This window comes from Rana temporaria, chromosome 5, assembly GCF_905171775.1.
Source record: "Rana temporaria chromosome 5, aRanTem1.1, whole genome shotgun sequence".
In the NCBI taxonomy this organism is placed as follows: domain Eukaryota; kingdom Metazoa; phylum Chordata; class Amphibia; order Anura; family Ranidae; genus Rana; species Rana temporaria.
Genome location: NC_053493.1, coordinates 421,202,100 through 421,346,278, shown reverse-complemented (window position 1 = coordinate 421,346,278; position 144,179 = coordinate 421,202,100). Strand labels below are relative to the sequence as shown.

Genomic DNA, 144,179 nt, shown 5'->3' with positions numbered 1-144,179 from the left:
TCATGGCGGGCGCGCGCACGCGCGCTAGGCGGCAGATTCAAAGCAACGTACCTGTACCTTGCTTTGCCTGCCTGTGCCATTCTGCTGACGTATACCTACGTGAGGCAGTCGGCAAGTGGTTAAAAGTCTATTACAGCCCAAACCTCATCAGTGTAGAGAAGGACAAAAGGAAATAAAAAAATGTTCCTTTATTCTTTACAGAGTGGATCTCAGATTTGATTGGCCTATGAAACGCTGACACACCAACCCTGAGCCGCTTCCACCTATAACTACCCCTCCCCATACAATTACCCCCAGGCTAGCACTGGTAACCAAAACAGAACTAATTCCATAATTGTGAAATCTGGGATTTACATTCTGGACACGCCGTGTGACTTCTTGATACCGAATGTAAACATGGTAATGGTGAAGGAAGGATCGGGCTGTCCAATTATGAGATTAATCCCTCGGATGAGATCCAAGATGACATGGAGGCCGGGGATCGGACTTGGCACAATTCACTCTCTCCGAGTCTCGTGATGTCTCTGCTCTCTTATACTCCCGGAAATGAGAGAGACGAGAGCCAGGATGACCCAATAACATCTCACGGAGCGAATGTCTTAATGATTAAAGTTTACTAGCAAACAGTGTGCCGACCCCAGAATAAAAGAGATTAGGGATATTACAAATAATTAATGGAAGGGTCTAAGCTAGTGGCATGTACAGGAGAGGAGTGTGGAGGGTATGCCAGTGGGCAGTATGTTCAGGAGAGGAGTGTGAAGGGTATGACAGTGGACTGTATGTACAGGAGGGGAGTGAGGAGGGTATGACAGTGGGCAGTATGTACAGGAGAGGAGTGTGGATGGTATGACAGTGGGCAGTATGTACAGGAGAGGAGTGTGGAGGGTATGACGGTGGGCAGTATGTACAGGAGAGGAGTGTGGAGATAATGACGGTGGGCAGTATGTACAGGAGAGGAGTGTGAAGGGTATGACAGTGGGCAGTATGTACAGGAGGGGAGTTAGGAGGGGATGACAGTGAGCAGTATGTACAGAAGAGGAGTTTGGAGGGTATGACGGTGGGCAGTATGTACAGGAGGGGAGAGTGAAGGGTATGACAGTGAACAGTATGTACAGGAGGGGAGTGAGGAGGGTATGACAGTGGGCAGTATGTACAGGAGGGGAGAGTGAAGGGTATGACAGTGGGCAGTATGTACAGGAGAGGAGTGTGGAGGGTATGACAGTGGGCAGTATGTACAGGAGAGGAGTGTGGAGGGTATGACAGTGAACAGTATGTACAGGAGGGGAGTGAGGAGGGTATTACAGTGGGCAGTATGTACAGGAGGGGAGTGAGGAGGGTATGACAGTGGGCAGTATGTACAGGAGAGGAGTGTGGAGGGTATGATAGTGGGCAGTATGTACAGGAGAGGAGTGGGAGGGTATGACAGTGGGCACTATGTACAGGAGAGGAGTGTGGAGGATATGACAGTGGGCAGTATGTACAGGAGAGGAGTGTGGAGGGTATGAAAGTGGGCAGTATGTACAGGAGAGGAGTGTGGAGGGTATGACAGTGGACAGTATGTACAGGAGAGGAGTGTGGAGGGTAGGACAGTGGGCAGTATGTACAGGAGAGGAGTGTGGAGGGAATGACAGTGGACAGTATGTACAGGAGAGGAGTGTGAAGGAAATAACAGTGAGCAGTATGTACAGGAGAGGAGTGTGGCGGGTATGACAGTGGGCAGTATGTACAGGAGAGGAGTGTGGAGGGAATGATAGTGGGTATTATGTACAGGAGAGGAGTGTGGAGGGAATGACAGTGGACAGTATGTACAGGAGAGGAGTGTGAAGGAAATAACAGTGAGCAGTATGTACAGGAGAGGAGTGTGGAGGGTATGACAGTGGGCAGTATGTACAGGAGAGGAGTGTGGAGGGTATGACAGTGGGCACTATGTACAGGAGAGGAGTGTGGAGGGTATGACAGTGGGTAGTATGTACAGGAGAGGAGTGTGAAGGGTATGACAGTGGGCAGTATGTACAGGAGGGGAGTGTGGAGGGTATGACAGTGGGCCGTATGTACAGGAGAGGATTGTGGAGGATATAACAGTGGGCAGTATGTACAGGAGAGGAGTGTGGAGGGTATGCCAGTGGGCAGTATGTACAGGAGAGGGAGTGAGGAGGGGATGACAGTGGGCAGTATGTACAGGAGAGGAGTGTGAAGGGTATGACAGTGGGCGGTATGTACAGAAGGGGAGTGAGGAGGGTATGACAGTGGGCAGTATGTACAGGAGAGGAGTGTGGAGGGTATGCCAGTGGGCAGTATGTACAGGAGAGGAGTGTGGAGGGTATGATAGTGAGCACTATGTACAGGAGAGGAGTGTGGAGGGTATGACAGTGGGCAGTATGTACAGGAGAGGAGTGAGGAGGGTATGACAGTGGGCAGTATGTACAGGAGAGGAGTGAGGAGGGTATGACAGTGAGCAGTATGTACAGGAGAGGAGTGAGGAGGGTATGACAGTGGGCAGTATGTACAGGAGAGGAGTGAGGAGGGTATGACAATGAGCAGTATGTACAGGAGAAGAGTGTGGAGGGAATGACAGTGGGCAGTATGTACAGGAGAGGAGTGTGGAGGGTGTAATGGTCAGGGGTTAACGCCGTTTACGATATTCCATTCCACAAACCCACGACAGCTTATCGACACTTCACAATCCAACAGACGAACATGGCCCATACAGATTCCCCAGAAACGAGACACACAGCTCTGTTCTCTGGTTCAACAGGAATAGCACCTTTAATGGTAAACTCAGGCTCATATACAGTCAGCAACCAAATATGAACAATGACTCAACTCCACCCACAACATTATACAATGCTTCCTAACGAGCCTTCAATACACATCATGGGTAGACTTTCTGGCACCCGGTCTGACACAATCCACATGAGCTAAATAGCTACAGCTGACAAGTCAGACATCATGACTACGGCTCTTCTCACCTGCTATACAATACACATTTATCATCAATAGAAATTCACATAATACAGTGTTAATTAGCATCACACAATGAAAGGTCTTTAGAAGCCAGGCTAATGTTAGTTTACATGACAGTAGCAGATTTAACTAGCTCCTTAACAGTCTGTGTTCCCACATGAATGAGTCACTCTTCTATTGACCTGTTGGGTTCAGAATCAACAACCTGTAATTAGTTCTTCCAAACATTCTTGAATATATTGTGGATTACATTACTGCCCCATCTCATGTAGTCTAAGATATAATTTCTCAGTCATCCTATGCCACTAGTGGACATAGGATGACATTAGACACAAGAGTCATCAGTGAAGCTGAAACAGGAGTACCCCACACCCTGCAAGAGCCACTGGGTCCCACGGCCTTCCCGTTACAGAGGGTATGAGAGTGAGCAGTATGTACAGGAGAGGAGTGTGGAAGGTATGACAGTGGGCATTATGTACAGGAGAGAAATGAGAGAGACGAGAGCCAGGATGACCCAATAACATCTCACGGAGCAAATTTCATTTTTGACAGTGGGCAGTATGTACAGGAGAGGAGTGTGGAGGGTATGACAGTGGGCAGTATGTACAGGAGAGGAGTGTGGAGGGTATGACAGTGGGCAGTATGTACAGGAGAGGAGTGTGGAGGATATGACAGTGGGCACTATGTACAGGAGAGGAGTGTGGAGGGTATGACAGTGGGCCGTATGTACAGGAGAGGAATGTGGAGGGTATGACAGTGGGCAGTATGTACAGGAGAGGAGTGTGGAGGGTATGACAGTGGGCAGTATGTACAGGAGAGGAGTGTGGAGGGTATGACAGTGGGCAGTATGTACAGGAGAGGAGTGTGGAGGATATGACAGTGGGCACTATGTACAGGAGAGGAGTGTGGAGGGTATGACAGTGGGCCGTATGTACAGGAGAGGAATGTGGAGGGTATGACAGTGGGCAGTATGTACAGGAGAGGAGTGTGGAGGGTATGACAGTGGGCACTATGTACAGGAGAGGAGTGTGGAGGGTATGACAGTGGGCAGTATGTACAGGAGAGGAGTGTGGAGGGTATGACAGTGGGCAGTATGTACAGGAGAGGAGTGTGGAGGATATGACAGTGGGCAGTATGTACAGGAGAGGAGTGTGGAGGATATGACAGTGGGCAGTATGTACAGGAGAGGAGTGTGGAGGGTATGACAGTGGGCAGTATGTACAGGAGAGGAGTGTGGAGGGTATGACATTGGGCAGTATGTACAGGAGAGGAGTGAGGAGGGTATGACAGTGAGCAGTATGTACAGGAGAGGAGTGTGGAGGGTATGACAGTGGGCACTATGTACAGGAGAGGAGTGTGGAGGGTATGACAGTGGGCACTATGTACAGGAGAGGAGTGTGGAGGGTATGACAACGGACAAGGTTTATATCTTTTGTGAATACTGTTTGTTAAATGTATTCAAATGAAAGTTTTTTGCCCGTAGTTCAGCTATAAATAAAATATCCCTGTTTTGCATCCTTTGTATGGTAATTCACACCGGAGTTCCTCTTTAGCGTGCCAGTGATGGGAAGTGATCCTTCAGGGGAGTGTCTGGCGTTCTCTGTTCGGTACATGCTGTAATTATCATAATACACAAAGCAAACACAATATCTCTAAATGGCAGGTCACTGTGCAGGTAACACTATACGGGATTAATACAACCCTGAGCTGAGCGGCCGCGACACGAACGCGGATATCAGACGGGTGAAGATGTCTTTCCTCCTGGTCTCCTCTCTGATGTGCCTCCAGATGGCCGTCACACTATCCGCTCCGCTCCCCGACGCGGCTGGAGTTGTGGAGTCTCCGGATGACACCATCAACAGCTGGACTCAGGTGAGGACACCCCCGGAGTTATTTCTCCCCAGGTGAAGGGATTAGCTTCGGCTTGGTTCACATCTACAGGTGCGACCAAGCGCAGGCAGGTCCCTACGCGTTGCGTGTAGAGCAGCCCTTCCATTTCAACGAGCTCTTCTATGCGTGAAAAACACGGAAAATAAGTCCCTGACTCTTTACCAAATACGCTCCGCACCAAACTGCGTAGTGCTGCGGCACGCGCAGAAACATGCGTGTATTTAAGCGCTTGCTGACCGCTCGTCGGCAGAATGGCACGGGCAGGCAAAGCAACATACCTTTACATGGCTGTGAATCTGCCGCCTAGCGGACGTGCGCGCCCGCCCGTGACCGTGCCCGCGGGACCCGTGGACTCGATGTCCGCTGGTGTCCCGTGATCGTGACGAGGGGATGCCTATGTAAACAAGGCATTTCCCTGTTCTGCCTAGTGACAGGACACTTATCTACTGTTGGGCTCTGATGAAGAGGCTTTGAGCTTCGAAACGCGTCACCCGGCGGTGACCCCCCCTGCTTGAGTGTGGTTCGAGGGTAATCCACTACCAGGGCTGTCTTAATGAGAGGGCATACCTGGGCACTGCCCAGGGACCCCAGCTGCATGGGGGCCCCTGCCCTTTTCCCAAAGCAGCTGGTCCTTGAAGTTGGGGGAGCCCGAACTGCCCCTCTACATCATAGATAACCCCCCAGCACTCTGACCCCTCTACACCCTAGATATTCCCTCCCTCCAACCTACTTGATTTCTGTTTATCTGCACTTTCTCTATTGTAGGGGCCCCAGAGCATTACTTTGCCCAGGGGCCCATGATGCTATTAAGATGGCCTTGTCCACTACAGCTTATGTCGATTAAGCCTATACTGTGATTCTTTCTACTACCATTGTGAGTAGGTTTTTTTTATGCATTTTATTCTATTAAATTGTTAATTGAAAAAAAAAAAATTTGGTATAACGGTAACACACTAGGCTGGTGCGCCTTTATCTTTTCTTCTTTTTGTTTGCCACTTATCTACTGTTCCCTGTCATCGGGAGCGGTGATCAGTGTCGTGTCACAGTAAGCCCCACCCCCACACAGTTAGAATCACTCCCTAGGACACACTTAACCCCTTCCTCGCCCCCTAGTGGTTAACCCCATTCCCTGCCAGTGTCATTTACACAGTAATCAGTGCATTTTTATAGCTCTGATCGCTGTAAAAATGTCAATGGCACCCAATAGTGTCAAAAGCGTCCGATGTGTCCGCCGCAATATCGCAGTCACGATAAAAATCGCAGATCACCGCCATTACTAGTAAAAAAAAAAAATGCCATAAATCTATCCCCTATTTTGTAGACGCTATAACTTTTGCGCAAACCGATCATTATACGCTTATTAAGATTTTTTTTAACCAAAAATATGTAGAAGAATATGTATCGGCCTAAACTAAGGAACAAATATGTTTTTTTATATATTTTTGGGGATATTTATTATAGCAAAAAGTAAAAAATATTGCTTTTTTTTTCCAAATTGTCGCTCTATTTTTGTTTATAGCGCAAAAAATAAAAACCGCAGAGGTGATCAAATACCACCAAAATAAATCTCTATTTGTGGGAAAAAAAGGACGCCAATTTTGTTTGGGAGCCACGCCGCATGACCGCGCAGTTGTCAGTAGGGGAGATGTACTAAAACTGGAGCACTCAGAAACTGGTGTAACTGTGCATGGGAGCCAATCGGCTTCTAACTTCAGCTTCTTCAATTAGGGATTAGGCAGGTTAGTTAGTGGATTGAACATGCAGTCTGTGTAGAATATATAATACAGTGCAGGCAGTGTAGTGTATATAACGTAGTGCAGAGTAAGGATGAGCCGAACACCCCCCTGTTCGGTTCGCATCAGAACTTGCGAACACACCAAATGTTTGTGTGAACTTTAGAACCCCGTTAAAGTCTATGGGACTCGAACATTTGAAATCTAAAGTGTTAATTTTAAAGGCTAATATGCAAGTTATTGTCCTAAAAAGTGTTTGGGGACCCGGGTCCTATCCCAGGGGACATGTATCAATGCAAAAAAAAGTTTTAAAAACTGCCGTTTTTTCAGGAGCAGTGAATTTAATAATGCTAAAAGTGAAACAATAAAAGTGTAATATTACTTTAAATTTCGTACCTAGGGGGGGGGGGGTGTAAAGTCAGCATGTGAAATAGCGCTTGTTTCCCATACATAGAACTGTCCCTGCACAAAGTGTAATTTCTGAAAGGAAAAAAGGCATTTAAAACCGGACTTACGGCTATAATGAATTGTCGGCTCTGGCAAATACAGAGATGATTCATTCATAAAGAAAAAAAATAAAAAATCTGGGGGTCCCCCCAAATTCCATTAACAGGCCCTTCAGGTCTGATATGGATATTAAGGGGAACCCCGCCGTCAATTTAAAAAAAAAATTATGTGGGGTTCCCCCCAAATATCCATACCAGGCCCTTCAGGTTTGGTGTGTATTTTAAGGGGAACTCCACCCCAAATTTAAAAAAAAATGGCGTGGAGTTCCCCCAAAAATCCACACCAGACCCTTATCCGAGCACGTTAACCTGTCCGGCCGCAGAAAAGAGGGGGGACAGAGTGCGGCCCCCCCTCTCCTGAACCGCACCAGGCCACATGCCCTCAACATGGGGAGGATGTCCCCATGTTGATGGGGACAAGGGCCTCATCCCTAAAACCCTTGCCCGGTGGTTGTGGGGGTCTGCGGGCGGGGGGCTTATCAGAATCTGGAAGACCTCTTTAACAAAGGGGACCCCCAGATCCTGGCCCCCCCATGTGAATTGGTAATGGGGTACACCGTACCTCTACCATTTCACGAAGGAAGTGTAAATAGTTGAAAAAGACAGACACACACCGTAGAAAAAAATCCTTTATTAATAAAAAAAAAAAAAATCCAGCGATGTGAATCCACTCTCGGCCCGGCCCCCCCCGCTCCAACATGGTCTTCTCTCTAGCGATGGATGATCTCTCCAGCGACGGATAATCAGCGGTCCGGTCCAGCGATGAGTATATAGTGCAGTGCAGAGTATATATATAATACAGTGTAGTGTGGTGTGAATAACACCGTGTAGTACAGTGCGTATAATACAGTGCAGTGTAGTGTGAATAACACAGTGTTGTGGTCAGGACTGGACTGGGACAAAAATTTGGCCCTGGACTTCATCCAGGCCGGCCCACTTTATTTTTGAAAACACGCACAAAAACAGTATATAAACAGTATATATGCAATTGTGCAAAAAAAATTCCATCCGTGACCATGACCATTAGTGGCAGTAGATTAGTACATCAGTGGAAGTAAATTCATTCATCAGTGACCGTGACCTGCAAATTAATTCATCAGTGACCGTGACCAGTAAATTAATTCACCAGCGACAGTGACCAATAAATTCATTTATCAGTGACCGTGACCAGTAAATTCATTCATCAGTAACCGTGACCAGTAAATTCATTCATCAGTGACCATGACCAGTAAATGCATTCATCAGTGACCGTGACCTGTAAATTAATTTATCAGTGACAGTGACCTCTAAATTAATTCATCAGTGACAGTGACCAGTAAATTCATTCATCAGTGACCGTGACCTGTAAATTAATTCATCAGTGACCGTGACCAGAAAAATCCTTCATCAGTGACCGGGACCAGTAAATTAATTCATCAGTGACCGGGACCAGTAAATTCATTCATCAGTGACTGTGACCAGAAAAATCCTTCATCAGTGACCGGGACCAGTAAATTAATTCATCAGTGACCGGGACCAGTAAATTAATTCATCAGTGACAGTGACCAGAAAAATCCTTCATCAGTGACCGGGACCAGTAAATTAATTCATCAGTGACCGTGACCAGTAAATTCATTCATCAGTGACTGTGACCAGTAAATTCATTCATCAGTGACTGTGACCAGTAAATGCATTCATCAGTGACCGTGACCTGTAAATTAATTCATCAGCGACAGTGACCAGTAAATTCATTCATCAGTGACCGTGACCAGTAAATTCATTCATCAGTAACCGTGACCAGTAAATTCATTCATCAGTAACCGTGACCAGTAAATTCATTCATCAGTGATCGTGACCAGTAAATTAATTCATCAGCGACAGTGACCAGTAAATTCATTCATCAGTGACTGTGACCAGTAAATTCATTCATCAGTGACTGTGACCAGCAAATTAATTCATCAGTGACCGTGACCAGTAAATTAATTCATCAGCAACAGTGACCAGTAAATTCATTCATCAGTGACTGTGACCAGTAAATTCATTCATCAGTGACAGTGACCAGTAAATTCATTCATCAGTGACCGTGACCAGTAAATTAATTCATCAGTAACCGTGACCTGTAAATTAATTCATCAGTGACAGTGACCAGTAAATTCATTCATCAGTGACCGGGACCAGTAAATTAATTCATCAGCAACAGTGACCAGTAAATTCATTCATCAGTGACTGTGACCAGTAAATTAATTCATCAGCGACAGTGACCAGTAAATTCATTCATCAGTAACCATGACCTGTAAATTAATTCATCAGTGACACTGACCAGTAAATTCATTCATCAGTAACCGTGACCAGTAAATTCATTCATCAGTGACCGTGACCAGTAAATTCATTCATCAGTAACCTTGACCTGTATATTAATTCATCAGTGACAGTGACCAGTAAATTCATTCATCAGTAACCGTGACCTGTAAATTAATTCATCAGTGACCAGTAAATTAATTCATCAGTGACCGGGACCAGTAAATTAATTCATCAGCGACAGTGACCAGTAAATTCATTCATCAGTGACTGTGACCAGTAAATTAATTCATCAGCGACAGTGACCAGTAAATTCATTCATCAGTAACCATGACCTGTAAATTAATTCATCAGTGACAGTGACCAGTAAATTCATTCATCAGTAACCGTGACCAGTAAATTCATTCATCAGTGACCGTGACCAGTAAATTCATTCATCAGTAACCGTGACCTGTATATTAATTCATCAGTGACAGTGACCAGTAAATGCATTCATCAGTGACTGTGACCTGTAAATTAATTCATCAGTGACAGTGACCAGTAAATTCATTCATCAGTGACCGTGACCAGTAAATTCATTCATCAGTAACCGTGACCTGTAAATTAATTCATCAGTGACAGTGACCAGTAAATTCATTCATCAGTGACCGGGACCAGTAAATTAATTAATCAGCGACAGTGACCAGTAAATTCATTCATCAGTGACTGTGACCAGTAAATTAATTCATCAGCGACAGTGACCAGTAAATTCATTCATCAGTGACTGTGACCAGTAAATTAATTCATCAGTGACAGTGACCAGTAAATTCATTCATCAGTAACCGTGACCAGTAAATTCATTCATCAGTAACCGTGACCTGTATATTAATTCATCAGTGACAGTGACCAGTAAATTCATTCATCAGTGCCCATGACCAGTAAATTCATTCATCAGTAACCGTGACCAGTAAATTCATTCAACAGTGACAGTGACCAGTAAATTCATTCATCAGTGACCGTGACCAGTAAATTAATTCATCAGCGACAGTGACCAGTAAATTCATTCATCAGTGACTGTGACCAGTAAATTAATTCATCAGTGACAGTGACCAGTAAATTCATTCATCAGTGCCCATGACCAGTAAATTCATTCATCAGTAACCGTAACCAGTAAATTCATTCAACAGTGACAGTGACCAGTAAATTCATTCATCAGTGACCGTGACCAGTAAGTTCAATGGTGGTTTCTACTCAGCGGCGCTGGCTCCTCTTGGTTGCACAGCAGCTCTCCTCGGCTCCGCCCATGATAATCCCCTCCCGCTTCTGCCTTTGAGTGACATCACGCTGCTGGGACGGGGCTGTAAACATCGGAGGAGGGAAGTGTCGTGCCACAGTGATGATGACTATTGGCTGGCACCGCCACCGGGTGCAGGAGCGTTCACGCAAGTGACACAGACCAACTTAGAGAGACTGTGAGTGACAGTTACAGCTGGCCCACTGAGCCGATCGGCCCACCAAGAAACTCCCGGTAGTCCCGACGGCCAGTCCATCCCTGGTTGTGGTGCTACTGAAGCGTCGGTGTGTCACCAATGATCCCATTTTTTTCCATCAATCATTTTTATTTATTTTTGCAGGTTCTGTTGTTGCATTATTAGTATTCAGCCCAGCAGTGCTATACGTTAGATTTTTTTTGGGGTGACCCCTTCTGGGTTGCAGGTGTTTCTCTTTCTGCGTCAGCAGTGGTTCCCCTCTTTTTTTTGGGGGGGGGGGGGTCTTTTTTTATTTTTTCCAGCAGCAGCAGCAAAAAAAAAATCTCCATAATTGCTGATCCTTCTTCTGAGTCGCAGGTGGTCTTCCTTCAGCGTTACCACTGTTTGTTTGTTTTTTGGGATTTCTGATTTTTTTTTTTACATTTATTTTATTTTAGTTTTTTTGTTTTTTTTTTGCAGCAAATTCTCCACAATTGCTACACCCTTATTTTTCTTTATTTAAAAAAACCTATAGTAAAATGGTTTATAGTGCACCAAGCACAAACTTATTGCACCCAAGCACCATATTCCCTTCCCACGCTCTATAATAAATAGTAGGGTTGTCCCGATACCACTTTTTTAGGACTGAGTACAAGTACCGATACTTTTTTTCAAGTACTCGCCGATACCGAATACCGATACTTTTTTTTAAATGTATCCCCAAATGCAGCCATGTCCCCCACAAATGCAGCCATGTCCCCCCACAAATGCAGCCATGTCCCCCCACAAATGCAGCCATGTCTCCCCCCATCCAGCCATGTCTCCCCCCATATCCAGCCATGTCCCCCCATATCCAGCCATGTCCCCCCATATGCAGCCATGTCCCCCCCCATATGCAGCCATGTCCCCCCCATATTCAGCCATGCCCCCCCATGCAGCCATGTCCCCCCATGCAGCCATGTCCCCCCATATGCAGCCATGTCTCCCCCCATATCCAGCCATGTCCCCCATATGCAGCCATGTCTCCCCCCATATCCCCCCCCATGCAGCCATGTCCCCCCATATGCAGCCATGTCTCCCCCCCATATCCAGCCATGTCCCCCATATGCAGCCATGTCTCCCCCCATATCCAGCCATGTCCCCCCATATGCAGCCATGTCTCCCCCCATATCCAGCCATGTCCCCTCACATGCAGCCATGTCTGCCCCCATATCCAGCCATGTCCCCCATATGCAGCCATTGTCTCCCCCCCATATCCAGCCATGTCCCCCATATGCAGCCCTGTCTCCCTCCATATCCAGCCATGTCCCCCCCATATCCAGCCATGTCCCCCATATGCAGCCATTGTCTCCCCCCATATCCAGCCATGTCCCCCTTACCTGCATGCCGCTGCCGCCGACTGGTTAATACGCGCGGGGAACATTACAGCTTTGAATAGCTGTAATGATTTGTGCCGCGCTGCGTATAGACACTCCCCCTTGCTCGGGATTGGACAGTTCACCCGAGCAAGGGGGAGTGTCTATACGCGGCGCGAATCATTACAGCTATTCAAATGAAAGCTGTAATGTTCCCTGCGCGTATTAACCAGTCGGCGGCAGCAGGGATGCGGCGTAACGGCGGCGGGATGTGGCGTAACGGTGGCGGCAGGGGGGGGAGTATTCTATTTCGGTATCGGGGGTATTTGCGGGAGTACGAGTACTCCCGCAAATACTCGGAATCGGTCCCGATACCGATACTAGTATCGGTATCGGGACAACCCTAATAAATAGTTATAAAAATCCCCATCCCAAAAATTTTTAAAAGAATGAATATAACGGTTATAGTGCACCAAGCAAAAAAAAAAAAATCCCCCGCAAAAAAATCCCCGAAAAGGCCAACAAGGAGAGGCAGACACTCACAGGCCACAAAAAGAGGGCAAGCAGGCCTCTGTGTCTACAGTCAACAGTGCTGGTCGTGGACACGGTGCATCCTCATCAGCACGTGGCCGTGGGGCACGCTTGGCCTTTTTTTTCCGGCAGCTGGCCGTGTTATTGAGCCAGAACATGTGAAGAGTTGGCGGAGTGGATAACAAAGCCGTCCTCATCCTCCTCATCCTCTGTCACTCAGGCTCACAGTAGTTTGCGTTCCACTGCAGCTGTCAAAGCGGCCTATTCCTCCGGCTCCTTGTCCACAGTCACTCCTTCCGTAGCCCCACCATCATGCACGGAGGAGTCCCCCGAACTATGCGACCACAGTGTCGGCTACACAGGGATGGACTGGCCATTGGGACTACAGGGAGTTTCCCGGTGGGCCGATGGCTCAGTGGGCCGGCTTCAGTGACAGCGGACCGCCGCCCCCCTCTGCTCCTCTGTCGGTCTCTCCCCGCAGCGCTCCCCTTCTCTCCCTCCCTGCAGCGCTCACCTGGGGGGGGGGGCAGAGAAGCAGGGGGATGACCAGAAGAGCAGGGGGGATGACAGAAGAGCATGGGGGGACCAGAAGGAGCATGGGGGAGGGGACAGACAGCTGACTCAACAGCTATGGCCTGGGGGTTTCTCACTTCTGCCTAATCTTGTCCCATGGGGGGGGGGGGGGCGCCGAACTGATTCTTTGCACTGGGTGAAAAAAAATGTCCCACTGTTACTGCCTATAACAGTACCGGCCATTCTACTCTAATAAAGTAAAACGGCTAGTGGCTAGTGAAGGGGGAGAGGGGGCTTGGGTGGCTGGGGGGGGAGTTGTCTGGCAGTCATAGGAGGGACCTGTCAAAGTGGGCCAGTCTAGATGAAGTCCAGGGACAAACTTTGTCCCAGTCCAGCCCTGCCGGTACATGCTGCTGGAGGATGAGCAGCGGTTTGAATGCTCCGATGTTGGTTCCCAGGTTGAGGAAGGGAGTAACGTGATCAGTGGCGGCCCGTCCATCTGGGGTGCTCTGGCGCCGCCCCCTCTATCCACAGCCACCCCCTATTCATGCGTCCGGCCCATTTCAGGGTTTGGGCCATAGGCTCTAATAAGCTTCAAAATAGGGTGAGCTCTGGGTGCACATTGCGCTACGCCCCCCCCCCCCCCAAGTGTTACAACAGCGAATGAACATTTGCTATTAAAACACAGATCCTCAATCCGGCCAATCAGGTCTGAGACTCGTTTTTACAATTGTCTGAAAAAAAACAGAAGAGTCCTGATTGGCCGCCGCGAAACAGGGAGGAAAAACAGACGCCGCCACGGCTGTGATGCCTGTGGAGAGAAGGGGAAGGGGAAGCCGCTGCCACCGCCGAGCAGGGGAAGCCACCGGTGAAGCCCAGGAGAAGCGCTGCCCACCATAGATGGGGTAAGTGCTCCAAACCCAACCCACTGAGGTGGAGGGAGGGGGGGTTGGTACTGTTTGCAGCCCCCCCCCACAGAAAAAATTACCACCGGCCGCCAGTGATGCCAAAGGTGCTTCACCAGTATTGAGCAAAGGCTGTGATACTTATGTACATGGGAGGAGCCTGTGATACTTATGTACATGGGAGGAGCTTGTGATACTTATGTACATGGGAGGAGCCTGTGATACTTATGTACATGGGAGGAGCCTGTGATACTTATGTACATGGGAGGAGCTTGTGATACTTATGTACATGGGAGGAGCCTGTAAAACTTATGTACGTGGGAGGAGCCTGTGATACTTATGCACGTGGGAGGAGCATGTGATACTTATGTATGTGGGAGGAGCCTGTGATACTTATGTACATGGGAGGAGCCTGTGATACTTATGTACATGGGAAGAGCCTGTGATACTTATGTACATGGGAGGAGCCTGTGATACTTATGTACATGGGAAGAGTTTGTGATACTTATGTACGTGGGAGGAGCCTGTGATACGTATGTACGTAGGAGGAGCCTGTGATACTTATGTACATGGGAGGAGTCTGTGATACTTATGTACATGGGAGGAGCCTGTGAGACTTATGTACGTGGGAGGAGCCTGTGATACTTATGTACATGGGAGTAGTCTGTGATACTTATGTATGTGGGAGGAGCCTGTGATACTTATGTACATGGGAGGAGCCTGTGATACTTATGTACATGGGGGGAGCCTGTGATACTTATGTACGTGGGAGGAGTCTGTAATACTGATGTACGTGGGAGGAGCCTTGGATACTTATGTACATGGGAGGAGTCTGTGATACTTATGTACATGGGAGGAGCCTGTGATACTTATGTACATGGGAGGAGCCTGTGAGACTTATGTACGTGGGAGGAGCCTGTGATACTTATGTACATGGGAGGAGCCTGTGATACTTATGTACATGGGAGGAGTCTGTGATACTTATGTATGTGGGAGGAGCCTGTGATACTTATGTACATGGGAGGAGTCTGTAATACTGATGTACATGGGGGGAGCCTGTGATACTTATGTACATGGGAGGAGTCTGTAATACTGATGTACGTGGGAGGAGCCTGTGATACTTATGTACATGGGAGGAGTCTGTAATACTGATGTACGTGGGAGGAGCCTGTGATACTTATGTACATGAGATTTTTTTCATTTTTTTATTTTTAATAAATTTGCAAAGATTTCAAACAAATTTCTCTCACGTTGTCATTATGGGGGGATGGTTTGTAGAATTTTAAGGAAAATAATGAACTTAATCTATTTTGGAATAAGGCCGTAACATAACAAAATGTGGAAAAAGTGAAGCGCTGTGAATACTTTCCGGGTGCCCTGTATCATCCCATTACAACCACCAAAAGTAAAGTAATGTACGGGGGATGGTTAATAAGTGTGATGTGTGTGAACACGCACCTCCTTGGACGCACCTCCTGGTGGGATAGAACCCTCAGACTGGTGTGCCCCGGGACTGTGCGTCGTTCTAAAGGGAGATTTGTCTGAGAAAAGGTTGAAAAACGAACCGCTGTATCCAAAACGTCTTTAAACTTTAGGTAACAACGTCTCTTTCCTTACATGTTTCGTTGATGGACGATGGCCAACCTCACCACGATTGGGCAGGACTCCAGACATGTATAAACATTGTATCCATCTCTCATCCTTCCACCAATAGAACCTTCCTCAATGTTTATTTGACTTTGTAGTGATGTGTACTCTGCGGATCTCACTTGTTGGCAGACTGAGCGATGAGAGGAGATTCGCATTTCCTCTTACAAATACTGCAGAAATGACTTGGCCCACCCATCGAGACTCTGTACTTGGTGGATGCTGGAGAGGTTGTTCTCCTCACAGTTATGAGGGGGGGATTTGGGGTGGGGAGGGGGAACAGGTAGGATGACCACGTGTCCCGGATTGCCTGGGACAGTCCCGCATTTTGCAGGTCTGTCCCGGGCACCTTCATTCCAGGACAATACAGTGTCCCGGGATGAAACTGACACAGCCACCCCCCCAAGCCTAACCAGTGCCCCCAAAAAAGGCCACCACATCAACTCTTTACTCGCTGACAGTACTTGTCCTGGCCATGAATGCCTGGAGGAGCACAGTGCCCGCCCCCTGCTTGTGATTGGGGAAATCATAAATCCCGCCTCTTGTGTCCAATCACTGTGCTGTGATTCGTTACAGCACAAGCTGCTTTTTGGGAAGGTGGGTGTCCCTGAATGGTATTTTGGAAATGTGGTCACCCTAGGAACAGGATTTGTACTAGGAGGGAAGATTTTGGGGAGGGTTTGGGGGGGGCAGTGTTAGGAGAGGTTATTTGTGCTAGGAGGGGAATTTGGGATGGAGGGATGATTTGTGCTGGGAAGGGGAGACGGGGTGGGGGTTGTGCTGGGAGGGGAAATTTGGAATTTGGGTGGGGGGGCGAGGATTAGTACAAGGAGGGAAGATTTTGGGGAAGGTTTGGGGGGGCAGTGCTAGGAGAGGTTATTTGTGCTAGGAGGGGAATTTGGGATGAGGGGATGATTTGTGCTGGGAAGGGGAGATAGGGGTGGGGGTTGTGCTGGAAGGGAAAATTTGGAATTTGGGGGGCGAGGATTTGTACTAGGAGGGGAGATTTTGTGGGGGGGAGAGGTTATTTGTGCTAGGAGGGGAATTTGGGATGCAGGGATGATTTGTGCTGGGAAGGGGAGATGGGGGTGGGGGTTGTGCTGGGAGGGAAAATTTGGAATTTGGGGGGCGAGGATTTGTACTAGGACGGGAGATTTTGGGGAGGGTTTGGGGGGGGGCAGTGCTAGGAGAGGTTATTTGTGCTAGGAGGGGAATTTGGGAATGGAGGGATGATTTGTACTAGGAGGGAAGATTTTGCGGAAGGTTCGGGGGGGCAGTGTTAGGAGAGGTTGTGCTAGGAGGGGAATTTGGGATGGAGGGATGATTTGTGCTGGGAAGGGGAGATGGGGGTGGGGGTTGTGCTGGGAGGGGAAATTTAGGAGGCGACAGGATTTGTACTAGTAGTGGAGTTCGGCAGGGGGATTTGTGCTAGGAGGGGTGAATTGGGGGAGGGATGGATTTGTGTAGGGATGCACTGATACCAATACTGGTATCATTGCTGATACCATTGCGTTTGGGCGGGTATCGGTACTCGCCCAAATGCTACCGATACTAAAATGAATACTTTGTGGTGCGATTTGCGTCAATACAAAGTGCTAGGAGAGGTTATTTGTGCTAGGCGGAGAATTTGGAATGGAGGGATGATTTGTGCTGGGAAGGGGAGATGGGGGTGGGGATTGTGCTGGAAGGGAAAATTTGGAATTGGGGGGGGGGGGGGCGAGGATTTGTACTAGGATGGGAGATTTTGGGGGGGGGGAGTATTAGGAGAGCTTTTTTGTGCTAGGAGGGTAATTTGGGATGCAGGGATGATTTGTGCTGGGAAGGGGAGATGGGGGTGGGGGTTGTGCTGGAAGGGAAAATTTGGAATTTGGGGGGCAAGGATTTGTACTAGGAGGGAAGATTTTGCGGAAGGTTTGGGGGGGACAGTGTTAGGAGAGGTTGTGCTAGGAGGGTAATTTGGGATGGAGGGATGATTTGTGCTGGGAAGGGGAGATGGGGGTGGGGGTTGTGCTGGGAGGGGAAATTTGGGAGGCGACAGGATTTGCACTAGGAGGGGAGATTGGCAGGGGGATTTGTGCTAGGAGGGGTGAATTGGGGGAGGGTGGATTTGTGTAGGGATGCACTGATACCAATACTGGTATCATTGCCGATACCATTGCGTTTGGGCGGGTATCGGTACTCGCCCAAATGCTACCGATACTAAAATGAATACTTTGTGGTGCGATTTGCGTGAAAACAAAGTGCTAGGAGAGGTTATTTGTGCTAGGAGGGGGATTTGGGATGGAGGGATGATTTGTGCTGGGAAGGAGAGATGAAAAATAATCTACATAGGTGTCCCGGTTCCGCCGATGGTAGCAAATCACAGCCGCTGGTGGTGCTTACAGGGCTGGAGGAGATGTAGAGGCGGCCCGCCCCCCAAGCTGACATCATCTCTACCTACGGGGTCCCAGAACTTCTCCTCCAGCCCTGTGAGAACCTCCAGCGGCCGTGATTTGCTACCATCAGCGGAACCGGAACACCTTTCTAGATTTTTTTTGCATGTGGCCAGATATGTACTGTGAGTTCTAACTGCCCACTAGGTGGCACTGGAAGGGGCTGGTAAATGAAATTTCCTGACCGCCAACCATCCCCCCATCCCCTTTATTCCACAGCAGCCGAGGATGGGAATCAGATGTGGGCAAGACAAAGAGGATGATCAGTGTGGCCAGGGCCGATCTTAGGGTGACAGACGCCTGGGTGCAGAAATATTGCTGGTGCCCCCACATGGGCGTGGTCATCTTACTAACTCCTCCCCTTTACAAATGTTTCTATGGCTACGACTCAAACACAGAGATGCTCCCCTAAGAAGTCTTCATTAGTGTCCCCCATCAGAGTCCCCTCAGAGCAGGTGTCCCCCATCAGAGCCCCCCCAAAGCAGGTGTCCCCCATCAGAGCCCCCCCACAGCAGGTGTCCCCCATCAGAGCCCCCCAAAGCAGGTGTCCCCCATCAGAGCCCCCCCCCACAGCAGGTGTCCCCCATCAGAGCCCCCCACAGCAGGTGTCCCCCATCAGAGCCCCACCAAAGCAGGTGTCCCCCATCAGAGCCCCACCAAAGCAGGTGTCCTCCATCAGAGCCCCCCCCCACGGCAGGTGTCCCCCATCAGAGCCTCCCCCACAGCAGGTGTCCCCCATCAGAGCCCCCCACAGCAGGTGTCCCCCATCAGAGCCCCCCCAGCAGGTGTCCCCATCAGAGTCCTCCCTAGCAGGTGTCCCCCATCAGAGCCCCCCCCCAGCAGGTGTCTCCCATCAGAGCCCTGCCAAAGCAGGTGTCCTCCATCAGAGCCCCCCCCCCAGCAGGTGTCTCCCATCAGAGCCCTGCCAAAGCAGGTGTCCTCCATCAGAGCCCCCCCCCCAGCAGGTGTCTCCCATCAGAGCCCTGCCAAAGCAGGTGTCCTCCATCAGAGCCCCCCCCAGCAGGTGTGCCCCATCAGAGCCCCCCACAGCAGGTGTCCCCCATCAGAGCCCCCTCACAGCAGGTGTCCCCCATCAGAGCCCCCTCACAGCAGGTGTCCCCCATCAGAGCCCTGCCAAAGCAGGTGTCCCCCATCAGAGCTCCCCACATCAGGTGTGCCCCATCAGAGCCCCCCACAGCAGGTGTCCCCCATCAAAGCCCCCTCACAGCAGGTGTCCCCCATCAAAGCCCCCTCACAGCAGGTGTCCCCCATCAAAGCCCCCTCACAGCAGGTGTCCCCCATCAGAGCCCTGCCAAAGCAGGTGTCCTCCATCAGAGGAGACTCCTTACCACGTGATCACCCGTGTCCAATCACGGCTGATCACGATGTAGAGAGACGGTTATCGGCTTTTGCTGATCGATTATCAGCACAGCCCCCCGAGGATGCCCCACACTAGACCACCAGGGATGCCATCAGACCACCAGGGATACCCACCACCAGGTATGCCACCCTAGACCACCAGGGATGCCAATCAGTGCCCACAATGGATGCCAATCAGTGCCCACAATGGATGCCAATCAGTTCCCACAATGGGCATCACAAATTGGCAGGCATTGTTGTTTGGCACTGATTGGCATCCATAAGTAAAATATAATACAGTACATCCGTGCCACCTATCAGTGCCTATCGGTGCCACCTATCAGTGCCCATCCATGCCCATCCGTGCCACCACTCAGATATGATCCACGCCACCTATCTTTGCCCATCTGTGATGCCTATCCGTGCCCATCCATGCCGCCTATCTGTGCCCATCTGTCCTGCCTATCAGTGCCCATCCGTGCCGCCTATCAGTGCCCATCCGTGCCGCCTATCAGTGCCCCATCAGTGCTGCATATTAGTGCCCATCAGTGCCCATCAATTCCACCTCATCAGTGCCACCTCATCTGTGCCCATCAGTGCAGTCCCATCAGTGCCCATCAGTGAAGGAGACAACCTACTTATTTACAAAGTTTTGTAACGGAAACAAAAAAAACATTTGTTTTTCAAAATTTCTGGTCTTCTTTTTTTTTGCAGAAAATAAAAATCGCAGAGGTGATCAAATACCACCAAAAGAAAGCTCTATTTGTGGGAACAAAATTATACAAATTTAGTTGGGTACAGTGTAGCATGACCGCGCAATTGTCATTCAAAGTGCAACAGCGCTGAAAGCTGAAAATTGGTCTGGGCAGGAAGGTGTATAAGTGGTTAATGGAAGTGGTTAATTGACAACTTTGGGTAAAAAAAAAAAAGTTAAATTTTTTATTTCTTTTTGCATACTTGTGGCAAAAGAATTACATTTTCAAAAGACTCACCATGCCTCTTAGAAAATACATTGGGGTGTATGCTTTCCAAAATGTGTTTTGGGGTGTAATTCTATGAATGTCCATGTTGTGTGTGAAAAATATAAAACAAACAACTTTGTTTAAAATAAATACATTTTCATTTTATTTCTGCATTTTTCCAAAATTTATGGCAAAAAAAAAAAAAAAAAATCGCCATGCCTCTTAAAAATACCTTGGGGTGTTTACTCTCAAAAATGTGGTCATTTTGTGGGTGTTTCCACAATATTTTTTACTTTTTGCTATAATAAATATCCCTCAAAAATATATAAAAAAACAATTTTTTTCCTCAGTTTAGGCCGATACGTATTCTTCTACCTATTTTTGGTAAAAAAAATCGCAATAAGCGTTTATCAAATGGTTTGCGCAAAATTTATAGCGTTTACAAAATAGGAGATAGTTTTATTGCATTTTTATAAAAAAAAAATTTTTTACTACTAATGGCGGCGATCAACGATTTTTTTTCGTGACTGCAACATTACGGCGGACACTTCGGACAATTTTGACACATTTTTGGGACCGTTGTCATTTTCACAGCAAAAAATGCATTGTTTACTGTGAAAATGACAATTGCAGTTTGGGAGTTAACCACAAGGGGGCGCTGAAGGGGTTAAGTGTGACCTCATCTGTGTTTCTAACTGTAGGGGGGCAGGGCTGGACTTGTGACGTCATTGATCGTGTTTCCCTATATCAGGGATCACACGATCAATGACAGCGCCACAGAGAAGAACAGGGAAGGTGTGTTTACACTCAGCTCTCCCCGTTCTTCAGCTCCTGTGACCGATCGCGGGACTCCAGCGGCGATCGGGTCAGCGGGTCCCGCGGTCACGGTCACGGAGCTTCGGACCGGGCACTTAAAGAGGACGTACCTGTATGTGCCTGTGCCCAGCCGTGCCATTCTGCCAACGTATATCTGCAGGAGGCGGTCCTTAAGTGGTTAAAGCGTGAAACGTTTCGTATCTATTTACTCGGCGTAACATAATTTTTTTTATTTTAACAAAAACTTGGGTTACGTGTTGTGTTTTTTTTTTTTTGCATACATTTTTTTTTTAAATGTGTTTTTCCTAAAGAATAGTGTTTGAAAAACTTCTGCGCAAATACCGCGTGACATAAAAAATTGCAACACCTTTTACATTTGCTATCATATGTACTGAAACTTTTTTTACGGTCAACGCTAACCGCGATTGTCCTCTTTTCTATAAGATTTCGCTAAACCTAATTATGAGTGAATGGCAAACAGAAGGGGTGGTGAAATATGGGGGCTCACCATCTTATATATGGATCAACCCGAATCTGGCAGGAATCCGCCTAGTAAGATAGGCAGTTTGCAATTACCCATCGGTCGAGTATCCAAATATTGGTTCAATATTATAAATTTTATATAATAATTTTATAACATTTTTATAATTTTATAATTTATATATACAACATATATATTTTTTAAATATTATTGTCATTCAATCAAATTAATAATTGTAAAGATCTGGGGGAATAAGAGGTATAATTGCAACCAGCTTTCCCAGTTTGTTGTCATGGTTGAGACACTAATAGGGATCCCCTCTAGATGGCGCAACAAGCAGTTAGTATTTTATTACAGGGAGCATCGTCGGATGTTTTTTTACAGATATATATAATGTATGATTTTAAACGTAATTGTGTTATATAAAATATGGAACATACCTATGTATCACATATTTTACATGTCATTGGGGATATATTGCTAGTTAAAACACACTCACTATGGAGGCTCTGGTAACCGGGACAGAGGCTGTCTTTAAGATTTGACTGCCCCTCCTACAGGCTGATAGACAGACCTATATAGTATACGTCTGGTGCGTGCGCCGGGTACGCTTCCTGATGATGTTTTAGACGAAACGTACGTCGAGGCGGTACCCGGGCACGCACGCACAAGCCACGCACTTCCGGTTTTCTGGTCGACAGGCAGCTAGCGGTGGAAGACACGCCAGCTTACCAAGACGCGACCATCTCTCTTCACATCCGCATATCCCTACAGCTTACAGCCTCAGTGCCGGGATACGGGCACCAGCAACAGTGAGTGGCCACTTGGCACTGTAATCTTTTTTATGATTTAACTACTAGCCGACCAGCCACCGTCATTATACGGCGGCAGGTCGGCTCTCCTAGGCGAGAGCCCGTAGCTATACGTCCTCTCTTTTAGCCGCCACTAGGGGGCGCGTGCGCCCCTCGCTCGCCCCCGACTCCCGTGCGTGTGCCCGGCGGGCGCGATCGCCGCCGGGCACATGCGATCGCTCGGTACAGAGCAGGGAACGGGAGCTGTGTGTGTAAACACACAGCTCCCGGTCCTGTCAGCGGGGGAAATGCTGATCTTCCGTTCATACAATGTATGAACCGAGGATCAGTGTTTCCCCTAGTGAGGCCACCCCCCCCCCCACAGTAAGAACACACAGAGGGAACATACTTAACCCCTTCCCCGCCCCCTAGTGTTAACCCCTTCCCTGCCAGTGGCATTTTTATAGTAATCCAATGCATTTTTATAGCACTGATCGCTATAAAAATGCCAATGGCCCCAAAAATGTGTCAAAAGTGTCCGAAGTGTCCGCCATAATGTCACAGTACCGAAAAAAAATCGCTGATCGCCGCCATTACTAGTAAAAAAAATATATTAAGAAAAATTACATAAAAATGCCCCCTATTTTGTAAACGCTATAACTTTTGCGCAAACCAATCAATAAACGCTTATTGCGATTTTTTTTACGAAAAATAGGTAGAAGAATACGTATCGGCCTAAACTGAGGAAAAAAAATGTTTTTTTATATATTTTTGGGGGATATTTATTACAGCAAAAAGTAAAAAATATTTTTTTTTTTTCAAAATTGTCGCTCTATTTTTGTTTATAGCGCAAAAAATAAAAACCGCAGAGGTGATCAAATACCACCAAAAGAAAGCTCTATTTGTGGGAAAAAAAGGACGCCAATTTTGTTTGGGAGCCACGTCGCACGACCGCGCAATTGTCAGTTAAAGCGACGCAGTCCAGAATCACAAAAAGTACTCTGGTCTTTGGGCAGCAATATGGTCCGGGGGTTAAGTGTTTAATAAATGGTTTTAGACTATGGTGGCATTTCCTTTTCTCCTTTTTGGGATTCCATTTGCCACATGCTGCTGATACTGGAACCAAATGAGACCGGGCTGATCCATATCATAAACAAGCCTTATTGACCATATTTTAATTAATCTGGTCAACACCGTTTGGTAAGGAGCCATCTATTATTAGCTCTGGTGACTTTTAGGTGAAGGTGGATCACCCTTTCCTCGCACTTTGGCCTTTTGAAGATTTATGAGCACGCTGCACACGGCACTTTAACCCATTCACCTGGGACTGTATTATTTGCATTTTGCACTTGGACTTTTTTAATCACAGGACTGTGCACTATAATCCTCTTGATGGTTAATTTCAATATTTCACAATATTTGGTACAATTGTACATAAGGACACTATTGTAATCATCTGTTTGTTTATATTTCACATAGATTTGTATATACGGGTAGACTGTACATTACTGCAATCTGATTGTGACACTTAATCCATTCTTAATTTAGCGCCCCTTACTCCATACCACATTCCACGGAAATTCAGTACTCTGATTTTTTTAGGGAGCAGCTTCACATAATAAGTCACTTAATTCTGGTTCTGCTGGACCTAAGCGCAGCCTTTGACACGGTAGACCACAAACTGTTACTGATGCGACTAGCCAAGGTAGCAGGAGTCGCAGAAGGTGATTTACCATGGTTTTCTTCCTTTCTTGAAAACCGATCACAAACAGTTAAACTGGGATCTTTCACGTCGGAAAAGCGCACGGTGTCATGTGGAGTCCCCCAAGGATCCCCCCTATCACCGGTGCTTTTCAACATCTATCTTCGCCCTCTCTTTGATATTATCAGTAGCCAAGAACTACTCTATCACTCTTATGCAGACGATACGTAACTGTATTTTCGCATCTGCAACAAAAAGGATCATCATCTCAGATTAGAGAAATGTCTCTCTTCAATAGAAAACTGGATGACTAAGAGTTATCTCAAACTCAACAGTTCAAAAACAGAACTCCTTATGTTTCACGCCAGCCGAAAGAGTCAACTGGCAACAACCTGGACACCGCCGCCCATTCTGGGCCAAAGCATCACCCCTAGCTACAAAGTCAAAAGTCTTGGTGTCATCTTCGACACCTTCATGACAATGGACGCACAAATAGGGTCAGTAGTCAGCGGATCGCACCATTTGTTGCGCCTACTACGCAGACTTATTCCATTTATCCCCAAAGAAGACGTAGCAGTCGAGGTGGGAACAATCGTGAATTCCAGACTGGACTATGCAAATGCCCTTTACCTCGGACTCCCAAATCTCCCGTCTGCAAGTCGTACAGAATACGGCCGCCAGACTGGTGACTGGGAAAAAAACATGGGAATCAATCTCACCTTCGCTGAGAACCCTTCACTGGCTGCCAGTAAAAGACAGAATTGCATTTAAAGCACTCTGCCTGACACATAAGTGCATCCATGGGAAGGCGCCGCAATATCTTTGCGACAAGATAGAACCTCACAATTCTAATCGCGTTCTGCGATCCACCGACCAAAATCTGGTCAGGGTACCAAAAACCAAATACAAGTCCAAAGGAGAAAGAAGGTTTGCTTTTCAGGGTCCTAGACTATGGAACGCTTTACCAACCAGCATTCGGTTGGAGGAAAACCACCTGACTTTCAGAAGACGGATCAAAACTCTGCTCTTTTGATGTCATGAGACACGAAACATCAAGCGCCCAGAAGCGATTCAGTTCGCATGCGCCGCGCTTTATAAATTTTTCATTCATTCATTCATTCATTAATTAAGTATTTATTTAGTATAATTAATTTGGCGCGAGAATTTTCCTTTTTCACAATAGACAATCACAGTCGACTTAACCACTTGCCTACTGGGCACATACACCCCCTTCCTGCCCAGACAAAATGTTAGCTTCCGGTCGCTGCGACGATTTAACTGACAATTGCGCGGCCGTGCGACGTGGCTCCCAAACAAAATTGACGTCCTTTTTTTCCCACAAATAGAGCTTTCTTTCGGTGGTATTTGATCCCCTCTGCGGTTTTTAGTTTTTGCGCTATAAACAAAAATAGAGCGACAATTTTGAAAAAAGATGAATATTTTTTACTTTTTGCTGTAATAAATATCCCCCAAAAATATATAAAAAAAACATTATTTTTCCTCAGTTTAGGCCGATATGTATTCTTCTACATATTTTTCGTTAAAAAAAATCACAATAAACGTTTATTGATTGGTTTGCGCAAAAGTTAAAGCATTACAAAATAGGGGAAAGTTTTATGGCATTTTTATTAATATTTTTTTTTTACTAGTAATGGCGGCGATCAGCGATTTTTTTTTTTGGTACTGCGACATTCTGGCGGACACTTCAGACACTTTTGACACATTTTTGGTACCATTGGCATTTTTATAGCGATCAGTGCTATAAAAATGCATTGGATTACTATAAAAATGCCACTGGCAGGGAAGGGGTTAACACTAGGGGGCGGGGAAGGGGTTAAGTATGTCCCTGGGTGTGTTCTAACTGTAGGGGGGGTGGCCTCACTAGGGGAAATGACTGATCTTCTGTTTATACATTGTATGAACAGACGGTCAGGCATTTCTCCCTTGTTTACACACACAGCTCCCGGTCCCCGCTCTGTAACGAGCAATCGTGGGTGCCCGGCGGCGATCGCGCTCGCCGGGCACGTGCACGGGAGTCAGGGACGAGCAGGGGGGCGTGCACGCGCCCCTAGTGGCCGCTTCGAGAGCCGACGTATAGCTACGGGCTCTCGCGCAGGGGAGCCAACCTGGTCGGTAAGTAGTTAAAACTCAATAAAAAACTTTTAGGTAAAAAAAAAAAAAATTGCAACCCCCACCAATTTATTCTCTAACGCCTTGACTTTAAATATATATATATATATATATATATATATATATATATATATATACAGTTGCAATAAAAAGTATGTGAACCCTTTTGGAATGATATGGATTTCTCATAAAATGTGATCTGATCTTCATCTAAGTCACAACAATAGACAATCACAGTCGGCTTACACTAATAACATAAATGTTACCAATATTTTGATTGAACACAATGTGTAAACATTCACAGTGCAGGTGGAAAAAGTATGTGAACCCTTGGATTTAATAACTGGTCATATCACTGATGACAGATTTTTTTTTATTTGTTTCCTTCTTATACAGAACTCCATCGGGGATCCTGAGATTCCGGTACTGATGGACGCAGTGCAGTCAACAACGACTCCTATAAAGTTCATTAAAGGAGACGACAATCTCCAGCCCAGCTGTCTGGGGTGTGTGTTCTCCCTCCTGCCCTCCGGCTGACATTCCCCAACCAATCCACAAGGGGGAGTCCGACTGCCAAAGAGCATTTATCTGGGTTCTGTATAAGTGCGGGGATAGGGAGGGGGGGGTAATTCACTGAGATGATACACAAGAATTCGTTTAGAACATTTCTCTGTGATATCTGACAAAGAACAACTTCAATAAATGATCTTTGTATGATTTGGAGCATTTGTTTTATTTGTGTTTTTTTATGGGAAAGATAGATAGATAGATAGATAGATAGATAGATAGATAGATAGACAGACAGACAGACAGACAGATAGATAGATAGATAGATAGATAGATAGACAGACAGACAGACAGACAGACAGACAGACAGACAGACAGACAGACAGACAGACAGATAGGTAGATAGATAGATAGATAGATAGATAGATAGATAGATAGATAGATAGATAGATAGATAGATAGATAGATAGATATAGATAGATAGATAGATAGATAGATAGATAGATAGACAGATAGAGAGATAGAGAGATAGATAGATAGATAGATAGATAGATAGATAGATAGATAGATAGATAGATAGATAGATAGACAGACAGACAGACAGATAGATAGATAGATAGATAGATAGATAGGTAGATAGATAGATAGATAATACTTTATTAATCCTAAAGGGAAATTAAGAAGATACATAGATAATAGATAGATAGTTCCACCCCCTACCCACCTTCAAACACTGTTCCTTGGTTCCACCCCCTACCCACCACCTCCAAACACCGTTCCTTGGTTCCACCCCTACACACCTCCAAACACCGTTCCTTGGTTCCACCCCTACCCACCTCCAAACACTGTTCCTTGGTTCCACCCCTACCCACCTCCAAACACCGTTCCTTGGTTCCACCCCTACACACCTCCAAACACCGTTCCTTGGTTCCACCCCTACCCACCTCCAAACACCGCTCCTTGGTTCCACCCCTACCCACCTCCAAACACCGTTCCTTGGTTCCACCCCTACCCACCTCCAAACACTGTTCCTTGGTTCCACCCCCTACCCACCTCCAAACACCGTTCCTTGGTTCCACCCCTACCCACCTCCAAACACCGTTCCTTGGTTCCACCCCTACCCACCTCCAAACACCATTCCTTGGTTCCACCCCTACCCACCTCCAAACACTGTTCCTTGGTTCCACCCCCTACGCACCTTCAAACACCGTTCCTTGGTTCCACCCCTACCCACCTCCAAACACCGTTCCTTGGTTCCACCCCTACCCACCTCCAAACACTGTTCCTTGGTTCCACCCCTACCCACCTCCAAACACTGTTCCTTGGTTCCACCCCTACCCACCTCCAAACACCGTTCCTTGGTTCCACCCCTACCCACCTCCAAACACCATTCCTTGGTTCCACCCCTACCCACCTCCAAACACTGTTCCTTGGTTCCACCCCCTACCCACCTCCAAACACCGTTCCTTGGTTCCACCCCTACCCACCTCCAAACACCGTTCCATGGTTCCACCCCTACCCACCTCCAAACACTGTTCCTTGGTTCCACCCCTACCCACCTCCAAACACTGTTCCTTGGTTCCACCCCTACCCACCTCCAAACACCGTTCCTTGGTTCCACCCCTACCCACCTCCAAACACAGTTCCTTGGTTTCACCCCTACCCACCTCCAAACACTGTTCCTTGGTTCCACCCCTACCCACCTCCAAACACCGTTCCTTGGTTTCACCCCTACCCACCTCCAAACACGGTTCCTTGGTTCCACCCCTACCCACCTACAAACACTGTTCCTTTGTTTCACCCCTACCCACCTCCAAACACCGTTCCTTGGTTCCACCCCCTACCCACCTCCAAACACCGTTCCTTGGTTCCACCCCCTACCCACCTCCAAACACTGTTCCTTGGTTCCACCCCCTACCCACCTCCAAACACTGTTCCTTGGTTCCACCCCTACCCACCTCCAAACACCGTTCCTTGGTTCCACCCCTACCCACCTCCAAACACCGTTCCTTGGTTCCACCCCTACCCACCTCCAAACACTGTTCCTTGGTTCCACCCCTACCCACCTCCAAACACCGTTCCTTGGTTCCACCCCTACCCACCTCCAAACACTGTTCCTTGGTTCCACCCTCTACCCACCTCCAAACACCGTTCCTTGGTTCCACCCCTACCCACCTCCAAACACCGTTCCTTGGTTCCACCCCTACCCACCTCCAAACACCATTCCTTGGTTCCACCCCTACCCACCTCCAAACACTGTTCCTTGGTTCCACCCCCTACGCACCTTCAAACACCGTTCCTTGGTTCCACCCCTACCCACCTCCAAACACCGTTCCTTGGTTCCACCCCTACCCACCTCCAAACACTGTTCCTTGGTTCCACCCCTACCCACCTCCAAACACTGTTCCTTGGTTCCACCCCTACCCACCTCCAAACACCGTTCCTTGGTTCCACCCCTACCCACCTCCAAACACCGTTCCTTGGTTCCACCCCTACCCACCTCCAAACACCGTTCCTTGGTTCCACCCCTACCCACCTCCAAACACTGTTCCTTTGTTTCACCCCTACCCACCTCCAAACACCGTTCCTTGGTTCCACCCCCTACCCACCTCCAAACACTGTTCCTTGGTTCCACCCCCTACCCACTTCCAAACACTGTTCCTTGGTTCCACCCCCTACGCACCTTCAAACACCGTTCCTTGGTTCCACCCCTACCCACCTCCAAACACCGTTCCTTGGTTCCACCCCTACCCACCTCCAAACACCGTTCCTTGGTTCCACCCCTACCCACCTACAAACACTGTTCCTTGGTTCCACCCCTACCCAGGGCCATCTTAATGCAAGGGTACTCCTGGGCACTGCCCAGGGGCCCCAGGTACATAGGGGCCCCACAATAATCTTGCATTACATCATGCTTGCCAACTGTCCTGGATTTGCTGGGACAGTCACGCTTTTTGCTAAACTGTCCTGATATGGTTGTATCCCGGGAAGTGTCCCAGAACCTGTACTGTGCCCTCCTGATCCCAGTACTGTGACCTCCTGACCCCCCTGTACTGTGCCCCCCTGATCCCAGTATTGTGTCCTCCTGACCCCCCCTGTACTGTGCCCTTCTGCATCCCACCATCCTGTACTGTGCCCTTCTGCATCCCCCCTGTACTGTGCCCTCCTGACCCCCCCCCCCCCCCCCCCCTGTACTGTGCCCTTTGTGTTGACTAGTCTTTGATATATGGAATGTTTTCCTTTTGCAAAATCAATTTTATTGAAAGTACTAATGAATATATGTTGAATTCAATCAACTATTTAACTATTTACAGTAGGGGTGTAAATTGGGGCAAGGAAGTAGGTGCCCCAGGGCATTACTTTGCCCAAGGGCCCATTATGCTATTAAGATGGCCCTGCCCCTACCACCTCCAAACACTGTTCCTTGGTTTCACCCCCTACCCACCTCCAAACACCGTTCCTTGGTTCCACCTCCTACCCACCTTCAAGCACCGTTCCTTGGTTCTAACCCCTACCCTCCTCTGAGCACCATTCCTTGGTTCCACCCCAACCCACCACCATACACTGTTCTTTGGTTCCACCCCTACCCACCTCCAAACACCAAGCCTTGGTTCCACCCGTTCCCTCCTCTGAGCACCATTACTGGGTTTCGACACCTACCCACATCCGAGCACCGTTGCTTGGTTCCACCTCTACCCTCCTCCGAGCACCATTCCTCCTATTACCGCTTACTTTAGAGAATACAGAACCAAGTATCATTTTGTGGTGCTAAGTAATTTGGATGGAATTTGTTAATGATAACTTCTAGACTGTAAGCTTTAACGAGCAGGGCCCTCTGATCCTTCCTGTGTTGAATTGTATTGTAACTGTACTGTTTTCCCTGATGTTGTAAAGCGCGGCGCAAACACTATATAAATCCTGTATATTAATAATAATAATAATAATAATAATAATAACAAGAAAGGCAGTCAATAAGATCCGGTGCATCCAGTAACAATAGACCCCTCCAGCATCAGTAGATTCCCCAGCAACAATAGACCCCGGGCAGCAACAAAAGATCTCCCCATAGCCAGCATCAATAGACCTTACATCAGCAAACAACAATACACTCCTCCCTCAACAGCAGATCTCTCCCAGCAACAACTGAAACCCCAGGAACAATAGAGCCACCACTAGCAACAATAGACCTCCCCAGAAACAATAGATCTCCCACAAAGATAGATCCCTTCCAGCTACAATAGATCCTCCAGCATCAATAGACCCAACAGGACACCCCAGCACCCTTTACCATTACATACATTCAATGGTGAAGGTGCCAGGACTGCAATAGATAGATAGATAGATAGATAGATAGATAGATAGATAGATAGATAGATAGATAGATAGATAGATAGATAGATAGATAGGAAGGATTATAGAATATAGGATCTATATATCTGTGGTCACAGGGGCAGAAGTGATGGGAAGCTTAGAGAAAGCTCCCTGTGTATTTTCTTACCTGGAGATCCTGCCAGTACCAGCCCTTCCTGTTGTAGGCTGACAACACTATGCCGCTGAGTCACAATCAGCACGCTGTGGTGCACGCCTTCAGTTGGCCATTGGGCTGCATATCCAGTAGACCTGACAGAGGGCGTAACAGCCAACCAATGAAGCTTACACTACATTCTAATACTGTCCACTGCTGCCAATTGCCACATACTGTACACTTTAGGGTAAACTCTACAAATGACATCTAAGCCATCAGCGTGTCCTGGCAGGATTGGTAAACCCTTGAAGCAGACATGGCTGTCCTGGTAGGATTGGTAAACCCTTGAAGCAGACATGGTTGTTCTGGCAGGAGTTATAAACCTTTAAAGCAGACATGGCTGTCCTGGTAGGATTGGTAAACCCTTAAAGCAGACATGGCTGTCCTGGTAGGATTGCTAAAACCTTGACGCAGACATGGCTGTCCTGGTAGGATTGGTAAACCCTTGACGCAGACATGGCTGTCCTGACAGGATTGGTAAACCCTTGACGCAGACATGGCTGTCCTGGCAGGATTGGTAAACCCTTGAAGCCGACATGGCTGTCCTGGTAGGATTGGTAAACCCTTGACGCAGACATGGCTGTCCTGGCAGGATTGGTAAACCCTTGAAGCAGACATGGTTGTCCTGGCAGGATTGGCAAACCCTTGAAGCAGACATGGCTGTCCTGGCAAGATTGGTAAACCCTTGAAGCAGACATGGCTGTCCTGGCAGGATTGGTAAACCCTTGAAGCAGACATGGTTGTCCTGGCAGGATTGGCAAACCCTTGAAGCAGACATGGCTGTCCTGGCAGGATTGGAAAACCCTTGAAGCAGACATGGTTGTCCTGGCAGGATTGGCAAACCCTTGAAGCAGACATGGCTGTCCTGGCAGGATTGGTAAACCCTTGAAGCAGACATGACTGTCTTGGCAGGATTGGTAAACCCTTAAAACAGAAATTTCTGCCCCGGCAGGATTGGTAAACCCTTGATGCAGACATGGCTGTCCTGGTAGGATTGGTAAACCCTTGACTGTCCTGGCAGGATTGGTAAACCCTTGAAGCAGACATGGTTGTCCTGGCAGGATTGGCAAACCCTTGAAGCAGACATGGTTGTTCTGGCAGGATTGGTAAACCCTTGATGCAGACATGGCTGTCCTGGTAGGATTGGTAAACCCTTGACGCAGACATGGCTGTCCTGGCAGGATTGGTAAACCCTTGAAGCAGACATGGTTGTCCTGGCAGGATTGGCAAACCCTTGAAGCAGACATGGCTGTCCTGGCAAGATTGGTAAACCCTTGAAGCAGACATGGCTGTCCTGGCAGGATTGGTAAACCCTTGAAGCAGACATGGTTGTCCTGGCAGGATTGGCAAACCCTTGAAGCAGACATGGCTGTCCTGGCAGGATTGGAAAACCCTTGAAGCAGACATGGTTGTCCTGGCAGGATTGGCAAACCCTTGAAGCAGACATGGCTGTCCTGGCAGGATTGGTAAACCCTTGAAGCAGACATGACTGTCTTGGCAGGATTGGTAAACCCTTAAAACAGAAATGTCTGTCCCGGCAGGATTGGTAAACCCTTGATGCAGACATGGCTGTCCTGGTAGGATTGGTAAACCCTTGACTGTCCTGGCAGGATTGGTAAACCCTTGAAGCAGACATGGTTGTCCTGGCAGGATTGGCAAACCCTTGAAGCAGACATGGTTGTTCTGGCAGGATTGGTAAACCCTTGATGCAGACATGGCTGTCCTGGTAGGATTGGTAAACCCTTGAGTGTGCATGGCTGTCCCGGCAGAATTGGCTTGACGCAGACATGGCTGTCCTGGTAGGATTGGTAAACCCTTGACGCAGACATGGCTGTCCTGGTAGGATTGGTAAACCCTTGAGTGTCCATGGCTGTCCCGGCAGAATTTGGCTTGACGCAGACATGGCTGTCCTGGTAGGATTGGTAAACCCTTGACGCAGACATGGCTGTCCTGGTAGGATTGGTAAACCCTTGAGTGTCCATGGCTGTCCCGGCAGAATTTGGCTTGACGCAGACATGGCTGTCCTGGTAGGATTGGTAAACCCTTGACGCAGGCATGGCTGTCCTGGTAGGATTGGTAAACCCTTGAAGCAGACATGGCCGATCTGGCAGATGACAATCTTGAGTAAAAGACTGTAAAGTTCAGCGATGTCTCCAGCAGTGAGCAGGCTTTGTTTCTTTATCCAGCTTCCCTGTAACAAAACTTCCTTTGGGATGACAAGGTACACACGCCTTGTCATCGGAGGAATTAAGCCGCCTGTCTGGCTTTGACTTTCCCGTATTTGGTTTTAGGGCTTTAGAGTAAATCAAAGGCGAAGGTAAATAGGAACTCCCGGCTGTAATCCGCAACACTTTGCTGACCTGAGTCCAGGAGAACGCACAACCTGATCACCTCGGAAAGGGAGAACACAGTGTGTGGGGAATGGAGCACTGGATACAGACGGCACTGATCCTGGCGTTGTCCGCGGTGATTACAGGCGCCTCCGAGGATGTCGTTATTGACAACGCCATCAGGAAATGTAATCACAAGCTGGGGACTAACTTTGACTTCAAATTGGCTGACGCTCCACCCAAACAAATACAGGTAATCAGACCCGATCGGCAAACATACGTCACACCTTCATTTACATTGTATATACCAGGGGTCTCCAAACTACGGCCCATGGGCCACATTTGGCCCACTACAAGAAGTTATTCAGTCCCAGCTTGGGTCAGGGGTGTATCCTGAATGTGCAATGATTGATGATTCAGCTCTGTGAAGGCTGTCTATGGTCTTCCTTTCTGATACAAGGGGACGTATGGGGAGACTCTGAAAGTGGACTCTGATGGGGATTCTGACATAAGGGGGGACTGTGATGGAATCCATGATGTATGGGGGGACTGTGATGGGGACACTGATGTAAGGGGGCACTCCTGACTATGATGTATGTAAAGGGGGAATCTTATGGGGACCACAATGTATCGAGGGAGTCTGGTGGGGACCCTAAGGAAAAAGGGAACTCTAATAGGTACCCTGATGTAAGGCTAAACTCTGATGTAAAAGGGGACTCTGATGGGGACACTGATGTATCAGGGAGCTGTGATAGGGACCCTGATGTAAAGGGGACTCTGACTGTGATTCTGATGTATGAGGGGACTCTGATAGGGACCCTGATGTAAGGGGGCACTCTGATGGGGACACTGATGTAAGGGGGCACTCTGACTGACTCTGATGTATGAGGAAACTCTGATAGGGATGTGCTGATTTAAGGGGGGCTCTGATAGGGACCCTGATATAAGGGGGTAATCTGATGGGGGCCCTAATGTATAAAGGGAGTCTGGTGGGGACCCTAAGGAAAAAGGGAACTGTAATAGGTACCCTGATGTAAGGGGAGACTCTGATGTAAGAGGGGACTCTAATGGGGACACTGATGTGTATCAGGGAGCTGTGATAGGGACCCTGATGTAAGGGGGACTCTGATTAGGATCCTTCTGTAAGGTGAACTCTGATGGGAACCCTGATGTAAGGAGATCTGGTGGGAAACCTAAGGAAAGGGGACATTTTAATGGGGACCCCGATGTAAGGGAGGAATGAGATTGTACCTTTAATGTATGAGGGGACTCTGATGGGGCCCCTGATGTAAGAAAAGACTCTGATGGGAACACTGATGTATGAGGGGACTTTTGATAGGGACCCTGATGTATGGTGGGGCTCTGATGAGGATCCTGCCGTAAAGGGGAACTCTGATGGAAACCCTGATGTAAGCAGATCTGGTGGGGACTCTGATGTAAGGGGTAATTCTAATGGGGACCCTGATGTGAGGGGAGATTTTGATGGGGACACTGATGTAAGGGGGGGACTCTAATTGTGACTTGGATGTGTGAGGGGACTCTGATTGTGACCCTGATGTGTGGGGGGGGGACTCTAATTGGGACCATAATATGGGATTTTTTCAGTCCACAAATATTTGTAAAATATACAATGTGGCCCTCATACTGAAAAGTTTGGAGACTCCTGATATATACAGTTTGTAATTTAGGGGTATCCTCTATTGGCTGACCTCTATTGGATGGAGTGGGGAAGGGTTTGAACCCTCAGTCCAGTGGCGTAACTGTAGACATTGCAGCCCACACTGCAGCTATGGGGCCCAAGGGTGGGAAAGGGCCCCAACTAGGGGGGTTTTCCGATGTCTCCATTCCAGAAGAGCTGAGGTCAGATGCACAGGATCCTGCTGCCGCTGTTCACAAATTTCACACCTATCCTCCCGAGTGACTTGTTTGCCTTCAGGGCTTTCAGCGCTGAAACTAACCCTGTTTGCCTAACACAGTATTCCTGAGGCTGAAAAATTAAAAAGAGTGTCTTCTTAGCTAAAAAAGTAACATTTGAGGTTTGTAATTCCAAAAATAACTCTCTGGCCCGGATTCAGAAAGAGATACGACGGCGTATCTCCTGATACGCTGTCGTATCTCTGAGTTCCGACGGTCGTATCTATGCGACTTATTTTATAGAATCAGGTTCCGCATAGATATCCCTAAGATCCGCCAGGTGTAAGTGTTTTACACCGTCGGATCTTAGGCTGCAATTCCAGGCTGGCCGCTAGGTGGCGCTTCCGTATTTTTACGCAAGGAATATGCAAATGAGGATTTACGCCGATTCAGAAACGAACGCCCGCCCGTCGCTTTTTTTTTTTACGTCGTTTGCGTTCGGCATTTTCCGGCGTATAGTTACCCCTGCTATGTAAGGGGTATCCTATGTTAAGTATGGCCATTGTTCCCGCGCCGAGTTTTGAATTTTTACGTTGTTTGCGTGAGGCCCCATACACACGGGAGGATTTATCCGCGGATACGGTCCAGCGGATAAATCCTCTCGAGGATTTCAGCAGATTTTAATGCGATGGAGTGTACTCACCATCGCATTGAAATCCTCGCCGAAATCCTCTGGCGATGACGTGTCCTAGCGACGTCATTTGGAGCAATGCACGCTGGAAAATTTAGCCGGCGGCGCATGCGCGGTTAAATCGGTGCGGGGATGCGCCTGATTTAAATACTACACTCCCCCTAGCCGCGTGATTTGAATTCCGCCGGGGGATTTACGATACGCCGCCGCAAGTTTAGAGGTAAGTGCTTTCTGAATACAGCACTAGCCTCTCAAACTTGCGCCAGCGGATCGTAAATCAGATAGATTACGCGGATCTAAAGATCCGCTAATCTATCTGAATCTACCCCCCTGAGGCTGAAAAATTAAAAAGAGTGTCTTCTTAGCTAAAAAGTAACATTTGAGGTTTGTAATTCCAAAAAGAACTCTAAGTTTATGGAGTAATTGTGCATAGGAAGCAGGGTGTCACGTACCTGGTGGTTTGAGCCCGAATTGCAGAGGGAGGCCTCCCTTACAGCTCCTACCCCTGGTAAGGTAACAGAAAGCACAGGAGTGAGGAGTGGTACGAGTGCCTGGCAGGATCAACAGCGGAGGAAGTCAGTTCATAAGTCCAGGAATCCCTTGCAGGAGAGGAGACAGGAGACAGGAACAGGAGGGTAGACTGGAGCTGAAGTACTGGACTGGAACCAGGAACAGGAACCGCTGACAGGTTAGCAGGCTGGGACTGGAGTACTGGACTGGAACCAGGAACAGACTGGAGTTCACTGGGAGTAGTCAGGCAGGCCAGGTCAGATATCAGGCGGACATCAGAGGAACCAGAGGAACAGGCAGGAGAGAAGTCAAAAGCAGGCCAGAGGTCAGGTGCAGGCAGATAGCTGGGATAGTCACAGATAGGATAGCCGGGTATTCACAGGTAAGTCTCAGATCAGGTTAAGGCACACGGATTGCTGTAGAACAGAGGTGCGGACGCGCATGTACACGCGCAAGCGCAATGGCGCCTGCGAACGGGCGCCAGTGAGCCTGGAGCGCCAGTTACTGGCAGGATCTTCTTTTTTTTTAGCTGGAACTTGGTGGAACTCAGTTCCACCACCTCTGGCTCAGGCCCTCTCTTTCCTGTTCACCTATATCGCTTGTAAACACAGAAGTCTGGCTTCTGTGTTTACAAGTGACCGTTTGTCTCCCAATGGCTCCCACTGAGTGCAAGATGGGGGTCAAGGGAGATGCAGGTGCCCAGGGTACAGTGCAGATGCCGACACTCTCACTGGATAATCTCGCCCTGCATCCTGCCCCTTTAAGACCCTCCCACTGCTAGTGGAATTTGACCACACCCACAATTTGATGCAGTTAGAGGGGGTTTTGAGGGGTTGTGGTTGAGTTGAGTTCCTGTACCTATGTTCTGTGGTAAAAAAAAAAGCCCTGCATAGGAGTACTAGCAATACTAGCAATGATGTAACAATATAAATGTAATCAGGGTCGGAATAAGGGGTTGGGCAGGAGAGGCAGCTTCCCTGGGCGCAGTGGAGCAAGGGGGATAGAGAATAGACACAGGGCAGTAAACCCAATGTGTTAACAGTGGGGGAGGGGGCGCAGTTCCTCATCCCTGCCCTGGGCGCCAGACAAACCTGTCCCGGTACTAATTGAAATGTAACTATTTTTGATTATTATCTACTAAACCACAACGTTCAGTATTTTGCTGGCTGGGATGGTAGAAGAGGTGGGAGGGCCTAGAATTTACACCAAAGTCCTAAGATTTTATACTTCGACAAAGATCAGTCGATGCTGAAAAATTGTTGGTGAAGGACTCAGTAGTTAGCTGGAGAATGAATGGTAACGTTTCTTGCCGGGACACTGCTGCTCCTCCCTAGGAACTTCTATCCTCCGCTCTGGTCCCTGGCAGTGCACTAATTATATTGACAGCTTTCGTGCTCCCTGTCCTAGATATAGACATTGCGTTAGGATCAGGGGTGTACCTACAGGGGTCACAGGGGTCGCCATTGCGACCCGGCCCCATGCTTCGTCCAGTCTGCCTGTATCCCTGGTGTAGCGGTCAGGGGTTACCGCCATTACGATATTCCATTCCACCAACCCAAGACAGCTTCCGACACTCCACAATCCAGCAGACACGACCCATTGGATTTTCCCCAGAATAATGAGACACAGCTCTGTTCTCTGGTTCCAAAAAGATTGACACTTTAATGGTAAACTCAGCTTTCTTATATACAGTTAGAAAGCACGCTGCAGTAAGAAAAGGGACAATGACACACTCCACCCACAATATCACACAATGGATGCTAACGAGTCCCCCTCAATCCACATCTTAGACAGACTTTCTGACTCCGCGATAAGCTATTCTCACCTGCTACACAATCCACATTCCTTTAGTGAACATAAGTCAGACGTCTGACCTTTAGAGTGTGTTAACTCACAACACATATTAGCATCAATAGAACTTTCACACAATACAGGGTTAGTTAGCATAGCACCATGAAATATCTTAGGAGCCAGGCTTAATTAACACAATAGACAATAGAATGCAATCACAGCAAGCGTTATCGCTACAGCCAGGTAGCTGGAGGTGATTAACATCAATTAACATCTCAACAGTCTATGTTCCACATTGAAGGAGACACTCTATTGACCTGTTGTGTTCAGAATGAACAACTTGTAATATTTCAAGATCTCCTGCAATACATGAATTATCATTACTGTCCCATCTCATGTAATCCGAGATATAATTTCTCAGTCCTCCTATGCCCCTAGTGGACATAGGATGGCCCTAGACCCAAGAGTCATTGGTGAAGCTGAAACAGGAGTACCCCACATCCTTCAAGAGCCTCTGGGTCCCACGGGCCATACCGTTACACCTGGATAGAAGGAAGGTGGGGCGATGGCATGTAGAGGAATTGATCTCTCCGTGTAGCAGCTGAACGCCCACTTCTCCTCCTCTCCCTCCCGCAAAGATTCAGTGGCTGCAGGAGAGAAACGGAGGCAGGGCCGGTTCTACCACTAGGCATACCAGTGGCCTAGGGCCACTGGTATTTTCTTCTCTCTGCAGCAAGCAACTAAGGCTCAGCATCAGCAGGCAGCCGCCGCTCCGTTCACACATAGGCCCAGATTCACAAAGCACTTACCCTGACGTATAACAAGTTACGCCGATGTAAGTGCAAATGTGCGCCGTCGTATCTGTGCACCAGACCCACAAACAGATATGCGCCTAAAACCAGGCTACACCCCGCCGACGTAGCTTGCTTACGCCGGCGTAGGGTGGGCACACATTTAGGCTGGCCGCATGGTGCCGCTCCCATTGATTAGCCATTCAAACATGCAAATTAGGGAAATACGGCGATTCACGAACGTACGTGCGCCCGACGCAGGCTAGGCGATGTGCGTGTAAATTGTACGTCCGGCGTAAAGTTATTCCCCATAATGGAGGCGCAACCCAACAGCAGACATGCAAAGGTCTGCACCAGGGAACACAAGCCGGCGTATTTTACGTTGGAGGTGTGTCTGGCTGGGCGTAGGTTACGTTCACGCCGTACGCAGTGATCCGGCGTAGTTTAGGCAGTCGTTCCGACGTGGTTGTGAGCAGGTGCAGGGGGATGCGTCCACGTCACGGCGCATGCGCAGTTCGTGATACGTATCTGTCTGGCGCTCGGCCCATCATTTGCATGGGGTCACGCCTCATTTGCATGGGTGACGCCCACTTCCACCTAGGCCGGCGTACGCCTTCGAAACCCACGCAACGCTGGCGCAGCGTTGGGAGCACTGGCTTGCCGAATTCCATGCTTGCCTCTCTGCGCTGCGTTGGCGTAGTATACAGTGGTTATTCTACGGCGGCGTAATGTGCGCCCACACTCTGTGAATCTGGGCCATAGTGTCAGAGGCACAGCGGCGGCAGAGGACTGCGTCTTTGTCCCAGCTCCCGAATGAATGGAAGGAAGCAAACATTCACCGATGGGCACTGGTGAGGCTGCATTTTATGGACGCTGGTGGGGCTGCTTTTTGATGGGCGCTTCATTAAAAAGGTGGGGTATACATGGGCAGGGCAAAGGGGGTGGAGTCAGGGGTAGAGCCAGGGGGTGTAAAATGAGGTTTCGCCTAGGGTGTCATGAATCCTTACACCAGCCCTGAATGGAGGGCATCAGTTTCTTTGCATGTCGCTCCCACCGCCTCCCTACCCCTGTCCTGCTGCCCCCGAGCCCCTCTGTGATTCCCTTTGCACCTGCCTGGGTATTCTGTACCAAGTAAAGCTTCACCACATTTACCAAGGAAAGGCAGAGGCAGAGTGCTCAGTCTATTTGCCTTTAGTAAATCCTCCCAACCTCAATCATAAATTTTTGCTGACATATTTAAGTAGTGACAAGAGAACCTCTAAGCCTCCATTCACACCTAGTAAGAATGCAATTGCTTATACAGATGTGTTTGTTTTGGCATTTTTGCACACATAGATACACACATGTTGTTTTTTAAAGTGGTTTGCATGAGCTTTTGTGTGTATTCATGCTTCTGGGTGGGAGAAGAGAGGGGGGGGAGTATTTCAGGTACAAAAACATGTAACACTGCTTGTGTCACATGGGGGTGCGTCTATAGTCCATGGGGACAAAAATGTATAGAACAACTCCAAAAAAAAAAAGATTATGTCCCTTTCTGGTTTTTGAACCTATGAGGGAGTGAGAGTAGAGATGTGAACAGTCTTAAAAAGAAAGAAGAGAGAGGGATAGAGAAAGATAGGGAGAGAGAGATAGGGGTAAGACGGTTGAGACAGGGGGGGGGGGAGAGGGGAGGAAAGGAAGAGAGGGGGGGGAGAGAGAGGGGGGGGAAAGGAGGGGAGAGGGGAGGGAGGGAGGGGGAGGAGAAAGGGAGATATGGGGAGGAAAAGAGAGAGGGAGAGAGGTGGACAGAGAGAGAGAGGGAGAGAGAGGGGAAAGCGAGAGGGGGAAGAGAGTGGGATAGAGAGGGGTGAGAGAGGGTGTAGAAAGGGAGGGGAGGAGAGAGGGGGAGAGAGTGGAAGGGAGGGGTGGGAGAAAGAGAGGGGGGAGAGAAAAGGAGAGGGGGGAGAGTAGAGATGCGAACAGTCTGTACTAAAAGAGAGAAGAGAGAGAGGGAAGAGAGAGGGATAGAGAAACAGAGAGATGGAGAGAGAGAGAGAGAGAGAGAGAGAGAGAGAGAGAGAGAGAGGGAGAGAAAAGGGGAGAGGGGAGGAAAGGAAGAGAGAAAGAGAGAAGGCAGAGAGAGAGGGGGAGAGAGAGAGGGGGGGAGAAAGAAGGGAGGAGAGGGAGAGAAATGAGGAGAGAGGGGGAGAGAGGGGAGTGGGGGAGAGAAAGGGAGAGATGGGGAGGAAAAGAGAGGGGGAAGTCAGTGGGATAGAGAGTGAGAGAGAGGGGAGAGAAAAGGGGAGAGGGGAGGAAAGAAAGAGAGAAGGGAGAGAGGGGGGAGCAGGGCCAATCCGCCCTATAGGCTCACTATGCAAGCCGCATAGGGCCCTGCAAAGCTGCGGAGGGCAACCCAATTTACTAGAGGCCCCTCACCCCGCTTCTCAACTTGCTGGCTGCATGGGAGAAGAGGTAAGAAGCCAGCACCCCCCGCTTCTCACTTTAATCTTTAATGTGACATGTCACTGTCGGCAGGGCTCCCTCCCCCCCCCACCCCCCCGCTTATCAGCTTTAATGAGACATGTCATTTTGCTTAGGGCCCAAAGGAGGTCAGGATCGGCACTCACTGGGGGGGAGAGAGGGGGAGAAAGAGGGGGGAGAGAGAGAGTGAGAGAAAGGAGGAGAGAGGGGGAAAGGTGGAGGAAAAGGGAGAGGGGGAAGACAGTGGGAGAGAGAGGGGAAAGAGAGAGAGGGTGGAGAAAGGGAGGGGAGGAGAGAGAGGGGAAAGAGAGAGAGAGAGGGTGGAGAAAGGGAGGGGAGGAGAGAGAGAGAGGGGAAAGAGAGAGAGAGAGGGTGGAGAAAGGGAGGGGAGGAGAGAGAGGGGAAAGAGAGAGAGAGAGGGTGGAGAAAGGGAGGAGAGGAGAGAGAGGGGAAAGAGAGAGGGTTGAGAAAGGGAGGGGAGGAGAGAGAGGGGAAAGAGAGAGAGAGAGGGTGGAGAAAGGGAGGGGGAGGAGAGAGAGGGGAAAGAGAGAGAGAGAGAGGGTGGAGAAAGGGAGGGGAGGAGAGAGAGGGGAAAGAGAGAGAGAGAGGGTGGAGAAAGGGAGGGGTGGAGAGAGTGGGAGAGAGAGAAAGAAGAGGGGGGTGAAAGAAAGAGAGAGAGGCGGAGAGGGAGATAGGGGGAGAGACCTATCGGTGCCTATCAGTGCTGCATATCAGTGCCCATCAGTGCAGCCTCTCAGGGCTCATCACTGCCAACTACAAGTGCCCCATATAGGTGCCCATCAGTGCAGCCTATAAGCGCACATCAGTAAAGGAGGAAAAAAAATTGCAAAAAAACAAACGTTTTTTTTTTTTCAACATTTTCGGTCTATTTTCATTTGTTTAGCAAAAAAATAAAAAACCCCAATGGTGAAAAAATACAACCAAAAGAAAGCTCAATCTGTCTGAAAAAAATGATAAAAAATTTCCTATGTGTACATTGTTACACGACCGCGCAATTGTCATTGAAAGTGCGGCAGCGCTGAAAGCTGAAAATTGGCCTGGGCAGGAAAGGGGGTGAAAGTGCCCCCCCCCCCCCGGTATTGAAGGATTTAAGAAAAAATCAGGTAATTTTGAAAATGATGGCAGCAACACATCTCAAAAAAGTTGATGATAGAGGACAACAAAAAAAACTGTCAAAGTACAACATATATCCTGTAGATATAAATGTATTAAACAATTCTTTGTCCTGCAGAGCGGTGGTTTCTTCTTCAATTATGCGTCCTATCAGCATCCCCCCGACCCTCGCCTCGCCCGCCTCTTCCCGTGGCTCCGCCAGCCCTCCAGACATCGGTTCATACTGACGACCACCTGGAAGAAACCGCCGACAGAAACCACAACGGTGCGACCCGGAAGAGGAGACGCCAGGAACATGGTACATTTAATGTCCAGTACAGTCCGATCGCTATTCACTTGTACCCCACACCCTGCGCTGAACTTCTGGGTTTACAGGAGCACCCTCGTACGCACCCCCCTGCCTCTCATGCTGTCATTGGCCACAGCAGGGCTCGGGACAAGGGGTGGGCAGAAGGGAGCGGCTGCCCTGGGCACTGTGATATGATGTGAGGTGGGGGGGGCACCTCAAGGATATTGGGGAACAGGGAGGGTGGTAGGGGATAAGAATTGTTCTAGGAGGGGAAATTAGAGGTATGTGTCAGAAATGGGAATTTGGAGGGATTTGTGTTGGGAGGGGGGGGGGTGGGTAAAGAGGATTTGTGCTAAGAGGGTAAATTTGGAGGTTTTTTTGTGATAGAAGTGATATGGTAGAGGGGGGAAGAGATTTGTGGTAGGAGGGGATTTAGTTTTTTTTGGGGGGGGGGGGGATTGGTGCTAGTAGGGATGATTGGGGAGGTATTTATGCAAATTAGGGGGTGGTGGTATTTGTGCTAAGAGGGGGGATTTGGAGGGTTCGTGCTAGAAGACGTGATATATTAGAGGGGGGAAGGAATTTGTGGTAGGAGGGGAATTGGTGAAATGCATTAGAAGGGGGCGGTCCTAGGGTTTTTTAACGAATTTCGACAAATTTGTAATCATTACGTTCACTAACAGCCAAAATTGAAAGGAAATTCCAATACTTATAATTTAATAGTTAGTTATTTTTACATAAATAGTTAGTTATTATTTAGAATTTTCTGATTTTCTTTCTTATTCTCGCATTTTCGAATTTACTAATTTACTAATTTACAAATTTCCGAATTTTCGAATTTTTTAAATTTACGAATTTACAAATTTTCGAAAGTTACTAATTTACGAATTTATGAATTTACAAATTTATGAATGTATGAATTTACGAATTTTCTAAATTACTAATTTATGAATTTACTAATATACTAATTTAGGAATTTAGGAATTTTATGAACTTAAGAATTTATGAATTTACAAATCTATGAATTTACAAATTTACAAATTTATGAATTTTTCAAATTTACAAATTTTCGAAATGACTAATTTATGAATTTATGAAATTACGAATTTACAAATTTAGGAATTTTCGAATTTAGGAATTTCCGAATTTACAAATTTTTTGAATTACAAATTTAAGAATTGCAATCATAAAAAATGACCTGAAAAATAAAAAAATATAAAAAAAAGCAAAAACAAACAATTTTTTCGTCAGTGCACATGTCTAGTGAGGACTATAATTTTTAAGGCTGTGGATAAAATATAAAATAATCATGGAGACAAGTGATAAATAATTTTTTTTTCTTAATAATTAAAAAAAAATGTTTAAACCATATAAAATAAATCTGACTGTAATAAGTTTGTAATAATAGTTAGTTATTATTTAGAATTTTCTGATTTTCTTTCTTATTCTCGCATTTTCTAATTTTGTAAATTACGAATTTACAAATTTCCGAATTTACAAATTTACAAATATATGAATTTACGAATTTACAAACTTATGAATTTTATGAATTTATAAATTTACACATTTTTTAATTTACGAATTTACGAATTTTCAAAATTACTAATTTACGAATTTATGAATTTACAAATTGACAAATTTATGAATGTATGAATTTACGAATTTTCGAAATTACTAATTTACGAATTTACCAATATACTAATTTATGAATTTACTAATATATTAATTTATGAATTTATGAATTTTATGAACTTACGAATTTATGAACTTACAAATCTATGAATTTACGAATTTACAAATTTACAAATTTATGAATTTACGAATTTTTCAAATTTACGAATTTTCGAAATTACTAATTTACGAATTTATGAATTTACGAATTTACAAATTTAGGAATTTAGGAATTTACGAATTTTTTGAATTACAAATTTAAGAATTGCGATCATAACAAATGACCTGAAAAAAATATATAAAAAAAATGAAGCAAAAACAAACAAATTTTTCGGCAGTGCACACGTCTAGTGAGGACTATAATTTTTAAGGCTGTTAATCATGGAGACAAGTGACTAATAATTTTTTTTTTCTTAATAATTAAAAAAAAGGTTTAAACCATATAAAATAAATCTGACTGTAATAAGCCCCCCCCCCCCCACCCCCGGCAGTGATATATGGTTTGTCCCATCTACAGGGACTGTCTCTTTTTCTCGACAGCTTAGTCTGCTTGTAAATGTGCAAAAAAATGATAAATAAAGTTCTGTGAAATTAAAAAAAGGGAAATTCATATAGTGAATATCAGGAATTCCCCATAAAGACTTCTCACTATAACGGGAATTCAGTTTGATTGTATTGAAGAATTAATGAGAGATATGAGGATTCTTTCATCTCTATAAGGCGTGTCTTCTCTTCCCTGCAGATAATGAGGAGCTGCTCTGCATATCTGACCAATCAGGAGCCTGCAAAATACGTCCTCACTTGTAACAATGTCCCCCAAGAGGTAACCTATTCCTTTACAATGTATCAATGTCATCTCTACTGCAGAGAAGTCTTCCCTTTCACACTGGGGCGGTTTGCAGGCGCTATTGCCCCGCTAAAAATAGCGGCACTTTACCACCACCGCACCTCTCGCCCCAGTGTGAAAGGGGCCTTAGAGATTTGTGCGCAGTGTGCATTAAAGGCTGCAGCAAGTCAGATAAAGCCCCGCCTCATTTTCTTGCTGGGGGTGCCCAGCATCATCTAGCTCATTCCTCCCCAGCCTGACTGTCCCTGACGGAGGGGGGAAAACAACCAACCCCCGTGGCACCTCAAACCCCTCCATCCCCCCCCGCGCTGTCTACCGGACGGTCCACCGGCACTTACCCCATCCAAGCGGCGGGCATCTAAAGGAGTGGCAGGGATCGGGGTACCAGGAAGCGGCGGGGATTGGGCATCCAAGGAGCGGCAAGGGATCGGGGTACCAGGAAGCAGCGGGGATCGGGCATCCGAGGAGCGGCAGGGATAGGGGTACCAGGAAGCGGCGGGGATCGGGCATCTGAGGAGCGGCAGTGATCGGGGTACCAGGAAGCGGCAGGGATCGGGAATCCAAGGAGCGGCAGGGATTGGGGCACCAGGAAGCAGCGGGGATCAGGCATCCGAGAAGCGGCAGGGATCGGGGTACCAGGAAGCGGCAGGGATCAGGCATCCGAGGAGCGGCAGGGATCGGGGGACCAGGAAGCTGCGTGGATCAGGCATCTGAAGAGCGACAGGGATCGGGGAACCAGGAAGCGGTGGGGATCGGGCATCTGGGGAGCGGCAGGGATCGGGGGACCAGGAAGCTGCGTGGATCAGGCATCTGAGGAGCGACAGGGATCGGGGAACCAGGAAGCCGTGGGGATTGGGCATCCGAGGAGCAGCAGGGATCAGGATACCAGGAGGCAGCGGGGATTGGGGTACCAGGAAGGGGCGGGGATCGGGCATCTGAAGAGTGGCAGGGATCGGGGTACCAGGAAGGGGCGGGGATCGGGCATCCGAAGAACGGCAGGGATTGGGGTACCAGGAAGTGGCGAGGATCGAGCATCTGAGGAGCAGCAGGGATCGGTGTACCAGGCAGCGGCGGGGATTGGGAATCCGAGGAGCGGCAGGGATCGGGGTACCAGGAAGAGGCGGGGATTGGAATCCGAGGAGCGGCAGGGATCGGGGTACTAGGAAGCAACAGGGATTGGGCATCTGAGGAGCGGCAGGGATCGGGGTACCAGGAAGAGGCGGGGGTCGGACATCTGAGGAGCGGCAGGGATTAGGGTACCAGGAAGAGGCGGGGGTCGGACATCTGAGGAGAGGCAGGGATTGGGGTACCAGGAAGCGGTGGGGATCGGAATCCGAGGAGCGTCAGGGATCGGGGTACCAGGAAGCGGCGGGGATCAGGCATTCGAGGAGCGGCAGGGATCGGGGAACCAGGAAGCGGCGGGAATCAGAAATACAATCAGAAACAATATAAAGATTTACAAATACCCGTACCTGACAAATCTACTGCAGTATGAACGGGCCTATAGTGGAAAGAAATAGCCCTGGCCCATAAAGGGGGGTAAAGGTATGAGAGCTGAAGGAGTTAATTGCATTTTTTTCTTTGCTCTTCTCCAGGGGAAGGTTGAGGAGAAGACAATTGAGGTTCCTCTGATAAGCAGCACTATGAAGAGCAGCACTATGAAGAGCAGCACGGTGGCGGTGGAAGAATCGGAGATGGATGAGGACGAGGAGACAGACGACACCTGGGACCTCTCCCGATGTTTGGGATGTATCTTTGATTTATTAAATTCAAAAGGTTAATGTCAAATAAAAAGCTGCTAACAATGATTGTCTGCGGAGAGCTCATTGCGGTGACAACCCCAAATAAACCAAAACAGTGTTTACTTTCAGGGGGGGGCAGCAAACCCAATAATGAACTTCTATTATCCGATCCCTTTAGGTAATATTAGATGGGGGCCGCCCTTACCTGCCGAGGATACAACTGGACAGTGAAGGAACAGAAGCAGACTGAAGGGCTCATCCTTCTGCTCTATTTTCCTGTCAGCATATCCTTTGTAAGCACCAACAGTGGGGTACTATTCCTCCTACTTCCCTCCTCACCTCCATCAACAAGCTATTCCTCCCACTGACACCAATGATGGGCCACTATTTCTCCCACTGACCCCAATGATGGGGCACTATTTCTCCCACTGACCCCAATGAAGGGCTAGTGGGGCGCTATTCCTCCCATTGACACCAATGACAGGGTCATGGGGGGGGGGCAAGGCTCATTGGTGGAGATGGGGGAGGCTCATTGGTGAAGGAGGGGAGGCTCATTGATGAAGGTGGGGAGGGAAGGCTCATTAATGGAGGTGGGAAGGGAAGGCTTGTTGATGGAGGTGGGGAGAGAAGGCTCATTTATGGAGGCTGGGAGGGAAGGAACATTGATGGAGGTGGGGGAGGGAAGGCTCATTAATGGAGGTGGGGAGGGAAGGCTCATTGATGGAGGTGGGGAGGGGAAGCTCATTGATGGAGGTGGAGAGGGAAGGCTCATTGATGGAGGTGGGGAGGGAAGGCTCATTGATGGAGGTGGGGGAGGGAAGGCTCAATAATGGAGGTGGGGAGGGAAGGCTCATTAATGGAGGTGGGGAGGGAAGACTCATTGATGGAGGTGGGGGAGGGAAGGCTCATTGATGGAGGTGGGTAAGGAAGGCTCATTGATGGAGGTGGGGAGGGAAGGCTCATTGGTGGAGGTGGGGGAGGAAAGGCTCATTGATGGAGGTGGGGAGGGAAGGCTCATTGATGGAGGTGGGGAGGGGAGGGAAGGCTCATTGATGGAGGTAGGGCTCATTGGTGGAGGTGGGGGAGGAAAGGCTCATTGATGGAGGTGGGGGAGGAAAGGCTTATTGATGGAGGTGGGGGAGGAAAGGCTCATTGATGGAGGTGGGGAGGGAAGGCTCATTGGTGGAGGTGGGGGAGGAAAGGCTCATTGATGGAGGTGGGGAGGGAAGGCTCATTGATGGAGGTGGGGAGGGAAGGCTCATTGGTGGAGGTGGGGGAGGAAAGGCTCATTGATGGAGGTGGGGAGGGAAGGCTCATTGATGGAGGTGGGGAGAGAAGGCTCATTGGTGGAGGTGGGGAGAGAAGGCTCATTGATGGAGGCGGGGAGGGGAAGGCTCATTGATGGAGGTGGGGAGAAAAGGCTTGTTGATGGAGGTGGGGAGGGAAGGCTCATCGATGGAGGTGGGGAGGGGAGGGAAGGCTCATTGGTGGAGGTGGGGAGTAAAGGCTCATTGATGGAGGTGGGGAGTGAAGGCTCATTGATGAAGATGGGGGGTGGCCTGTGTAGTCCGATCCAATAGAAAAGCTACTGGAGCTCAAATTGCTGGAAAAGTGAATGCTGGTTCTGATAGAAAGGTGTCAGAACACACAGAGCATCGCAGTTTGTTGTGTATGAGGCTGTGTAGCCACAGACCGGTCAGGGTGCCCATGCTGACTCATGTCCACAGCCAAAAGCGCCTACAATGGGCACATGGGCATCAGGACGGGCGCACCGAGAAGTGGAAGAAGCTGGCCTGGTCTGATAAATAATGTTTTCTTTTTACATCATGTGGATGGCCGGGTGCGCCACTTACCTTGGGTAGAGATGGCACCAGGGTGCAGTATGGGAAGAAGACAAGCTGGCAGAGGCAGTGTGATGCTTTTTCTAGTTGAGTCCATGCCTTGATGGGTCAGGACTGTTTTGGTACTAAACGGGGGGACCTGTTTTGGGGAGGCAGAGAGACTGCCAGAAGCCGTTTGCCTTCAGACAGTCTCTCTGTCATTGAAACATCACAAGGCGTTATCTGACCAGAGAAAAAAGAGAGGAGCAGCGTGACTGCTCTAATACTATGTGTGTAAATGTCAGCTTGAGCTATAGAGCTCTGTAAGTAACAGGTTAGCACAGACTGGAAAAATGGAGCCTAGTGCTCCACCACTGGCTGGAAAGAATACAAAGGGCTAAATTCACGTAGGGGGACGCAAGTTTGTGCGGGCGTAGCGTATCCTATTTACGCTACGCCTCCGCAACTTAGACGGGCAAGTGCAGTATTCACAAAGCACTTGCTCCGTAAGTTGCAGCGGCGTAGCGTAAATCTGCCGGCGTAAACGCGCCGAATTCAAATTGTCAAGAGGTGGGCGTGTTTTATGTAAATAAAACATGACCCCACGTAAATGACGTTTCTCACGAACGGCACATGCGCCGGCTGTGAACGTATCCCAGTGCACATGCTCCTAATCACATCGCAAATAGTCAATGCTTTCGACGTGAACGTAATTTACGCAAAGCCCTATTCGCGAACGACTTAAGCAAACGACGCCAAATTTTCAAAATTCTACGCGGGAACGACGTCCATACTTAACATTGGCTATGCCTCATATAGCAGGAGTAAATTTACGCCGGAAAAAGCCTTACGCAAACGATGTAAAAAAATCCGCCGGGCACACGTACGTTTCTGAATCGGTGTATCCAGCTCATTTGCATATTCTACGCTGAATTTGATGGCAGCGCCACCTAGCGGCCAGCGTAAATATGCAACTAAGATACGACGACGTAAGAGACTTACGCCAGTCGGATCTTAGCCTAATTTCGGCGTATCTTGCTTTCTGAATACAGAAAGAAGATACGCCGGCGCAGATTTGAATTTACGCGGCGTATCAATAGATACACCGGCGTAAATTCTTTCTGAATCTAGCCCAAAGTATTTATAAGCCGCAATCTATACTGATCAGCCACCACATTATGACCACCCACCATAACATTATGACCACCCACCATGTTTCAATGACAGAGAGACTGAATGCAAACAGCTACTGCCAGTCTTTGTCGTCATTTACTCAGAGTGCTCTGCAATGCTGATCTATGTGCAATGACAGTTCCATGTGCCAAAAATACCCACACTAACTCCTGAGAAGATGGCGGTCAGTGATCTCTCTCTCCCCCATTCTTGTGAGATAAAGCCTGAAAGTCAAATCATTTTTGTAATACAATTTAAATTTGGAATTTATTTTGTTACTAAATGTGTTGTAAACAGCAAGAAAGATCTTTTATTTATCTTTACAAAAAGTGTAAAAATAACAAGAATGATATAAAATATTATATAACTTATGATGTTTGTTTAGTTGGCCTGGCTGGTGTCACAGTGCAGCGCCCTCTCCTGGAGGGGACAGGTAGAGCGGGTTTTCTGCGGTCACATGATGGTCAGAGTGGAGGGAGGTTTGTTCTTAACACTGCTGGTGATCAGACCCGCTTTCTTCTTGGTGGGGGTGAGCTGAGCCATCGCTCGGCTGTAGATGTGCTGCAACAATAAAATTGGAACATAACTTTCATTAATTGCAAAACCAACACTGTCTAGTAACCAGGTCTTAAAGCAGACCTTATCAACACCCCCCCCCCCCCCCACAACTCCCTCTCAGATCTGGTGGACTGGCAGTCAAGCTAAGGGTGCTCAGACCAGGTGGGACTGGCAGTCAAGCTAAGGGTGTTCAGACCTGGTGGGACTGAAAATTAAGCTAAGGGTGCCCAAACCTGATGGGACTGGCAGTCAGGCTAAGGGTGTTTAGACCTAGTGGGACTGGCAATCAAGCCAACGGTGCTAAGACCTGGTGGGACAGGAAGTCAAGCTAAGGGTGCTCAGACCCGGTGGGATGGGAAGTCAAGCTAAGGGTGCTAAGACCCGGTGGGACTGGCAGTCAAGCTAAGGGTGCTAAGACTCGGTGGGACTGGCAGTCAAGCTAAGGGTGATAAGACTCGGTGGGACTGGCAGTCATGCTAAGGGTGCTCAGACCTGGTGGGCTGGCATTCAAGCTAAGGATGCTCAGACCTGGTGGGACTGGCAGTCAAACTAAGGATGCTCAGACCAGGTGCTTAGGCAGTTAAGCTAAGGGTACTCAGGCAACGCCTGGACCCTTCCTTCCAAGAGCCTTTTGGAAATCTGAACCACGAAGACTAAAATTCAGGTCTTAAAAGGGACCTTATCAGCCCCGGCCCCCCAACCCCCTCTCAGATCTGGTGGACTGGCAGTCAAGCTAAGGGTGTTTAGACCTGGAGCGGCTGGCAGTCAAGCTAAGGGTGCTCAGACCTGGAGCGGCTGGCAGTCAAGCTAAGGATGCTCAGACCTGGAGCGACTGGCAGTCAAGCTAAGGGTGCTTAGACCTGGAGCGACTGGCAGTCAAGCTAAGGGTGCTCAGACCTGGAGCGGCTGGCAGTAAAGCCAAGGGTGTTTAGACCTGGAGCGGCTGGCAGTGAAGCTAAAAGTGTTTAGACCTGGTGGGACTTAAAATTAAGCTAAGGGTGCACACACCTGATGGGAGTGGCAGTCAGGCTAAGGGTGTTCAGACCTGGTGGGACTGTCAATCAAACTAAGGGTACTCAGACCTGGTGGGACTGGCAATCAAGCTAAGGGTGCTCAGACCCGGTGGGACTGGCAGGCAAGCTAAGGATGCTTAGACCTGTTGGGGCTGGTATTCAAGCCAAGGATGCTCAGACCTAGTGGTACTGGCATTTAAGCTAAGGATGCTTAGACCTGGTGGGGCTGGCATTCAAGCCAAGGATGCTCAGACCTAGTGGTACTGGCATTTAAGCTAAGGATGCTTAGACCTGGTGGGGCTGGCATTCAAGCCAAGGATGCTCAGAACTAGTGGTACTGGCATTTAAGCTAAGGATGCTTAGACCTGGTGGGACTGGCATTCAAACTAAGGATGCTCAGACCTGGTGGGAATGGAAAGTCAAGCTGAGGGTGCTCAGGCCTGGTGGTACTGGCAGTCAAGCTAAGGGCACTCAGGCATCGCCTGGACCCTTCCTTCCAAGAGCCTTTTGGAAATCTGAACCACCAAAACTAAGACTAAAATTCCGATTCAGCTCTGGACATATACATTTAGTTCGAACAAATGTCATCCAAATTTCAAGATCATCTCTAGTTTTATGTGGTCAGTGTCACCGTTTCGTGGTCTTTGAACTAAGGATCACACAAACCCTCTGGTTGGCTTTGTTTCTGGCACTGTTGAAGGGTAGAGCCCCCGGAATCTCCATTAGCAGCTCCTGTTGAAGTCTGTCGTATCGCTCCTGTTCATCTTCACCCTGAACAGCATGAGAAGAAAACAATCTCTACAGAGACTGACAACACCAAGAGGACAATTCTCAATACGTACAATCACCAGATCCATCTCTGATCTTGTCTACTCTTCACAACATTCCAGGTCAGAATTTTATAAAAGTGTTAAAAAATTTAACAGATACATAGGGTTATGTACAAAAGTAGTAGAGAAGCCAGCTACCAACAGGATCTTAAAACGTATATATGAAACTTTATTGATCTACAGGGTAAAACAACAAGGTAGCCCAAGCTTACGCGTTTCAGCCTACATGGCCTTAAAGGAGTTGTAAAGTAAAAAAAAAATTCACCTTAATGCAATCTATGCATTAAGGTGAAAAAACATATGATGCTGCCCCCCCCCCCCCGAAACCCTGTTATACTTACCTGACCCGTCAAAAGTCACGCGCGTGGTCCTTAGATCCTCTTTGCGGCTCAGCCTGGCCGCTGATTGGCTAGAGTGGATGGATTGAGAGCAGCGCAGCCATTGGCTGGTGCTGCTGTCAATCACATACTGTGCCGCGGCGCGCCGAGGGGCGGGGCCGAGTGATCCAGTGAGCGGCTATGGCCGCTCGCTGTATCACGGGAGCGAGCCCGCAATTACTCACCACCATGCGAGCTCTCTTGCATGACTGTGGTCAGTACTTGCGGGGAGGACCAGAGACAGCCGCCGAGGGACCCCAGAAGACGTGGATCGGGGCCACTCTGTGCAAAACGAACTGCACAGTGGAGGTAAGTATAACGTGTTTGTTATTTTAAAGGGAAAAAAAACATTTCCTTTACTAACCCTTTAATCATAGCAGAGGACAAAGCGATGGGATTGCTATAATGGTGGCCCCACCGCCAGCACACACATCCCTTTTACTGGACTACTGGGAGTAAAAATTAGTATGTGGTACTTCAAGGTATTGGAAGCAACCCCCCCATCCCCTTTCCCATCTACCCCTATTACAGCTATAGTGATTGAGGATTGGCTGCTCAGGCACCCAGTACTGTCACATGAGGGCAGGGAGAGAGTCCCTTAGTACACCGACTATCCCCACTCCTGGAGGCCACACAGAGCTGAGGGAAGATGAGTGTGGAACCCAGAATCCCTTGGAAAGGTTGGCAAACCCTTGTTTCAGCTCCCCATGCAACCCTTATGTCTAAGTCACCCTGTGCCATCCTGGCACAGGGTGACTGAGAAAATATATCTTGGATTACTTAAAATGGCACAGTAATATTTATCCACAATATCTCCCAGGATAAATGTAAAGACTATTCTTGGTTTGTTTGATTCTGAACTCAACATGTTAGTTGGGAGAGCTGATCACATTGGTCTCTGTACAATGTAGGAGACGGGCCGACTCCTGCTGGAGCTCCTGTTATTGTGAGAAGGTGTCCTGTGTTTATACTTATGATAATGTATAATCTACAGTGTCAAGCTTGGTGACAACAAGTCTGACCTGTAGTGAAATCCTGATTAATCACAACAATGGCCAGGTGGGCATGATGTCACATTGGCTACTTTAAGGGATTAGTTAATTAGCTCATGTTAATTTATGTTTCTTGTTACAGGTGTATTGTTAGAGTAGTATGAGCAGGAGGGGGAAACCTCCTCTTCTACTGTATATAAGACTTGTATTTTGGTTCTAATAAAAAGTCCATGTTCAGCAAACAAACGAGTATCGTCTTGTTTGTTGTTGATAGCGGTTGGAATATCTGATATCTATAATCAGACTGGAAGGAAGTGGTATATGACGAAAGCACTTAAGCGTAGTGTGGGACGTTTCTTTACAATGAGCACTACAGGTTTTTTTTGTGTTACAATCTTTCTTTATCAACCAAACAGCTAAATAATCTGCAGAGACGTGAGTGGCCAGGCAGGTGTACATGGTTGTTGTACATTGCATTGATTACACAGAGGTAGGACATGGCACAGCTCACCAGTGACATAACTTTACGGACAGGTAAGATTCCGGGTCTCAGAGTGCCGCCGACCTTCATCGAATTCTGCACCTCCTCCGGGAGGACGAACGACTCGTTATACCAAACCTCGAACTCTGAGGGAACAAGAATATAAAGTCTGCACTGAGAGGATACTCTGTTATCATTATTAGTGAAATGTACGAATTGTGGACTAAGGGAAGGGAATCTCAGCATTGTGGGAGGGGCAGAGACACAAACTACTGCAGGGAAATCTCACCATTGTGGGAGGGGCAGAGACACAAACTACTGCAGGGAAATCTCACCATTGTGGGAGGGGCAGAGACACAAACGACTGCAGGGAAATCTCACCGTTGTGGGAGGGGTGGAGACACAAACTACTGCAGGAAATCTCCCCATTGTGGGAGGGGCAGAGACACAAACTACTGCAGGGAAATCTCAGCATTGTGGGAGGGGCAGAGACACAAACTACTGCAGGAAATCTCACCATTGTGGGAGGGGCAGAAACACAAACTACTGCAGGAAATCTCCTCATTGTGGGAGGGGCAGAGACACAAACTACTGCAGGGAAATCTCAGCATTGTGGGAGGGGCAGAGACACAAACTATTGCAGGAAATCTCTCCATTGTGGGAGGGGCAGAGACACAAACTACTGCAGGAAATATCACCATTGTGGGAGGGGCAGAGACACAAACTACTGCATGAAATCTCACCATTGTGGGAGGGCAGAGACAGAAACTACTGCAGGAAATCTCACTATTGTGGGAGGGGCAGAGACACAAACTACTGCAGGAAATCTCACCATTGTGGGAGGGGCAGAGACACAAACTACTGCAGGAAATCTCACCATTGTGGGAGGGGCAGAGACACAAACTACTGCAGGAAATCTTCCCACTGCAGGAAATCTTCCCATTGTGGGAGGGGCAGAGACACAAACTACTGCAGGAAATCTCACTATTGTGGGAGGGGCAGAGACACAAATTACTGCAGGAAATCTCACCATTGTGGGAGGGGCAGAGACACAAACTACTGCAGGAAATCTCCCCATTGTGGGAGGGGCAGAGACAGAAACTACTGCATGAAATCTCACCATTGTGGGAGGGCAGAGACACAAACTACTGCAGGAAATCTCACCATTGTGGGAGGGGCAGAGACACAAACTACTGCAGGAAATCTCCCCATTGTGGGAGGGGCAGAGACACAAACTACTACAGGAAATCTCATCATTGTGGGAGGGGCAGAGACACAAACTACTGCAGGAAATATCACCATTGTGGGAGGGGCAGAGACACAAACTACTGCAGGAAGTCTCACCATTGTGGGAGGGGCAGAGACACAAACTACTGCAGGGAATCTCACTATTGTGGGAAGGGCAGAGACACAAACTACTGCAGGGAATCTCACCATTGTGGGAGGGGCAGAGACACAAACTACTGCAGGGAATCTCACTATTGTGGGAGGGGCAGAGACACAAACTACTGCAGGAAATCTCACCATTGTGGGAGGGGCAGAGACACAAACTACTGCAGGGAATCTTACCATTGTGGGAGGGGCAGAGACACAAACTACTGCAGGAAAATCTCCCCATTGTGGGAGGGGCAGAGACACAAACTACTGCAGGAAAATCTCCCCATTGTGGGAGGGAGTTGACCAGAGATTAGATAATCTGAGATAAGAACCATACCTGTGAGCAGCCGCTGTCGGCACTGGTCGACCAGTTTCTGGCAGTACTGAACCTCGGCTTTCAGGTCTTGCAGTTCATCATAATCTGCCCGATATTGTTGCTTCAGACCCTTCAGTCTGACAATCAGCATGAACTCCTGTTCATCAATGATGACCTGACCTTCATCACTGATGTATTCACCTGTAAGTAAAGATTCATCCCACTTTTATTACTCTTGTAGTACTTCCCCCTGAAGGAGCTGCTGGTTTGTTGTTGGCGGCATGTTACCTCTGTATCTCCGCCGTCTAGGGTACTCGATGAGAGTTGTAGTAAAGGGAATGTCCACACGACAGCTGTCTTTTCGGTGCTTTTATTACCCAGCCGGGTAAAAATGATCAAACAGTAGAAAGGTGAAGGGATAGCAAATAGAAGACAGCAGATTCAGGTGCAACTGAATACGGGAAACGATACTTTACTTTGCCACTCCAGCCGGAGTGGGTATAGCGCACCTGGACAGGCCTCTCTCACCAGCCTGGCAGCCAGAGTGTCACTCGAACCTAGGATCAAGTCTCTGCCACAAACCCTCCCAAAAGATTGGAGACAGTTATGGTCCGGAATTCTCTCTCAGTAGATTCCGCACCCGGATCTCCTTCAGGCAGTTTTGCAGCTGACAGGCGACCAACATCCAGCCTGTCAGAACTTAGGTTGTCCCCTGATGAATGGACAGGCCCCTCCTGGAACACCAGCCTCGTGCTTAGTATCCTTCGGACAGACTCCTCACCCGTCAGCTTTCTCCAAGTGGACGGACAGCTCGGGACCACACAGTGGATCAATAGCTCCGGGCCAACGTGGTCCCGAAACCAGGAACACTGTTTCCCACGCACACCCCGGCCAGGAGGGCCATATGCGGGGGTGTCGTGGAATGGCTACCTCAATGGTGGGCGCCACACGAGGAAGAACCTCGAGGTAATGGCGTCTGCCCCCTTTATACCCCTCCCCAGCATGCACAGCGGAACGACCAATTCCACTGGCTCCCAAGGAGTGGCACTCAGACACACTTGACCACACTGCTGCCACCTGTCGTCCGGGGGTGACGGGAGTCCCCGGACAAAACGACAGCCCACAGCACAGCCAACCTTGAGCAGAGGCCCAAATTTAGACATAAACCAACTCAGAGCCAACTACTTCTCTGAATCAGAGCTGGACTGGGACAAAAATTTGGCCCCGGACTTCATCCAGACTGGCCCACTTTGACAGGTCTCTCCCATGGTGGCCGGACAACTCCCACCCTCTCCCCCCCAGCCTCCCGCCCCCCCTCTCCCCCTTCACTAGCCACTAGCCATTCTACTTTATTAGAGTAGAACGGCTGGTACTCTTATAGGCAGTACCAGTGGGGAAGCTAGACATTATTTCACCTGGGGCAAAGAATCAGTTCGGTGCCCCCCCCCCCCCGCCCATGGTACAAGATTAGGCAGAAGTGAGAAATTTCCAGGCCATAGCTGTCAGCTGTCTGTCCCCTCCTCTGTGCTCCTTCTGGTCCCCCCTGCTCCTCTGGTCCTCCCCCTGCTTCTCTGTTCCCCCCTAGGTGAGTGCTGCGGGGAGGGAGAGGAGGTGAGCACTGCGGGGAGGGAGAGACAGAGGAGAGGAGGGGGGCGGTCCGCTGTCACTGAAGCCGGCCCACTGAGTCATCGGCCCACCGGGAAACTCCTGGTAGTCCCAATGGCCAGTCCATCCCTGCTCTGAATTATCCCCCTAAATTTAACATAGCACCGGCACTGAAAGTTATTATACATTTATATAGCTCTGACATATACCGCAGTGCTGTACAAAGAACACTGAGTCAGTCATATCAGTCTCTGTACCAGAGGAGCTTACACTCCAATGTCCCCTCCCCCACAGTCACATCAGTCTCTGTACCAGAAGAGCTTACACTCTAATGTCCCCTCCCCCCACAGTCACACACTATTATTATTTCTATGGCTCTTACATATTCCACAGCGCCCCCTGTAGCCCCTCCTGACGATTTCCCCAATAATAAATACCTTGTTTCTCTCTCTCCAGTTTTGTCACATTCAGGTTCTGGGAAGTGACATCGATCTCTTTCTTGATCATATTAATCCTCTGTGTGATCTCCTTCAGTTTCCTCTTCCTATCTCCCAGAATGGATTTATTCTCCTTAAATATTCGGTTCAGTTCGCTCCCGCGGTCCGCTTTAAAGTCCTCAAAGGCTTCAGATTTTGGGGGAGGAGAGCTGTATGGGAACAGAGCGCGGTTTACTGACAGCGCCGTGACTATATTATTGTGATTTATCTGTAACACAATGTATTTCCCCCATCATAATACTAGCAAGCATGTTAGTGGATCAGTCTCATCTAAAGACACTACAGGATGAAGATCCAGTTCATGGATTCCCCTTTGTGTCAGGTATCCAAAACAAAAATGTAATTTATTGTAGCTGACCAGTCCTTAGATTTGGTGTCTGCATTCATTTTCTGTTTTTACTTTATTTTCACTGGGTGATCCTGCCAGTAACACACTTCCTGTCCTAGGGTGGCCACCAGTGGTGGCCGGTCCACAAGGGGTGCCAGCCCCCCCCCCAGCCCGCATCATCTGTGTTGTTGGCTGGACCAACATTTCTCTACCAGGTCCGTCACAGCCTCACAAGCATGTGACCACAGCCCAAGACCCCAATTGGCCTGTTTCATGTTGTCCTCGGGGCACAGAGCACTCCCACCCTGTGCTGCCAGTGAATCAGCATCAGCCAATCAATACTAAGAACACAAAAAGAAGACCCGGTCAATACAGAAGATGCAGCGCTGGGCACCAGGGGAGCTGTGACTGCTAGAGGGCTCAGCCCGTAGGGTGAGTGTGGACATGGAGGGGCCCATCCATGCCCCCCAAAATCCTCCCAACACCAGTCGCAACACTCACTTACTACACTGTATCAATGGGGGGAGCAGAGCTCTCCCACCCTGTGCTGCCAGTGAGTCAGCATCGGCTAATCAATACCCAGAACACGGAATGAAAACCGGGTCAACACAGAAGCTTCAGCGCCGGTCATCATCAGGGGAGCCGTGACTTCTAGAGGGCTCAGCCCGTAGGGGGGAGCATGGAGGGGCCCATCCCCAAAATCCTCCCAGCACCAGTTGCCACTGGGGGCAACACTCACTTACAGCACTGTATCTATGGAGGGCACAGAGAACTCCCACCCTGTGCTGCCAGTGAATCAGCATCAGCCAATAAATACCCAGAACACGGAACAAAGACCGGGTCAACACAGAAGCTGCAGCGCCAGGCACCAGGGGAGCCGTGACCACTAGAGGGCTAAGCCCGTAGGGTGAGTGTGGACATGGAGGGGCCAACCCACACCCCCCAAAATCCTCCCAGCACCAGTCGCCACTGGTGGCAACACTCACTTACTGCACTGTGTCAATAGAGGAACAGGTCATTAGCAGGAATGGACGTTCACTGATCTCCCTCCACCCTACTGGCGGCACCCACCATGCCAGTTCTGGGTCCACCGATGGCCATGCCGAAGCCTGGAAGCATGGCTGGGGACACCGACACATGTGGAATGTGTGGAACGGATCCAGTGGCTGAAGAGCCACGGGATACCTCCATCTGACAGTCATCTTGTCAGATTGCCGGGATTGTGTGTAAAATCCTCCCACCACTAACTCCATGTTACATACTAAACACTACATAGTACTACATTCGACTACATACTACAGTGGTGGCAGTAAAAGGGTTAAAATCTGTTCCCTTGGAACTAACATTAAAGTCTTTTCAATGCGGCACTTAGGCGCCCCCTTGTGTTCCTTTCTTACACTTGACTCTCAAACTTCACTATATTTTCAGTATTAGCAGGTTGACATTCTATGTGTGGGTTAAAGCACCCTAAAAATCTCTCATTGTTGGCTGAAGTGCAGGGTTCCTAATAGTGGCCTGCAGACCTTTATTGCATTTTTATAGGATTATCTTTGGCATTCCACAGGTTACATAGATGGCACTTCTCACCCGGGACGGCTGGGTTCCTCTTTGATGGGAACCTCTGAGCGCTGGGTTTCCATGACAATGGATTCCTGCTGCTCTTTGACAGCCATCTCCTTCACATCGAAGTCCCGCAGTGATGTGGAAAACATGGTTTTAGATGGAGAAAATGGTTCAAGGTCTTTAACGATAGCCGGACTCTGAGTACTTCCACTCCTACCAACAGGACTGAAATAAGTTCATAGAAAATGTATCATAAACTAAACGTACGCATGTAGCAATTAATAGAAAGAATTATCAATTAATTGAAAGAATGATCAATTTATAGGAAAAATTATCAATTAATAGAAAGAACAATTTAATTAGCAGAATTAATGAAATAATGAAAATAATGTATTAATTAACAAAAGTCATGTATCAACTAATAGGAATAATGATCAATTAACAGATAGAATGTATCAATAATATAAAGAATGTATCCATTAGTAGAAAGAATGGTCAATTAACAGAAAGAACATATCAATAAATAGAATGATAGCTTAATTTAATTTTTTTTATTTAATAAAAATAATGTATCAATTAACAGGAAGAATGATCAATTAATAGAAAGAAAGAATGTATTAATTGATAGGAAGAATGATCAATTAATACAAAGATTAATAGAAAGAGTGGTCAATTAACAGAACATATCAATTAATAGGAAGAATGATCAAGTAATAGAAAGAATGTATTAAATGATAGAAAGAACCGTTAATTAACATAACTAATGTATCAACTAATAGGAAGAATGATCAATTAACAGAAAGAATGTGTCAATTACCAGAAAGAATGTATTAATAGGAAGGATGATCAATTAATTGGAAGAACGATCAATTAATAAAAAGATTAATAGAAAGAATGGTCAATTAACAGAGAGAATGTATCTATTAATAGAAAGAACGATTAATTAACAAAAGTCATGTATCAACTAAAAGGGAAAATTATCAATTAACAGAAAGAATGTATCAATAATAGAAAGAATGTATCAATTAGTAGAAAGAATTAACAGAAAAAAAGTATCAAGAAATAGGAAGAATAGCTTAATTAAATTTTTTTTTAATTTAATAGAAAGAATATATCAATTAACAGGAATAATGATCAATTAATAGAAAGAATTATCAATTAATTGGAAGAATTATCCATAAAAAGATTAATAGAAAGAATGGTCAATTAACAGAATATATAAATTAATCTAAAGAATGTATCAATTAATCGGAAAAAGAGTGATCAAGTAATAGAAAGAACGGTTAATTAACATAAGTAATGTATCAACTAATAGGAAGAATGACCAATTAACAGAAAGAATGTAATTAATTAATAGGAAGAATGATCAATTGAAAGAATGATCAATTAATAAAAAGATTAAATAGAAATAATGGTCAATTAACAGAAATAATGTATCTATTAATAGGAAGAACGATCAATTAATTGGAAGAATGATCAATTAATAGAAAGAACAATTTAATTAACAGAATTAATGAAAGAATGATCATTTAATAGAAAGAATGTATTAATTAATAAAAGTCATGTATCAACTAATAGGGAAAATTATCAATTAACAGACAGAATGTATCAATTAGTAGAAAGAACGGTCAATTAACAGAAAGAATGTATCAATAAATAGGAAGAATAGCTTAATTTAAAAAAAATGGTAATTTAATAGAAAGAATGTATTAATTAACAGGAAGAATGATCAATTAATAGAAAGAATTTATTAATTAATAGGGAGAATGATCAATCAATTGGAAGAATGATCAATTAATACAAAGATTAATAGAAAGAGTGGTCAATTAACAGAATATATCAATTAATAGGAAGAATGATCAAGTAATAGAAAGAATGTATTAAATAATAGAAAGAACGGTTAATTAACATAACTAATGTATCAACTAATAGAAAGAATGTATCAATTAACAAAAATAATGTAATTAATTAATAGGAAGAATGATCAATTAATAAAAAGATTAAATAGAAATAATGGTCAATTAACAGAAATAATGTATCTATTAATAGGAAGAATGATCAATTAATTGGAAGAACAATTTAATTAACAGAATTAATGAAAGAATGATCATTTAATAGAAAGAATGTATTGTATCAACTAATAAGAAAAATTATCAATTAACAGAAAGAATGTATCAATAAATAGGAAGAATAGCTTAATTTAAAAAAATGGTAATTTAATAGAAAGAATGTATCAATTAACAGGAAGAATGTACAGTAAAACCTTGGATTGTGGGCATAATTCGTTGCAGAAACATGCTTGTAATCCAAAGCACTTGTATATCAAAGCATTTTTTTTACTGGGTATAAAAGAGATGAGAGGCGCCTCTCAGGCCGCGTACACGCGGTCGTTCCAAACTGATGAGAATGGTCCGACGGGCCGTTTTCATCGGTTCACCGCTGAAGTGGTCTGATGTGCGTACACACCATCGTTCCAAAAACCGATCGGGTCAGAACGTGGTGACGTCAAACACACGACGTGCTGTAAAAAACATAGTTCAATGCTTCCAAGCATGCGTCGACATGATTCTGAGCATGCGCGGGTTTTGAACCGATGCTTTTCTGTACTAACCATCGGTTTGGACCGATCGGTCAGCGGTCCATCGGTTCGATTTTAAAGCATGTTTTAAAATTTTGGACCGAAGGACAACAGACTGATGGGCCGTACACACGGTCGGTTTGGACCGATGAAACTGAACTTCGGTCCGTTTTCATCGGTTTGGAACGACCGTGTGTACGCGGCCTAAGTGTAGAAATAAGTTGCTAAATGTTGTACCTTCATTAAATGTAACCATATTGCTACACTTAGAGGCCCCTCTCTTCTTTTTTATACTCAGTGACGTGACGCTACTCTTATATCAAGACATCGCTTGTATATCAGGGTAAAATGTATTAAAACATTTTTGCTTGTCTTAAAAAATGCTCTCAAACCAAGTTACTCTCAAACCAAGGTTTTACTGTATTAAATAATAGAAAGAACGGTTAATTAACATAACTAATGTATCAACTAATAGGAAGAATGACCAATTAACAGAAAGAATGTATCAATTAATTTAAATAATGTTTAATTAATAAAAATATTAATAGAAAGAATGGATCTATTAATAGGAAGAATGATCAATTAATGGGAAGAACAATCAATTAACAGAAAGAACGTGTCAATTAAGAGGAGGAATGATCAATCAATAGAAGGAATGTGAATTAACAGACAGAAAGATTACGGTAATTATAAAATTATTATTGTATTAAATTATAAATAATAGAAAGAACGGTGATCAATTAATTAATAGAAAGAATGTATCAATTATTTTGAAGAATGATCAATTAATAAAAAGATTAATAGAAATAATGGTCAATTAACAGAGAGAATGTATCAATTAATAAGAAGAATGATCAATCAATAAAAATAATGAATTATTAGAAAGAATGTATCAATCAATAGGAAGAACAATTAATTAACAAAGAATTTATCAAGTAATACAGAATGATCCCTAATAACATTATTATGCCCCCCTCCCCCTCCCCTGGCGGCCTCTCAGATGGGCCCCTGACCCCCTTTCTGAGGTTTGGGGGTCCCAGAGATCTCTGCCCTGTGTGCCCACTGATAGAAGACCCGCCCCCTTGGCACTCATTCTAATAGGTTTCTGCAGTGCATTGGCATGGCCTCTCTGTTGACCCTTCAGGGATTTTACCCCTCAAATGAGTGGAAATTTCACTTGATCTGGCAGTAGCTCCATTATCTACAATCTGGAGTTTTGAATCCCACAAAAGCCCCGCCCACACCGCGAGACACGTCCTGTGCCTGGCTCACCTGGCTTGCTCCTTGGATTTTCGGCTCTTGGCTTTCTTTGCAGATATGGAACTATTTGATGGTTTTGGAGAGAATGGCACCACTCCAATGCCAAAACCAGTGCCGTCCAATTCTCCCACCAACTGGCCCTCCGCATCCACCAGCCCGGCCTGGGAAGACCAACAACAAAATATAAGCGGAATATTCTGATTAATACATGACGACGAGTGTACCCAGATGAAGGTTTTATCATTTTGTTCTCACAAATAGAACTTTCTTTTGGTGGTCGTTAATCGCCGCTGTTTTTTTTTTCCTTCGCGTCCACCAACCCGGCCTCCGCGTCCACCAAACCCGCCTCCACGTCCACCAACCCCGCCTCCACGTCCACCAACCCCGCCTCCGTGTCCACCAACCCCGCCTCCACAACCACCAACCCTGCCCTCCGCGTCCACCAACCCCGCCTCCGCGTCCACAACCCAGCCTCCACCTCCACCAACCCAGCCTCCGCCTCCACCAACCCGGCCTCTGCGTCCATCAACCCTGCCCTCCGCGTCCACCAACCCTGCCTCCGCGTCCACCAACCCCACCTCCGCATCCACCAACCCTGCCCTCCGCGTCCACCAACCCTGCCTCCACGTCCACCAACCCCGCCTCCACATCCACCAACCCTGCCCTCCGCGTCCACCAACCCTGCCCTCCGCGTCCACCAACCCTGCCCTCCGCGTCCACCAACCCTGCCCTCTGCGTCCACCAACCTCGCCTCCACCTCCACCAACCCAGCCTTCGCCTCCACCAACCCGGCCTCCGCGTCCATCAACCCTGCCCTTCCGCGTCCACCAACCCTGCCCTCCGCGTCCACCAACCCTGCCTTCAGCGTCCACCAACCCTGCCTTCAGCGTCCACCAACCCTGCCTTCAGCGTCCACCAACCCTGCCTTCAGCATCCACCAACCCTGCCCTCCGCGTCCACCAACCCTGCCCTCAGCGTCCACCAACCCTGCCCTCAGCGTCCACCAACCCTGCCCTCCGCGTCCACCAACACTTTTATTCCTATTACAAGAAATGTAAACATCCCTTGTAATAGAAAAAAAAAAGCATGACAGGTCCTCTTAAATATGAGATCTGGGGGGTCAAAAAGACCTCAGATCTCATATTTATACTAAAATGCAATAAAAATAAAAAAAATGAAATGTCATTTTTTTTGGGCAAAAAAATAAATAAAATTTCCCTTTCAAGACCATTGGGTGACTTTTGACGTCCCTTCGTTATGGAGCTGAGTGGGGGGGGGGGGGCATCTTTCCCTCACTCGGCTCCTTGCCTATCAGGGGAGAGGAACCGATTGTCTCTGCCGCCACCGATGGCTCTGGTAAGTGGCGGAGATGACCAGGATGCGGTGGGAGGGTAAAAGTGATCTTGCGGCGAATCCGCAGCAGAGACCAGTTTTATCCTAAAGAGTTAGCTGCTGCCATAACAACGGTATTTAGCATCAAAGTAACCGACGTACGGGTACAGCGATTTGCGGTAAGTGGTTAATAAAGCTTCAAAATGCCTTCCAGTCTGGCTTATTGCAGAAGAGGAGGGTTTAGCTGAATGGGGAGTTAACGTGTAAACGTGTAGGGAGGACAGAACACCCACCTTCTGCACCTCCGATACGGCCGCAGAGTCATTCTTATCTATCAGAATGTATTTCTTTCTCAGTCTGGATTCCACTTCCTGCTCCTGGTGGCTGAAAATAGAAAAAACGGCATCATATGAAAACATAATAAAGTAGGGTTGCACCGATACCTATACTTTGCGATGCGATTTGCGTCAATAACTTAAAAAAAATTGGCACAAAATTGCACTGCAAGAAAATTGCATGCGATTTGAACAGGAATGCAGTGCGATTCCTGTCTGAACGCATGCAATTCCCCCCCCCCCACTGTTACTGTGTGTGTATAGAAAAGAAAAGTGCCATCTAATGGTACAACACACAGTACATACTGGCCACATGTGAAATCTTTATAGGTGTCCCGGTCCCGCCGATAATAGCAAATCACAGCAGCTGGAAGGGCTCACAGGGCTGGAGGAGAAGTTCCCGGGACCCTGTGGGATCGATGAGATCCTCTGTCTCTTGGCTTCTGGCCGTGATACCTCTGACCCTCAGGGAAACTCTGTCTCTTGGCTTCTAGCTGGGCACCTCTGACCCCTCGGTGAGACCCTCTGACAACTCAATGAGTCCCTCTGTCTCTTGGCTTTGGCACCTCTGACCCCTCGTGAGACCCACTGTCTTTTGGCTGCTGGCTGGGCACCTCTGACCCCTCGGTGAGACCCACTGTCTTTTGGCTGCTGGCTGGGGCACCTCTGACCCCTTGGTGAGACCCTCTGACACCTCAATGAGACCCTCAGTCTCTTGGCTTCTGGCTGGGCACCTTTGACCCCTCAGTGAGACCCTCTGTCTCTTGGCTTCTGGCTGGGCACCTCTGGTCCCTCTTTCTCTTGGCTTCTGGCTGGGGCTTCTCTGACCCCTTGGTGAGACCCTCTGTCTCTTGGCTTCTGACTGGGCACCTCTGACCCCTCGGTGAGACCCTCTGTCTCTTGGCTTCTGGCTGGGCACCTCTGACCCCAGTGAGATCCGCTGTCTTTTGGCTTCTAGCTGGGCACCTCTGACCCCTCAATGAGACCCTCTGTCTCTTGGCTTCTGGCTGTGGCATCTCTGACCCCTCGGTGAGGCCCTCTGTCTCTTGGCTTCTGGCTGTGGCACCTCTGACGCCTTGGTGAAACCCTATCTCTTGGCTTCTAGCTGGGCGCCCATTACCCCTCAATGAGACCCTCTGTCTCTTGGCTTTTGGCTGGGGCTCCTCTGACCCCTCAGTGAGACCCTCTGTCTCTTGGCTTCTGGCTGTGGCTCCTCTGACCCCTCAGTGAGACCCTCTGTCTCTTAGCTTTTGGCTGGGGCTCCTCTGACCCCTCAGTGAGACCCTCTGTCTCTTGGCTTCTGGCTGTGGCACTTCTGACCCCTATATGAGACCCTTAGCACAAGGTTTTAATATGATACTTTAATTTATAAATGTGAAAAAAAAAAAAAACTTACTTCACAATAAGTCTGAACTGAGAAAATATCTCCTGGATTTGTCGGAGGCTCAGAATCTGATAGGAATGAAAACAAAAGATCAGTTATTGTAATCTTCAATACAGACGAAGTAATAAAACACCCACGGCCAGGGGCGGACTGACAACTCATGGGGCCCCCGGGCAGTGCCCGAGTGACTCAATGGTCAGTCCGCCCCTGCCCACCGGCCACTTTATAGAAGAATAATCCGAATGGTTTCATTGTTGCAATTTGGTTCCATGTAGAAGATACTCACTTCGATCTCATCGATCTTCCCCTCCAGATATCTGCGGACCTGAGAGGTAATCTCGGTGATCTGGCCATCATTAAACGGTTCGTAGCCGATATCCGCACGATTGGCCTGAAACAAGGAAAACCAGACAGACGGTGAACCAATAATACGCTCCGAAGCTGAGCTTAACCTCTTCCTGTCTGCAATATGTAGTCTAATATTCTCCCGCCCCATGCAGAGGGAACATTCATCTATCCTCCCCATTATGACAGACACCTGCCAAGTCTGTGTGTGGCTGCAACCTATCAAATCCGACTGTCAATGGCAGCTACGGTTCCAACCAAGGACTAAGAATCAGTGAGAGTGTCTACTATATATACTATATTACCAAAAGTATTGGGACACCTGCCTTTACACACACGCACATGAACTTTAATGGCATCCCAGTCTTCGTCCGTAGCGATCAATATTGAGTTGGCCCCGCCCCAGCTATAACAGCTTCACCTCTTCTAGGAAGGCCATCCACAAGGTTTAGGAGTGTGTCTATGGGTTGAGATCAGGGCCCTGTGCAGGCCAATCAAGTTCCGCCACCTCAAACTCGCTCATCCATGTCTTTATGGACCTTGCTTAATGCACTGGTGGTAGGGTTGCCACCTTTTCTTCAAACCAAACCCTAACACTTTAGCAGAGCACTGTGGACCCTTAAAGCCCACTTTACATCAGAGTCCACTGGGCACCTCCTTACATCTGAGTCCCCTTTACCTTAGTATACTCACCTGCTTGGAGGTAGGATAGAGAAGGGAGGAAAGGGGGGGGGACTTCAGTTACAGACATTGGATGGTGAGCTCACTCACCCAAGGATTGGAGGCTTAGGCATCGACATCTTCCATCCACCATCTATCTGGGCTGAGTTGTTGAGCTTCAAACTTCCAGCCCACACATCCCTTTCCTGAGGCACAGAACACCAGGGATTGGAGTTGTCCCGAAAGAGGGGGAAGGGTGGGAAGGGGAGGAGCAGATCAAGCCCTCTCTCCTGTCCGTGCATGGGGGTGGGGCCTGTGTGCACACCTGCGCACTTGGAATTTGTGGCACATGATTACTTGGGGAGCCACAGTCCATTCTAAATATTGTGTCCGGGTTTCAGATGGTCTGAACCCTGGACACACGATTCAAAACCCGAACTGTCCGGGTGAATCCCGGACAGGTGGCAACCCTAACTGGTGGGCAGTCATGTTGGAACAGGAAGGGGCCGTCTCCAAACCGTTCCCACAAAGTTGGGAGCATGAAATTGTCTAAAATTACTCTGTATGCTGACGCCCAGTTCCCTTCACTGAAACTAAGGGGCCAAGCTCAACCCGTGAAAACAACCCCCACACCATAATCCTCCCCTCCCTCCCCACACCATAATCCCTCCTCCACCAAATGATATGGACCAGTGTACAAAGCAAGGTCCATAAAGACATGGATGAGAGAGTTTGGGGTGGAGGATTCAGGTGTTGGGGGTGTTTTTCTTTTCTTTTTTTTTGAAAAAACATAAGACAACAGTAAAGTTAGCCCAAATCGGAAATTCAAAAATTTAGAATGCCAACATTCGAAAATTCAGAAACAGGAATGCAGTGCGATTCCTGTCTGAATCGCATGCAATTTCCCCCCCCGTTACTGTGTGTGTATAGAAAAGGAAAAGTGCCATCTAGTGGGCAGTTTAATAAAAAATGGTACAACACACAGTACATACTGGCCACATGGGAAATCTTTATAGGTGTCCCGATCCCGCCGATAATAGCAAATCACAGCCGCTGGAGGGGCTCACAGGGCTGGAGAAGAAGTTCCCGGGACCCTGTGGGATCGATGAGACCCTCTGTCTCTTGGCTTCTGGCCGTGATACCTCTGACCCTCAGGGAAACTCTGTCTCTTGGCTTCTGGCTGGGCACCTCTGACCCCTTGGTGAGACCCTCTGACACCTCAATGAGACCCTCAGTCTCTTGGTTTCTGGCTGGGCACCTTTGACCCCTCAGTAAAACTCTGTGTTTCTTGGCTTCTGACTGGGCACCTCTGGCCCCTCTTTCTCTTGGCTTCTGGCTGGGGCTTCTCTGACCCCTTAGTGAGACCCTCTATCCCTTGGCTTCTGGCTGTGGCTCCTCTGACCCCTAGTGAAACTCTCTGTCTCTTGGCTTCTGACTGGGCACCTCTGACCCCTCGGTGAGATCCTCTGTCTCTTGGCTTCTGGCTGGGCACCTCTGACCCCTCGGTGAGACCCTCTGTCTCTTGGCTTCTGGCTGGGCACCTCTGACCCCTCGGTGAGACCCTCTGTCTTTTGGCTTCTGGCTGGGCACCTCTGACCCCTCGGTGAGACCCTCTGTCTCTTAGCTTCTGGCTGGGCACCTCTGATTTCTTGGTGAAACTCTCTGTCTCTTGGCTTCTGGCTGGGAACCTCTAACCCCTCGATGAGACCCTATCTCTTGGCTTCTGACTGGGCACATTCTGATCCCTCGGCGAGACCCTCTGTCTCTTGGCTTCTGGAAATTCGAAAATTTAGACCGCCAAAATTCGAAAATTTGGAAATTCGAAAATTCAGAATTTGAAAATTAGAAAATCTGAAAATTTGAATTTTCGCATTTTTGAATTTCCAAATGTTTGAATTTCCTAATCTCCGAATTCTGAATTCTCGGACTCCGAATTTTCCGAATTCCGAATTTTCGAACTCCGAATTTTATAAATTCCGAATTTTCAAATTCGAAATTTTCTAATTCCGAATAAAAAAAAAAAAGCTAAAAAGAAAAAGAAAACAAACAAATTTTTTGACAGTGCACATGTCTAGTAACAGTTATAAAGCAGCAGTATGGCCGACAAATTGGTGACGTCCTTCTATATAAAACTGGTATTGAGGCAAAAAATGAATAAAATGAAGGTTGAGGATTTAATAAACTGGCCGATCGCTGGATGACGATCGTGTCGCACAGGACGACCCCTTACCAGAGTGTCGCGGAGGGTCAGCTCCCTGCGAAGGAATTCGATCTCTTGCTGCAAATTTTTACACATTCGCTGCCAAAAGAAAACAGATCACACATCAGGCACAGGGCGACCATCAACATGACATCTAACATTTTACAGGCTTTGAAAATGTACATTTAAGGTGTATCTATAACCAACACTTTTATTTATTTATTTTTTTAGGCTGAAGGGAAAATAAAAATGAAATAAAATGCAGCAAATGATGCAATTTTGATGCGTTTGCGTTTCCCCCCCATATCACCTCCCACTATTCTAATGCAATTTCATGCCGTTTCCAGTGCGATTTTGATGCAACTTTAGAAGTTACGTCAGCTTAGATGAGAAACATTCCTATGCGACTTTGATGGATGGGTATTTTTTTTTTAACCCTCACCACTCCTCCCTGGTCATCCTTGCTGCCCAAGGCTAGGATCACGCTGAAGCGGTTTTGATTCTTCCTTTGATCCATCGATCCTTCTCATAGATGTGCGCAGCCTATGGCATTAGGGTATGCACCCCCAAAGCTCAAACACACATCACTCACGATGTTCATTCAGAAAGGGAAGGGGTTGGTAAATTATATATTTACTCGCCCCTTCCCCCACTCATACTAAAACATCCCGCAGCAACAGCTGGCGGGAGAGGAGGGAAGCCAGCAGTGCTTCGGGGGGAGAGGAGGAGCCAGGTCAGTAGGGGGAATCTGTTCTGCATAGGGTGTGCCTGGGCCCACCTGGTACACCCCATGTGCATGCCTATGATCCTTCCTTTGATCACTTGATCGTTTGGAAGCTCCTTCATTCGATTGATTGATTGATTGATTGATTGATTGAAGGAAGGACCCATCAATCAAAAGAAGGGTCAATCTAGTTCATCCCCCAGAGTTATTACCTTTTGTATCACTTGACCCTCTCTTTTAGATTGTAAGCTCCAATGAGCAAGGCAGAGGGCTTTTTTCCTCCTGTATTGAATAGTATTGTAACTGTACTGTCTGCCCTCATGTTGCAAAGCGCTGAATAAACTGTTGACGCCATATAAATCCTGTATAATAATAATCTAAGGAAGTGAGCGAAGGAAGGATTAATGGAAGGAAGGATTGATTGAAGGAAGGATCGATTGAAGGAAGGATTAATGGAAGGAAGGATTGATTAAAGGAAGGATTAACCGAAGAAATGATTGATTGAAGGAAGGATTAATCAAAGGAAGGATTGATTGAAGGAAGGATTGATTGAAGGAAGGATCGATTGAAGGAAGGAAGGATTAATCGAAGGAAGGATTGATTGAAGGAAGGATCGATTGAAGGAAGGATCAATTGAAGGAAGGATTGATTGAAGGATGAATTAATCGAAGGAAGGATCAATCGAAGGAAGGATTGATTGAAGGATGAATTAATCGAAGGAAGGATCAATCGAAGGAAGGATTGATTGAAGGATGAATTAATCAAAAGAAAGGATCCAACGAAGGAAGGATTGATTGAAGGAAGGATCAATTAAAGGAAGGATTGATTGAAGGAAGGATCGATTGAAGGAAGGATTGATTGAAGGAAGGATTAATCGAAAGAAGGATTGATTGAAGGAAGGATTAATCGAAGGAAGGATTGATTGAAGGAAGGATCAATCGAAGGAAGGATTGAATGAAGGAAGGATCGATTGAAGGAAGGATTAATCGAAGGAAGGATTAATCGAAGGAAGGATTAATCGAAGGAAGAATTAATCGAAGGAAGGATTGAGTGAAGGATGGATTGATCGAAGGAAGAATCGATTGAAGGAGGAATCGATTGAAGGAATAATCGATTGAAGGAAGGATTGATTGAAGGAAGGATTAATCGAAGGAAGGATTGATTGAAGGAAGGATCGATCGAATGAAGTATTGATTGAGCGAAGGAAGGATCCATCAATCAAAAGAAGGATCAATCTAGCTCATCCCCCCACTGTGTTATTATCTTTTGTATCCCTGGACCCTCTCTTTTAGATTGTAAGCTCCAATGAGCGGGGTCCTCTGATTCCTCCTGTAGTGAATGGTATTGTAACTGTACTGTCTGCCATCATGTTGCAAAGCGCTGCACAAACTGTTGGCGCCATATAAATCCCGTATAATAATAGTCTTAGGAAGGATTAATCGAGTGAGCGACGGGAGGATCGATCAAAGGAAGGATCGATCGAATGAAGGATCAATTGAGCGAAGGAAGGTTCGAACGATAGAAGGCAGGATCCAAGGAAGGCTCCAAACCAGGGAGGAGAAGCGAGGGTCAAAAAAAAAACGAACAGTGATCCATCAATTTCGCATAGCATTCTACACTGATGTGACTTCTGTGAGATAACATAGAAGTCTATGGGGCTGAAATCGCACTGAAGTTCATCAGGAACCTTTTCCAAAAGAAGAGCTACATAGGGGATGCAGTTTCTTCTGCTTTTTTTTACCTAACCTGAAGAAAAGTCGATCAGTGTGAACGCAGCCTAAGATGCCACACGGGGAGACCCTGCGAATCCAGGGCGGGTTCCCACATTGCACCTGAATCGCCAGCAGTTCACACCGCCCTCTGCGGAACCGCTGCGGGTGTCAATACAAAGGTCAGTAGGGGGAATCTGTTCTGCATAGGGTGTGCCTGGGCCCACCTGGTATACCCCGTGTGCATGCCTATGATCCTTCCTTTGATCACTTGATCCTTTGGAAGCTCCTTCATTCGATTGATTGATTGATTGATTGAAGGAAGGATCCATCAATCAAAATAAGGGTCAATCTAGCTCATCCCCCAGAGTTATTACCTTTTAATATCACTTGACCCTCTCTTTTAGATTGTAAGCTCCAATGAGCAAGGCAGAGGGCTTTTTTCCTCCTGTATTGAATAGTATTGTAACTGTACTGTCTGCCCTCATGTTGCAAAGCGCTGAATAAACTGTTGGCGCCATATAAATCCTGTATAATAATAATAATCTAAGGAAGTGAGCGAAGAGAGGATCAATCGAAGGAAGGATTGATCTAAAGGAAGGATCAATCGAAGGAAGGATTAATCGAAGGAAGAATCAATCGAAGGAAGGATTGATCGAAGGAAGGATTAATCGAAGGAAAGATTGATTGAAGGAAGGATCAATCAAAGGAAGGGTTAATCGAAGGAAGGATTGATTCAAGGAAGGATTGATTCAAGGAAGGATTGATTCAAGGAAGGATTGATTCAAGGATGAATTAATCAAAAGAAGGATCAATCGAAGGATTAATTGAAGGATCGATTGAAGGAAGGATCGATTGAAGGAAGGATCGATTGAAGGAAGGATTGATTGAAGGAAGGGTTAATCGAAGGAAGGATTGATTGAAGGAAGGGTTAATCGAAGGAAGGATTAATTGAAGGAAGGATTGATAGAAGGAAGGATTAATCGAAGGAAGGATTGATTGAAGGAAGGATTAATCGAAGGAAGGGTTAATCGAAGGAAGGATTGATTCAAGGAAGGATTGATTCAAGGAAGGATTGATTCAAGGAAGGATTGATTCAAGGATGAATTAATCGAAGAAAGGATCAATCGAAGGAAGGATTGATTGAAGGAAGGATCGATTGAAGGAAGGATTGATTGAAGGAAGGATTGATTGATTGAAGGATCGATTGAAGGAAGGATTGATTGAAGGAAGGGTTAATCGAAGGAAGGATCGATTGAAGGAAGGATTGATTGAAGGAAGGGTTAATCGAAGGAAGGGTTAATCGAAGGAAGGATTCATCAAAGGAAGGATTGATTGAAGGAAGGATTGAAGAAAAGCCGATCAGTGTGAATGCAGCCTAAGATGCCACGCGGGGAGACCCTGCGAATCCAGGGCGGGTTCCCACATTGCACCTGAATCGCCCTCTGCGTAACTGCTGCGGGTGTTAATACAAAGTTAATGATGCCTCCAGATCGGATCGCAGTGCGAACTGTGAATTCGGACAGGAATCGGATCACATGGGTGTGAACACCTATGCAATCCGATTCTAGTGCAGACAAAAAAAAGAAAGGGGTCCTGCACGAGTTTGATGCGAATTCAGCCCTACATTCCCACAGGCATCGCTAATGATCTGCACAGCAATGCGGTCAGAATCGCATGCGAAGTCTGGCGTCACATGAGTGTGAACCCAGCCCTAAGACATTATGAGAGCCCCCCCCCCCCCTGCTTTGTTCTTAACCTCTAAACTCCACGGGACGGCACTTACCATGGGGTCGTAGTGCTGGGCGATGATGCACTCTGCCGGTATACATTTCATTCTGCTGGCAAATCGCAGAGTAGACAGCTGAAGACAAAAATACACAAACAATAAGGCGATGCGCTCACACTTTATGAAAAGATATCACAGAGATTCTGAAATATGACGAGTATGATTTCAGGTGTTCAGGAATTTCCTGCTGAACAATGAAAATTATATATTTTTTTTAACCACTTTACCACTTGACCACCGGGCTTATTCTGGCACTTCTCTCCTTCATGTAAAATTCAATTTTTTTTTGCTAGAAAATTAATCAGAACCCCCAAACATTATATATTTTGTTTTAGCAGACACCCTAGGGAATAAAATGGCGGTCATTTCAACTTTTTTTCTCGCACGGTATTTGCGCAATAATTTTTCAAACGCCTTTTTTTTGGGGAAAAAAAACGGTTTCATGAATTAAAAAGTAACAAAACAGTAAAGTTAGCCCAATTTTTTTGTATAATGTGAAAGATGATGTTACGCCGAGTGAATACCTAACATGTCACGCTTTAAAATTTCGCACACTCATGGAATGGCGCCAAACTTTGGTACTTAAAAATCTCCATAGGTGACGCTTTAGCATTTTTTACAGGTTACTATTTTCGAGTTACAGAGGAGGTCTAGTGCTAGAATTGTTGCATGCGCTCTAACGCATGCAACGATATTTCACATGTGGGGTTTGAACGGCGTTTACATATGTGGGCGGACCTGCATGCGTGTTCGCTTCTGTGTGCGAGATAACAGGGACAGGGGCGTTTTGAATTTTTTTTTTTTATTTTACTTAATTTATTTATTTTTACCCTTTTTTTTACATTTTCTTTTGATCACTTTTATTCCTATTACAAGGAATGTAAACATCCCTTGTAATAGGAATCAGTGTGACAGGTCCTCTTTATGGAGAGAGGCGGGGTCAATAAGACCCCACATCTCTCCTCCAGGCTGGAAAGCATGAGACTGGGGAAAAAAAATCACAGATCACATGCCGACAGCCGCAATTGCGGCTTTGTTTACTTCCGGGTACCGGGCGTGACGTCATAACATCGCGCCCGGGCCTCCGACGGTCATAGAGATGACTGGGTTCGCCGCTTTGATCATTCTTATCGTGCACAGAATCGGCGGCTGAAGACGGCGATATCTGAATGATGCATGTAGCTGCCCCATCATTCAGATATCACCGCACAAAGCCGAGGACGTCCCAGGGACGTCCTCGGTCGTCAAGAGGTTAAGGACCGAGCCTCTTTCTGAGATTTGTTGTTTACAAGTTAAAAACAATGTTTTTTGCTAGAAAATTACTTAGAGCCCCCAAAAATTCTATATTTTTTTCGAACACCCTAGAGAATAAAATGGCGGTCGTTGCAATACTTTCTGTCACGCCGAAATTGTGCAGCGGTCTTACAAGCGCACTTTTTTGGGAAGAAAATAGGAATAAGACAACAGTAAAGTTAGCCCAATTTTTTTTTATAATGTGAAAGATAAAGTTACGCCGAGTAAATTGATACCCAACACGTCACGCTTCAAAATTGCGCCAGCTCGTGGAATGGCGTCAAACTTTTACCCTTAAAAATCTCCATAGGGCGTGTAAAAAATTCTACAGGTTGCATGTTTTGAGTTACAAAGGAGGTCTAGGGCTAGAATTATTGCTCTCGCTCTAACGATCGCGGAGATACCTCACATGTGTGGTTTGAGCACCGTTTTCATATGCGGGCGCTACTCATGCGTTCGTTTCTGCGCGCGAGTTTGTCGGGACGGGGCGCTTTAAATATTTTTATTTATTTTACTTTATTTTATTTATTTAACAAATAAATTGGGTCACTTTTATTCCTATTACAAGGAAAGTAAACGTCCCTTGTAATAGAAAAAAGCATGACAGGTCCTCTTATATATGAGATCTGGGGGTCAAAAAGACGTCACATCTCATATTTACACTAAAATGCAATAAAAAAATGTGCCATTAAGACATATGGGTGGAAGTGATGGTGAAGTGACGGGTGGGTACCGAATCGCCTCCGCTGCTACCGATCTCCTCCGCCGCTACCAAATCCACCGCAGAAACCACCATTATCGGAAACCGGACCGCCACCTGAAGACGAGGATATCTGGGTTATGGCAGCTAGCTGCTGCCATAACAGAGATATCCCGCTTCAAAGTGCCAACGTATATAGTCATGCGGCAGTCCGGAAGTGGTTAAGAATAAAATGGTGGGTGTTGCAATTTTTTTTTTTTTATCTCACACGATATTTGTGCAACATTCCTTGTGCTAGCATGAGCCTTGACAGGTCCTCTTTATGGAGAGATCGGAGGTCTATTAGACCCAAGATGTCTCCTCTGGCTTCCAAAGCATCTGATCAAACCAAAGACCAGTTTGATAAGGAGCTTGAACACTTGGAATAGGACCATGGTCATGGTTTTGTAATTGGACCATGGTCATGGTTTTGGAATTGGACCATGGTCATGGTTTTGGAATTGGACCATGGTCATGGGTTTGGAATAGGACCATGGTCATGGGTTTGGAATAGGACCATGGTCATGGTTTTGGAATAGGACCATGGTCATGGTTTTGGAATTGGACCATGGTCATGGTTTTGGAATTGGACCATGGTCATGGTTTTGGAATAGGACCATGGTCATGGTTTTGGAATTGGACCATGGTCAAGGTTTTGGAATTTGACCATGGTCATGGTTTTGGAATTGGACCATGTTCATGGTTTTGGAATTGGACCATGGTCATGGTTTTGCAATTGGACCATGGTCAAGGTTTTGGAATAGGACAATGGTCGTGGTTTTGGAATTGGACCATGGTCGTGGTTTTGGAATTTGACCATGGTCATGGTTTTGGAATTGGACCATGGGCAAGGTTTTGGAATTTGACCATGGTCATGGTTTTGGAATTGGACCATGGTCATGGTTTTGGAATAGGACCATGGTCATGGTTTTGGAATAGGACCATGGTCATGGTTTTGGAATTGGACCATGGTCATGGTTTTAGAATAGGACCATGGTCATGGTTTTGTAATTGGACCATGGTCATGGTTTTGGAATAGGACCATGGTCATGGTTTTGGAATAGGACCATGGTCATGGTTTTGGAATTGGACCATGGTCATGGTTTTGGAATAGGACCATGGTCATGGTTTTGGAATTGGACCATGGTCATGGTTTTGGAATAGGACCATGGTCATGGTTTTGGATTTGGATCATGGTCATGGTTTTGGAATAGGACCATGGTCATGGTTTTGGAATTGGATCATGCTCATGGTTTTGGAATAGGACCATGCTCATGGTTTTGGAATTGGACCATGGTCATGGGTTTGGAATAGGACCATGGTCATGGTTTTGGAATAGGACCATGGTCATGGTTTTGGAATTGGACCATGGTCATGGTTTTGGAATTGGACCATGGTCATGGTTTTGGAATAGGACCATGGTCATGGTTTTGGAATTGGACCATGGTCATGGTTTTGGAATTGGACCATGGTCATGGTTTTGGAATTGGACCATGGTCATGGTTTGGAATTGGACCATGGTCATGGTTTTGGAATTGGACCATGGTCAAGGTTTTGGAATAGGACAATGGTCGTGGTTTTGGAATTGGACCATGGTCGTGGTTTTGGAATTTGACCATGGTCATGGTTTTGGAATTGGACCATGATCATGGTTTTGGAATGGGACCATGGTCATGGTTTTGGAATTGGACCATGGTCATGGTTTTGGAATTGGACCATGGTCATGGTTTTGGAATGGGATGTCCAACAAGCGCATACAGGTGTGGTGGTCATGGTTAGGACTGCACATGGTTGTAGTGTGTGTGACGGAGTTCTAATCAGATGAGATTGGAGGTGAAATAAAGACTTTGTTGTCCTCTATTATGGTTTGCAGCATCATAGCTATGGGGTTAATCCATATTTATCTATAGGCAAAGCCTTACCACCTGTGTGACTACCAGATATTACTCACAGTCTCATCAATCTGAGCCACCTCGGCGTACACATTCGCCACCAACACGGTATTACAGTTTCCTCCTGTTTGGAAAAAAATAATCAGTTACAACATCCCAGCTATGATCCCACACTTAGCCCTCACACACCACTCAATACGTTAGTTCTTGACGCATGGTACCCTAAAACGTAAAGAAACCCTTACATGAAAACCAGCCTTATGTTAAACCCCACTCCTTCAGGGTTCGCTGGTTACCAGGTATTGTAAGAAGCCAGCACCCCGCCAACCTGTTATCCCACTGGAACCCAAAGGGAAAACTACTTTTGGGGTATAAGGGAGTCCTCCACAATTCAGATCATCCAATCACTAGGCTATCACTAGGGTGTGTGGGAGGGTCCTTAGCCCCATGTAAGCTCTGACCTACAATAGAATCAGTCCTTTTTGGGGTACACCAGCAGACATTGGGGGACTTGTGAAAGATACAGCTTGGTTACTTTCCTGCTATGAAGAGAACCTGTTACCCTTTACCTCCCAACAGCACCTAAAGTGGACCTTCACCTTCCCCATCCTTCTGTCATCTCACCCCTACCACCTTCCTTTCTCATAGTTTGAGTAGGGACCCTCCCCGTGCTTCCAGGATTCACACCTTGGGCTCGTGGGCCAAATCTGGCCCGCTGTTTGATTGTATCTTGCCTGCAGGTTGGGTCAGTGGCCTCTCACACAGGTCTTCAGGTCGGTCTACAGTCTCCGTTTCTCCTTCAGCAAAGGTTCCCCCAGCTGTGCTGTCATTGGTTGCTAGGACTGCCAACATCCTAACAACCAATCATGTTAGTTCGCTTACACTAGAGTCACCCATCAGACTCCCCCACTTACATGAGAGCCCTCATCAGAGCCCCCCCCCCCCCCCTTACATGAGAGCCCCTATCAGAGTCACCCCTTACATTTAGATCCCCATCAGAGTCCCCCTTATATAAGACACTCCATTAGAGTCCTCCTTACATGAAAGTCCCTATTAGAGTAGGGTGACCAGACATCCCCGGTTTCCGGGGACAGTCCTCAGATTGAGGACACTGTCCCCGGAGCCAGTCTGTCCACGGATTTGATTGCAGTGGCATGGAGGAGGGGCATCTGGTACTCTCACCCCGGGTGAAATATTTGGGGGGCACATATTAATTTCTGTGCCCCCCAAGTGTGCTGTGTCCCCCCCACCATGCCCAGGGACTCCTGTAGTCCAGCCTGTCCCCTGTGATCCCTCTGGTGCGGGCAGCCCATGTGTGTGTGAGAACAGTGGAAGGGAGGGGCGGTGCAGAGCATACGGCGGCTATTGGAGAAACTCTTGGCAGGGGATACTGAAGAGCGGCTGGGTGTTGGGAACAGTACCTGTTGCTGGGGAGAGCCCTGCTCTGATAGATCATCATGGAGGCCATCGAGATGTGAGCAAAATCAACCAATCTACACTGTTCATGTGGGGGGGGGGGGGTGTGAGTAGTGCAGGAATCAGGTAGGTCAGTGTAGGAATCCGATTGGTCAGTGTAGTGGTCAGTATAGGAATCAGGTAGGTCAGTGTAGTGGTCAGTGTAGGAATCAGGTAGGTCAGTGTAGTGGTCAGTGTAGGAATCAGGTAGGTCAGTGTAGTGGTCAGTATAGAACTCAGTTAGGTCAGTGTAGTGGTCAGTTTAGGAATCCGGTAGGTCAGTGTAGTGGTCAGTGTAGAAATCAGGTAGGTCGGTGTAGTGGTCAGTGTAGGAATCAGGTAGGTCAGTGTAGTGGTCAGTGTAGGAATCAGGTAGGTCAGTGTAGTGGTCAGTGTAGGAATCAGGTATGTCAGTGTAGTGGTCAGTATAGAACTCAGTTAGGTCAGTGTAGTGGTCAGTTTAGGAATCCGGTAGGTCAGTGTAGTGGTCAGTATAGGGATCAGGTAGGTCAGTGTAGTGGTCAGTATAGGAATCAGGTAGGTCAGTGTAGTGGTCAGTGTAGGAATCAGGTAGGTCAGTGTAGTGGTCAGTGTAGGAATCAGGTAGGTCAGTGTAGTGGTCAGTGTAGGAATCAGGTAGGTCAGTGTAGTGGTCAGTGTAGGAATCAGGTAGGTCAGTGTAGTGGTCAGTATAGAACTGTTAGGTCAGTGTAGTGGTCAGTATAGAACTGTTAGGTCAGTGTCGTGGTCAGTATAGGAATCCAATAGGTCAGTGTAGTGGTCAGTGAAGGGATTAGGTAGGTCAGTGTAGTGGTCAGTATAGAACTCAGGTAGGTCAGTGTAGTGGTCAGTATAGGAATCTGGTAGGTCAGTGTAGTGGTCAGTATAGGAATCAGGTAGGTCAGTGCAGTGGTCAGTGTAGGAATCAGGTAGGTCAGTGTAGTGGTCAGTGAAGGAATCAAGTAGGTCAGTGTAGTGGTCAGTATAGAACTGTTAGGTCAGTATAGTGGTCAGTGAAGGGATCAGGTAGGTCAGTGTAGTGGTCAGTATAGAACTCAGGTAGGTCAGTGTAGGGATAAGGTAGGTCAGTGTAGTGGTCAGTATAGGAATCTGGTAGGTCAGTGTAGTGGTCAGTGTAGGGATCAGGTAGGTCAGTGTAGTGGTCAGTATAGAACTGTTAGGTCAGTGAAGGGATCAGGTAGGTCAGTGTAGTGGTCAGTATAGGAATCCGGTAGGTCAGTGTAGTGGTCAGTGTCAGTGACATCATATCTCACCTAGCGAATCCTTGAGGGCGTGAGTGAGTTTGCTCTGCCTGAACGGGACGTGGTCACGGCGGTCGGCCAGCGCAATGATGGCTTGTTCCAGGAAGGACAGAGACTTGTTGATGTAAGTGGCTTCCTTCAGGACCTGCCCTTCAGACTGAGAGACGGGAAAAATAAATACTGATTAACGGAAAGCTTCACAAGTCAATCTCCGGTGCGGCTCCGTCAAGCACCGATGTCACTGCGGCACAGGGCTGTCCTGTATGATCCTTTAGCTTAAAAGCCTTTGTTTTTACCAACCGGGGCAGGCTTGACAAAGAGGGAACACCCCTTGAAACGCGTTGCTGCCCCTTCTACTGACTTACGGTTTGGCCACGAGGGCACATGGTAGCAGAGGATGCTGTTCTAGGACAGCACACAGAGTGTTATACTCCACCCGCCAACATTGGGGCTTCACAACAGTGGGGTAGATTCAGGTACATTTGCCCATTTCTTACGAAGGCGCAGCGTACCGTTTTGCCGCTGCGCCTCTGTAAATTTCCTGCTCTACGCTTGATTCACGGAGCAGTAGCTCCGTAAATTGCGTGGGCGCTCCTGAAAAATGCCCGGAGTAAGAGCGCGCAATTTAAATGATCCCATAGGGGGCGTGGATCATTTAAATTAGGCGCGTTCCCGCGCCGAACGTAGTGCGCATGCTCCGTCGGGAAACTTTCCCGACGTGCATTGCGGTAAATGACGTCGCAAGGACGTCATTTGCTTCAAAGTGAACGTGAATGGCGTCCAGCGCCATTCACGATTCACTTACGCAAACGACTTAATTTTTCAAAAACGCAACGCGGGAACGACGGGTATACGTAGCATTGGCTGCCCCTGCTAATAGCAGGAGCAGCCTTACGCAAAAACCGACGTACGCAAACTACGTAAACTGCGTACGCAGGGCGTGCGTACGGTTGTAAATCGGCGTCAGTATGCAATTTCTAGATTGTAAGCTCTAACGAGCAGGGCCCTCTGATCCCTCCTGTATTGATTGTATTGTGACTGTACTGTCTTCCCTGATGTAAAGCGCTGCGCAAACTGTTGGCGCTATATAAATCCTGTATAATAATAATAATAATAATAATAATTTGCATACTATACGCTGACCACTACAGGAACGCCACCTAGCGGCCTGCGTAAGAATGCAGCCTACGATATGACGGCATAAGAGCCTTATGCCAGGCATATCTTAGGCTGCAGTCGGCGTATCGAGGTTCCTGGATCAGGAGCATTCGATACGCCGGCGCAAGTAAGCAATTGCGCTGCGTAACTATGGTTACGCAGACGCAATTGCTCTCTGAATCTACCCCAGTGTTAATATTGGCATCAAACTTTTATTTAGTTTTAGTTATAGTCTTTTGACTAAAATGCCATTTTAGTCATCTGCAGTGGTTTTAGTTTTAGTCGTATTTTAGTAGACAGAACTCTCCAGTACATTTTAGTCTAATAAAAAAATTTTAGTCAACTAAAATCTTATGTGCTTAGGTAAATTGTATTGTATTATTTAATAATTTCTATAGAATTTGCAAACTCATTGCATACTCCTGGAGTAAAAATAATATGTTATTATTTATGGTATTAAGGTTTGAACAAACACACAGATACAGATTTAGCCACTCTGTGACGGTCTGAGGAGGCCTGTAATAATGCACAGTGCTCTGGATGCCTGTAATGCTGCACAGTGCTCTGGACAGTGGTCTGTCTGAGGAGGCCTGTAATGCTGCACAGTGCTCTGGACAGTGGTCTGGGGATGCCTGTAATGCTGCACAGTGCTCTGGACAGTGGTCTGTCTGAGGAGGCCTGTAATGCTGCACAGTGCTCTGGACAGTGGTCTGGGGATGCCTGTAATGCTGCACAGTGCTCTGGACAGTGGTCTGTCTGAGGAGGCCTGTAATGCTGCACAGTGCTCTGGAACAGTGGTCTGTCTGAGGAGGCCTGTAATGATGCACAGTGCAGTGAGGGGCCTTGAATGGGCTGGGAGTGTCTGAATCAGCACATACACAGTCAGGGGCGGACTGAAAACTCATGGGGCCACCGGGCAATAGGAGATTATGGGGCCACCGGGCAATAGGAGATTATGGGGCCCCCAGGCAATAGATTAGGGGGCCACACAGTATACACACACAGTATACACATACACACATTGAGAAGGTACTGGAGAGGCGGGGCAGCTATGATCTTGGGATTTGTAGACCAAAAGGATGTCGGGAAGGGACATTTCAGGGACAGATTTTGACATACTGTCCCTGGTTTTGCTGAAGCTGGCAACCCTGATGGGTTGGCAGTGCCCGAATGGTCAGTCCGCCCCTGTACGCAGTCCATCAATCTGGGAAGAACTGTCCAATCACGAGCTGGAAAGGTGAGTGGAAACAATGGCCATTGCATAGGGTGGCCCTATAGGGGCCAATCACAGCCTGAGCTTAGTATATGGTGCCAGATAGGGGGGGGGGGGCGGTCTCAGGACGGGTAACCTTGAATGCCCCAAACTTCTATTTTGCTGTAAGACGGTCACATCTGCAGACACGTTCCCCGGACTCACCCCGGTTTTCCCCAATCTCTCGGAACCCGCCAGGTCCACCAGGTTAATCTTCGACACGGTGTACTTCGCATTGGATAACGTCCTGGAATGTGACTGGAGAAAGAAATATACGGAGATCACAATGGGGTCCGTTTCATTAAAAAAAGGTGCTGAGCAAATTTCTCAAACTTTTTCACAGTGATGACCAACAATCCTTGTCATTTGTCGAACATGTTTATTGTGAGTGATGGCGCCATCTGGTGGTTATAATGCTCTGTTCTCCTGAAATACACGATATCACCAAAAGTATTAGTACGCCTGCCTTCACACGCACATGGACTTTAATGGCCTCCCAGTCTTAGTCCGGAGGGTTCAATATTGAGTTGGCCCCGCCCCCTTTGCAGCTATAACAGCTTCAACTCTTCTGGGAAGGCCGTCCACAAGGTTTAGGAGGATGTCTATGGGAATGTTTCACCATTCTTCCAGAAGAGCATTTGTGAGGTCAGGCGCTGATGTTGGATGAGAAGGCCTGGCTCACAGTCTCCGCTCTAATTCATACCAAAGGTGTTCTATGGGGTTGAGGTCAGGACTCTGTGCAGGCCAGTCAAGTTCCTCCACCCCAAACTCACTCATCCATGTCTTTATGGACCTTGCTTTGTGCACTGGTGGGCAGTCATGTTGGAACAGGAAGGGGCCGTCCCCAAACTCCTCCCACAAAGTTGGGAGCATAAAATTGTGCAAAATGTCTTGATATGCCAACGCCTTAAGAGTTCCCTTCACTGGAACTAAGGGGCCAACCCAACCCCTGAGGGGCCAGTCATGTTCCTCCACCCCAAACTCGCTCATCCATGTCTTTATGGACCTTGCTTTGTCGCCTTAAGAGTTCCCTTCAATGGAACTAAGGGGCCAAGTCCAACCCCTGAGGGGCCAAGCCAACCCCTGAAAAACAACCCCACACCATAACCCCCCCTCCACCAAATGATTTGGACCAGTGCACAAAGCAAGGTCCATAAAGACATGGATGAGCGAGTTTGAGGTGGAGGAACTTGACTGGCCTTCACAGAGTCCTGACCTTAACCCCGGAGACTGTGAGCCAGGCCTTCTCCTCCAACATCAGTGCCTGACCTCACAAATGCACGTCTAGACAAAATGGTCAAACATTCCCATAGACACACTCCTAAACCTTGTGGACGGCCTTCCCAGAAGAGTTGAAGCTGTTATAGCTGCAAAGGGCGGGGCCAACTCCATATTGACCCCTCCGGACTAAGACTGGGATGACATTAAAGTTCATGTGTGTGTAAAGGCCGGCGTCCCAATACTTTTGGAAATATAGCTTGTCTTAAAGTTTAATATTTCAGGTGGAAGTGTTTTCCTCGATATCTTGGCATGTATGTAGTCCTCGGGGGCTGGAGCTGTGAAAGCCTCTGATAAAGGGAACCGTCCAATGATGGAGCCGGTGATTGGTTCATGTATGGAGGTGTACTCCGAGTCACACATCCCGTCATGTATGTGACAAGAACTCACCTCCAGGTGTATGGTGAATATACAATGGGACCGGGAAGAGTTTTTATTCAGGATATGCGATCCGATGATCCGGTTTGTCTCCCCCTAGTGGAAATTAATGGAGAAAAAACAATCAATAGGTTTTCTGATCTCTCAGCTGTTGATATGTACAGTATTTGTCAATGTGTCAGAGTATCTGGCCACACCCATTCAAACCTGGCCACACCCATTCAACCCTACGTACCTGGTCACAGCCATTCAAACCTACGTACCTGGGCACACCCATTCAACCCTACGTACATGGCCACACCCATTCAAACCTACGTACCTGGGCACACCCATTCAAACCTATGTACCTGGACACACCCATTCAAACCAATGTACCTGGCCACACCCATTCAAACCTATGTACATGGCCACACCCATTCAAACCTACTACCTGGCCACACCCATTCAAACCTACGTACCTGGCCACACCCATTCAAACCTGGACAAACCCATTCAAACCTACGTACCTGGCCACACCCATTCAAACCTACGTACCTGGCCACACCGATTCAAATCTGGACACACCCATTCAAACCTACGTACCTGGCCACACCCATTCAAACCTACTACCTGGCCACACCCATTCAACCCTACGTACCTGGACACACCCACTCAAACCTACGTACCTGGTCACAGCCATTCAAACCTGGACACACCCATTCAAACCTACGTACCTGGCCACACCCATTCAAACCTACTACCTGGCCACACCCATTCAACCCTACGTAACTGGACACACCCACTCAAACCTACGTACCTGGACACACCCATTCAAACCTACGTACCTGGACACACCCATTCAAACCTACTTACATGACCACACCCATTCAAACCTATGTATCTGGACACACCCATTCAAACCTAATCAACACTAATGATGGGACACTATACCTCCCACTGACACCAATGATGGGACACTATTCCTCCCACTGATACCAATGATGGGACACTATTCCTCCCACTGACACCAATGATGGGACACCATTCCTCCCACTGACACCAATGATGGGGACACTATTCCTTCCACTAAGACCAATGATGGGGACACTATTCCTCCCACTGACACCAATGATGGGGACACTATTCCCTCCCACTGACACCAATGATGGGACACTATTCCTCCCACTGACACCAATGATGGGACACTATTCCTCCCACTGACACCAATGATGGGTGGCACTATTCCTCCCACTGACACCAATGATGGGACACTATTCCTCCCACTGACACCAATGATGGGGACACTATTCCTCCCACTGACACCAATGATGGGTGGCACTATTCCTCCCACTGACACCAATGATGGGACACTATTCCTCCCACTGACACCAATGATGGGACACTATTCCCCCCACTGACACCAATGATGGGACACTATTCCTCCCACTGACACCAATGATGGGACACTATTCCTCCCACTGACACCAATGATGGGACACTATTCCTCCCACTGACACCAATGATGGGGACACTATTCCCCCCCACTGACACCAATGATGGGACACTATTCCTCCCACTGACACCAATGATGGGGCATTATTCCTCCCACTGACACCAATGATGGGGCATTATTCCTCCCACTGATACCAATGATGGGACACTATTCCTCCCACTGACACCAATGATGGGGACACTATTCCTCTCACTGATACCAATGATGGGACACTATTCCTCCCACTGACACCAATGATGGGACACTATTCCTCCCACTGACACCAATGATGGGGCACTATTCCTCCTCACTATTACTTACAACGTAACAGATAACACACTCCTTACCTCAAACAGCAGATTCAGCGCATGCTCCTCGCTGGGAACTTGGTGGACAGATAAACCTTTCACAGACACCCCGTGTGGGTCATCCACGATGGCCATCTGGGTGTCAGAAGCGGGCACCTCGGGTAATGTGGACAGGAGGTCAAAGAGGGTTTCATTGTAGATCTCCAGGTAGGAGACCCTCACAGTCACAGAGTTCTCACTTTGCTCTCCAATCTCTTTGAAGACCTGAGTGAGAGACGAAACACGTGAGGATCGCCCCCCCCAAAAAATCGTGAGTGGGAACGCACCTTCCCACTGTGTGAAACTTTACAGCGCATGTTCGAGGAAAATAAAAATAAATTAATAAATATACAGAATATTTCTGCAACACGCACGTTCCTCCATGTTTTAGCCCCTCCCCCCTCGGACTGATAATGAGAGAAGATCTGGATGTAGTTGGGGGGCAGTAAATGTCTTTGTAGGTTGTTGTTAGTATTTAGAATTGTATTCTTTGAGTGGCCGGGTGCCAGTGTAGGGATTGGCAGAGGGGGGCGGTGGACACTGAGTGGTTGGTAAGGTAAGAGTAGATGAAGAGTGAAGGGGGATAGTCTGTCTAGAGCAGTGGTCTCCAAACTGCGGCCCAGGGGGCCGGATGTGGCCCTTTCATGCTTTAATATGGCCCTTGGAGCACTATTCCTCCCACTGATACAAAACACTGTTCTTCCCACCGACACCAACAATGGGCCATATTTCCTACCACTGACACTAAAAATGGGGCACTATCCCCCCAATATCAAAGAAGGGACACTATTCCTCCTACTACTACTACCAAAGATGGGGCACTATTCCTCCCCTAATATCAAAGATGGGTCAGTATTCCTCACCCCAATATCAAAGATGGGTCAGTATTCCTCACCCCAATATCAAAGATGGGTCAGTATTCCTCACCCCAATATCAAAGAAGGGGCACTATTCCTCCCACTATTATCAAAGATGGGGCACTATTCTTCTCCCTAATATCAAAGAAGGGGCGCTATTCTTCCCACTATTATTAAAAATGGGGCACTATTCCTCTCCTAATATCAAAGAAGGGGCACTATTCCTCTCCTAATATCAAAGAAGGGGCACTATTCCTCCCCCTAATATCAAATATGGGGCACTATTCCTCCCACTATTTTCAAACATTGGGAAATATTCCTCCCCCTGTTATCAAAGATGGGGCACTATTCTTCCCACTAATATTAAAGATGGGGCACTATTCCTCCCTAATATCAAAGAAGGGGCACTATTCCTCCCACTATTATCAAAGATGGGGCACTATTCCTCTCACTACTATCAAAGATGGGGCACTATTCCTCCCACTATTATCAACGATGGGGCACTATTCCTCCCCTAATATCAAAGATGGGTCAGTATTCCTCCCACTATTATCAAAGATGGGGCACTATTCCTCTCACTACTATCAAAGATGGGGCACTATTCCTCTCACTACTATCAAAGATGGGGCACTATTCCTCCCACTACTATCAAAGATGGGGCACTATTCCTCCCACTATTATCAACGATGGGGCACTATTCCTCCCCTAATATCAAAGATGGGTCAGTATTCCTCTCACTACTATCAAAGATGGGGCACTATTCCTCTCACTACTATCAAAGATGGGGCGCTATTCCTCTCACTACTATCAAAGATGGGGCGCTATTCCTCTCACTACTATCAAAGAAGGGGCACTATTCTTCCCACTAATATCAAAGATGGGGCACTATTCCTCCCACTATTATCAAAGATGGGGCACTATTCCTCCCACTACTATCAAAGATGGGGCACTATTCCTCCCCCTAATATCAAAGATGGGGCACTATTCCTCCCACTATTATCAAAGATGGGTCACTATTCCTCCCACTATTATCAAAGATGGGGCACTATTCCTCCCCCTAATATCAAAGATGGGGCACTATTCCTCCCCCTAATATCAAAGAAAGATTGAGTTTAAGGAAGTGGTGTGACCTCCATCCTGATATGTGTCACGGTCAGGCTCAGAGACCAGTAGCTATAGCAGTGGAGAGGGTCCCACCGACCAGCATGATAAGGACACAAGCAGGACCCCCTGTCCGATGATGCAGGATAATGCAAGGTGCGGGGTCTAAGCACCGACTGGTAATCACCTAATGATGGCAATGGGTTTTTCTGCGTGTTATTACCAGGCCATGGTCCTCAGGATTGCCCCACTAGGAGGTGAGAAAACCGGGGTCCAGTAACAGATATAGCAGGTAGGGATCAAGCAGAAGTATAGTCCCGCAAACAAGCCAAAGGTCGGAAACAAGTGGTTGCAGGTTGGGAATCAAGCAGAAGTATAGTCGAGGAACATCCAAAGGTCTGTAATGGGTGGTTGCAGGTTGGGATCAAGCAGAGGCTTAGTCGAGGAACAAGCCAAAAGTCAAAGACAAGTGGTTGCAGGTTGAAATCCAGCCAAAGCTTAGTCAAGGAATGAGCCAAAGGTCAGTAACGAGTGGTTGCAGGTTGGGATCAAGCAGAAGTATAGTCAAGGAACAGGCCAAAGGTCTGCAATGAGTGGTTGCAGGTTGGGATCAAGCCAAAGCATAGTTGAGGAAGTCAAGCCAAAAGTCCAACAAGTGACTGCAGGTTGGAATCAAGCAGAAGCATAGTCAAGGAACAAGCCAAAGGTCTGTAACAAGTGGTTGCAGGTTGGGATCAAGCAGAAGCATAGTCAAGGAACTGGGAAATGCGGGACTGTCTTGGGCAATGTGGGACTGGCCCGGGAAATGCGGGAATGTCTTGGGCAATTGGGACTGTTCCGGGCAATGCGGGACTGTCTTGAGCAAGGCGGGACTGTCCCGGGCAATTTGGACTGTCTCGGGCAATCCGGGACATGTGGTCACCCTAGTCAGAATGGGGTGGATTCAGGTAGGGGCGCGCACTACTACGGAGGCGCAGCGTACCGTTTTTACGCTACGCCTCCGTAAATTACGTGCGCTACGCTTCATTCACGAAGCAGTAGCTCCGTAATTTGCGTGTGCGCTCCGTAAAACTGGCTGGCGTAAGCGCGCGTAATTTAAATGATCCCGTAGGGGGCGTGGATCATTTAAATTAGGCGCGTTCCCGCGCCGAACGTAGTGCGCATGCTCCGTCGGGAAACTTTCCCGACGTGCATTGCGGTAAATGACGTCGCAAGGACGTCATTTGCTTCAACGTGAACGTAAATGGCGTCCAGCGCCATTCACGATTCACTTACGCAAACAACGTAATTTTTAAAAATCGCGACGCGGGAACGACGGGTATACTTAGCATTGGCTGCCCCTGCTAATAGCATGGGCAGCCTTACGAAGAAACCGACGAACGCAAACGACGTAAAATGCGAACGCCGGGTGCGCGTACGGTTGTGAATCGGTGTGAGTATGCAATTTGCATACTCTACGCTGACCACTACGGGAACGCCACCTAGCGGCCATCGTAAGAATGCAGCCTAAGATATGACGGCATAAGAGCTTTATGCCAGTCATATCTTAGGCTGCAGTCGGCGTATCGAGCTTCCTGAATCAGGAGCACTCGATACGCCGACGCAAATTAGCATTTGCGCTGCGTATCTATGGATACGCAGACGCAATTGCTTACTGAATCTACCCCAGTGTTTCCAACTAAGGCTTCTTTCACACTATGGATTGTATGTCCGTTTTATAATATCCGTTTTACACCTATTAACGGACGTTTATTAACGGATTTAATAACGGATACATACGGATAAATATTTTACCATTCTTCCTTTATTGAAAACGGATAATGTTTATCCGTATATATCCGTATACATCCGTTATATCATTCCTTTCTAACGTCCGTTAATAAAAAACATTTCACCCTTTCTTGAAGTCCAGCTCCAGAAGTCGCATGGATATTCAGGGGAACCCCGCCGTCAATTTAAAACAAAAATGACGTGCGGTTCCCCCTAAATATCCATAACCAGACCCATTATCCGAGCACGTTGACCTGGCCGGCCGCAGAAAAGAGGGGGGGACAGAGTGCGGCCCCCCCTCTCTCCTGAACCGCACCAGGCCACATGCCCTCAACATGGGGAGGATGTCCCCATGTTGATGGGGACAAGGGTCTCATCCCCACAACCCTTGCCCGGTGGTTGTGGGGGTATGCGGGCGGGAGGTTTATCAGAATCTGGAAGACCCCTTTAACAAAGGGGACCCCCAGATCCTGACCCCCCCCCTGTGTGAAATGGTAATGGGGTACACTGTACCTCTACCATTTCACGAAGGAAGTAAAAAGTATTGTAAAAAAAACACACTGACACAAAAGAATAAAGTCCTTTATTAAAAAAAAAAACTCCAGCGCTGAAAAATCCACTCGTTCCCGGCTTCCAGCGTTGTCCTGATCCTGCGACGAGTGCGGGTGATCTCCCGCGATGAGAAGATCCAGCGTCGGGTGATCTCCGCTCCGGCGATGTGAAGATCCATCCATCCGGCGCAGCAGCATCCCGGACCTCCTCTCACCGCTGGGCACAGCCCAGCGAATGAGCGGCTGAAGCAGTGACATTTCTTATATAGAGGAGGCAGAGCCACCCGTCACGTGACCCTGCCCCCTCTGACGTACCTCTGCTACATCACTGGGGAAGACCAAGAAGAGGTCTTCCCCAGGACTTTATTCTTTTGTGTCAGTGTGTTTTTTTTACAATACTTTTTACTTCCTTCGTGAAATGGTAGAGGTACAGTGTACCCCATTACCATTTCACACAGGGGGGGGGGGGTCAGGATCTGGGGGTCCCCTTTGTTAAAGGGGTCTTCCAGATTCTGATAAACCTCCCGCCCGCATACCCCCACAACCACCGGGCAAGGGTTGTGGGGATGAGACCCTTGTCCCCATCAACATGGGGACATCCTCCCCATGTTGAGGGCATGTGGCCTGGTGCGGTTTAGGAGAGAGGGGGGGCCGCACTCTGTCCCCCCCTCTTTTCTGCGGCCGGCCAGGTCAACGTGCTCGGATAACGGGTCTGGTTATGGATATTTACCGGGAACCGCACGTCATTTTTGTTTTAAATTGACGGCGGGGTTCCCCTGAATATCCATGCTCAGTAAAATTAACGTCCATTAACATAACGGACATTTACGGAGACATTTACTAACGTCCATGTGCCATAGACTTCAATGTTAAAATATAACAGACGTTAATATATCCGTTACTTGCAACGGACAAATAATTTACAAAAAATAGTGCAAGACCCGTCACATATTCCGTTATAACTAACGTCCGTATGTTATAACGGACTATTACGGATCTTTACGGAACATAAAAAAATCCCATAGACTTTAATGATATTTTATAAAGGACGTATAACTTCCGTTTTTTAACATTATCTGACGGATTTTAAAACGGATTATTAAAACGGATTTATTTTGTAGTGTGAAAAGGGCCTAATTTCACAATCTTGCAGCATTTTTTAGAGGGATAAAACACGGGGAAAGGTGCAAACAAATGGCTAAAACAATAAAGAGGTAGATTTTCCTCTGGAATACATCATTCATGTCATGTAAATTTGAACCTCTAGTAGTGGATCTCGGAGATTGTGTTGGGCCCCCATTGACAACAAGGAAGCTTGGTGTGATAATAATGAGTCCTCTCAGGGGTCCTCTCTATGAATCGCGCCCCATGGGGAATCACGCAGTACCTGCTGTATGGCTCTGGGGATGATTCCTCGATGTGTGTAGTTCTCGGTTGTCCCGGTGATGGTGTGCGTTTTCCCGGCACCCGTCTGCCCGTAGCACATGATTGTACCTGGAAGCAAAAAGCACAAGTCAGATGTGTCTCTGTGCATCATGTGATTTGGGAAATACAGCAGGTCATTGGTTAGTGGGGGAGAGGATAAAAGTGAAAATGTGGGAAGAGAAGAGAAAGAAGGGGGAGAGGAGAGAAGAGGACACCAATGATGGGACACTATTCCTCCCACTGACACCAATGATGGGACACTATTCCTCCCACTGACACCAATGATGGGACACTATTCCTCCCACTGACACCAATGATGGGACACTATTCCTCCCACTGACACCAATGATGGGACACTATTCCTCCCACTGACACCAATGATGGGACACTATTCCTCCCACTGACACCAATGATGGGACACTATTCCTCCCACTGACACCAATGATGGGACACTATTCCTCCCACTGACACCAATGATGGGACACTATTCCTCCCACTGATACCAATGATGTGACACTATTCCTCCCACTGACACCAATGATGGGACACTATTCCTCCCACTGACACCAATGATGGGACACTATTCCTCCCACTGACACCAATGATGGGACACTATTCCCCCCACTGATACCAATGATGGGACACTATTCCCCCCACTGATACCAATGATGGGACACTATTCCATCCACTGACACCAATGATGGGACACTATTCCTCCCACTGACACCAATGATGGGACACTATTCCCCCCACTGATACCAATGATGGGACACTATTCCCCCCACTGATACCAATGATGGGACACTATTCCATCCACTGACACCAATGATGGGACACTATTCCTCCCACTGACACCAATGATGGGACACTATTCCTCCCACTGATACCAATGATGGGACACTATTCCCCCCACTGATACCAATGATGGGACACTATTCCATCCACTGACACCAATGATGGGACACTATTCCATCCACTGACACCAATGATGGGACACTATTCCTCCCACTGACACCAATGATGGGTCACTATTCCTCCCACTAAGACCAATGATGGGACACTATTCCTCCCACTGACACCAATGATGGGACACTATTCCTCCCACTGACACCAATGATGGGACACTATTCCCCCCACTGATACCAATGATGGGACACTATTCCCCCCACTGATACCAATGATGGGACACTATTCCATCCACTGACACCAATGATGGGACACTATTCCTCCCACTGACACCAATGATGGGACACTATTCCCCCCACTGATACCAATGATGGGACACTATTCCCCCCACTGATACCAATGATGGGACACTATTCCATCCACTGACACCAATGATGGGACACTATTCCTCCCACTGACACCAATGATGGGACACTATTCCTCCCACTGATACCAATGATGGGACACTATTCCCCCCACTGATACCAATGATGGGACACTATTCCATCCACTGACACCAATGATGGGACACTATTCCATCCACTGACACCAATGATGGGACACTATTCCTCCCACTGACACCAATGATGGGTCACTATTCCTCCCACTAAGACCAATGATGGGACACTATTCCTCCCACTGACACCAATGATGGGACACTATTCCTCCCACTGACACCAACGAACACCCCCCTCCCCTAAAATCTGAAAGACATTAAACTGGCCCTTTGTTTGGGAAGTTTGCCCCCCCCCCCCCGCTCCATAACTTACCATTATATCCCTGCAATGCTTTGGTTACAACTGACTTTGCCACCGTCTCGTATACGACGTCCTGAGCGGCGCTGTGCAGGATCCCGTCCACTTTAAACGACCAATCATATCGCTTGTTATTGACCACGCCCAGCTTTTCATCCTTCTTCAGGTGGACCTCGATGCTCTGAAGATCAATATACGGAAATGACACGATTCATAATACGAATGATGATTTTTTATTACAGCGTGTGATATCCACAGTCCTGGGAAAGACTATTGTGGGAGAGTCTGATCCAGGAAATGAAAGAAATCATCTCATCGGACTTCTGTGTTTACTATGCTTCAGTCTGTGAGCAGGGAGCCTCCGTACAGAGCGCCTCCTGTTCATTCATTCTGCAGAGAAAGGATCGGGGATGTCTCTCTCAAACATGAGACATCAAGGGTTGGTTTAGAGTCCCCTCGTATTTCAACAAAACTTTTTGGGGCCCCACATCCGCAGGTCAGCAGCACGGGGGGCCCCACATCCGTAGGTCAGCAGCACGGGGGGGCCCCACATCCGCAGGTCAGCAGCACGGGGGCCCCACATCAGCAGGTCAGCAGCACGGGGGGCCCCACATCCACAGGTCAGCAGCACGGGGGCCCCACATCCGCAGGTCAGCAGCACGGGGGGCCCCACATCCACAGGTCAGCAGCACGGGGGCCCCACATCCGCAGGTCAGCAGCACAGGGGGGCCCCATGATTTCTAACAGCAGCCCTACGTGTGTTTCTATGTATAGAAAACAAAGCTGTGCACTGCCAAAAAAATAGTTCATTTTTGTTTTCGTTTAGTTCGTTTTTTAGCTTTTTTCGGAAATTCTGAAGATTCTAAAATTCGGAAATTCGAAGATTCTGAAATCTGGCAATTCAAAAATTAGAAAATTCGGAAATTCGGAATTCGGAAATTCAGAGATTTGGAAATTCAAAAATTCGGAAATTCGAAAATATTAGAATTATGAATTTTCGAATTCCCGAATTTAGAAATTTCCGAAATTCATACTTTAGAAATTTAGAAATTTCCGACATTCGAAAATTCGGAAATTTTAAAATTCGGAAATCTGAAAAAATTCGGAAATTTCAAAATACCACAAGTTCGGAATTAACAAATTTGGAAATTTCGGAAATTCGAAAATTCGGAAATTAGAAAATCTTCGATGTCTGAATTTTCGAGTTTACGAATTTAGAAATTTCAAATTTACGAAATCTTAAAATTTACATTTCCGAATTAAAAAATTCAGAAATTCGAAAAATTCGGAATTCGAAAATTTGGAAATTTGAAAATTTAGAAATCATAAAATTTGGAAATTTCCAAATACGACAAGTTCGGAATTAACTAATTTCTAAATTTCGGAAATTCGAACATTCGGAATTCGAAAATTCAGAAATCCGGATATTTGAACATTCGGAAATTAGAAAAACATCGATGTCTGAATTTTCGAATTTACGAAATTTCAAATTTCCGAAATATTAAATTTTACATTTCCGAATTTAGAAATTTCCGAAAATTCGTAATTTAGAAATTTCGGAAATTCGAAAAATTCGGAATTCGAAAATTCGGAAATTTGAATATTCAGAAATCTGAAAATTTGGAAATTTCAAAATACGACAAGTTCGAAATTAACGAATTTCGAAATTTCGGAAATTCGAAAATTCGGAATTCGAGAATTCAGAAATCCGGAAATTCAAACATTCGGAAATTAGAAAATCTTCGATGTCTGAATTTTCGAATTTACGAAATGTCAAATTTCCAAAATCTTAAAATTTACATTTACGAATTTAGAAATTTCAAATTTTCGAAACCTTAAAGTTTACATTTCCAAAATTCGTAATTGAGAGATTTCCGAAAATTCGTAATTTCGAAATTTCGGAAATTCGAAAAATTCGGAATTCGAAAATTTGGAAATTTGAAAATTCAGAAATCTGAAAATTTGGAAATTTCAAAAAACGTCAAGTTCGGAATTAACGAATTTCTAAATCTCGGAAATCCGAGAATTCGGAATTCAGAATTCAAAAATTCAGAAATCCGGAAATTCGAAGATTCGGAAATTAGAAAATCCGGAAATTTCTAAATACGAAAATTAGAACATTTTTGATGTCTGAATTTACGAATTTACGAAATTTCAAATTTACGAAATCTCAAAGTTTACATTTTCGAAAATTCGTAATTTAGAAATTTCGGAAATTCAAAAGATTCGGAATTCGAAAATTCGGAAATTTGAAAATTCAGAAATCAGAAAATTTGGAAATTTCAAAATACGACAAGTTCGGAATTAACGAATTTCGAAAAATCAGAAATTCGAAGATTCGGAAATTAGAAAATCTTCAATGTATGAATTTTCGAAATTACGAAATTTTAAATTTCCAAAACCTTAAATTTTACATTTCCGAATTTAGAAATTTCCGAAAATTCGTAATTTCGAAATTTCAGAAATTCGGAGTTTGAAATTTCGGAAATTCGAAAATATGGAATTTGGAATTCGAAAATTCGCCAATTTTGACAAATTCGTAAAAAATTGGAAGTAAAGGAATTGCACATGCCTAGCGGATGGAAAATGAGAATCGGCCTCACCTTGTTGTCTTCCCCGAGTGTGACGATGTCTTGTGCGAAGTTGGGGGTGGGGCGCACCCGGACATAAACCCGCACATCACTGCTCCCCGAACTCATCGTCACCTCCTGGAAAGACAAAAACCTCATCGAAAATATCCGACGGAGAATTTCCCCAAAGCCCAGAACCCGGTGATTGGACAACAATGAACTTTCTTCTCCCCTTGGTACTTTTCTGCACCCTTAGGGCTTCACATGTGGGGTTGGGGGGCTACATTCCTACATACAATGGGACCAAGACAGGGTGGCTACGTTCCTACATATGAGACCAGGACAGGGTGGCTACGTTCCTACATACAATGGGACCAAGGCAGGGTGGCTACGTTCCTACATACAATGAAACCAAGGCAGGGTGGCTACATTCCTACATACAATGGAACCAAGGCAGGGTGGCTACTTTCCTACATACAATGAAACCAAGGCAGGGTGGCTACGTTCCTACATACAATGAAACCAAGGCAGGGTGGCTACGTTCCTTCATACAATGAAACCAAGACAGGGTGGCTACGTTCCTACATACAATGAAACCAAAAGAGGGTGGCTACGTTCCTACATACAATGAAACCAAGGCAAGGTGGCTACATTCCTACATACAATGAAACCAAGGCAGGGTGGCTACATTCCTACATACAATGGGACCAAGACAGGGTGGCTACGTTCCTACATACAATGGGACCAAGGCAGGGTGGCTACGTTCCTACATACAATGGGACCAAGGCAGGGTGGCTACGTTCCTACATACAATGAAACCAAGACAAGGTGGCTACTTTCCTACATACAATGAAACCAAGACAAGGTGGCTACGTTCCTACATACAATGGGACCAAGGCAGGGTGGCTACGTTCCTACATACAATGAAACCAAGACAAGGTGGCTACGTTCCTACATACAATGGGACCAAGGCAGGGTGGCTACGTTCCTACATACAATGAAACCAAGACAAGGTGGCTATGTTCTTACATACAATGGGACCAAGGCAGGGTGGCTACGTTCCTACATACAATGGGACCAAGGCAGGGTGGCTACGTTCCTACATACAATGGGACCAAGGCAGGGTGGCTACGTTCCTACATACAATGGGACCAAGGCAGGGTGGCTACGTTCCTTCATACAATGAAACCAAGACAGGGTGGCTACATTCCTACATACAATGAGACCAAGGCAGGGTGGCTACGTTCCTACATACAATGGGACCAAGGCAGGGTGGCTACATTTATATACTGTATACAATGAAACAAGGCAGGGTGGCTACGTTCCTACATACAATGGGACCAAGGCAGGGTGGCTACGTTCCTACATACAATGGGACCAAGGCAGGGTGGCTACATTTATATACTGTATACAATGAAACAAGGCAGGGTGGCTACGTTCCTACATACAATGAGACCAAGGCAGGGTGGCTACGTTCCTTCATACAATGGGACCAAGGCAGGGTGGCTACATTTATATACTGTATACAATGAAACAAGGCAGGGTGGCTACGTTCCTACATACAATGGGACCAAGGCAGGGTGGCTACGTTCCTTCATACAATGAAACCAAGACAGGGTGGCTACATTCTTACATACAATGGGACCAAGGCAGGGTGGCTACGTTCCTACATACAATGGGACCAAGACAGGGTGGCTACGTTCCTACATACAATGAAACCAAGGCAGGGTGGCTACGTTCCTACATACAATGGGACCAAGGCAGGGTGGCTACGTTCCTACATACAATGGGACCAAGGCAGGGTGGCTACGTTCCTACATACAATGAAACCAAGACAGGGTGGCTACATTCTTACATACAATGGGACCAAGGCAGGGTGGCTACGTTCCTACATACAATGGGACCAAGACAGGGTGGCTACGTTCCTACATACAATGAAACCAAGGCAGGGTGGCTACGTTCCTACATACAATGGGACCAAGGCAGGGTGGCTACGTTCCTTCATACAATGAAACCAAGACAGGGTGGCTACATTCCTACATACAATGAGACCAAGGCAGGGTGGCTACGTTCCTACATACAATGGGACCAAGGCAGGGTGGCTACATTTATATACTGTATACAATGAAACAAGGCAGGGTGGCTACGTTCCTACATACAGTGGGACCAAGGCAGGGTGGCTACGTTCCTACATACAATGGGACCAAGGCAGGGTGGCTACGTTCCTACATACAATGAAACAAGGCAGGGTGGCTACATTCCTACATACAGTGGGACCAAGACAGGGTGGCTACGTTCCTACATACAATGAAACCAAGACAGGGTGGCTACATTCTTACATACAATGGGACCAAGGCAGGGTGGCTACGTTCCTACATACAATGGGACCAAGACAGGGTGGCTACGTTCCTACATACAATGAAACCAAGGCAGGGTGGCTACGTTCCTACATACAATGGGACCAAGGCAGGGTGGCTACGTTCCTTCATACAATGAAACCAAGACAGGGTGGCTACATTCCTACATACAATGAGACCAAGGCAGGGTGGCTACGTTCCTACATACAATGGGACCAAGGCAGGGTGGCTACATTTATATACTGTATACAATGAAACAAGGCAGGGTGGCTACGTTCCTACATACAGTGGGACCAAGGCAGGGTGGCTACGTTCCTACATACAATGGGACCAAGGCAGGGTGGCTACGTTCCTACATACAATGAAACAAGGCAGGGTGGCTACATTCCTACATACAGTGGGACCAAGACAGGGTGGCTACGTTCCTACATACAATGAAACCAAGGCAGGGTGGCTACGTTCCTACATACAATGGGACCAAGACAGGGTGGCTACGTTCCTACATACAATGGAATCAATGCAGGGTGGCTACGTTCCTACATACAATGAAACCAAGGCAGGGTGGCTACGTTCCTACATACAATGGGACCAAGACAGGGTGGCTACGTTCCTACATACAATGGAATCAATGCAGGGTGGCTACGTTCCTACATACAATGGGACCAAGACAGGGTGGCTACGTTCCTACATACAATGGGACCAAGACAGGGTGGCTACGTTCCTACATACAATGAAACCAAGGCAGGGTGGCTACGTTCCTACATACAATGGGACCAAGGCAGGGTGGCTACGTTCCTACATACAATGAAACCAAGACAGGGTGGCTACGTTCTTACATACAATGGGACCAAGGCAGGGTGGCTACGTTCCTACATACAATGGGACCAAGGCAGGGTGGCTACGTTCCTACATACAATGGGACCAAGGCAGGGGGGCTACGTTCTTACATACAATGGGACTAAGGCAGGGTGGCTACGTTCCTACATACAATGAAACCAAGACAGGGTGGCTACGTTCCGATATACAATGGGACCAAGGCAGGGTGGCTACGTTCCTACATACAATGAAACCAAGACAGGGTGGCTACGTTCTTACAAATGAGACCAGGACAGGGTGGCTACGTTCCTACATACAATGAAACCAAGACAAGGTGGCTACGTTCCTACATACAATGGGACCAAGGCAGGGTGGCTACGTTCCTACATACAATGGGACCAAGGCAGGGTGGCTACGTTCCTACATACCATGGGACCAAGGCAGGGTGGCTACGTTCCTACATACAATCAAACCAAGACAGGGTGGCTACATTCCTACATACAATGGGACTAAGGCAGGGTGGCTACGTTCCTACATACAATGGGACTAAGACAGGGTGGCTACATTCCTACATACAATGGGACCAAGGCAGGGGGGCTACGTTCCTACATACAATGGGACCAAGGCAGGGTGGCTACGTTCCTCATTGTCAGGACAGGAACTCTCCACTGGGGTCACAGGGAAGAGTTAGAGCCTCTGCCAGGTTTTCCTCTGTCCTTATTAGCTGGAATTTCCCCATTGTCAGGACAGAACTCGCTAGTGGGGGTCAAAGCGATGGGTTAGAGCCTCTGCCAGGTTTATATGTGTCCTTATTGCATAAAATTCCTTCAATTTCACAACAGGAACTTTCCAATGGGGGGGGTCACAAGAATGGGTTAGAGCCTCTGCTGGCTTTTTCTTGTCCTTATTGAGTGTCATTCGCCCAGTGTCAGGACAGGTCCTCTCCACTGGGGGCTCGGGGAAGGATTAGAGCCCCTGTCAGATGTTTACTGCAATCTGTGACTTTAGGAATATAGAGACATGTATACAATATACAGTATAGATGCCCTCATTCTGCTGCCCCCCCCTCATGTCCTCCAACCCCCCCCCCCCCCTCATTCTCCTGGGCCCCCCTCATGTCCTCCAACACCCCCCCCCCTCATTCTCCTGGCCCCCCCCTCATGTCCTCCAAACCCCTCCCCCCTCATTCTCCTGCCCCCCCCCCTCATGTCCTCCAACCCCCCCCCCCCCTCATTCTCCTGGCCCCCCCCCCTCATGTCCTCCAAACCCCTCCCCCCTCATTCTCCTGGGCCCCCCTCATGTCCTCCAACACCCCCCCCCCCTCATTCTCCTGGCCCCCCCCCTCATGTCCTCCAAACCCCTCCCCCCTCATTCTCCTGCCCCCCCCCTCATGTCCTCCAACCCCCCCCCCTCATTCTCCTGGCCCCCCCCCTCATGTCCTCCAAACCCCTCCCCCCTCATTCTCCTGGGCCCCCCTCATGTCCTCCAACACCCCCCCCTCATTCTCCTGGCCCCCCCCCTCATGTCCTCCAAACCCCCCCCCCTCATGTCCTCCAACCCCCCCCCCCTCATTCACCTGGCCCCCCCCCCCCTCATGTCCTCCAAACCCCTCCCCCCTCATTCTCCTGCCCCCCCCTCATGTCCTTCAACCCCCCCCCCTCATTCTCCCGGGCCCCCCTCATGTCCTCCAAACCCCTCCCCCCTCATTCTCCTGGGCCCCCCTCATGTCCTCCAATCCCCTCCCCCTCATGTCCTCCAAACCCCTCCCCCCTCATTCTCCCGGGCCCCCCCCCCTCATTCTCCCGGGCCCCCCTCATGTCCTCCAACACCCCCCCTCATTCTCCCGGGCCCCCCTCATGTCCTCCAACACCCCCCCCTCATTCTCCTGGGCCCCCCTCATGTCCTCCACCCCCCTCCCCCCTCATTCTCCCGGGCCACCCTCATGTCCTCCAACACCTCCCCCCTCATTCTCCCCCCCCCCCCTCATGTCCTTCAACCCCCCCCCCCTCATTCTCCCGGGCCCCCCTCATGTCCTCCAAACCCCTCCCCCCTCATTCTCCTGGGCCCCCCTCATGTCCTCCAATCCCCTCCCCCTCATGTCCTCCAAACCCCTCCCCCCTCATTCTCCCGGGCCCCCCTCATGTCCTCCAACACCCCCCCCCTCATTCTCCCGGGCCCCCCTCATGTCCTCCAACACCCCCCCCCTCATTCTCCTGGGCCCCCCTCATGTCCTCCACCCCCCTCCCCCCTCATTCTCCCGGGCCACCCTCATGTCCTCCAACACCCCCCCCCTCATTCTCCCGGGCCCCCCTCATGTCCTCCAACACCCCCCCCTCATTCTCCTGGGCCCCCCTCGTGTCCTCCAACCCCCCCCCCCTCATTCTCCTGGGCACCCCTCATGTCCTCCAACCCCCTCCCCCCTCATGTCCTCTAACTCCCCTTATGCCCTTCAACCCCCCCCCCCCCCCCCCTCATTCCTCTGGGCCCCCCTCATGTCCTCTAAGGCACCCCTCATGTTTTCTAACACCCTCCCCCCCTCATTCCTTTGGGGCCCCCTCATGTCCTCCAACCCCCTCCCCCCCTCATTCTGCTGCCCCCCCCCTCATGTCCCCTAACCCCCCCTCCCCCCTCATATCCTATTAACAACTATGTGATATACAATGGAGATAAATACAGAAAATTAAGATGTTACATTCCCTGGCGGTGGCTGCAGGGCCCCCCATCCATCCTATAAGACCCCCTCATATCCTCTAACCCCGCCCCCCCTATGTCTAGAGCAGGGGGTCTCAAACTGGGGGCCCTTCAGCTGTTGCCAAACTACAAGTCCCATCATTGCCTCTGCCTGTGGGAGTCATGCTGGTATCTGTCAGCCTTGCAATGCCTCATGGGACTTGTAGTTCCACAACAGCTGGAGGGTCACCAGTTTGAGACCCCCTGGTTTAGAGCCTCCATCTTATCCTCCAGGGGCCCTCATATCTTCTGCCCCCCCCCCCCCCCACTGACTTTCTAAAACCCTCTCTCACCTCCTCTATGGCCCCCACTCATATTGTCTAGGCTATAGGGGCCCCTCAAATCCTCTAGGGCCCCTATTCCATTCATAAGACCCCCCCTGACATCCTGCAGGGTCCCCGACATCCTATAATAAGATCCTCACCTCCTCTCTCAGTCCTCGCTCAGTATACATACTATGTGGTCACCATGGTGACGGGGGCTGGAGGAGGAGGAGGGCGGAGACACTGTCAGCGATTCCCCTCCCCTCACTCTGCATTCCACCCCGCCCACCTGACAGCCCCAGGCAGCCGGTGTCTTGTCACCTTCGGCTTCCCAGCACAGATTGCTCCGGAAGTGACGTTCATCGCCGCCATCTTGCTACACCCCCCACTGCACAGTAATGATAGAGTGTGAAGGGGGCAGGCGGACATCTTGTTACACCCATTGGAGTTTTAGATTTCACACTTATTTTCAACACAAAACGGAGCTTGAATGTTTAAATACAGTGGGGTAGATTCAGGTACGACTTGCCCCTTTCTTACGGAGGCGCAGTGTACCGTTTTAACACTGCGCCTCCGTAAATTTCCTGCGCTACGCTTGATTCACTGAGCAGTAGCTCCGTAAATTGCGTGTGCGCTCCGGAAAACTGCCCGGCGTAAGGGCGCGTAATTTAAATGATCCCGTAGGGGGCGTGGATCATTTAAATTAGGCGCGCTCCCGCGCCGAGCGTAGAGCGCATGCTCCGTCGGGAAACTTTCCCGACGTGCATTGCGGCAAATGACGTCGCAAGGACGTCATTTGCTTCAAAGTGAACGTGAATGGCGTCCAGCGCCATTCACGAATCACTTATGCAAACTACATAAAGTTCAAATTTCGCGACGCGGGAACGACGGGTATACGTAGCATTGGCTGCCCCTGCTAATACCGGGGGCAGCCCTACGCGGAACCCGACGAACAGAAACAACGTAAACTGCGTACGCAGGGCTCGCGTAGGGTTGTGAATCGGCGTGAGTATGCAATTTGCATACTATACGCTGACCACTAGGGGAACGCCACCTAGCGGCCATCGTAAGAATGCAGCCTACGATACTACGGCATAAGAGCCTTATGCCATTCATATCTTAGGTTGCAGTCGGCGTATCGAGCTCCCTGAATCAGGAGCACTCGATACGCTGGCGCAACTAAGCAATTGCGCTGCGTAACTATGGTTACGCAGACGCAATTGCTACCTGAATCTACCCCAGAGTGTGAAGGGGGCAAGCGGACATCTTGTTACACCCATTGGAGTTTTAGATTTCACAGTTATTTTCAACACAAAACGGAGCTTGAATGTTTAAACACAGCGGCCCAGATCCAAAAAGCAATTGCGTCTGCGTAACCATAGTTACGCAGCGCAATTGCTTACTTGCGCCGGCGTTTCGAATGCTCCTGATTCTGGAACCTTGTTACGCCGATGGCAGCCTAAGATATGCGTGGCATAAGGCTCTTATGCCAGTCATATCGTAGGCTGCATTCTTACGCAGGCCGCTAGGGGGCGTTCCCGTTGTGGTCAGCGTATAGTATGCAAATTGCATACTAACGCCGATTCACAACCCTACGCGAGCCCTGCGTACGCAGTTTACGTCGTTTGCGTACGTCGGTTTTTGCATAAGGCTGCTCCTGCTATTAGCAGGGGCAGCCAATGCTACGTATACCCGTCGTTCCCGCGTCGCGTTTTTGAAAAATTACGTCGTTTGCGTAAGTGAATTGTGAATGGCGCTGGACGTCATTTACGTTCACTTTGAAGCAAATTACGTCCTTTGCCGCAATGCACGTCTGGAAAGTTTCCCGACGGAGCATGCGCACTACGTTCGGCGCGGGAACGCGCCTAATTTAAATAATCCACGCCCCCTACGGGATCATTTAAATTGCGCGCTCTTACGCCGGGCATTTTTCAGGAGTGCCCACGTAATTTACGGATTCTACGCTTTTACGCTTGATTCTACTGCTCCGTGAATCAAGCGTAGCGCAGGTAATTTACGGAGGCGCAGCGGCAAAACGGTGCGCTGCGCCTCCGTAAGAACTGCGCAAATGTACCTGAATCTACCCCAGTGTTTGGAAATCCGACGGACTGTTTACATGTTAAATTGTAAAAGCAGCAGCAAGAAGCCTGCTGACCTTCCATGGTGGCTAATGTGACAGAACACCTCAGATTTTCACATTTAACATGTAAACAGTCCGTCGGATTTCCAAATACTGAGGCCCAGATTCACAGAGATCGGCGTATCTCTGCGGCGGCGTAACGTATCTCGTTTACGTTACGCCGCCGCAAGTTTTACAGGCAAGTGCTTTATTCACAAAGCACTTGCCTGTAAAGTTGCGGCGGCGGCGTAGCGTAAATCACCCGGCGCAAGCCCGCCTAATTCAAATGAGCCGGGTAGGGGGCGTGTAGTATTTAAATTAAGCGGGTTCCCGCGCCGAACGTACTGCGCATGCGCCGTCCGAAGAATATCCCAGGGTGCATTGCTCCAAATGACGTCATTGGTTTCGACGTGAACGTAAAATGGCGTCCAGCCCCATTCACGGACGACTTACGCAAACGACGTAACTTTTTTAAATTTCTACGCGGGAACAACGGCCATACTTAACATTGGTTGCCCCTCATATAGCAGGGGCAACTTTACACCGGAAAAACTTAACGTAAACGTCGTAACTTCACTGCGTCGGCCGCGCGTACGTTCGGGAATTCGCGTATCTAGCTAATTTGCATAATCGACGGGGAAAACGACGGAGGCGACACCTAGCGGCCAAAAAAAAAATAGCATTTAAGATCCGACAGCGTAAGAGCCTTACGCCTGTCGGATCTAATGGATATCTATTAGGGTTGTCCAGATACCGATACTAGTATCGGTATCGGGACCGATACCGAGTATTTGCGGGAGTACTCGTACTCGCGCAAATGCTCCCGATACCTAAATAGAATACTTTTTTGTATTTATCAACATGTTCTATGAAAATTCTTTGAGTTTTTTACTACTGCGTGACAAGCAAATAAAACATTTTTATTCATTTTTACTCATTTTTATTCTTTTATAATGTCTTGAGTTAGAGTTCTTCATAATTCTAAAGAAAATATCCTTAGTCTGTATTGTGGTTTGAAAACTGTCACATGACATTTAAAAAAAGTATCGGTATTCGGTATCGGCGACTACATGAAAAAAAGTATCGGTACTTGTACTCGGTCCTAAAAAAGTGGTATCGGGACAACCCTAATATCTATGCGTAACTGATTCTAAGAATCAGGCGCATAGATACGACGGGTCGGATTAGGATTTACGACGGCGTACATGGCGCTGCGCCGTCGTAAGTCCTATGAGAATCTGGGCCACTGGATTTAAGCAAATAAGCTCCGTTTTGTGTTGAAAATAACTGAAATCTAAAACCGCAATGGGTGTAAGAAGATGTCCGCTTGCCCCCTTCACACTCTATCATTAATGTGCAGGAGTGGGAGGTGTAGCAAGATGGTGGCGGCGACGGAATGTCACTTCCGGAGAAATCTGTGATGGGGAGCCGAATGTGACAAGACACCGGAGAGGAAGCCAGACCTGTAGTCCCCCCTACAGGTTTTCTCTTTAGAGGTAACTGTGAATAACAGGACCAGAATTATCGATCTCACTTCGGTGCGCACGAGGATACGTACCGTATATACTGGAGTATAAGCCTACCCGAATATAAGCCGAGGCACCTAATTTTTCCACAAAAACATGGCAAAACGTATTGAGTCGATTATAAGCCTAGTGTGTTCGCCTGCATGCCTCACTGTGCCCATGACTAGACTGATGTTTAACATGGGAGTCTATGAAAGGGGTGTCCGGATTTGAAAAATCGATGCTCCCCAGCCGTAGGTTTCCTACCTAGACAACAAACTTTGCACACTTGTAGATGAGAAATATGGCTACATGTGTGCCAAGTTCCGGGTCCAGGGGACCTACGACCAGCCGGTACCGGGTCCCCAAACTCACCGGGGAAATGACTGTTTAACATATGAGTTTATGGAAGAGGTGCCCGGTTTGAAAAATCGGTGCTCCCCGGCCGTAGGTCCCCCGGACAACAAAATTTGCACACTTATAGAGGAGCAGTGGGGCTACATGTGTGCCAGTTTGGGGTCCAAATACCCGGGTCCCCAAAATCCGGGAGATCAGGCGCAAAAAGGTGACTCGAGTATAAGCTTATATTCGAGTATATACGGTATATAGAGAGTGTATAGAGTATATAGAGAGTGTATAGAGTATATAGAGAGTGTATAGAGTATATAGAGAGTGTATAGAGTATATAGAGAGTGTATAGAGTATATACGGTATATAGAGAGTGTATAGAGTATATAGGGTATATAGAGAGTGTATAGAGTATATAGAGAGTGTATAGAGTATATAGAGAGTGTATAGAGTATATACGGTATATAGAGAGTGTATAGAGTATATAGAGAGTGTATAGAGTATATACGGTATATAGAGAGTGTATAGAGTATATACGGTATATAGAGAGTGTATAGGGTATATAGAGAGTGTATAGAGTATATACGGTATATAGAGAGTGTATAGAGTATATAGGGTATATAGAGAGTGTATAGAGTTATACGGTAACTTGTATTGCAAGCAACATTTTTTGCAAGTAGACACCCGGGTGCGTTTACGTATGCATGGGGGCAGGGTGGGCTCCACATTTTTGAGTGGGGCTTTTAAGTGGCGCATTGTAATTTTTTTTTTTTTACCTTCGCTAAAACTTTATCTAGCATGTTGCTTTTGAACGTTTCTGCGGTGCTTTTTGCTTTGATTTGTATTTTTAATTTTACACTGTCTATAGCTGGTTGCTAAGGAGGGAAGCGCGAGCCGCTGTGTCCTTAACAACCGAGGAGTCATTAGCTGTCAGGGGGCTTCCCCGCTGAATGTAAAAATAAAGGGCCCCCCCCTGCCCCAAAGCACGCTCGTTGGTCCCCCTCCAGCCACATGGGGGTCCCTGGCCCAGAGCCCAGGAAGCATGGCCGAGGGGGGAGGGGGGGGGGGAGTTGACACACACACTCCAGGGGGGTCGCAGAAATTGAATACTTTTATTTGAAATGTTGGTTTGTGAAGTAGCCAGGGGTGTGTGTAATCTCCCCCCCCCGCCCCCATGTTATCACCATCACTTCTCTTCTCTTAGTTGCTGCCTTTTGATTGGTTAAAAATTCCATAAAAAGTATTTTGCTACATCTGTTTAATGTGCAGAAAAATTAAAAAGACCCGCTCTACACATCCCGTTATCCCAGGGCTCGACAAATCCCGGTCTCCAGGGCGACTAGAAATCATGTCCTGGCGACTTGGCTTGGAAGGTGGGCAAAAAAAAAAATATATATATATATATATATATTTTTTTTTTTGTGAGCTGGCGCCATCTGGTGGTGGCCGTTGGTATTACAAGTTAAGCATTACAAGTTAAAGCGGGGGTTCACCCTATGAACGGAAACCTTTTTTTTTTTTTTTCTACTACCATAAAATCAGGCATTGTAGCGCGAGCTACAGTATGCCTGTCCCGAATTTTTTACCCCCGTACTCACCTTGTACTCGTACATCGAAGATACCGGGGAATGGGCGTGCCTATGGAGACGGAGGATGATTGACGGCCGGCTCTGGCGCGTCACGCTTCTCCGGAAATAGCCGAAATAGGCTTGGCTCTTCACGGTGCCTGCGCATAGCCTGTGCGCAGGCGCCGTGAAGAGCCGAGACCTACTCCGGCTGTCTTCGGGGAGAGTGACGTGCCAGAGCCGGCCGTCAATCATCCTCCCTCTCCATAGGCACGCCCATTCCCCGCGGGAGCCGAAATCTACAATGTACGATTACAAGGTGAGTACGGGGTTAAAAATATCGGGACAGGCATACTGTAGCTCGCGCTACAATGCCTGTCTCGATGGTAAAATCATGTGGGTGAGGGTGAACCCCCGCTTTAAACAGCAATTCTAATGTTATTTTTCAATATTTTCACTGCCATCTTCTTCCCTCTAATTAGAACCCCCAAACATTATATATATTTTTTATCCTACCACCCTAGAAAATAAAATGGCGATCGTTGCAATACTTTCTGTCACGCCGTATTTGCGCAGCGGTCTTACAAGCGCACTTTTTTGGGAAAAAATTACTTTTTTTTTATTAAAAAATAAGACAACAGTAAAGTTATCCCCATCTTTTTTTAATATTATGAAAGATAATGTTACGCAGAGTAAATTCATACCCAACATGTCACGCTTCAAAATTGCGTACGCTCGTGGAATGCCGACAAACTTTTACCCTTTAAAATCTTCATAGGTGACGTTTAAAAAAATCTACAGGTTGCATGTTTTGAGTTACAGAGGAGGTCTAGGGCTAGAATTATTGCTCTCGCTCTACCAATCGCGGCGATACCTCACATGTGTGGTTTGGAAACCGTTTACATATGCGGGCGCTGCTCACGTATGCGTTCGCTTCTGCACGCGAGCTCCGCGGGACGGGGCGCGTTTTCTGGCTCCTAACTTTTTTCGCTGGCTCCTAGATTCCAAGCAAATTTGTCAAACCCTGGGTTGTCCTACACACCCCTCCCAGTGCTTATCTTGGGATTTAAAAAAAAAATGATTACCTATTTTTTTCTTGTAGAGTTCTGAGCGTGGTTTAGCAAAAGACAATGGGCAGGGCTGATACCACTCACCAATCCGTGTTCCTGCCCTAGCAAGGCCGCTGCCAGCCAGAGCCCCATCCATATTCCAGTCCAGCAAGACAAACTGCGCACCAAACCAGATCTGTATTCCTGCCCCAGTGAGGTGACTGCCTACTACAGGGGTTGACAAATTTGCTTGGAATCTAGGAGCCAGCTAAAAAAGTTAGGAGCCAGAAAACGCGCCCCGTCCAGACGAGCTTGCGCGCAGAAGCGAACACATACGTGAGCAGCGCCCGCATATGTAAACGGTGTTCAAATCACACGTGAGGTATCGCCGCGATTGGTAGAGCGAGAGCAATAATTCTAGCCCTGGATCTCCTCTGTAACTCAAAACATGCAACCTGTAGATTTTTTTAAACGTCGCCTATGGAGATTTTAAAGGGTAAAAGTTTGTCGGCATTCCACGAGCGGACGCAATTTTGAAGCGTGACATGTTGGGTATCAATTTACTCGGCGTAACATTATCTTTCATAATATAAAAAAAATGGGGGTAACTTTACTGTTGTCTTATTTTTTAATTAAAAAAAAAAGTGTAATTTTTTCCCAAAAAAGTGCGCTTGTAAGACCGCTGCGCAAATACGGCATGACAGAAAGTATTGCAACGATCGCCATTTTATTCTCTATGGTGTTAGGATAAAAAATATATATAATGTTTGGGGGTTCTAATTAGAGGGAAGAAGATGGCAGTGAAAATAGTGAAAAATTACATTAGAATTGCTGTTTAACTTGTAATACCAACGGCCACCACCAGCTCACAAAAAAAAATATTTTTTTTTTGCCCCCCTTCCAAGCCAAGTCGCCAGGACCCTATTTCTAGTCGCCATGGCGACCTGGCGCCCGGGATTTGTCGAGCCCTGGCCTACCAGATACAATAAGGCCACCTCCCACCTGCAACCATTCTGTAATCCCATTCCAATGAGGTCACTGCCCCGCTGTACCAAACACTTACCATAAAATCCTTTTCTCAAAGTCCATCGAGGGACACTTCTAACCTAGATTATACTGCCACCTACAGGAGAAATGGACACTAGGCACAAAAATCTGGAGGCCAGCCCCCTAGGAACTATAACCCCTCCCACAGAATACTACTCAGGTGGGAGGAGCCGTCCAAAAAAAAAAAAAAAGGACAACAGCCAGAGGGGACGTCAAGTATTTACACAGAACAATGAGCGCACCTAAACAACTCAGGTGAGCCAGCGCAACGAGAAATCAAACAAGATAACCAACCAGAGGCATCTACAGGGTTATGAAACAGCATTGTACAGGAAAGTAGGATTTTGTGGGCGGGGTTATCCACTTAAGACTTTAGGCAGCTAAAGGATCCGGCCAGTTTTTGCAATTCGGCGCTGCGTCGCTTTAACTGACAATCGCGCGGCCGTGCGACGTGGCTCCCAAACAAAATTGGCGTCCTTTTTCCCACACAAATAGAGCTTTCTTTTGGTGGTATTTGATCACCTCTGCGGTTTTTATTTTTTGCGCTATAAACAAAAATAGAGCGACAATTTTGAAAAAAAAAGCAATATTTTTTACTTTTTGCTATAATTAATATCCCCCAAAAACATTAAAAATAAATAATTTTCCTCAGTTTAGGCCGATACGTATTCTTCTACGTATTTTTGGTAAAATAAAATCGCAATAAGCGTTTATCGGTTGGTTTGCGCAAAATTTATAGCGTTTACAAAATAGGGGATAGTTTTATTGCATTTTTATACATTTTTTTACTACTAATGGCGGTGATCAGCAATTTTTTTCGTGACTGCGACATTATGGCGGACACATCGGACAATTTTGACACATTTTTGGGACCATCGTCATTTTCACAGCAAAAAGTTCTATAAAAATGCACTGATTACTGTGAAAATGACATTTGCAGTTTAGGAGTTAACCACTAGGGGGCGCTGTAGGGGTTAAGTGTGACCTCATCTGTGTTTTTAACTGTAGGTGTGATGTCATTGATTGCGTTTCCCTATAAAAGGGAACACACGATCAATGACGGCGCCAAAGTGAAGAACGGGGAAGGTGTGTTTACACACGGCTCTCCCCGTTCTTCAGCTCCGGGGACCAATTGCGGGACTCCAGCGGCGATCGGGTCCCGGGGCCGCGGTCACGGAGCTTCGGACCGGGTCACGCACCCACGGCTGGGCACATAAAGAGGACGTACAGGTACGTGCTTGTGCCCAGCCGTGCCATTCTGCTGACGTATATGTGCAGGAGGCGGTCCTTAAGTGGTTATAGTTCCTAGGGGGCAGGTCTTCCGTTTTTTTTTTTTATGTGCTTGGTGTCATTTCTCCTGTAAGTGGCAGAATCATCCTTGGTTGCTTAATGAAGCCGTGTCCTCAATCGATGATAAAGAAGCATAAAATTAACCAATCGGTGGCTGCGGTACGATCGTTTAAAGTCGATGCAATTTCTTTTTTTTTGGTCTAGGCCTGCAATCTTCCAATGACGTCTAGTCCCAAAAAAAAAGAAGGATGAAGGTATACAAAACACTGGCAGACCCCCTCACTGGGCAGTTTGTTTTGTTCCAAATCGAAATGACTTGGAAATTCAGATGTATCGAATTTAATTGAATCCGAAATAAAGAAACCAAATCCTGAGAAAATCTGAATTGAATGCTCATCAAAATTTGAAAACAAGAATAAAATAAGATAGAAAATAATAAAATGGAATAGAATAGAAAACAAAAAAGAGAAAATAAAGTAATAGAATAATACAAAAAGAGAAGAAAGAAGATAATAGAATAAAATAGAACAGAAATTAAAGTAAATAGAAAAAAAACGATAGAATAGAATAGAATAAAATAAAATAAAATAGAAATATAGCCATCTACCAAAATTAAAACAATCAATTTGAATAGAAAAAAAACAAAAAAACAATGTAAATTAAATAGAATAAAATAGGAAAGAATAAGGACCCTTTCACACGGGCGGACAAACGGTCCGTTTATTACAAGTCCGTTTACGGACTTGTAATGAATCCCTATGGGATTGCAGACGTTAGCGGATGATGCATCCGCAAACATCCGCCTCCGCAAAGATCTGCTTTTTCAGACGGAAGAAAACCCTATTTTTGTTCCGTCTGGAGGATCGGATCGAACGGTCCGTATTCATCCGATCCCCCATAGGGGGATACAGACACACACGGGGCGGATCAATACGGATCTGCTCCGTGTGAAAGGGCCCTTAAACCCGCTTCTGGAATTGGAGTTTAAATAGAATAAATTCGAACAGAATAGAAAACAAAACAAAAAAGAATAGAATCAAGTAAAATAATAGAATGTAAAATAAAATGGATCAGAATAGAAAACAGAAAATAAAGGAGCGAGTTAGGGGAAAAAGAGCGAGAGAGCGAGCGAGGGGAAAGTGAGCGAGCGAGGGGAAAGAGAGCATGCGAGGGGAAAGAGAGCGAGAGAGCGAGCGAGGGGAAAGACAGCGAGAGAGCGAGCGAGGGGAAAGACAGCGAGAGAGCGAGCGAGGGGAAAGACAGCGAGAGAGCGAGCGAGGGGAAAGACAGCGAGAGAGCGAGCGAGGGGAAAGACAGCGAGAGAGCGAGCGAGGGGAAAAGAGAGCGAGCGAGGGGAAAGACAGCGAGAGAGCGAGCGAGGGGAAAGACAGCGAGAGAGCGAGCGAGGGGAAAGACAGCGAGAGAGCGAGCGAGGGGAAAGACAGCGAGAGAGCGAGCGAGGGGAAAGACAGCGAGAGAGCGAGCGAGGGGAAAGACAGCGAGCGAGCGAGCGAGGGGAAAAGAGAGCGAGCGAGGGGAAAAGAGAGCGAGAGAGGGGAAAAGAGAGCGAGAGAGGGGAAAAGAGAGCGAGCAAGGGGAAAAGAGAGCGAGAGAGCGAGCGAGGGGAAAGACAGCGAGAGAGCGAGCGAGGGGAAAAGACAGCGAGCGAGGGGAAAAGACAGCGAGCGAGGGGAAAAGACAGCGAGCGAGGGGAAAAGACAGCGAGCGAGGGGAAAAGAGAGCGAGCGAGGGGAAAGACAGCGAGAGAGCGAGCGAGGGGAAAGACAGCGAGAGAGCGAGCGAGGGGAAAGACAGCGAGAGAGCGAGCGAGGGGAAAGACAGCGAGAGAGCGAGCGAGGGGAAAAGAGAGCGAGCGAGGGGAAAGACAGCGAGCGAGGGGAAAAGAGAGCGAGCGAGGGGAAAAGAGAGCGAGCGAGGGGAAAAGACAGCGAGCGAGGGGAAAAGAGAGCGAGCGAGGGGAAAAGAGAGCGAGCGAGGGGAAAAGAGAGCGAGCGAGGGGAAAAGAGAGCGAGCGAGGGGAAAAGAGAGCGAGCGAGGGGAAAAGAGAGCGAGCGAGGGGAAAAGAGAGCGAGCGAGGGGAAAAGAGAGCGAGCGAGGGGAAAAGAGAGCGAGCAAGGGGAAAGACAGCGAGAGAGCGAGCGAGGGGAAAGACAGCGAGAGAGCGAGCGAGGGGAAAGACAGCGAGAGAGCGAGCGAGGGGAAAAGAGAGCGAGCGAGGGGAAAAGAGAGCGAGCGAGGGGAAAAGAGAGCGAGCGAGGGGAAAGACAGCGAGAGAGCGAGCGAGGGGAAAGACAGCGAGAGAGCGAGCGAGGGGAAAGACAGCGAGAGAGCGAGCGAGGGGAAAAGAGAGCGAGCGAGGGGAAAAGAGAGCGAGCGAGGGGAAAAGAGAGCGAGCGAGGGGAAAAGAGAGCGAGCGAGGGGAAAAGAGAGCGAGCGAGGGGAAAAGAGAGCGAGCGAGGGGAAAAGAGAGCGAGCGAGGGGAAAAGAGAGCGAGCGAGGGGAAAAGAGAGCGAGCAAGGGGAAAAGAGAGCGAGCAAGGGGAAAAGAGAGCATGCGAGGGGAAAAAGAGCGAGAGAGCGAGCGGAAAAGAGAGCGTGCAAGGGGAAAAAGAGCGAGCGAGGGGAAAAGAGAGCGTGCAAGGGGAAAAAGAGCGAGAGAGCGATCGAGGGGAAAGAGAGCGAGCAAAAAAGAGAGCGAGCGAGGGGAAAGAGAGCGAGCGAGGGGAAAGAGAGCGAGCGAGGGGAAAGAGAGCGAGCGAGGGGAAAGAGAGCGAGCGAGGGGAAAGAGAGCGAGCGAGGGGAAAGAGAGCGAGCGAGGGGAAAGAGAGCGAGCAAGGGGAAAAGAGAGCGAGCAAGGGGAAAAGAGAGCGAGCAAGGGGAAAAGAGAGCATGCGAGGGGAAAAAGAGCGAGAGAGCGAGCGGAAAAGAGAGCGTGCAAGGGGAAAAAGAGCGAGAGAGCGAGCGAGGGGAAAAGAGAGCGTGCAAGGGGAAAAAGAGCGAGCAAGCGAGGGGAAAAGAGAGCGTGCAAGGGTAAAAAGAGCGAGAGAGCGAGGGGAAAAGAGAGCGTGCAAGGGGAAAAAGAGCGAGAGAGCGAGGGGAAAAGAGAGCGAGCAAGGGGAAAAGAGAGCGAGCAAGGGGAAAAGAGAGCGAGCAAGGGGAAAAGAGAGCATGCGAGGGGAAAAAGAGCGAGAGAGCGAGCGGAAAAGAGAGCGTGCAAGGGGAAAAAGAGCGAGAGAGCGAGCGAGGGGAAAAGAGAGCGTGCAAGGGGAAAAAGAGCGAGCAAGCGAGGGGAAAAGAGAGCGTGCAAGGGGAAAAAGAGCGAGAGAGCGAGGGGAAAAGAGAGCGTGCAAGGGGAAAAAGAGCGAGAGAGCGAGCGAGGGGAAAAGAGAGCGTGCAAGGGGAAAAAGAGCGAGAGAGCGATCGAGGGGAAAGAGAGCGAGCAAAAAAGAGCGAGCGAGGGGAAAGAGAGCGAGCGAGGGGAAAGAGAGCGAGCGAGGGGAAAGAGAGCGAGCGAGGGGAAAGAGAGCGAGCGAGGGGAAAAGAGAGCGAGCGAGGGGAAAAGAGAGCGAGCAAGGGGAAAAGAGAGCGAGCAAGGGGAAAAGAGAGCGAGCAAGGGGAAAAGAGAGCGAGCAAGGGGAAAAGAGAGCGAGCAAGGGGAAAAGAGAGCGAGCAAGGGGAAAAGAGAGCATGCGAGGGGAAAAAAGAGCGAGAGAGCGAGCGGAAAAGAGAGCGTGCAAGGGGAAAAAGAGCGAGAGAGCGAGCGAGGGGAAAAGAGAGCGTGCAAGGGGAAAAAGAGCGAGCAAGCGAGGGGAAAAGAGAGCGTGCAAGGGTAAAAAGAGCGAGAGAGCGAGGGGAAAAGAGAGCGTGCAAGGGGAAAAAGAGCGAGAGAGCGAGCGAGGGGAAAAGAGAGCGTGCAAGGGGAAAAAGAGCGAGAGAGCGATCGAGGGGATAGAGAGCGAGCGAGCAAAAAAGAGAGCGAGCGAGGGGAAAGAGAGCGAGCGAGGGGAAAGAGAGCGAGCGAGGGGAAAGAGAGCGAGCGAGGGGAAAGAGAGCGAGCGAGGGGAAAGAGAGCGAGCGAGGGGAAAGATAGCGAGAGAACGAGCGAGAAAGAAAATTTAAAAGAAGGGAATAGAAAAGAAGAGAAATTAAAGTAATAGAATAAAATAGAAAGAATACAGCCATCTACCGAAATTCAAATAGAATAAATTTGAATAGAATAGAAAAACCAATAGAACTCCATACAATAAAACAGAAAGAATATAACCCTCTTCTGGAATTGGATTTTGAATAGAAAAAAATTTGAATTCGAACAGAATATAGAAAAGAATAAAATAGAAAAGGATAGAACCGCCTTCTGAAATACAAATTTCGAATAGAATAAAAAATAATAAAATAGAAAATTAGAGAATAGAATATAACCGTCCATCTTCTGAAATTCGAATGCGATTCGAATTTTCCCAAATTCAGTTGAATTGAATTCCATTGGTAAGAATTTGGAGAAATTGAATCGTCTACCCCTCACCAGACCGGCGCGCCCCTGCTGCCCCGGCACCTCCCCCCCCCCCACCACAGGAAGACAGCAAGTTGCAAAAACAATAAATAAAAAATTCGTTTTTTTTGGTTTCATTACAAGGAACTCTATGGCACTATATTGAAAACAAATATTCTACAGATATACAACAATAATAATAAAAAAAAGAAAAGGTGACTTGATTGCAAGCTCCCGGACACGAGAAGAAAGCACACACACAGCTCAGTGCACGACACGCCCATCACTTTGGTGCAGAGAAATTAGCTCACAAAAAAAAAAAAAACTGTCCCTCAGGGGTTGGCCAGTCTGTGCTTGGACCCTGAAGATCCTCCCCTCGGGGGGAGGAGTCAATAAATACATTCGTTATACTGGTAGAGATTGTCTGACCATTATGGAGGGGGGAGGGGGGGCACAAAGGGGATAAAACAGGATGGAAAGGAAAATGAGCACCTGGATTTGTACCTGTCTAAACTTTCACATTTATAAAAAAAAAAAAAAAAAATTGATCCCGGGTTCCCGTCACAGTGGGATGTGTTCTTGTGGCCCCTCCCCCCACCCGTGCTAGATGGTCAGCAGCGGGATACAACCCACCCCCACCCCGCCTTCGTGACACACCATGGGGGCCATAAACGTCCAGCGGTTGGTCTCCGGGTCGTACATTTCTACCGAGTTCAGGTTGGATTGGCCGTCGTAGCCTCCCACGGCGTAGAGGCGGCCGCAGTTGGCGACCAGGGAGACGCGGCTGCGGCGAGTGTTCATGGGGGTGATGAGGTACCACTGGTCGGCCATGGAGTTGTAGACCTCGGCCACGCTGAGGAAGGCCGAGCCGTCGTACCCGCCGCAGATGAACATCTTGCTCCCCAGCGAGGCGGCTCCGTGTCGGCAACGTTTGTTCAGCATGCTGGCCACGGGGTGCCAGGTGGTGGTGTGGTGGTTGTAGTATTCCATCTGTGGAGGAATCAGAGAGACCGGCTATTACAAAACATGGAAAGAAGAGGGCGCCACCACCTAGGGAGGGCTCACCAAACTACCACCGGCTGTAGTGTGGCTCTAATGGGGACCCTGGTGGAAGGGAAAGGGGGGGATGGGGACCCTGGTGGAAGGGAAAGGGGGGATGGGGACCCTGGTGTAGGGAGGAGGGGGGACTCAGATGGGGACCCTGCGCTAAAGGAGAAAGGGGGGGGGAGGGACTCAGATTGGGATCCTGCTGTAAAGGAGAGGGGACTCTGATGGGGACCCTGGTGTAAGGATAAGGGGGGGGGATTACTCTGATGGGGACCCTGGTGTAAGGATAAGGGGAGGAGAGATTACTCTAAAAAGGATCCTGGTGTAAGCCAAGACCAAAGATCTGTCCAAGGACGTTGGGGAGAAGATTGTAGACCTACATAAGGCTTTCTGGACCAACGTCTACAAAGCCCAGCCTACAACCGTCCACAAAGCCAAACTTACAACTATCCCCAATGTCCACAAAGCCCAGCCTACAACCGTCCCCAAAGCCCAGCCTACAACTGTCCCCAAAGCCCAGCCTACAACCGTCGCCAAAGTCCACAAAGCCAAACCTACAACTGTCCCCAACGTCCACAAAGCCCAGCCTACAACTGTCCCCAATGTCCACAAAGCCAAACCTACAACTGTCCCCAACGTCCACAAAGCCCAGCCTGAAACCTTCCCCAACATCCACAAAGCCCAGCCTACAACTGTTCCCAACGTCCACAAAGCCCAGCCTACAACCGTCCACAAAGCCCAGCCTACAACCGTCCCCAACGTCCACAAAGCCCAGCCTACAACCTTCCCCAACATCCACAAAGCCCAGCCTACAACCTTCCCAAACGTCCACAAAGCCCAGCCTACAACTGTTCCCAATGTCCACAAAGCCCAGTCTACAACCGTCCCCAAAGCCCAGCCTACAACCGTCCAACGTCCAGAAAGCCCAGTCTACAACCGTCCCTAATGTCCACAAAAAACAGTCTACAACCGTCCCCAAAGCCCAGTCTACAACCGTCCCGAACTTCCAGGAAGACCAGTCTACAACCGTCCCGAACTTCCAGAATAAACTTCCAGAAAGCCCAGTCTACAACCGTCCCTAAGGTCCACAAAAACCAGTCTACAACCGTCCACAAAGCCCAGTCTACAACCGTCCCCAACGTCCACAAAGCCCAGTCTACAACCGTCCTGAACGTCCACAAAGCCCAGTCTACAACCGTCCTGAACGTCCACAAAGCCCAGTCTACAACCGTCCCGAACTTCCAGGGAGACCAGTCTACAACCGTCCCGAACTTCCAGAATGAACTTCCACAAAGCCCAGTCTACAACCGTCCCGAACTTCCAGAATGAACTTCCAGAAAGCCCAGTCTACAACCGTCCCGAACATCCAGAAAGCCCAGTCTACAACCGTCCCGAACGTCCAGAAGGCCCAGTCTACAACCGTCCCCAACGTCCAGAAAGCCCAGTCTACAACCGTCCCCAACGTCCAGAAAGCCCAGTCTACAACCGTTCTGAACTTCCAGAAAGAACTTTCAGAAAGCTCAGTCTAGAACTGTCCCGACCTTCCATTAAGCCCAGTCTACAACCGTCCTGATCCAGAAAAATGTGTATATCCAGGGCGCTCCAAGAATTTGAATCCTGACAGATAAAGTCTGTGTTGGAGAGGGTAGCAGATCTTCACACACTTTAGGCAGCACTCAGGGAGACAAGCAATCTCTAATGGGAACAGAAAAACAAACAAGGTGCCTCTAAGTGCAGAAATATAAAACTTTTAATATCCCCTAAAGGGGTTAAAAACACTTACAAGATGGTGGATGAAGCAGGCATGTAGCAGGTAAGTGTGTCCAGAAGATGTTCCAGTGGCAGGGCAGTCCCAGTCTGATGATAAAGCTTCCAGGGAAGTCCACATGATAACAGCCAATTTGTGCTGTGAGTGTTTAAAAAACTCAATGGTGATGGAGCCACTTCCTGCCCTCTTCCTGGTTGTGTTCCATGCTGGTTTTTGTCTCGCTTCCTCTGACATCATCCCCAGGCTCCATCACCATTGAGTTTTCTAAACACTCACAGCACAAATTGGCTGTTATCCTGTGGACTTCCCTGGAAGCTTTATCATCAGACTGGGACTGCCCTGCCACTGGAACATCTTCTGGACACACTTACCTGCTACATGCCTGCTTCATCCACCATCTTGTAAGTGTTTTTAACCCCTTTAGGGGATATTAAAAGTTTAATATTTCTGCACTTAGAGGCGCCTTGTATGTTTTTCTGTTCTACAACCGTCCTGAACTTACAGAAAGCCCAGTCTTCAAACCCCTTACCAGCACAAATTGTCCCCTCCCCCCTCCAAAAAAAATCCCCTCCTAGCCCCAAACCCTCTTCCCCCTCTACCACTTCACCTCTTCTAGAACAAACCCCCCCAAATCCACTCTCCTAGCACAAATCCTCCTACCCAAAAGCCCCCTCCCCCATCAAATTTCTAGAGCTTACCCCCTGTTGCCTTCCAAATTCCCCTCCCAACACAAATCCTCCCCAATATCCTTGAGGCGCACCCCACATAATACAATAGTGCCCGGGGCAGCCACCCCTCCTGCCCACCCCTTATCCCGGTGATTACCAGTGATGCTCCGGAACCGCAGGTTGTCTTCCCCTAAAACGCTGGGAGGGAAGCCCTGTGTGCAAGGGGTCTCAAAGAGTTTGTACAATCAGATGGTATAGTGTATGGTCAGCACAAGAGGTTGTATGAGTATTGTACAATAGGACTGTAATGTGTATGGAAGCCTTATGTGGAAGGAAGGAAGGAGCACGTACGGTGTTGAAGATCTGAAGTCCATCGTGTCCACCCGAGACGTAAATCCGACCCTCGAATATGGCCACGCCCGCCGCGCTGCGATTGGAGCTCATCGGCGTCACCACCGTCCATCTGGAATAAAGATGTATTGAGAGGTAAATACAACCGCACCCGGATTACCACCACCCATACCCAACGGGAAGTCGTGAGGCCTCCTGCCAGGGGTCGTGTGAAAGTGCTGACCCCCTAGGGACCAGTCCTGCTCAGACATAGAAGGCGTCAGATACTAAATAAGAAAGGCCGGAACACGCTCATCATCAGAGTCTTACTTGTCAGTCTCGGGATTATAGGTCTCTACAGAGTTCAGGGAGCAGTTCCCATCGTATCCCCCACACACAAAGATCTGTCCGTCCAGGACCACCGTCCCCATCGCACTGAAAGAAGGAGGAGACAAAACAGAATTAGATATACAGCACCCTGCTGGCCCCTCCCACCAGCCATGGGGGAGGGGGGGATTAGAGTGTGAGCTCCTCTGGTAAAGAGACTGATGTGAATCCCTCAGTGTTCTCTGTACAGCACTGTGGTATATGTCAGAGATATACAACTATAAAAAGTAGGGATGCACCGATATATCGGCGGCTGATACATATCGTCCGAAAATAGCTGTTTTGGGGAAATGCCGAAAAAACGTAAAAATTGCCGATAATGACTAGTGGTGCAACGCGGGATTGCAGAGCGGTAAAACACACAATGAAATTGTCTCCGCTCTGCTCGCACACAGCTCCGCCTGCTCCTAACCACTCTGCGATAGACAGAATGCGGGTCTAATGCTGAGATGTGTTCTGTCTATCACAGCGTGGGGTTAGGAGGAGGCGGGGCTGTGTGCGAGCAGTGTGACAGAATGCCGGTCTAATGCTGAGATGTGTTCTGTCTATCACAGCGTGGGGTTAGGAGGAGGCGGGGCTGTGTGCGAGCAGTGTGACAGAATGCCGGTCTAATGCTGAGATGTGTTCTGTCTATCACAGCGTGGGGTTAGGAGGAGGCGGGGCTGTGTGCGAGCAGTGTGACAGAATGCGGGTCTAATGCTGAGATGTGTTCTGTCTATCACAGCGTGGGGTTAGGAGGAGGCGGGGCTGTGTGCGAGCAGTGTGACAGAATGCCGGTCTAATGCTGAGATGTGTTCTGTCTATCACAGTGTGGGGTTAGGAGGAGGCGGGGCTGTGTGCGAGCAGTGTGACAGAATGCCGGTCTAATGCTGAGATGTGTTCTGTCTATCACAGCGTGGGGTTAGGAGGAGGCGGGGCTGTGTGCGAGCAGTGTGACAGAATGCGGGTCTAATGCTGAGATGTGTTCTGTCTATCACAGCGTGGGGTTAGGAGGAGGCGGGGCTGTGTGCGAGCAGTGTGACAGAATGCCGGTCTAATGCTGAGATGTGTTCTGTCTATCACAGCGTGGGGTTAGGAGGAGGCGGGGCTGTGTGCGAGCAGTGTGACAGAATGCCGGTCTAATGCTGAGATGTGTTCTGTCTATCACAGCGTGGGGTTAGGAGGAGGCGGGGCTGTGTGCGAGCAGTGTGACAGAATGCCGGTCTAATGCTGAGATGTGTTCTGTCTATCACAGCGTGGGGTTAGGAGGAGGCGGGGCTGTGTGCGAGCAGTGTGACAGAATGCCGGTCTAATGCTGAGATGTGTTCTGTCTATCACAGCGTGGGGTTAGGAGGAGGCGGGGCTGTGTGCGAGCAGCGTGGAGACAGTTTCAACATACGGGCGGTGAGTTGCCTTCCTTTCTAGCATAACATGTTTGCAGCCATCCGTCCTCCCCTCTGCCCCCACAAACATCCCTCGGCTGGCTCTATCTTCGGGACTCTGTCCCCCCCCCCCCCCCCCCCGGCTGCCTAGTCTGGCTCCTGTCCCTGCCGCCAATGCACTCCTGTTTTGGAGGCGACAGGGTTAATAAAGAGAACCTGTCACCTCCAATTGCTATCACACAGGGAATTACCGTATTTAATCGGCGTATACCGCGCACTTTTTTGCCCTGAAAATCAGGGAAAAATCGTGGGTGCGCGATATACGCCGATACCCGCTTTCCCGCGCCGAGTTTGAATACTGCGCCGACATATACCGAGCGCAGTACACTCGTGTATAGTCGGGCAGTCTCGGCTCCTCTCGCGCTGACGTCCTGGACGTACAGGACGTCAGCGCGAGAGAAGCCGAGCCTGCCTGACTATACAGGAGTGTACTGCGCTCGGTATATGCCGGTGCAGTATTCAAACTCGGCGCGGGAAAGCGGGAAACGAGTGGGGAGGACGTCGCAGAAGGACGCCGGACCCGACGAAGAGGACACCCAAAGCCGCAGACGGACGCCGGACCCGACGAGGCCGCCGATGGATGTCGCGTAAGACACCAAAACTGTAAGTACAAAAATCTTTTTTCCACAGGAATTTCGGGGCAACTTTAGGGGTGCGCGCTATACCCCAATAAATACGGTATTTTCTCCTGTGTGATAGCAATAAAGTTAAGGGTAAAAAAAAATAAGAAATAATAAAATTAATAAAATAAGTAATTAAAAAGTAGAGAATAAGAAAAATATAAAAAATAAGAAAATTATACAAAAATAAAAAAAGTAAAACGACAAGCTACAAAAAAAAAAAACAAAAAAAAAAAAACAAGAGGCGGCAATTGGGGGACAGCGATAGAATGCTCCATACATTTTTGCAATCCGACTGTACTGTTTTAACATACAATTATAAAAAAAAAAAAAGAAAAGTCATTTTCGGGTTCGGTTTCGGCCTGACATTTTTTTATTTTTATTTCGGTTTCGTTTCTGAAATTTCCATTTCGGTGCACCTCTAATAAAAAGATTTAGGATGGTTTCTGTAGGACAATATAATAATAATAATAATAATAATAATAATAATAATAATTTCTCTCTCACCTCCTTTTGCTGTTCATGCTCCCCACTTTGGTCCACACGTCTGTCTCCGGGTTGTAGACTTCCACGGTGCTGAGCCGCGATTGGCCGTCGTACCCTCCGATGGCGTACAGGAGCCCGTTCACAACAGCGACGCCCACTCTGCTGCGAGCCGTGGTCATGGGCTGGCATTTCTCCCAGTGGTTGGCGATGGGGTCGAAGACTTCCACCACGTTCAGAGAATCGCCTGCGTAGAAATGTGCTACTCGTCTTAAACATTTAACAGGGAATCACTTCACAGGGGGCACATTCTGGAGAAACGGTTCAGTACGTTCTACGGCACCGTATAACCCCTTCCCGATCGTTATTTCTCAGCCCCCCCCCCCCCTCCTCCATAATCCTGGACCTCACAGAACACGTCCTCAGCACTCCTCTCAAGAGCCCTTCAGTCTTGATGTAAGCGGTGGGAAGGGTTAGGCAAATATTAGAATGCCTCAATGGGTGGATGTCAGGCTAGAGCAGTGGGCGTTACTAGGCAGGCTGCATTTGCATAAGTAACACCCACATGTAATGCCGAGCCTCCATGACTTAAATTACTGAAGTCCAATTAATAAAAGGGGCGGGGCCAGAGATAGTCACTCTTCGGTGAAGGCTTTCCACAAGACTTTGGAGTGTGTCTGTGGGGATTCATGCCCGTTTCTGATGTCAGGTACTGGGGATGGAAAGACCAAGGGGGCCATGACCAGAAGAAGACGACCAAGGGGGCCAGGACCAGAAGAAGACGACCAAGGGGGCCAGGACCAGAAGAAGACGACCAAGGGGGTCAGTACCCGAAGAAGACCAAGGGGATCAGGACCAGAAGAAGACCAAGGGGATCAGAAGACCGAGGGATCAGAACCAGAAGACCGAGGGATCAGAACCAGAAGACCGAGGGATCAGAACCAGAAGACCGAGGGATCAGAACCAGAAGACCGAGGGATCAGAACCAGAAGACCGAGGGATCAGAACCAGAAGACCAAGGGATCAGAACCAGAAGACCAAGGGATCAGAACCAGAAGACCAAGGGATCAGAACCAGAAGACCAAGGGATCAGAATATTGGTCCAACAATGGACATTCCCATTCATCCCAAATGTGTTAAGTAGTGTTGAGGTCAGGGCTCTGTGCAGGGCACTGGAGTTCCTCCCCACTAATCAGGTCATCAGTGTCTTTATAGATAGGGGCACAATCATGGTGGATAAGGTTTAACTGTTGGACATCCTATTCCTAAACTATGACCGATATTTTCGGGTTGCCTACTTTGTGCCAATAACATCCTCCGCTCTTCTGGGAAGGCTTTCCATAAGATTTTGTAGGGTGTCTGTGGGAATTTGTCGCCATTTGTGAGGTCAGGTACTGATTTTGGATGAGAAGACCTGGCTCACAACAAGCATTCCATGTCATTGTGGAGGTGGTGCCACTCTTTGAACTGTGTCTATAGGATTTTGTGCCCATTAAGCCATTTGTGAGGTCAGGCACTGATGTTGGGTGAGAAGACCTGGGTGTTCAGGGGTTAAGGTCAGGGCTCTGTACAGGACACTCGAGTTCCTCCACACCAAATTGGTCAAACAATGTCTTTATGGAGCTGGCTTTACACACAGGGGACAGTCATGGTGGAACAGAAAAGGGTCTTCAAACTGTTACCACAAGGTTGGAAGAGCACAACTGTCTGCAATATATTTGTATGATGAAATATTAATTGGACCCTTCACATCTGAACTCCATCATTGGAAGAGGTGTCCACATACGTTTGGACATATAGCAGATGTGATGGTCATGAACTTCCCTTTCTTTTACAGTCTGGACCAGATTAGTTGCCCCGTCCCCCTAGTGGTGAGGAGTGCACAGTGCACCATACTCCAGCCAGGAATAGGCCTGCAGTCGATGCCAAGCCCAGCATTCTCACAAATACAATTACTGAACCCCACAGCATTTAATATTCAGGAATACAAGGTACCTGCAGAGTTTAGCCCTCCCACGGCGTAGATCAGACCGGCGATTGATGTGCAACACCGCGGACGTGTCTTAAACGCCAGTAGATGAGGTCTGCGCTCTGGCATCAGGTGGTAATCCTTCGCTTCATCCACAAGATCCCTAAAAACACACCGCAAGCTCATCACACACCCGTCCTTCCCTAAACAAGACCCCGCCCGTCCTTCCCTAAACAAGACCCCGCCCGTCCTTCCCTAAACAAGACCCCGCCCGTCCTTCCCTAAACAAGACCCCGCCCGTCCTTCCCTAAACAAGACCCCGCCCGTCCTTCCCTAAACAAGACCCCGCCCGTCCTTCCCTAAACAAGACCCCGCCCGTCCTTCCCTAAACAAGACCCCGCCCGTCCTTCCCTAAACAAGACCCCGCCCGTCCTTCCCTAAACAAGACCCCGCCCGTCCTTCCCTAAACAAGACCCCGCCCGTCCTTCCCTAAACAAGACCCCGCCCGTCCTTCCCTAAACAAGACCCCCGCCCGTCCTTCCCTAAACAAGACCCCGCCCGTCCTTCCCTAAACAAGACCCCGCCCGTCCTTCCCTAAACAAGACCCCGCCCGTCCTTCCCTAAACAAGACCCCGCCCGTCCTTCCCTAAACAAGACCCGACCCGCCCTTCCCTAAACAAGACCCGACCCGTCCTTCCCTAAACAAGACCCAACCCGTCCTTCCCTAAACAAGACCCAACCTGTCCTTCCCTAAACAAGACCTCTATGGTTTACAATTGCCATGTGATCTGCTGTGATTCATCACAGCGATCACATGGTACCGGCCTGGTACAGTGATCTGTCATCGGACAATTGGGCTGTGATTGGCCCTGTCTGTACCATGTGATCACTGTGACCAATCACAGCTAGCAACACAATTGTACACAATGAATGACATGAATGGAAGCCATCTATTGCTTACAATTGCCATGTGATCTGCTCTGATTGGTCACAGGGATCACATGGTACCTACCGGCAGCGGCCTGCTACAGAAATCTGTCATTGGACATAGTCGGTGACAGATCGTGCTGCAGTGTGCCACAAGGAGCGTTCCGAGAGGACTTCATGGGAAAATGACTATCCCGGCCGGTCATCATTAGCCTATAGGCCGGGAAGGAACCGGTTAAGAGGCATGGAGACACGAATAATATTAAATATACCACTGAATGTTATTTATTTTTTTCTTAGAATACACATACCGGCATTTATGACAGCAGCGCACCAGATCATCCTGCTGCACGCGGTCGGTGAGGAACTGGGGGCGGCAAAGCGGCAGGCGGACTTTAGTCAGCAGCTCCGGGAGGAAGACTTCTCGCTGCTCCCGGTCGTAGCGGATCCACGCCAACGCAGCTTCAAACACCTGCCGCCAGAGCAGAGAGATGTAAGAGAAGGTTATCATCCATATCTTTACTGGTATCAGTCTCTTTCAATCCCTGTACAGCAGAGCTAAGTCTAGGTGAAAGGAAAAGCTGCACAATGAGGTTGTTCTGCTGCTGGACTCATGTGCCAAAAACGGGGCACGCTGATAGGAAGAGAAAGCAGAGTGACAGAGATGAGCTCATCAGTCTGCTGGTTCTCCTTTCACTGTCCAATAACAGACTAGGGGAGGGCTAAGACCTGTTAAAGCTACTAAATGTCAGCAGAGAAAAATCAGTACTTGATGCTCCTTGCCCTGCCCCCTCCCGCAGCCTCCTAGGACACCTCCCATGTCCCAGGAGGCTGCAGGACCAAACTGAGCAACAAGCAAGCTTAAAGCTACTTGCCCCGCCTCCTCCCCTCTCACAGCTTCTAAGGACACCTCCCATGTCCCAGGAGGCTGCAGGGCCAAACTGAGCAACAAGCAAGCCTTATGCTTCTTGCCCTGCCCTCTCCCACAGCCTCTAAGGACAACTCCCATGTCCCAGGAGGCTGCAAGACTATTCACAGAGCACCAAGCAAGCTTGGTTCTCCCTGCCACACCCCCTCCCATCCTGCAACTTTCTCGGACACCTCCTATGTCGCAGGAAGCTGCAGGGCCAGTCACAGAGCACCAAGTAAGCTGGATGCACCTTGCACTGTCTCCTCCCCTTCCACAGCCTTCTAGGACACCTCCTATGTCCCAGGAGGCTGCAGGGCCATTCACAGAGCACCAAGCAACCTTGAAGCTCCTTGCTATGCCCCTCCTCTCCTTGATGCTTCTTGCCCCGCCCACAGCCTCTAAAAATACCTCCCATGTCCCAGGAGGCTGCAAGATCATTCAAAGAGCACCAAGCAGCTTAATGCTCCTTGCCCCGCCCCCTCCCGCAGCCTCTTAGGACACCTTCCATGTCCCAGGAGGATGCAGGACCATTTGTAGAGCACCAAGCAAGCTTGAAGCTCCTTGCCACACCCTCCTTCTCTCGGGCATCTTCCTAGGACACCCCCCATGTCCCAGGAAGCTGCAGGGCCATTCACAGAGCATCAAGCAAGCATGATGCCTTTTGCCCCGCCCCCTCCCGCTGCCTCCTAGGACACCTCTCATGTTCCAGGAGGCTGCAGGACCATTCACAGAGCACCAAGCAAGCTTGAAGCTCCTTGCTATGCCCCCTCACGCAGCTTCCAAGGACACCTCATATGTCCCAGGAGGCTGCAGGGCCAGTCACAGAGCACCAAGCAAGCTTGGTTCTCCCTGCCACACCCCCTCCCATCCCCCAACTTTCTCAGACACCTCCTATGTGCCAGGAGACTGCAGGGCCATTCATAGAGCACCAAGCAAGCTTGAAGCTCCTTGTTATGCCCCCTCCTCTCTCGCAGCTTCCAAGGACACCTCCCATGTCCCAGGAGGCTGTAGGGCCAGTCACAGAGCACCAAGTAAGCTGGATGCACCTTGCACCGTCTCCTCCCCTTCCACAGCCTTCTAGAACACCTCCTATGTCCCAGGAGGCTGCAGGGCCATTCACAGAGCATTAAGCAAGCCTTATGCTTCTTGCCCTGCCCCCCTCCCACAGCCTCTAAGGACAACTCCCATGTCCCAGGAGGCTGCAGGGCCAGTTACAGAGCACCAAACAAGCTTGAAGCTCCTTGCTATGCCCCCTCCTCTCCCACAGCTTCCAAGGACACCTCCCATGTCCCAGGAGGCTGCAGGGCCATTCACAGAGCATTAAGCAAGCCTTATGCTTCTTGCCCTGCCCCCTCCCACAGCCTCTAAGGACAACTCCCATGTCCCAGGAGGCTGCAAGACTATTCACAGAGCACCAAGCAAGCTTGGTTCTCCCTGCCACACCCCGTCCTATCCCGCAACTTTCTCAGACACCTCCTATGTCCCAGGAGGCTGCAAGACCATTCAAAGAGCACCAAGAAGCTTAATGCTCCTTGCCCCGCCCCTCCTAGGACACCTCCTATGTCCCAGGAGGATGCAGGCCAAGCAAGCTTGATGCTTCTTGCCCCACCCCCTCCCGCAGCCTATTAGGACACCTTCCATGTCCCAGGAGGATGCAGGACCATTTGCAGAGCACCAAGCAAACTTGAAGCTCCTTGCCACACCCTCCTTCTCTCGGGCATCTTCCTAGGACACCGCCCCCATGTCCCAGGAAGCTGCAAAACCATTCGCAGAGCATCAAGCAAGCATGATGCCCTTTTTCCCCCGCCCCCTCCTAGGACACCTCTCATGTTCCAGGAGGCTGCAGGACCATTCACAGAGCACTAAACAAGCTCACGCATGCGCAGTTGGGAGCTGGGTGTGGCTCAGGAAGATGTCACACTGTCAACTTCGTCCAATCAGAAAAGCTTTGCATCAAGCTTGTGCTTGATGGGCCTGTAAACCTTTTGCTGCCACCGGACCTGAGAGTTACGTCAGAAGCAGCACCAGCATGAAAATCTCCAGGCCCCTATAGCAGTTGGGAGCTTGTTTACGTTTCAGAGTAGAGCCGGACCGATGTGACCGGACAGGGCGATGAACCCGTTCCTCATTCTCTGTAGACACGTACCTGCTCCTCCACCTTCACATTCAGCTCATCCCGGGAGACCAGCTCCAGGACTTCATCAAAGGGCAGCGCCAGGAACTCCTCCGACATGGACACCTCCACAAAGTGTTCGTGGATGAAGCGGTTGGCAGCGTCGTACAGCACCGCGCACATCATGGTCTCCGCAAACTGCCGCACCCCCAGGCAATTCTTTGGGTGCAACCTAAAGAGAAGAAACACAATGAATACAAAAATCCGGAAAGGTTCAGAGCTGCACCACCATTATCACTATCAGCCAATAGTCATGGCTGGGCTCAGAGCTACACTGCCCACATCACTATCAGCCAATGGACCAGGAGTCATAGGTGGGCTCAGAGCTACACCACCATTATCATTGTCAGCCAATGGGCCAATAGTCATGGGTGGGCTGAGAGCTACACCACCATTATCATTGTCAGCCAATGGACCAGGAGTCATAGGTGGGCTCAAAGCTACACCGCCATTATCATCGTCAGCCAATGAACCAGGTGTCATGGCTCAGAGCTACACCGCCATTTTTACTGTCAGCCAATGGACCAGAATTCATAGTTCAAAAAAGAAAGAGGTTGTACTACACTAGGTAGTGACATGGCGGACTTTCAAAGGCAATCACAGGGACATAACGGGTAATATAAAAATAGATTTAATTACAAAAATATATATAGGTACAAAACAATTTCAATAAATGTTGAGGAAATTACATAAATACATATTATTGTTAGAGCAATATGATCGTCTCGCCGACGCGTTTCGCCTTACGGCTTCTTCAGGACGAGTTTTGAGATTTTATGAGGATATTGCTACTCGCATACGTCAAAAGGTTGGTGGCCGTCCACATCCATCAAGGATCATTGAAATCCCGGGTAAACGAGTACCAGGTGATAAGTTGGTAAGCCCAATGAGAGGAGGAAATCTCCTGAATGATGTATAGGGGCCACGGCGAAAATAAGTTGCTGGTTCTGAAAATAAAGACAAACGAGCAAAACCGGGACCAGCAAGCTCAGCGGAGCACAGGCTGCTACCCCCCCGGGACACACTACACCTCTAAGGCTGCAAGGCTTTTTAAAAACCCTCCGGTTTGTCCTTTGCTGGACAGTGCAGTGTGACTGCCTTATATGGGAATCTGCTTTTCCTTCAGGCTCTTCCTCACCTGCCCTTTGCCTTGCTGGTCCCGGTTTTGCTCGTTTGTCTTTATTTTCAGAACCAGCAACTTATTTTACCCGGGATTTCAATGATCCTTGATGAATGTGGACGGCCACCAACCTTTTGACGTATGCGAGTAGCAATATCCTCATAAAATCTCAAAACTCGTCCTGAAGAAGCCGTAAGGCGAAACGCGTCGGCGAGACGATCATATTGCTCTAACAATAATATGTATTTATGTAATTTCCTCAACATTTATTGAAATTGTTTTGTACCTATATATATTTTTGTAATTAAATCTATTTTTATATTACCCGTTATGTCCCTGTGATTGCCTTTGAAAGTCCGCCATGTCACTACCTAGTGTAGTACAACCTCTTTCTTTTTTGAACTACCATTTCGGATGTGGGCTAATGTGAGTGCCTATATGTTATCCCCCTTCCCCCTGTTTTTGACCAGAATTCATAGGTGGGCTCAGAGCGACACCACCATTATCACTGTCAGCCAACAGGTCAACAGTCATAGGTGGGTTCAGAGCTACACCGCCATTATCATTGTCAGCCAATGGACCAGGAGTCATAGGTGGGCTCAGAGCTACACCGCCATTATTGTCAGCCAGTAGGCCAGGAGTCACGGGTGGGCTCAGAGCGACACCACCATTATCAATAATACTCAATAGGCCACAAGTAGTCATAGGTGGGTTCGGAGCTACACCACCATTATCACCATCACCCAATGGGTCAGGATTAATGGGTGGATTAAGAGCTATACCGCCATTATTACTATCACCCAATGGACCACTAGTAGTCATGGTTGGGCACAGAGCTACACAGCCATTATCATAGTAAGCCAATGAACCAGTAGTCATGGGTGGGCTCAGAGCTACACCACCATTACCATTGTCAGCCAATGGACCAGTAGTCATAGGTGGGTTCAGAGCTACACCACCATTATCACCATCACCCAATGGGCCAGGAGTAATGGGTGGATTAAGAGCTATACCGCCATTATTACTATCACCCAATGGGCCACTAGTAGTCATGGTTGGGCTCAGAGCTACACCGCCATTATCATTGTAAGCCAATAAACCAGGAGTCATGGGTGGGTTCAGAACTACACAGCCAGCCAATGGACCAACAGTCATAGGTGGGCTCAGAGCTACACTGCCATTATCACCCAATGGACCAGTAGTCATAGGTGGGCTCAGAGCTAGACCACCATTATCATTGTAAGCCAATGGGCCAGGAGTAATGGGTGGATTAAGAGCTATACCGCCATTATTACCATCACCCAATGGACCACTAGTAGTCATAGGTGGGTGTGATACATTTGCCTATAGGTCTCAGTTTACTGCTCCCTGCTAGCCAGGTTATTGATGTGCTAATGTCCCCTCACTATTTCTAAAGGTTAATTGATCTATTGTGTTGTGTGAAGGAGAGCTGGGTTTAAGTGGCTTGTGTTAATTATTCTGATTGCTTCATTGTGGTAATTATCTCTCTATATGCGGGGTCGAGCGGTCTGGTTGATGTATTCAGTACAGCTAGTGCTCAGCGTCATTGATGTCATTGTCTAAAGAAAATGTGTTTCAGCATCGGCCCCGTCGTGTCTACCTATAATCTGTATGGAAGCCCCAGTGTGAGGGGGGCGGAGATTTGTCATTGTAACAGTTTTGGAAATGACATATAAGCTGTGTGTTATAACATTAAAGTCTGTGTTGTTCAAGCAGTAAGCTGGTCTCATGTGTGGCTTTCTGGGCGATTCCAGGGATATCCCTCCTCGTGGAATATTGGGGTGATTTTCGTTATGGGAAGAAGGGAACGTTGACGGGGATATCATACCGATACCGTCACAGTGGGCTCAGAGCTACACCACCATTATCACTGTCTATCAACAGACCAGTAGTCATAGGTGTTCAGACAGTGCATGCTGCATTAACCGCTGCCAGCCGCCTTAATTTGTACATATTGAAGTGTTTGTTAAGCCCAGGTTCTCCCTGGGATAGCTCTAGTCTATAACTGGCACAACCTTTACCAAAGTAAAAAGTTTAGCCTATACTTGACTCTTCAGCCACAGCGCCTAGGCAAGGAGGACACCACCGTCCTTCCAGGAAGGGTCCTGGGCAATATAGAGCAGCCAAAATCTCAGGGAAGAGGTTCTTGCAATGGAAGAGTCTACTCTGCGTTCCCCAAGAATCTCCCCAGCAATACGGAAGATGGGGTAAGACACGTATGGATTCACTGGAAGCTTCTTGGTTTCTTTTGGCCCACCCCCCAATGAACCTTTGGATTACACCTTCTATGGATTCACTGGAAGCTTCTTGGTTCCTTTTGGCCCACCTCCACATGACCTTTCGGATTATACCTTCTATGGATTCACTAGAGGCTTTTTGGTTACTTTTGGCCCAACTCCCCATGACCCATTGGGCAACACCTTCTAAGGATCTACTGGACGCTTTGTGGTTCCTTTTGGCCTACCTCACCATGAACCGTTCGATTACACCTCTATGGATTCCCTTTACCATCCTATAATGAGTCTACCACCCACACCCAGTTCCTGGAATCTGATGGTTGAACACACATCCCTAGATGGAAGGATGTCCTGTTGACCCACATGTATTGCTCACTCCGCTCTAAGCCACCAACCCCCGATATCACACAGAGGTCATTAGATCTCTTTATAGGAATGTTGATCGGAGTACGAAGATCTCGTCGGTTGTGACTCACCTCTCCTTTAGGAAGGAGCAGCAGGCGTCCTTTATGTTCTGCAGCTGCAGGAAGCTGGCGCCCATCAGGAGAGACTGGACGTTCTGCTGGTCTATGGCCAGGTGCCCGTTATACGCAAAGTTTATCAGAGCTTCCAGAGCGCTGCAAAGAGAGAAGAGGGAAGAAGGGTCATCATGGAGGATTCCAAATTACATTTATTGTCTCATTCATTAGTATTACGGGTCAGAAGGTCAAATCTTTGGCAGTAATCCCGGAAAAAAACCCCACTAGAAAACCAACACTGGATCACGTGCCCACACTCTGCACAGGTGACTATGTGAAGAATACCAGGCCAGGCAGCACCAAGCACCACCCCATGCTCCAGCAAACTCCATCATCCATCCATCCTAGCACCACCCCAGGCTCCAGCAAACTCCACCATCCATCCATCCTTGCACCACCCCAGGCTCCAACAAACTCCACCATCAATCCTAGTACCGAGCATCACCCCAGGCTCCAACAAACTCCACCATCCATCCATCCTAGCACCGAGCACCACCCCAGGCTCCAACATACTCCACCATCCATCCTAGCACCGAGCACCACCCCAGGCTCCAACATACTCCACCATCCATCCTAGCACTGAGCGCCACTAGAGCCTCCAGCAAACTCTACCATCCATCCATCCTAGCACCGAGCACCACCCCAGGCTACAACAAACTCCACCATCCTCCACCTATGGAAAAAAAAAAAAAAAAAAAAGAAATCGCTGATCGCCGCCATTAGTAGTAAAAAAAATAATAAAAATGCCATAAATCTATCCCCTATTTTGTAAACGCTATAAATGTTGCGCAAACCAACCGATAAATGCTTATTGCAATTTTTTTTTTACCAAAAATATGTAGAAGAATACGTATCGGCCTAACCTGAGGAAAAAAAATTGGTTTTATATATTTTTGGGGGATATTTATTATAGCAAAAAGTAAAAAAATATTGCATTTTTTTCAAAATTGTCGCTCTATTTTTGTTTATAGCGCAAAAAATAAAACCGCAGAGGTGATCAAATACCACCAAAAGAAAGCTCTATTTGTGGGGAAAAAAGGACGCCAATTTTGTTTGGGAGCCACGTCGCACGACCGCGCAATTGTCAGTTAAAGCGACGCAGTGCCGAATCGCAAAAAGGGGCCTGGTCCTTTACCTGCATTTTGGTCCGGACAGGAGATAGAGAGATACAAAGTAACATTGTTTATAAACATTGATCAGACGGGAGATAGAGGGATACAAAGTTGCGGTGACAGGTACACTAGGGGGGCGGTACTCACCTGGGGTCCATCCCCTGCATGACGATCTCGTCCTGCTTGCACTCCATCATGTCGTTGGTGAACATGGCGTGGAAGTAGGGGATGGAGGCCGCCAGCACGATCCGATGGGCGCTAAACTTGTGTTCCCCGACCTGTAAAACGGGAGAAAGAACGTCAGATAAAAGAGACTCCGCCCACAACACTTTGGGGTTGAATTGTGATTGGACGGGAGGGAAGGACGGCCTGTCTGGTAATGAGTGGCACAGACTCCGCCTCGGCTCAGGGCAGAGCTCCTCCCACATGCCGGATCCCTCAGACGATTGAAGGGTTAATGGTGTGAGGTCAGACCACGCCCACCGCGTGCCGATCCATCGCCAGGAATCCCCCAATAATCTGCTCTGTGCCACACCCAGCGCACGTCGGCTGCGAGACGGATATATTTATATCGTTATCTTGTATCTTCTCAGGTGGAGCCCCGCCTCCAGCGTCATCTAGCCCTTTTCTCCCCAGCCTGGTTGTCCCCGCCCCTTTCATTCAGTTTTTTTCCAATCATGGAGGCACGGCTTCACATGTGGGCGTTACCAAGGCCTGTATAACTCCTCCCACTGCCTACATCAGGACTGAGCACTCCTGGGAGGAGTACTGAGGTCGGGTGATGGGATGTTATCAGGAAGCTCCTGCTGGCCCCTCCCACCAGCCATGATCTGCCTGCATTGTATAGAGAAACACAGAGGCCCGGTGATGACATCACAGTGTGTCATTATCAGGGAAGGAGAAATACAGAAAAATATATCAGAAGGTGAAGAGAGCCGAGAGCAGTGTGCGGGTGAAGCTGGCTCTGGTGGGAGAGGGAGAGCAGTGTGCGGGTGAAGCTGGCCCTGTGATGGGGGAGGGGGAGCAGTGTGCGGGTGAAGCTGGCTCTGGTGGGGGGGAGCAGTGTGCGGGTGAAAAGCTGGCCCAGTGATGGGGGAGGGGGAGCAGTGTGCGGGTGAAGCGGGCTCTGGTGGGGGAGGGAGAGCAGTGTGGGGGTGAAGCTGGCTCTGGTGGGGGAGGGGAGGGAGAGCAGTGTGCGGGTGAAGCTGGCTCTGGTGGGGGAGGGAGAGCAGTGTGCGGGTGAAGCTGGCTCTGGTGGGGGAGGGGCAGCAGTGTGCGGGTGAAGCTGGCTCTGGTGGGGGAGGGGAGGGAGAGCAGTGTGCGGGTGAAGCTGGCTCTGGTGGGGGAGGGAGAGCAGTGTGCGGGTGAAGCTGGCTCTGGTGGGGGAGGGGCAGCAGTGTGCGGGTGAAGCTGGCTCTGGTGGGGGGAGGGGGAGCAGTGTGCAGGTGAAGCTGGCTCTGGTGGGGGAGCAGTGTGCGGGTGAAGCTGGCCCTGTGATGGGGGAGGGGGAGCAATGTGCGGGTGAAGCTGGCTCTGGTGGGGGGGGGGGAGCAGTGTGCGGGTGAAAAGCTGGCTCTGTGATGGGGGAGGGGGAGCAGTGTGCGGGTGAAGCTGGCTCTGTGATGGGAGAGCAGTGTGCGGGTGAAGCTGGCTCTGGGGGGGGGGAGCAGTGTGCGGGTGAAGCTGGCTCTGGTGGGGGAGGGAGAGCAGTGTGCGGGTGAAGCTGGCTCTGGTGGGGGAGGGAGAGCAGTGTGCGGGTGAAGCTGGCTCTGGTGGGGGAGGGAGAGCAGTGTGCGGGTGAAGCTGGCTCTGGTGGGGGAGGGAGAACAGTGTGCGGGTGAAGCTGGCTCTGGTGGGGGAGGGAGAGCAGTGTGGGGGTGAAGCTGGCTCTGGTGGGGGAGGGGAGGGAGAGCAGTGTGCGGGTGAAGCTGGCTCTGGTGCGGGGGAGGGGAGGGAGAGCGGGGTGCGGGTGAAGCTGGCTCTGGTGGGGGAGGGGAGGGAGAGCAGTGTGCGGGTGAAGCTGGCTCTGGGGGGGGGGGGGGGGGAGAGCAGTGTGCGGGTGAAGCTGGCTCTGGTGGGGGAGGGGAGGGAGAGCAGTGTGCAGGTGAAGCTGGCTCTGGTGGGGGAGTGGGAGGACAGAGGGGGGAGGACAGAGGGGGGAGGGGGAGGACAGAGGGGGGAGGACAGAGGGGGGAGGACAGAGGGGGGAGGACAGAGGGGGGGGGAGGGGGAGGACAGAGGGGATTATCTGCGGATCTCACAATAAGCGGATGAAGGACATCGCAGATCTCGGCTCGTTAACTCCACACCGTCTGCCCCAGGTGACCCCATCCTCCGTCTCTATGGGGGGAGGGGCCCCGGAATGTACAAGGTCTGGAGGACGGGGGAAATGGGGCAGAGCGACCCTATGGAGCCCCTATGACTGTCATGCAGACAACAGATCAGCCAATGGGAATGAAGCGATCTTTTATAAAAGTCACATTGTATCCGATACACAAAACACGGATCTACAGAGTGCTGGACAATATTATAGATAAAAGGGATCAGGGTCAGCGCCCCCCGCAGCCGGGGGAGAGAAGAGAGCAAAGGGGGGGGGCGCAGCCGGGGGACAGAAGAGAGCAAAGGGGGGGGGCGCAGCCAGGGGAGAGAAGAGAGCAAAAGGGGGGGTCGCAGCTGGGGGAGAGAAGAGAGTAAAGGGGGGGGGGGCCGCAGCCGGGGGAGAGAAGAGAGCAAAGGGGGGGTCGCAGCTGGGGGAGAGAAGAGAGTAAAGGGGGGGGGGACGCAGCCGGGGGAGAGAAGAGAGCAAAATGGGGGCCGCAGCCGGGGGAGAGAAGAGAGCAAAGGGGGGCCGCAGCCGGGGGACAGAAGAGAGCAAAGGGGGGGGCGCAGCCAGGGGAGAGAAGAGAGCAAAATGGGGGGACGCAGCCGGGGGGAGAGAAGAGAGCAAAGGGGGGACGCAGCCGGGGGGAGAGAAGAGAGCAAAGGGTGGGCCGCAGCCGGGGGAGAGAAGAGAGCAAAGGGGGGATGCAGCCGGGGGAGAGAAGAGAGCAAAATGGGGGGACGCAGCCGGGGGGAGAGAAGAGAGCAAAGGGGGGGCCGCAGCCAGGGGAGAGAAGAGAGCAAAATGGGGGGACGCAGCCGGGGGGAGAGAAGAGAGCAAAGGGGGGACGCAGCCAGGGGAGAGAAGAGAGCAAAATGGGGGGACGCAGCCGGGGGGAGAGGAGGAAGTGGCTAAAAGAGGATGGAGAAGATCAGCAGCTCTGAGGTGGGGGAAGGGCTGGGATAGAAAGGTGGGGGAAGGGCTGGGATAGAAAGGTGGGGGAAGGGCTGGGATAGAAAGGTGGGGGAAGGGCTGGGATAGAACCTTCAGGTCTCTGAGCCTGGAAAGATCCGGAGATCTCCAACTAGAACACACCCCCTGGGCGGAAGCTCCGCCATTCTCCCGGGAGGGCGGGAACCTCGGGGTGATGCGAGGACAGCGAGTCATGTGACACGATGAGTCATCTCCATACAACGCACAAACCCCGCCCTCATCCCAACCCCCACCTGGCGACAGGGAATAATTACACCCAACTACCTGAAACTTACTGAGGGGAACTCCGCCCACAACACTCTTCCCGGTGATCTGCCGAGATGGTTCCGGCTAACGAGAAAGTTCCTGTAAGGACTGCGCAGGCGCAAACTTGCCAACGGAAATCTCAGAACCTCGGCCGGGATCCAGGGCGACGTGGATTTCGAGGAGAGTGGCCAGTTGCTCCGCTCGCCCGGCCTCCTGGCTCTTTTTTTAACATCCTCCAATCCACGGGGATGTTAAGTAATGAGCCTGGATGCCGGCCGAGGTTCGGAGATTTCCGTCGGCAAGTTTGCGCCTGCGCAGTCCTTGCAGGAACTTTCCCGCTAGGGGAACCTTAAGGACAAGTCACCGGATCAGAGAGGTGCACGGGGGAGTCAATATAATTGGGGGAGGGGAGTCGATATAGTGGGGGGGGAGGAGGGGTGAAGTCAGTATGGTTGGAGGAGGGGGAGCAAGTATATTTGGGGGGTCAATATAGTAGAGGGAGGGTAGTTGTTATAGTGGGGGGGAGGGGTGGTAAAGTCAATATAATGGGGGGGGGGGGTGGTCAGTACACTTGAGGGAGGAGAGCCAGTTGTTGGGGGATTCATTATAGTGGGGGGAGGGGTGGTGAAGTCAGTATAATGGGGGAGGGAAGTCGGTATAGTGCGGGGGGGGGGGGGTCAGTATAGTGAGGGAGGGTGATCAGTATCGTGGGGGTGGGGGGGTCAGTACAGTTGGAGGAGGGGGAGTGTGTTCTGTTGGGGAGGAGACAATGAAGATGGGGGAGGGGAGTCAGCATAGTTATGGGGGGGTCAGTGTAGTTGGGGGAGGGGAGTCGGTATAGTCAGGGGTTCAGAATAGTGGGGAAGGGGGGGGTCAGTGTAGTTGGGGAGGGGAATAGTATAGCTGGGGGGGAGCAGTATAGTGGGAGGGAGTGGAGAATAATAGTTGGGGGGAGGGGTCTGTATAATCGGCAGAGGAGGGGCATGATAGTGGGGGAGGGGAGCAGAATATTTGGGGGCGGAGGGGAGTACAGTTGGAGGGGGAGCCAGTCATGTTGGGGAGGAGACACTATAGATGGGGGAGGGCAGTCAGTATAGGAGGAGGTCAGTAGGGGGGGGCAGTACAGTGGGTGGGATCGGAGTAGAATAGTGGGGGGGGGGGGAGCGGTCTGTTTAATTGGCAGAGGGGGTCAATATAGTGGGAGAGAGGAGCAGAATAGCGGGGGGGGGGGGGGGCATTATAGGGGGGGGGGGGGGGGGAGTATACTGTGGGGAAGGAGAGACATTATAATGGGGGATTTTTATTGTTTGCGCAACAACTAAAAAAAGGCCAATTTTTTTTTTTTAAAAATAAGTTTTTTTTCTGTTATTTTTTTTGTGAAAAAGTTTTCTTCTTCGATTGCGGGCACTGATGGGCACTCATGGGTGGCACTGTTAGGTGGGCACTGGGCATGGATGGACACTGAGGGGTGGCACTCAGGGCATCACTTGTTTATCCCAGTGCCCATGTTGCCAGTCAGTGCCCATTTGTGGGCACTGATTGGCATCTTTCTCATTTATTTTATTTTTTTACTGCCCCCTTCCCTGGTGGTCCAGTGTGGGCATCCGAAGGGGGGCTGCGCTGATAAACAAACCCCCCCCCCCCCCTGTCAGGAGAGCCGCAGATTGTCTCTCCTCTACTCGTGTCTGTCAGACGCGAGTGAGGAAGAGCCGATCAGCGTCTCTTCCTGTTTACATCGTGATCAGCTGTGATTGGACACGGCTGATCACGTGGTAAAGAGCATCCGTGAGAGGCTCTTTACCGAGATCGGAGATACAGGGTGTCAGACTGACACCCCGCACCACCGATCCCTGCGCTGCGCGCCCCCCACTGGATTTCACAACCACCTCCCGGATGTCAATTGACCATTCACCGGGCGGGAAGGGGTTAAAAGAAGCACAGAACTACAAGTCACAGCAAAATGAAATAAAACCTGACCGCTGACGCGTTTCGCACTAAGTGCCCATTCACACCTAGGCGTATATACGCCTGAAGCGCGACGCCGCAGCAGCCCATGATACGCTGGAGGGGTGAATTTACATTGTCGGCTATGGAGATGGTTCACATCTCCACGCCGTACGCCTGAAAACAAGTCCCGGACCTTTTTTTCAGGCGGCGTTCGGCCATAGCCGACAATGTTGTCACCCCTCCTGTGTACGTTACCGCGGCGTATTTTACCGCGTTTTGTCGCGGCAAATCGCGGGACAAACCGCTGCAATTTGTCGCGGCAAAATACGCCGCGGTAACGTACGTCTAGGTGTCAATGCAGCCTAAAACTAGTGCTTAGTCACTACTGTGGGGGAGGGGTAGATATAGAGGGGGGGTCAGTATAGAGGGGGAGGGGGGTCAGTATAGTGGGGGGAGGGGTAGATATAGTGGGGGAGGGGTCATTATAGTGGGGGGGTCAGTATAGAGGGGGGGTCATTACAGTGGGGGAGGGAGGGGGAGAAGTATAGTGGGGGAGGGGTAGATATAGAGGGGTCAGTATAGTGGGGGAGGGGGGTCAGTATAGTGGGGGAAGGGTAGATATAGAAGGGGAGGAGAGTCGTTAAAGTGGGACAGGGGGGTCGGTACAGTGGGGGAGGAGAGTATAATGAGGGGCGGGGCCGGGAGGAAAAGAGGCGGGGTCACTCGCAGTCCCCCCGGCAGTGAGTGGTCTCCCCAGTAAGGGGGGCGTGTCTCACCTTGAGGGTGACGTCACACAGCTTGCCCTGGCGGCGGATCTCCTCCATCACCCCGTAGCCCCGGCTCGGTAGGTCGCCCACAGTGACATGGACCAGATCTTCCAGCTCCTCCAGCTCATCCACCATCTTGTGTCACTGCGCTCCCCGCTGGCCCCGCCCTCCCCGGTCCAGACGCACTTCCTTCTCCGGCCCCGCCCCCTCCTCCCGCCTGCGGCCCAATGGCCGCCCCGGTGGGCGTGGTGGAATGCGGAAGGCGAGGCGAAAGGACCAAAACAGGCCGACCCGTGTCCCCGCCCTCTTCCGGCCTCCGTCACCATGGTGACGAGAAAGTGTATACAAGGAGAGGGGGCGGGGCGGGTGACTGCAGTGACCCGGAACCCTCCAATCAGGAGAACCTCTTCCTACATCTAACCCGCCCCTCCCACCTCTACGTCACACTGAGGCGCCCAGGAGAGGGGGAGGAGCTCTCATTAGAAAGAGATGAATTCTATAGGAGAAGAAACGTGAATTTTATTCAAATGCAGTATTGTTACTATGTATATCATTGTGAAGTTTAAATAAAGTTTTTTTTTTATATATATAAAAAAGAATTACTGACCCCCCCCCCACTCTTCATTATATATGCAGTATCTCACCAAAGTAAGTACACCCCTCACATTTGTGTAAATCTTTTCTTGTGACAACACTGAAGAAATGACACTTTGGGCCAGATTCACGAACAATTACGGCGGCGTAACGTATCGTCTTTACGTTACTCCGCCGCAAGTTTTCAGTGTAAGTGCTTGATTCACAAAGCACTTGCGTGTAAACTTGCGACGGCGTAGCGTAAAGCCGTCCGGCGCAAGCCCGCCTAATTCAAATGGGGCGGGGGACCGTTTAAATTAGGCGCGTTCCCGCGCCGGACGTACTGCGCATGCTCCGTTTTGAAATTTCACTCCGTGCTTCGCGCGAAATGACGTAATGTTTTGAACGGCAACGTGCGTAACGTACTTTCGTATTCCCGGAAGACTTACGCAAAAAAATGTGAAATTCGACGCGGGAACGACGGCCATACTTTAACATGGGCTGTCTATTGTTACACCACCTAAATAGCAGCCGTAACTTTGCGACGCGAAAAAAAGCAGACTAGCGACGACGTAAGAGAATGCGACGAACGCGCTTACCTTCGTGGATCGCCGTAAACAGCTAATTAGCATACCCGACGCTGGAAAACTACGCGATCTCCACCCAGCGGCCGCCGAAGTATTACACCTACGATCCGAAGCCGTACGCCTGTCGGATCTTAGCCAAATGCCGTTGTATCTTGGTTTGTGAATTACAAATAAAGATACGATGCAGCAAATTTGGAAGTACGCCGGAGTATCAGCAGATTTTCCGGCGTACTTATTCTCTGAATCTGGCCCCATGTATCTACAATGTTGTGTAGTGAGTGTACAGCTTGTATAACGGTGTAAATTTCCTGTCCCCTCAAAATAACTCAACACGCAGCCATTCATGTCTAAACCAGCAGCAACAAAAGTGAGGACACCCCTAAGTGAAAATGTCCAAATTGGGCCCAATTAGCCATTTTCCCTCCCAGGGGTCATGTGACTCGTTAAGGTCTCAGGTGTGAACGGGGAGCAGGTGTGTTAAATTTGGTGTTATCGCTCTCACTCTCTCATACTGGTCACTGGAAGGACAACATGGCCCCTCATGGCAAAGAACTCTGAGGATCTGATATAAAGAATTGTGTCTCTACATAAAGATGGCCGAGGATATAAGAAGGGTGGAGGGGTGGGGGAGGGGTCAGCCTGTCAGTGCTCAGACCATACGCCGCACACTGCATCAAATTGGTCTCCAGAAGGAAGCCTCTTCTAAAGATGAGGCACAAGAAAGAGCCGCAAAGAGTTTGCTGAAGAAAAGCAGACGAAGGACATGGATTACTGGAACCGCGTCCTGTGGTCTGATGAGACAAGATAAAGGTATTTGGTGTCAGATGGTGTCAGGCGTGTGTGGGGGAGGGACCAGGTGAGGAGGAAAAACACAAGTGTGTCTTCCCTACAGTCAGGCATGGTGGGGGGAGGGTCATGGTCTGGGGCTGCATGAGTGCTGCTGGCACTGGGGGGGCTACAGATCATTGAGGGGACCATGAAGGCCAACATGTACTGTGACATACTGAAGCAGAGCATGATCCCCTCCCTTCAGAGACTGGACCGCAGGGTAGTATTCCAACATGATAAAGACCCCAAACACACCTCCAAGACCACCACTGCCTTGCTAAAGAAGCTGTGAGGGTAAAGGTGATGGACCGGCCAAGCATGTCTCCAGACCTAAACCCTATCGGGCGCGCTCTGTGACCGCTGGCTGCTTTGGACACAGCTGATCACAGATTGAGGGAAAAGGGCCAATCACAGCAGCCCTTTACCATGTAAACAGACTTGCCGGTCATCAGCAGTCCTTTCCTCAGACACTGTGTGAGGAAAGGAGAGGAGAGCTGATAACCGGCAAGTCTGACAGGACACAGCGAGTACATTGTTCACACTGATAATCAGTGTCTCTTTATTAGTGCCCATCAGTGCAGCCTCATCAGCGTCTCTTTATTAGTGCCCATCAGTGCAGCCGAAAAATTACTTTTTTGCAACATTTTCAGAAACAGAAAGAGAAACATTTTTTTTTCCCAAATTTACAATCTTTTTTTGTTTCATCAGTGCAGCCTCATCAGCACCCATCAGAGTTACCTCATCAGTGCAGCCTCATCAGCACCCATTAGGGTTACCTCATCAGTGCAGCCAAAAAATTACCTTTTTGCTAAATTTTCTAACAGAAACTAAGAGAAACATTATTTTTTTAATTTTTTGTCATTTTTTGTTTCATCAGTGCCCATTAGGCTTACCTCATCAGTGCAGCCTCATCAATGCCACCCATGTACTGGCCATAGGGACTACCGGGAGTTTCCCGGTGGGCCGACGGCTTAGTGGGCCAGTTTCAGCGGCCGCCTAATTTGCCTATTTTGCATCGGAGCTCCGCGGCAAACTATCCGTCAATCACCGACGGCTGACGCCGGACGGGTAGATCGAGATTTAGCCAGCATGCAGAGTAGCGCAGGAAGCGTGTGCAATAAGTTCTCTCTGATGTCACTTTGTTCCCAGGCGGCCCCTCCTCTCTTTCATTTGCATGTGACATCATCTGGGATGGACAAGAGAGGAGGGGCCGCCGGGGAGCAGCGCCCTGATGTGCTGTGCCCTGTATGCTGATGTGGCCTGGTGTGCTGTACCCTGAT

The 144,179-nt window shown here is 48.5% G+C and overlaps 3 protein-coding genes across 4 annotated transcripts; 1 reads left to right on the top strand and 2 right to left on the bottom strand.

The window, feature by feature from the left end:
* The first annotated feature begins 33,708 nt into the window (after window positions 1-33,708).
* On the top strand, window positions 33,709-47,650 carry LOC120939701. Its single transcript, XM_040352033.1, has 4 exons — window positions 33,709-34,057; window positions 43,154-43,333; window positions 45,738-45,818; window positions 47,438-47,650. Exons 1-4 carry the CDS (start codon window positions 33,896-33,898, stop codon window positions 47,621-47,623), a joined length of 609 nt encoding a protein of 202 aa, XP_040207967.1. The 5' UTR covers window positions 33,709-33,895; the 3' UTR covers window positions 47,624-47,650.
* Window positions 47,651-50,862: 3,212 nt separating this feature from the next.
* On the bottom strand, window positions 50,863-103,758 carry KIF9 (kinesin family member 9). The gene is made up of 21 exons (XM_040355246.1): window positions 103,657-103,758; window positions 97,363-97,467; window positions 94,775-94,940; window positions 93,022-93,128; window positions 87,356-87,580; window positions 85,550-85,633; window positions 84,047-84,139; window positions 81,484-81,628; window positions 78,814-78,878; window positions 74,828-74,905; window positions 70,639-70,707; window positions 67,690-67,794; window positions 67,416-67,471; window positions 65,978-66,068; window positions 64,365-64,513; window positions 60,539-60,739; window positions 58,564-58,772; window positions 56,543-56,722; window positions 54,859-54,974; window positions 52,815-52,919; window positions 50,863-51,138 (listed from the first exon to the last, which is right to left on the bottom strand). The coding sequence occupies exons 1-21, from the start codon at window positions 103,684-103,686 to the stop codon at window positions 51,031-51,033; spliced, it is 2,487 nt and encodes an 828-aa protein (XP_040211180.1). The 5' UTR covers window positions 103,687-103,758; the 3' UTR covers window positions 50,863-51,030.
* Window positions 103,759-117,049: 13,291 nt separating this feature from the next.
* On the bottom strand, window positions 117,050-141,072 carry KLHL18 (kelch like family member 18). 2 transcript variants are annotated; one of them, XM_040355243.1, is made up of 10 exons: window positions 140,921-141,072; window positions 134,786-134,916; window positions 133,485-133,625; window positions 129,604-129,802; window positions 126,859-127,019; window positions 125,647-125,783; window positions 123,676-123,913; window positions 121,071-121,175; window positions 120,762-120,873; window positions 117,050-117,917 (listed from the first exon to the last, which is right to left on the bottom strand). In XM_040355243.1, the coding sequence occupies exons 1-10, from the start codon at window positions 141,044-141,046 to the stop codon at window positions 117,531-117,533; spliced, it is 1,737 nt and encodes a 578-aa protein (XP_040211177.1). In that variant the 5' UTR covers window positions 141,047-141,072; the 3' UTR covers window positions 117,050-117,530. The 2 variants fall into 2 exon arrangements, with proteins under 2 accessions (XP_040211177.1, XP_040211178.1); XM_040355244.1 differs by having other exon boundaries at window positions 123,676-123,898.
* Between the last annotated feature and the right edge of the window lie 3,107 nt (window positions 141,073-144,179).

Bases quoted from the DNA above. Each gene is read 5' to 3' on its own strand.
- LOC120939701 (XM_040352033.1), top strand. From the start codon at position 33,896: ATGGAGCACTGGATACAGACGGCACTGATCCTGGCGTTGTCCGCGGTG. The intron at 34,058-43,153 runs GTAATCAGACCC...TTTGTCCTGCAG, and splicing joins CTCCACCCAAACAAATACAG to AGCGGTGGTTTCTTCTTCAA. The intron at 45,819-47,437 runs GTAACCTATTCC...GCTCTTCTCCAG, and splicing joins GTAACAATGTCCCCCAAGAG to GGGAAGGTTGAGGAGAAGAC.
- KIF9 (XM_040355246.1), bottom strand. From the start codon at position 103,686: ATGTATACTGAGCGAGGACTGAGAGAGGAG. The intron at 78,879-81,483 runs GTGAGATATGAT...TTTTCCAAACAG, and splicing joins CGCCCTCAAGGATTCGCTAG to GAGGAAACTGTAATACCGTG. The intron at 67,472-67,689 runs GTGAGTATCTTC...CATTCCTATCAG, and splicing joins GGAAGATCGATGAGATCGAA to ATTCTGAGCCTCCGACAAAT.
- KLHL18 (XM_040355243.1), bottom strand. From the start codon at position 141,046: ATGGTGGATGAGCTGGAGGAGCTGGAAGATCTGGTCCATGTCACTGTG. The intron at 133,626-134,785 runs GTGAGTACCGCC...CTCTCTTTGCAG, and splicing joins ATGCAGGGGATGGACCCCAG to CGCTCTGGAAGCTCTGATAA. The intron at 127,020-129,603 runs GTACGTGTCTAC...CTCTGGCGGCAG, and splicing joins ATGTGAAGGTGGAGGAGCAG to GTGTTTGAAGCTGCGTTGGC.